Genomic DNA, 114,214 nt, shown 5'->3' on the forward strand with positions numbered 1-114,214 from the left:
ACCAATCTTGTCCCACAAGTTCTCAATTGGAGTCAAATCTGGGTTTGGGGTTGGCCAATCCAGGAGTCAAACACCATGCTTCTTCATCCACTGCTGGACGGACTTGGCTCGATGACAAGGAGCATTGTCATCCTGGAAGTAAAAGTCCTTCTCTACAAGTTGCTGAGCTGAAGGAAGCATGGTCTTTTCCAGGACTCCGCTTGGAATTCATGATTCCCTGCACGATTTGTATCCGACCAATACCAGAAGCAGCGATATAGCCCCAGATCATCACGTGCAATGGATGCTTCCCAGATAGATTCAGGCAGTACGGTCTAAATTCTTCAGCTGGAAATCCTCTGACATACTTATTGCACTGATTCCCAGTCAAGTAGAAATTGCTCATCACTGAAGATGACCTTCACTGAAGATGACCTTTGTTGGTCCATTTGGAATACTGTACAGTCTGCTGTGCAAGACTTTTTCACAGCTATAGCTCTATGTGCTTCGCTAGGAAACTATGTGGTCGGGCTTAGTTTTTGGGAGGAAAATAAGGGGAGGAATTCTGCCTCTGCCTACCAGCATCCATCGGTATTCATTTGGCGAGCGTCCTGTCAATGTGCGAGTGGAGGGCTGTTTGGAAACTGAAACAGTATTTGCTGTGTGAGCAAGGATAGCAAGGAGTCGGTGTGGCCTAGCTCAACTGTTCTGTACTAAAGCTGCTTGGTGCTGTGAAACTAAAACTGAAACTCCTCTGCTTGTGTTTTGCATTTGGAAGAGATTTCTTTGCAGGTGGGGAGGGGGAGTAGAACTCCTTAGCATCAGAGCGTAATAATAATAATAATAATAATAATAATAATAATAATAGTAGTAGTAGTAGTAGTAGTAGTAGTAGTATAGGAAATACTAATAGTTCTGATGGTCATTTCAAAAAATCCTTTCTTAGTGAGCCCCTAGAAGCCAAGAGGAATATACGTGCCAAATTTCAAGTTTGTAGGCTTTACGGTTCTGGAGATTTTGTGATGATGCCTGGGGGGGTCTTTCTGTTTTATATATATATAGATGTACAACCTGTGTACAATGAGATTGGCTGATCCTCCCTTGGTGCACCCTCCCGACACATATGGCTCAATAACTCAAAGAAAATCCCTAACCCGGTAAATCATAACAAGACACACAACCCTCCAGATGTGTATGTGTGTAATGTTACATTATATTGCACCAATGTGAACAGGTTGCATTTAGCACTGGCCCTGCGAGTCTATCACACTGCTTAGCTCTGATGTTATATTGTATTCAGGAGTCTGATAGCCCAGACAAAAGCTGGTCTTCTTTCACTGAAGGGGTTCTTCTCCTTAACAGAACAGAACCCCTTTCCTTAGCAGAACAAGCTAAGCTTGTTAGACTATGCACTGGCGGATGTGGTTGCTTGCAGCTGACATGTAGGATACAAGAGCCTCAGAAAGCACCCCTCCATGCCACCTGCTCATTTAATGCACCAATACCACCTCTCCTTGTAGCCTTTACTATCACCATGCTTGACTATTACCTTCTTCCTTTCCTCCTCAGACAATACTCTGATTTTCTTTCTTTTTTCCATATTCACTATGCTACAGACGATGAAAAAAAATGAGTACTTTTCTCCATTCCAACAGGCTGAGTGATTAATGAGGTTCAAGACAGTTGCAGTACTATTCTGCTTGGAAGATCACTAACATTCCTAATGTCAGTTAATTGCTGAAGTGGTACCGATATTTATGTCTGAGCCATTTTCATTTGTTCCCTTGTTTACAAGAACGTGTAAAAGTCATACATAAAAAGCAAAGTGTCTCCTCTACGGATTATGGTGGAAGTTCTCACATTTGAGACACCAGAGGAGCGCTTCTCAATGTGAAAAATCAGTGTGGAAACAGTGTATTTCATGTACTGTATATACTCGAGTATAAGCCTAGTTTTTCAGCCCATTTTTGTGCTGAAAAATCCCTCGGCTTATAGAGTCAGATTCCCTCTGAAAAAAAAATGGTGTGGAGTCGCGCCTCCGGCGGCAGCGACTCCCAACAGCCCCAGCCAGGAAGGGAAAGGCAAAAGCGCTTTGCCTTTCCCTTCCCGAGGCGGCGGGACTGGGGCCGCGCCGGCGGTAGTGACTCCTGACTCAGGGGGCCTCCGAGGGAGGGGAAGAGAGTGACTCCTGCCTCCCGCTGTCATCATCATCTTCTTCTTTTGGGTTAGTGAATCAATTAAACCTTTCATGATAGTGAGATCGCTTCCCAAATTAATTATTTTTATTTTTGAAATTTACCAGTAGCTGCTGCATTTCCCACCCTCGGCTTATACTCGAGTCAATAAGTTTTCCCAGTTTTTTGTGTAAAATTGGGTGCCTCGGCTTATATTCGGGTCAACTTATACTCGAGTATATACGGTAATATATTTTACTTGAGCAAAATGTTACAATTAAGGTTATAATACATTTCATACAACATGCACAGAAAACTGTCAAGTTAAAATCTCTGGATAATTTTTACAGAGCCACAGGGAAGAGTTTGAATACCACAGGGTTAGACTAGAATAGAATTTTTTATTGGCCAAGTGTGATTGGACACACAAGGAATTTGTCTTGGTGTGTATTAAAGATGGTAGATGCTATTTATGCTGGTTACTTCCAAACTACCCTGTTTCTCCAACAATACGGCCTCCCCCAATAGGAAGTCCCAGCATGTTTTATAGGCATGAAATGAAATTAAGCCCTCCCCCAAATTAAGGCCTATATTAAAACATGCAAAATGGTGGGGGCTTGCCATTAGGAAGTACTTTTGTTGCACATACAGATATGGTGCTGCCTGCGTTGACCCCGATACAAAGTGCCCCACCAATGCCGAGGTCAACATCCAAGCCGGCGCCATGTGCCCGCCCGAAGATGCAAGAGGGGAAATTAAGTCACCCCCAAAAAGACGGCCTAGCCATTTTTTGGGCTAAAAAAAATAAGACCCAGCCTTATTATATGAGAAACACGGTATTTTACAGTGAATTGGAATTCTCTTGGGGGGGGGGAGGAAAAATTTCCACCTATCAATTACAAAAGACCACACATCTACTACACTGATACATTATGACATACTAAGTTGTTGGGAAGAAGTCAATGTTTATGAAGGCCAACACTAAAGAACTGGCAGCTGTGATTTCACATTGTTGTGAACAGCCAATAATTTATGAAAGTTGCATGCTGACAGGTTCTCAGCAACCCTGGATGACTCCCAACAATCCAAGAACCTTGTAACAAAATTCAGTGGGTATATGTGTGTAGAAAAGGTAGTAAACCTAATAATTAAAGAGGGTCTTACTTCCCTCCCCAAAGGCCTGGGTAAAGACCCATATAGTACTTTATTACAACTGCCTCACTCTTTCAAACTAAAATTTAGAAAAAGAAACTCTTCGCTTTCAGGGAAGCCACTGCACCCCAACATTTAAAGGTATCTGAAGCCAGCACCATTCTCATCTTTGCTTTACTCACACAAACCAACAGGGTAACTTCCTTTTCAACAAGTCCAAGCAATATACCAAACAGTAGTTAATTACCAATTCCTCCGACAAAGGCTGTGAAAGGATGCCACATCAATGCCTTCACTAAGCTGGATTTACAAACCCCTACAGAAAAGAATATTTTGAGGCCTTACTACATTCAGGGCTTTAAGAGTCCAAGTTAAAAATGTGGCCCATCTTCTGACAGAAAGGAGGCTTCAAATGTTTTGCCAGCATAGCAACCCTTCCAGCATGTTGACACCAACTTTCGTAGCTGTAGGCAACGGAAATTTCATTTCATGCCGATTAGTGTACATTCAGTGACAATACAGTTATTCTATTCCATTCTCCATTCTAATTATGTTTCTATTCTATTCCATATTCTATTCCATTCAGATTATTTTTCTATTCTAATTATTTTCTATTCTATTGATTTTTCTATTCTAATTATTTTTCTATTCTATTCCAATCATTTTTCTATTCTATTCTAATTATTTCTCTATTTAACTATTTTTCTATTCTATTCTAATTATTTTTCTATTCCATATTTTATTCAATCCAATTATTTTTCTATTCTAATTATGTTTATATCCTATTCCATATTCTATTCCATTCTAATCATTTTTGCATTCTATTATTTCTCTATTTAACTATTTTTCTATTCTATTCCAATTATTTTTTCTATTCCATTCTAATTTTGCTCAAATTCTATTCTTTTTGTAAATCCTCTTCCATTCCACCTTCCCTTCTAGTGAAAGATACAGACGACGACCCATAGGAGAGTGTCAGGCGGGGCAATAGGGACCCCACGGGGGAGCCCTTCTTCCCTCTCTGAAGGCTGCGCCAAGAACTGAAGGGGAGCTGCCCCCTCCTCCTCCCCCACCCCCAAATTTGGCCTTGGTTGAGCCGCCGCTGGAGCTCCTGCTCGGCCCCTCCGAACGAAACCAGCGCCGGCCTGTCTCCCCTCCTCCCCCTCTTCCTCTTTCGGGGCAATTTGCCGCCTCGGCCGGCCTGGAAGTCAGAAAAAAAAAATCCCCTCAGCTGTCGGAGGAAGCGGCGGCGATACCCAAAGCGAGCGAGCAGCTAAAATGGCGGCCGGAAGGAAGCCGCGGACGCCACCGGAAGCACCGCGCGGGGGGGGAAGAAGTAAAAGCAGGCCGGGTCCTTTCCCAGGACGCGTCCGGCGGGGAAACTCCGCCCCCGCGGGAGGGTTCCGGGCTGCGCAAAAAAAAGGGGGAGGGGCTTTGTCTGGCTGCTCCGGAGGGGAGGGGAGGTCGGGGGGTCCTCGGCCCCGCTGCAGTCACTGAAATGCGTCTCCCCGAAACCGGCCCTCTCTTAGAAGGCATGCTCTGAGCCAAGCCAAGGGGGGTGGGGAGTTCCTTGTTCTGCTTGCAAGCAAAATCCAGAGGAGTAACCTATGCCAGGGATGGCCAATAATTGGGGGTGGATGGGTTATCATTTGTGACAGAGACCCTCAAAAGAAGCCAAAGATGCAAACCTCCAGCCAGACCCATTGGTTGCAGCAGATGGATTCTTGCCCTTTCCGCTCCCGCTTTCAAATGAAAACTCCCCATAAGCAGAACTGGGTGGGACCTTGGAGGTCATCTAGTCCAGGGGTTACCAACCTTTTGGACCTCAGGGACCACCAAACTCGTCATTTTAAATCCCGAAGACCAAAGACCCTGGGAAAATCCCCCAAAAAGTCTCCAGGAAAATCCCCCCCCCCATTTTCCTACCAATGATTTGGGATCAGAGGATACCGTCTCCAGCTCCGTTCTCAGGGAGAGAGAGAGAGACTTTTGGCTTCATGCAAAGAAAACAGTAGAAGCAGCAGAAGTCTTTCTTTCTCTCTCCCAAACTCCGCCAGAAATGAGTCTTTACCAGCACAGCCTCTTGGAGCAGGAGGCCTTGCAGGGTCCCAAAGACTCATTTCTGGCGGAGTTTGGGGGAGAGAAAGAAAGACTGGCTGCTTTCCTTGCATGCAGCCAAAAGCAGAAGAAGTGGAAAGAAGCAGCCCGGTGGCCAGGCGCGTGGGGCAAGTTCCCCCCCCTGCCCTTCCCCCCTCTCCCCTCACTACATGTGCAATCCTTCAGCCCTTCCAAACCCCCACAAAGCCTCAGAGTGTGAGGGTCTAAGGAATAATTAGAACAGTGGGGGATCTGCAGAAGGACAAGGGGGTTCAAAAAAATGTCAAGATGGCATCACAGTGACTATAAGATCAAAGCCCCTTTTTAGAGTACTGCACACCAGTACCACTAGACACAAGAACAGTTTTTTCCACCATTGCTCTGCTAAACAAATAATTCCTTCAACCCTGTAGAACAGGGATCCCCAACCTTTCGACGCCGCGGCCCGGTTCCGGCGTCAGCTGGCGCGCCGCGCCCGGTTCCGGCGTCAGCTGGCGCCGCCATCTTTTTGACGAAAATCACTTCCGGTGACATCACCGAAGTGATTTTTCGTCAAATAGCGGCGCCAGCGCTTCTGGTGAGCTTTTCGGGTAGAAATGGCTTTCTACCCAGAAAAGCTCACTGAGCGCTAAGCGCCGCCATCTTTTTGACGAAAAATTGCTTTTTTACCAAAAAGATGGCGGCGCCCAGCAACCAGCGGCCCGGTAAGGCTTGTTCCGCGGCCCGGTACCGGTCCGCGGACCGGCGGTTGGGGACCCCTGCTGTAGAACTATTTACTAAGTCTGCACGACTGTTACTATTAACCTTCTCATCATTCCTTATCACTCATCCCCTCCCACTTGTGACTGTATGATTGTAACTTTGTCACTTGTATCTTTACGATCTATATTGACTGTTTCCTAGTATGATTTGATTGCTTATTGTAGCCTTTGACTCAGTGGTGGGATACAAAAAATTTTACTACCGGTTTTGTGGGTGAGGCTTGGTGGGTGTGGCAGGGGAAGGTTACTGTAAAATCTCCAGTCAGAGGTGGTATTTGCCAGTTCTCCAAACTACTCAAAATTTCCGCTACCAGTTCTCCAGAACTGGTCAGAACTTGCTGAATACCACCTCTGCTTTGACTAAGTGTTGTGCCTGATGGTTCTTGACGCTTGACGAATGTATCTTTTATGTACACTGAGAGCATTTGCACCAAGACCAATTCCTTGTATGTCCAATCACACTTGGCCAATAAAGAATTCTATTCTATTCTATTTTTTAAATATCTGCATCAGGGAATCCTATCTGGCTTCCCTCCTACAATTTCTGGAGGGAATGCTGTTCCACTGATTAATTTTTCTCATTGTCAGGAAATTCCTCCTTAGTTCTCAGCTGGTTCTCTCCTTGAGTCATGTCAATCATTCAGACAAATTGTTTTTTTAAAAACAGCTAACTCAGGACAACTACACCAAAGGATATTAATCTGAAACTCTCCTTGATTAGTTTCCACCCGTTGCTTCTTGTCCTGCCTTATGGTGCTTTGGAGAATAGCTTTACTCCCTCTTCTTTGGTGCAGCCCCTGAGATATTGGAACACAGCTATCGTGTCACCCCTAGTCCTTTTCACTAGACTAGACAAACCCCATTCCTCCATCACAGTTGTTTTTCTTTCTTTTTATGCAGGTAATGGAATGGAATGGAATGGAATGGAATGGAATGGAATGGAATAGAATAGAATAGAATAGAATAGAATAGAATAGAATAGAATAGAATAGAATAGAATAGAATAGAATTCTTTATTGGCCAAGTATGATTGGACACCCAAGGAATTTGTCTTGGTGCAAACATTTTTAACATTCTGTTCCAATGGGGCACAAACGAATCACCCTCCTCGGAGATGCTGGCAGGTGGTATTTTCTCATGCTGCACCTGTGCTGCTTGGTACGCTCTTTAGCCCTTTGATGTGGATGAAACTCTCCCTGAAATCTGCCAAATATGCATTGTATTTGTACAAGGCTTTATGGACTGTGTGGAGAACAATGAGGAAAGGAAACCCAAATCAAGATGTCAAGAGAACTGAGTTAGAAAACTAAGCAGGCAGTAATATATGGGGAAGGAAGGAGGAAGGCAGAAAAGAGAGGAAAAAACATAAGAAACATTTTCCCATCAAGCAACATTAGCTACTAGTTGATTTTTAAGTTTTCTGTGGCATCGGTGTCTCTGTAGCAGGCAGCAGATAGAGCAGCTACGTACAGTTAATCCTCGACTTACAACCACGATTGAGCACAAAACTTCTGCTACCAAATGAGACATGCATTAAGTGAGTTTTGCCCCATTTCCGGACACTGTGGTTAAATGATTAAACGGCTGCAGTTCTTAAGTTAGTAATGTGTTGGTTAAATGAATCTGGTTCCCCCATTGAATCATAAGACTGCCAAATAAACAGATACTTTCTTTCCTGCAGTTATTTTATTTCCAGCATCTTTCTCCTGGCTTGGAACCAGACTGGATTTTTCTTCCAACAAGTCTTAACATGACCTCTATAATTCTGTGCCTCAACTAATTACAAGGAATGAAATGTGCCAGCAAAGGCTGGAATTTCAAGTAAGTAATCACAAAACAAGAGATGATTAACTGCTTCTTTGCAGCTCCCATTCTGACCACATATTAAAGGCTGCATCCTGAAATTTGCATTTCCTAGCAGTTAGTGGTGTTTGTCTTTCCAACAGTTACGCGGTGCTACCACCATATACTTTTAATGTGCACATTTATTTACAGATGCAATAAAAATTGGATACGAATGCATGGTTTTGGACCTGTGAAATTTAACAGACATTATCTTTCCAAAGGCTAGCTGCATAACTTTAAATAACTTCTTAGCATCACACAGAGTCGGTACTCAAGCAGATTCATTGTTTAGAAACAACAACCGGCAGGCCAAAACAAATGGCATGCAAGAGCATGTGTGCACAAACACAAATACATACACAAAGAGAGAAAATACTCTCTCCACCCCCTCTCATATCACACTGATCAATCAGAATAGAGCTGAAAGGGACCTTGAAGGTCTTCTAGTCCAACCCCCTAAAATGTCAGTTTCCAGGGTCATGAAAAAGACAATATTCCATCCCATCCAAACAGAAGCTCATCAGGAAGGGAGAAGGAACTGATGTAATTCTAGACCAAGAAGGAATGAATGCCGTATCCGATGCAAAATAATTTCTCTTCTCCAATCCCCACAGCAATTTTGTATCTCTTGTCATTCTTTAACCAGTCTAAATAAGCTGTGAGTAATTAGAGAACTGACAGCCAAAGTATTCTGCTACCATCTGATTACCAGTAGAACAGGCAATATGCTTGCCAATTTGGGATAGTCACTTGGAAGCCCCGTTGAAAGTCAAACAAAAGCTTAACAATGGCAATAACAACAACAAAAACATACCTGAATTCATTCCCCTGGCATCATAATATGTATGAAGAACCAACGAGTAAGATTCATTATGGAACTGCTTAAGAATAACAGAATAACAGAGTTGGAAGGGACCTTGAGGTCTTCTAGTCCAACCCCCTGCTCAGGCAGGAAACCCTATCCCATTCCAGACAAATGGTTGTCCAATCTCTTCTTCAAAACATCCAGTGTTATAGCATTCACAACTTTTGGAGGGAAACCAATCCACTGGTTAATTCTTCTCACTGTCAGGAAATTTCTCCATAATTCTAGGTTGTTCCTTTCCTTGATTTGTTTTCATCCATTGCTTGTCCCTGCCTTCAGGTCCTATGGAGAACAGCTTGACCCTCTCGTCTTTCTGGCAACGCCCCAAATATCCATTGAACAGCCATTGTCCAAAAGCTGTCCAATCCAGTGGTGGTGTACCCACAACCTCTAGAGGCAAGTCCTTCCACTGGTTAATTTTTCTCACTGTCAGGAAAGTTCTCCTTCATTCTAGTGTGGAAAGGGAATTTCACTAAGGCAGTAGTGTCACAAAAAAACAGGAAAAGCCCAAGGGGAACATCAGGTCAGCCAGAAATCAAACTTACATAGGAAAGGGAATCAAATAAAAAGTATTAAAGAATCCCTATAGACAAAAGCCTAAGTAATTAAGAAAACTAGACAAATAGGAAAAGGAAACAAAAGATAATTTAGAAAACCCTTACAAACACAGGACATACCAAATAAGCAAAACAAACAGACAAAAGACACAAAATATAAATTACAAAAGGGACAGACAGGAGATTGCCACAGAACAAATATGAAAAACTATCTTAAAGCTAAAAGAGATTACAGAAAACCAATAATACAATCTGGCCACCCCGCGGAGTTTGCCCTCCGGCGGAAATAAAGACAAACTCAAAACGGGATTTGAAACATTATGCACAAATACAAACACACAAAATCAACTTACAAAGGGAGAAAAGGGTATAAAAAACCAGGGACTTACCATAAGAAGCTAGCTAGCCCAGGAACGCAGACTTCTCGCTGTTCTCCGCCTTCCTGAAAAATAAAAAGATCCAGCTTTCAAGCAGTTGTCCGTATCCTTGTGCCGGAGCTCTCCCAGCGGGAAAATTGAATCCTCGAAAGAAAGGCATTTTGACACCTTTCAACACTAGATTGCTTGTCTCCTTGAGTTCCACCCATTGCTTCTGCTCCTGCCTTCAGGTGCTTTGGAGAATAGTTTGACCCCCTCTTCTTTGTGGCAACCCTTTAGATATTGGAACAGTATTATCATGTCACCCCTAGTTCTTCTCTTCATTAGTCTAGACATACCCAATTCCCTCAACCATTCATATGTTTTAGCCTAATCCTCCTGGTTGTTCTTCTCTGCACACTTTCTAGAGTCTCAACATCTTTTTTACATCATGGCGATCAAAACTGGATGCACTATTCCAAGTGTGGCCTTACCAAGGCATTATAAAGTGGTATTAACACTTCACATGATCTTGATTCTATATCTTCTGTTTATGCAGCCTAGAACTGTGTTGGCTTTTTTGGCTGCCGTCACACACAGCTGGCTCATATTTAAGTGGTTGTCCACTAGGATTCCAAGATCCCTTTCCCAGTTACTGCCATTGAGCTTATATACAACCAAGGAATTCTTATTGACAAAAGCCCAGAATTTGCTCAGCATCTGCAACAAATGGCTGGGCAAATGGTATTTACTCTCTTTTAATTACCCAGCAAGATTAGTATTGGTGGCCTGACTAAGTAAGTCACAAAGGCAGGCATGAAAATTAATTGTGTTATTGCCTCGCTGTGATTTATATCGTTTTGAAGGCATCATTTTGTATCTGTGTATTAAAGCTTCAGCTTTTCAAAACGGTTCATTTTTAAACGATCTATTAGCATCATCAAAGGCAGTATATATTTTTTTATTGTGAATAAAACATACAGTCAGTTAGTCACACCACTTTGCATTTATCATCTGCTGCATTGATGGAGATAGCTCTTTGCAGAATGAGGGTTTTCACCCCAAATGGCCCTTGCTTCACGGATCAACAGGGCTGCCTTCTGGGGAATAAAGGGAACGGCCTTTCTTCATTCATCACGTCATGCTATCCAAGCGTGATGGTGTTGCAAATAACCCAAAGCCAACAAAAGAAACTTGGATCATTGGAAAACAAAAAAGAATTTATTAAAAAGAAACAATAGACAGTTTGCAAAGTGCTGGCGACCTTTTAGAACCCCAACAAGCAGGTTCAAATAAAAAGCCACACCTTTGAGTTCCAAAACATACTTTATATACAGTTTCATCTTGTCACCCAAGTTCCCTCCTTCTTGAGACTCATTCCCTCTCAACTTCAGACGCATTGGATATGCCCTCAGGTGTTGAAACTAATCCTAGGATGTCTCCCTCTGTTATGTTCTCATCCGTACCCCTCCGTACCTCTTTGGCTGCCCATGTGGCATCTTTCCTTAGCATTAAGGAAAGTAGCATCCCCTCATCAGGGCCTCTTTCTAACTTCTGTAGTTACAATTTTTAAAAGCTCATCATATACTACCATTTTTCCAAAGAGATTATAACAAAAAAAAAAAACCCACCAAAACATAATAATTATAATATAAAAGGCATCATTATACATAAGATAAAAATATAAAAAGGCATAACAATGGAGCATGTCGAAAGTATAAAAACAAAGCATGTAGATACAGGGTGATATGTTTTTCTTATATACGATTTTATTTTTGAATTTCCTTATTTCTTACAATGGGAGTTGTAGTCTGGTAGATCGGGACGTCGGTGAATCAAAGTGGTTTAAGTATACACATCATTTTTTTCAGCTGCACATAAAATTGCAGGTTTCATTACTTACTTCCAAAACACTAAAAAAAGGGGGGAGGGGTAGCTTTGAAACACTTTTCTGTTTTGTTTTGTTTTCCAGATCTGAGATGAGACTAGTAGCCTGTGTTTCAGTCTTCCTACAGAGTTGGTGTCAACTCATAAAACATTCCTACACCTGTTTTTGAGTTGCCATAAACAAGGGAGGTAGAAAATCTGAAGGAGCATTACGGCAGTTTAAAACCAGAAGTACATTCCACATTATCTTACAAAGATTGTAGCTAGGCTACCGGATCTTCTGCCTGGGAAAACTCTTCATTGGAGAACGTGATTGATGACACTCAGCCCATGAACTGTGTTTCGTTGGAGAACCTGATTTATTATACACTCAGGGGAGAGGGGGGAAACAGGATCACAGGTGACTGTAAATTATGTATGCCGGAGTTGGCTTCATTTGGGTTAATGCTGGCATGTTGCTCCTAATGAATCTTTTGAGTTTTTTTGAAGCTTGGCTCGAGACTCTTGATTGAGTCACTTGCTACAGGGTTTCAATTTTACTCCCTCTGACAATTCAACAGTTTGTTTGAGCATTTTGAAATTAATGTGCCCTAGACGTCTATGTAGTAAATGTATACATTCATCATGTGGCTTAACATTGTTATAAACTGAGTTAGCCATCTTCAACTGGTCATCATGTATCACATATAAATCATTCTCTAAAGTAGCAGTAACACTTTTACCCCTTTTCTCTATTATACAGTTATCTCCCCTAAAGGTTACTACATAACCAAGATTAACTAAAGCCCTTACTGATAATAAATTAAATTTCAGTTTAGGTACATATAACATAGTTAAATGTTCATTTATACAAGAACAATATGCAGTACCTTCACCTGATGCTTTAATCTTCCATCCATTTGCCAATGATACATGTTGTTTATTCGTGGACATCTTTACAAACCTGTTTCTATCTTTAGTAATGAATTGCGATGCTCCACTATCAACAACCCACAAATCATGGTTTACAGTTGAATTGCTAGACATAGCTAAACTAACATTCTTCTCATCCTTCTGGTGTTTACTAGTATTCTGTTGTTTTCCCTTCTTACAGAATTTAGCTATATGTCCCCTAGCCCCACAAGAAAAACATTTCCTAACATTATAGGCAGTTGAAGACAAATTCTCTTCTTGTGGTTGTTCCTTCCTCAGTTGGTCCCTATCCAGCCGTCTTCTTGCTTCTTCTAGCAACCTTCCAGTTATGTCAGTCAATGTCAGTTTATCTCTGGGCAGGACTTCCACTGAAGATACATAATCATCATAACTTTCATCCAATGAGTAAAGAATGATATAAATTTGATGCAGCTCTGAAAATATCAGTTCTTTTTCATGTAGCTCCTGAAAAGTTATTTTAATGAAGTTTAGATGAGCTAACATATCTCCACCTTTCAGAAGACGTGCTCAAAACAGTTTACGTGTAAGATGTATGTGTGCACCTACACTGTCACGAACATAAATCATCTTCAAATTCTCCCAACACCTAGCAGCAGACTCTTCTCCACGAATATGGACTAGCTGCTGGTCACTCAGTGTTAGTCCAATTATACAAAGAGCTTGTTCATTGTTCTGTTTAAAGTCAGCAAGCTTCTTGGCATCATCCTCATTTTCTGGATCCCAAGCATTTACATCTGGTGGGTCTTGAACTACATTCCATAAACCTTCTTTACGCAGAAGTAGACTGCATTTCATAGACCAGGAAACATAGTTTGTTCCATCCAACTGGGTTATCAGTGATAGACTTGTTGAAGTGACTTGTGCCATCTTTATCAGGATAGTAAACCACAATTAAACAGTAAACAGCTGTCTGTATACAGCACTGTGTATTCACACTAACTCTCAGTTATCTGAGCCTGGTATGGCCTGGGCCCATAACCAGTATTGAGGTAATTCCCCGTTAGGAGAATGAGCGCATACAGGGAGATGTATAGAGAGTAGCGTTTGAATAATACACATACAGCACACAGATACACTGTACAGTAAATGTAGATTTTTACTTCCAGAAACGTTAAGCAAAGACCAAAATAGGCAGTCCAAAGTCATTCACAGTTAAATCAGTCAGTTTTTTCAATCCAGGGATAATCCAAATATCAAAGTCCAGTGTCAAAAAACAGTTCAGTAACAGACTTATATTAAATCCAGTAATATCAGTCAATTAGACGAAATGGAGGAACGGCAATACTTTCCAACAGAAGGAAACAGAGATACACTCACACTCTCTTCTGAGACTAAGGCTAAGACTAAAACAACCCAGGTTTCTGGCTCCATCTTATGGCCGTTTGAGAAACCACACCTAATTACAGTTTTGCATTTTCTTAAAGATACAGTTTTAAAATGTTTGTCCTGGTTTATATATTTCTAACCCAAATAGCTGTTAGGTGACTCATATTCCTAACAGTGACAATTCTATATTTTCTCAAAACCACTCCTGGGGCATTCAGATTGACAGATGATAAGCTGTCCAAAAGTTGATCAACTTTTTTATTTTGACATTGAGATCATTTTCAGCTGCTGCATAAAAAATATTGGCCCAACCTGAACATTCCTATAGAACTACATAATAAGGTTTGTATGTATACACAAGGGAGTTCTAGAGAAGGAAAAAACTTGTCAGGGTATATTCATGAACTGGAATAGAGCATGGTAACTAAGTCAGCCAATGAAGACTGTTTGGAAACTGAAACTAGAAGTAGCCTAGGCGTGGCTCTATATATTGAGCTCTGCAGTTTTGAAGCTATGTCAAGTCTCTGAGTCTGTCTATTGAAGATGAAACTGCTTCTCTCCTCTGCTGTGTGTCTTGCTTGCCTGCTGAACTAAAGTGAAACTGAGGTCTGCTGAAGTTGAGCTGCTGTTCTGCTCTGAACCTGTAACATGTCTGCTTCTGTTTGAGTTTGCTCCATGCTGGAGAAATCTATGACTGGTATTGTAAAATTTAATTTATGTGTTTATAAAGACGTAAAATGAAGCCTCAGTTACCTGTGTTTACTTTTCTGGCGCTGAATTTATGCTGCAATACTCTGAACAAAACCGGTTATGAATCATAGCTGAAGAGGATGAGATAGTAGCCATGTTATTATATATATAAAGGGGGGTTAAAACTTTGATCAAGTGGGTTTGACAGGTTGACACACAAAACACACACACACACACACACATACAACTCTGGCTCTTACACTCACAGAGAAGAGGGGGTCCACTTATTCTCCAAAGCACTCAAGGGCAGGACAAGATGTAACAGATGGTAGATCATTAAAAAGAGAGATTCAGGCTAGAATGAAGGGGGAGCAATCCTGTCCATTAATCAATTGGAACAATTCATTGGAACTATTTCCCTCCAGAAGTTGTGGATGCTCCATCACTGGAGGTTTTCAAAAAGAGACCGGACAGCCCCTTGTCTGAAATGGTACGTAGTTTCCTCTTTGAAAAGGGGGTTGGACTAGAAGACCTCCAAGGTCCCTTCCAACTCTGTTATTCTGTACTCTGCTATAGACCCCGTGTTAATTACCCTGAAAGTTCATCCTGAACGCTCTTTAATGCCCTCAACAGAGAGATGCATTTCACTCTGATTAAATTCTAGGAACGGGACCGCGATTTTCTATGCCAGGTTGCTACCCAGCCTGCTCTGGCACTCGTTTCCATGGTTGGGAAGCCAAGCTTGGCTAGCAACCACCAAAAGCACAGGAAGAGCGAAAGGAATCTGGCTGATTTTTTTCCCCCTCCCTCCAAACATCCACTTTTTGTTCTACTATTCCCCCACACCTCCCTTCTTTCTCTTGTGGTCCTGGAATTCCCGCCCTCCCTTTTTTTCCCCCTACCGCCCTCCAAAATCCATGGTTGTGCAAAATGTTTCTCTCCTGGATATTTCCTTCCAGAAATGCTAACAAAAGACAAAGCTACCTGCCGACACCTGCAAAAACTTCCCACCACCCTCTATAAAAGACAACTGTTCTTGCCCTTGATGCAACCTAGCCCTTTTCAAGTGGTTGTAAGGAAATACAGATAGATCACAGGTTTTGTATTTTCTCCCCCTGCCCCGCCCGACACCCTCCTGGCTTCCTTTTTGCTGTCTCCATTTATTTGGGATATGATATCCAATGCCATTTGGTCAGCTAGCATTCAACTTGGGTTAGCAATTCCTTTTTTCCCTCCCTCCGAGGCATTCCAGCTTCAACAGGCTGGTTCTGACCTTCCCGTGAAGATAGATATATAGAAGATAAATAGAATTCTTTATTGGCCAAGTGTGGTTGGACACACAAGGAATTTGTCTTGGTGCAAATGCTCTCAGTGTACATAAAAAGAAAAGATTCAAGAGTCAAGAATCATAAGGTACAACACTTAATGATAGTTATAGGGTACAATAAGCAGTCAAATCATACTAGGAAACAGTCAATATAAATCGTAAGGATACAAGCGACAAAGTTACGGTCATACAGTCAGAAGTGGGAGGGGATGGGCGATAAGGAGTGATGAGAAGATTAACAGTAATAGTAATGCAGACTTTGTAATAGTTGAACAAGTGTTGAGGGAATTATTTGTTTAGCAGAGTGATGGAGTTGGGGAAAAAACTGTGAAGCCAGGGGAGTTTTCAAGTTCAGACTCCAAGATTCCTATTGGACCTGGTGTTGTCTTCAAATACGATCACCGCAACTCACAATCATGGCAAAGCAACAGGAAGTAGTGGGTAGTTGTATGTGTCCTGGTCTTCTCTCCTGGTATAGCATAAATGGTACCTAGTAGATAGTCACTTCAATAGGAACCAGCCATGTACGGCAGCTGCCAAAAAAGCCAAGACAGTCCTAGGCTTGGGGTGGGATTCTACCACTTTGGACTAGTTTGGACGAACTCCTGGCTCTGACGATCAGCTGGCAGCAAATCGGCTTGTCCCAACTATTATGTGGGCCCACACTGGGCACAGGATCCCCCTGTTCCTCTGCCTCGCTGCTATCAGATTCTGGAGGCTCCGGAGTCAGCACATAAGTCCCAGATGGCCCTGGCCCCATCTGTGATGACCCAAAGGGGCATGGCACAAAAGCAACAAAGTCCCAAAAGTAGGTAAAGTCCCTTTAATACCTCCAATTTGGCCCCCAATATCCAGTTATCTTCAGCTGGAGAAAAGAAAACTCTCCCAAGAACAGTTTTTAAAGGGAAAAAATTCAGTCTGAACCCAAAGTACTTATAAATTATAAATAAAAACCAATACAAACCACCGCTGCAGCAATTAACGAGACAGGGCAGGATAAGGAATTGTCCAACTTCAAAAGATAACGAGGCACACACAGTTCGGAGGACACCAGAACCCAGGTAAGACTTAACAAACCAAGATAATTCATGCTTTGCTTCCAGCAAGGAGCTGTGCGCAAATGTCCTTTTTAAACACTGCGTTCCCAGCTGCAGCCCATGAAGGGAATCAGGGCCCTTTCCTCCCCCGTGGACCATGCCATTCACGTTTCTCCCTTCTCCATTCCTCCCTGTGTGCCCTAGGATGAAGAAGGGATGGGCCTGGGTCTTCCTCTGAATGCCCAGCCGGACTGTGCCCTTCCCCAGTTTCCTCCACAGCCACCGGAGCCTTCAACTCCCTATCATCTGCTCAACCTCCCCCTCAGAATCAGATTCCAACAGGGACATGACACCATCTCTGTGTTGGAGGCAGGGCCCTCGTCCAAGTCCTCCCCAGACTCCCGGACTGGCCCATGTTCCTCCCCACTGTCTGACTCCACTGTCAGTTCCACAGGCCACTGGTGGACCACAACAAGGATGAAACTCTCCGGACAAACATCTCACTTAGCAACCAGAGTTTTGGGCTCAATTGCTGCCATAAGCCAAGGACTGCCTTTCATTCCCTTCCCTCATCCAGCCAATGGATTGGGACCAAGTAGCCGGAACCTTAAGACAAAACATAATTAATCCTAGTTAATCAGCTGATGAGTTAATCCTGGATCAACTGAAGTTTCTGAAGTGTTTTGCCTAGGAGAGTCAAATGGATGGATGGCCGTGACCTTCACATTTTTTTGGAAGCCTGGTTTTTCAACAAAAAAAAAAAAATCCGGTCAAAAGGTATAACAGTCCCTTGCAAGTTGGCTCAAGGGGGTGGAAAAGAAATTACAGCGTGAAAAATGCATCACCTCAGAATTTTCGCTTAAGGTCAGATGTCGGTTTTGTGCTTCATTGCTTTCTTCTTTGGAAACCTAGCACCGCTCCAATTATTTGTTTTTCCTCCACTTGCCATTCTAAGAAAATTTCTCTTCAGTTCTGTGCAAACATTTGTTTTCATTGTGCAAGAATCAAACATCTGGAAGGGTCTGGAAAGCTGCCAGAAAGCTGGAAGGCAATCTTCTTGTCACATTGTGGGTGGAGTGGGTCTGTTTGTGATGGGGATCAACAAACCCTCTGGCCAGCTCACTCTCTAAACACATCCAACAACTGCTGTCATAAACAAATAAGACTTTTCCCCCCTTAAGTATGCAAAGCACAGATTTGTTTGCTGGAAAAAAAAAAACACCTGTGCCTGCTTATTGTCTGTTTTCCAAAGCACCCGAAGGCCAGACAAGGAAGAATGGATGGCAACTGATCAAGGAGAGATTCAACCTGGAAATAAAGAGATTTTTATCTGACAGTGAGAACCATCAACGGATGGAACAGAAGTTAACCTCGGAAGTTGTGGGAGCTTCATCACTGGAGGCTTCCAAGAAGAGACTGGACTGCCCATTGTCAGAAATGGGGTAGGGTCTCCTGCTTGGGCAGGGGGTTGGACTAGATCAATGGTCAGTGAACCAGTAGTCCAGGGACCACTGGTGGTCCATGAGAAAATGTTGGTGGTCCACAGAGAAATGTCACCCACAAAGCAATTAATCCAGGCAGCGCGGGAACACAAGGCTGCACCGCCCACATGGTCCACGGGAACACAAGGCTTGCATTGCGAACAACACGAGTTAGGGAGGGAAGTAGGGAAAGGGTGGAAGGGGGAGAACTTGCCCCACTCGCCCCACACGCCTGGCCTGGCCACCGGGCTGCTTCTTTCCACTTCTTTCTTCTTCTGCTTTTGGCTTCACGCAAGGAAAGCAGCAAAAGTCTTTCTTTCTCTCCCCCAAATTCTACCAGAAATGAGTCTTTGGGACCCTGCAAGGCCTCCTGCTCCAAGAGGTTGTGCCAGCAAAGACTCATTCCTGGTGGAGTTTGGGGGAAAGAAAGAAAGACTTCTGCAGCTTTTGCTGCTTTCCTTGCATGAAGCCAAAAGTCTCTCTTTCTCTCTCTGTTTCTCCCTCTGAGAACAGAGCTAGAGACGGTATCCTGTCTCTTCTTTGGCTTTGTAACGGAGATGAGCACTGCCCCCTAGAGCCAGAAATGACTAGACAGATGTGCAAGGAGGGTTACTTTTACCTTTTATGCTATATAAATTCATCCTCGATGATTCACGTATTTGTTGGATTGCTGCTTTTATCCAGTCTTAATTAAGCCTGGGCATTTACTAATGAGGGGTGTTGTTGTGTCCCTGATGGATTTGAGAAAGACAAGGAGCTAATGTGTGGTTGTCCTCATTGTTCTTTATCTCTTTTCATTGTCTGGTGTGAAAATGTGGGTGTCGAAAAACCTCTATCATAGCAGAAGTAGCAAGAAAAGCAGTTTTAGTTTCTAGATAACTTCATTTCATTCCACTCTGCAAAAACATTATGTTCTTGTTATGGCTCTTTTTCGGACAGGAAGTGAATGAAAATGGCATGCTGGAATATGCTTAGTGCCGAAATGTCGGGCAGTGTAAATACCAAGTCTAGATAAATGTTTGTCGTACACTACCAATAAATGTATAAAATGAAATTGTTTATTGGATTTCAGAGTTATCTGTCCTGCCCAGAATTGTTAAAATGTCCTGGTTTAGCATTTTGCTCTTCTCTTTATTATGAAAGGTCTATTCTACTTTTCTGATTATGTAAGGACTGAAGATACTTTATTGTAAGAATACAAAATACACTGTTTGTGCAGCGGGAGGCAATTGCTCTCCATAATATCCAATGGGTGAAATGTGTCATCTTGAAGCTTTGAGGTTTTTGCCATCAAAACCTTATTTTTGATCTTTAACAACAACAACAACAACAACAACAACAACAAATATATCTAGAAGGTCAACTTTTTTCTTTCTGCCTCTTATGGACAACCTAGCTTTGTGCCCATCTAGTACTGATGAAGTTACATAGTTGGGTCATGAAACATCTGCAAGAAATCTGCCAAACTCAGAGAGCACCAAGGACCCCATAGTCCTTCCTCCTCCTCCTCTCCTCCTCCTCCTCCTCCTCTCCTCTCCTACCTGTTGGGTCATGAAATGTCTCCTGGAACCCTCCTAGCACTCCTCCTCCTCCTCCTCCTCCTGCCACCAGACCTCCTCCTCCTCCTCTTCGGTCTCTCTGTATATAAAATCAAATGCAATGTCCTACCTCAATGAATACTTCCTCTAGCACAAGAGCCACAAAGATTACTCAAGTTGGGTCATGAAATGATTGCAAGAAAACCACCACTTCAGCAATCAGAGTGGCCAATGTCTGAAAAACCCTATAGTTCTCTTCCCAAACCCAAACTTTAACCTTAGACTGTCCTCCTCCTCCTCCTTTCCTAAGAGGTCTGTGGGGCGTGCATAAGCGCACCAACGTGCCTACCGTCCCTGTCCTATTGTTTCTCTTATTCTTCTTTTATTTTTCTTATATGTACCCATTTCATGTATTCACAACTATGTATACACTTATACTTATCTTGTAAACAATTGGCAAATCAAATAAATAAATAAATAAATAAATAAATAAATAAATAAATAAATAAATAAAACCACCAAGCTCAGAGAGCCCATAAAACCCTATAGTTCTCTTTCCACCTCCTCCTCCTCCTCCTCCTCTTCCACCTCCTCCTCCCTCTCCTCTCTGTCAACCCCACCTACTTCTAGCACTGGTGAATTTACCTAGTTTGGTCATGAAACACCTGCAAGAAAACGATCCAACTTGGAGAGCACTAAGGACCGCACAGTCCTCCTCTTCCTCTCTGTAAATCCCACTCTCCTCTAGCACTGATGAAATTACCTAGTTGGGTCGTGAAACGTCTGCAAGAAGACCACCAAGCAAAGACCCCATACTCCTTCCTCCTCCTCCTCCTCCTCCTCCACCTCCTCCCCCCAGAACTGCTAAAACCTGTGCTTGCTAATCAGTGCTTTGTTTAATCAGTTCTGCCAGGATTATCTCTTCCTCTTTAGCATTTTTCAATTGCACACAGTCAATTTAGAAATTTCATTTGTGGTGACAGCAGGCCACAATATGGCACCCTCTTTTGGTGGTTACAGAGAGACTTCTTTCGAAAGCACAAGGAGACAATGTATGTAAAACAACATCTTTGAAATCTTAATCGCATCATAATCCTGAGAAATAACGTGTGATCTACCACCATTTGTTTACATCTCACACAATTGGCAGCAAAAACATTACACTACTAACTAGAGCATACAAAACATTTGCTAGACCAATACTCGAATACAGCTCATCAGTCTGGAACCCACATTACGTATCTGATATTAACACAGTTGAGAAAGTCCAGAAATATTTCACAAGAAGAGTTCTCCACTCCTCTATTCGTTGCAGAATACCTTATGCCACCAAACTCAAAATTCTAGACCTAGAAAACCTAGAACTATGCCACCTTCGGTCTGATCTAAATATGGTATATAAAATCATACGTTGCAATGTCCTACTTGTCAATGAATACTTCAGCTTCAACCATAACAACACAAGAGCAAACAATAGATACAAACTCAAGGTTAATCACACCAAACTTGATTGCAGGAAATACAACTTCAGCAACAGAGGGATCAACGTCTGGAATACTCTACCTGACTCTGTGGTTTCTTTCCCAAACCTCAAAAACTTTAATCTTAGACTGTCTACTATTGACCTCACCCCTTTCCTAAGAGGTTTGTAGGGGGCGTGCATAAGCGCACCAATGTGCCTACCGTCTCTGTCCTATTGTTTCTTTTGGTTTTTTTTATTTTTCTTATATGTATCCATGTATTCATAACTATGTTTTTACTTATACCTATTATCTTGTAAGCAATTGACAAAAATAAATAAATAAATAAATAAAAATAAAAATAATTTAAAAAAGGATTCCCCCCACCCCCCAGCCTCCGCTGCAGAAGTGGTTTGCCTTAATTCTTGCAGGAATTTTACTCTTTTACAATCTTACAAAGAAGAGAAAGGGGTCAACTTATTTTCCAAAGCCCCTGAAGGCAGGACAAGAAGCAACAGACGGGAACCAATCAAGGAAAGAAGCAACCTGAAACTCAGGAGAAATTTCCTGAGAGTGAAAACAATTAATCAGTGGAACATTAGTTGCATTCAGAAGTTGTGAATGCTCCAAAGCTGGAAGTTTTTAAGAAGAGACTGAACAACCATTTGTCTGAAATGGTATAGGGTTTCCTGCCTGAGCATAGACGGTTGGACTAGAAGACCTCCAAAGTCCCTTCCAGATTCTATTCCATTCCATTGCATTCAGGGGTGGGATTCAAATTTTTTTAACAACCGGTTGTGTGGGCGTGGCTTAGTTGGTGGGTGTGGCTTGGTGGTCGTGTTATTGGCTGGGTGTGGCCAACTCAATATCACTCACATCGAGGAACGCATCTCCTCGCCTGGCCTCTCATGACTGTGGGGATGCTGCAACAGTCATAAGTGCGAAAAATGGTCATAAGTCACTATTTCAGTGCCATTGTAACTTTGAATGGTCACTCCACACAAGCAAAGTACCAGCAAAGGAGGGAAAAATAACTCCAGAGAAGTTCTAGAGACGGGAAGTCTAGTCCTGCCAAGAATGTAATAAGGGTTAACAGAGAGGCAATTTCTGTGAGCAACACCAGAATGTTTCCTTCCTTCCTTCCTTCCTTACAGGATTAGGCCAGTAATTTCTTCTAACAACCGGTTCTCCGAACTGCTTAGAATGTTAACAACCAGTTCTAGTGAATAGGTGCGAACTGGTAGAATCCCACCCCTGATTCCATTCCCATTCCTATTCCTATTCCTATTCCTATTCCTATTCCTATGCCTATTCTATTCTATTTTCTATTCCATTCCATTCTATTCTATTCTATTTTCTATTCCATTCCATTCTATTTTCTATTCTATTCCATTCCATTCTATTCTATTCTATTTTCTATTCCATTCCATTCTATTTTTTATTCTATTCCATTCCATTCCAGTCCAGTCCAGTCCATTCTGTTCCATTCTATTCCATTCCATTCCATTCTTATTCTTATTCTTATTCTAATTCCTAATTCTATTCTATTCTATTCTAAATTCCATTTCATTCCATTCTTATTCTATTCTATTCTATTCTATTCTATTCTATTCTATTCTATTCTATTCTATTCTATTCTAAATTCTATTCTATTCTAAATTCCATTTCCATTTCCATTCTATTCCTATTCCTATTCCTATTCCATTCCATTCCAATTCCTATTCTATTCCATTCCATTCTTATTCTTATTCCATGCCTGAATAAATGCCTCACTTAGCAACATCAAGTTTGGGCTCCACTGTGGTCGTAAGTCAAGGACTACCTGTATTATAACCAACGTTGCCCTGTTTCTCAGAGCTAGATTTTTATTCCATTAAAGGAGATGAAAGCGATTCTCAACACCCTGGGAGAGCCGAATCCAGGAAACCTCATCATCTGATTTAATCCCCCGTTCGAAACAATGCCTCATCGCCCGACGACTTTCTCTCCAGGGTTGACTGGATTAGTTCGAACAATCTAAAGCCTTTTAAGTTTTCTCGGTTCAGACATCGTCACACCCTGCGTTTTGAAAGAAGCTCTCACCACGGTGCGTATGTCTGTGTGTGTTCCATCAACATCGCAAGCCACATGAACCCAGAAGATGTTCCTTCTGCCTGAAGTTTTCAAGCTGTAAATAGAATTTAGGACTTTCCTTTAACCGAGGGAAGAAGAGAAAATAATGAACCCATCCTGCTAAACTTCATTAGTCTCCTGGGGTTTAAATTATCTTGCAATGCCAACCCATTAGAGTGAATATTGTTTTTAAAAAGTGGGAAGCTTTTTAAAAACAGTATTTTGTAGGGAGTTTTCTAAAACCAACAGGGGGGAAGAAAAATAAAAACCTTTTTTTTCCCTGGTTGCAGAATGGCTTTTGAGCTAGATCGACTGAACACCATTCCAAGACTTTCTCAGCTTTCTCACAGCCACAAAATGTATGTTTTTCACCATGTTTGTGTCTGGAAATGTTTGGGTCAGAGGTGGGATTCAGCCGGTTCTGACCGGTTCTGGAGAACCAATAGCAGAAATTTTGAGTAGTTCAGAAAACCGGCAAATCCCACCTCTGACTGGCCCTGCCCCCATCTATTCTCTGCCTCCCATTGAGTCCCAGCTGATCGGCTGGGTGTTTTTTTGTTGCCCTGCACAGGAGAATGGAGCTGGAAAGCAGGTTAGTGGGGTGGGGAGGGAATGGGGATTTGCAGTAACCTTCCCCTTTACTCCCGAGTCAACCCTTGTTCCTTAACTGTTCCCTTCTCCTGGCAGCTCTGCACATGCTCACATAAGGAACAGGCTCCAGCTGTTCTTCTGCCCCACTGATCTCCACCTCCAAAGGCAGCTGATAACAGTCTGATTGGCCCCGCCAACCCCATCTCTTCTCTGCCTCCCATCAAGTCCCAGCTGATCGGCTGGGTCTCCTTTGGTTGCCCTGCACAGGAGAACGGAGCTGGAAAGCAGGTTAGCGAGGTGGGGAGGGAATGGGGATTTTGCAGTAACCTTCCCCCAGGAGTGGGGAGGGAAAGAAGATTTTGCAGTATCCTTCCCCTGCCATGCCCACCAACCCATGCCCACCAACCCACGCCACGCCCACTAAACCACACCCACAAAACCAGTCGTAAAAAAAATTGAATCCCACCACTGGTTTTGGTAAAGAAACTATGGTTTGCCACAGACAACCACATATCTATTTTCTGCAGCTGCAGAAGTCTATGGCAAAGAGGCCCATAAACAGGGGTGGGATTGAAAAACGTTTTCGACCTCCCCGGGCTCCACACACACCCTGCACTTACCTGGGATCCAAAACAGGCTGTGTGGGGACTCCTTGGAGGGGCAGGGTAGGGTGGGGCAGGGCCAGCTGGTTGTCGGAACTACCGGTTTGCCGAGCCAGACGTAAAATTAACATCCGGTTCACCCGAACTGGTCCGAACTGGCTGAATCCCACTCCTGTCCATAAACCCTAAAGCAGCCATCTTTCCTTCGAAGGTTAGATTAGATTTAGGGTTATGAGGTTGCCCACTTTTCTATCTTGCCTGCTCTCCGTTTGGAAGGGGGAAGTTACTTCTGTTGCTTGCAGACGTAAACTTTGTTTATCTTCTCGGACATAAAATAAGAGAGTTGGAAGAGACCTTGGAGGTCATCTAGTCCAACCCTCCCAGCCAGGAGACCCTACACCATTTCAGACAAATGGTTGTCCTGTCTCTTCTTGAAAGCCTCCAGTGATGGAGCACCCACACCTTCTGAAGGCAAGTCCTTCCACTGGTTAGGAAATTTCTCCTTAGTTCTAGGTTGCTTCTCTCCTTGGTTGGTTTCCAACACATGGTTTCTTGTCTTGCCTTTTGGTTCTTTGAGAAAACCAAAAGTCCACATATAAACTGGGTGAAACCAGGCTTAATAGCAGTAACTGTGAGAGGGATCTTGGGGTCTTAGTGGACAACCCCTAACAATAATTGTTGGTTATTATTATTATTGAGAAAGTAATAATTAGATAGCACAATAGCTACCAGTCAGTAAAGTTGTTTATTTTTACTGTATTTATTTAGCAAATTGATATGCCACCCACCCAGTTTAGGTACAGAAAAGAAAAGAAAACAATGCATTCGAAAATTAAACAAAATAGGATAAGATGTCCCAAAGGTGCTTTTTTTTGTTTTTCAAGAGGCAACTGGACGTTCTTATTTTCCCTAGAAGATGCTTCACTTCTCATCCAAGAAGATTCTTCAGTTCTGACTGAATGGAGAAGGATGGAAGGATTTATACTCCTTGCAGTCATCTGGTCGTTAGTATTTTCTCTGAGAGCCACTTGGAGGTTTATCTGGTGCCCTCAGCGCCACCTGAATAGTGCAAATGGGTGAAGAACCTTCTTGGAACTGTTGAAAGGACTGTGTTGTAAATAGAAAGTAAGTTTTGCCCTATCCCTTCCCCTCCAGTTGCCTTTTGAAAAATGTTTTGGGGATATCTGTGATCTGGAGGACTGAGAATTTCCATTGACCTATAAGATAAGATGATTACAGTTAGTTTAAGTCCTCGTAAGATCACCCCAGTTTGCAGCATTTCACTTTTGTGTACAAAGCAAAAGGAAAACATTTTAAGAGAAGAACTCTCCTACAAAAATGTCCACCACACATTCAGCAAACCTAGCATTTTATCTTGCATTGCAATGGTTTTATTTTCACTGATCATCCTGCAAAAACCAAATGTGAAATGAGAGTTAAACGTCTTATGGCATTGCCTGCCAAAATTGTTCGGGCCGCTTTGGTAATCCACACAACAGACTTAATTACTCAGAGAAATTTCAAGCATGTTGAAATTCTGTAAAAACAGCTGCCAAGCTTAGTCAGATATTAATCAGAAGTGAAGTCTGGAAAGAATGTGAACTGTGAGCTGGCAAAGTCCCAGTAAGCTCATTTTAGTTCTGAACTCTGTAGCTGAGGGACCATTGTCCCAAGGATATGTCCCCTAGGTAACTGAGCTTTAGTCTCCTCTTCTGAAGAAGATCTTTTGCTAAAACATCACTGTTACTCTAACGCTAAAGGAATAAACAATTTGGTTTCAGAAAAAAACTATCCTGTAATCTGCAACTCTTACACTGCAAAAACATATGGACTACACAACTTGATCAGGGCAAAGCAATGGACGCAATCTACATAGACTTCTGTAAAGCCTTTGGTTCAGTGGTACATGACAAACTATTCCTAAAACTAAAATCTTACGGTATCTCTGGACACCTGCATAACTGGATAGAAGCATTCCTGTCAAACAGACAACAAATGAACAAAATTGGGAGCGTCCTATCAAATTCTGTACCTGTCAACAGTGATGTCCCCCATGGCAGTGTTCTAGGACCAACTCTTTTCATATTCTACATAAACGACCTCTGTGATCATATCAAGAGCAACTGCGTTCTCTTCGCTGATAATGTAAAGCTATTCAACACCACAGACAATACTGCTACCCTTCAAAAAGACCTTGACTATGTATCAGAATGGTCAAACAAATGGCAACTTCAAATCTCAACAAATAAATGCTCTGTCCTACATATTGGCAAAAAAAATCAGAAAATAAAATATAGGCTGAATAGTCAAGACCTTGTTTTTTTTTAATAAAGTTTTATTGTTTTTTAAGACAAACATAGACAAGCAAAACATAAAAACATCAAGCCATCTTCATATATATACATACAGTGTGTCGGTTGGTTTACAAATTGTTTTGTGCTTCCAAACTCTGTCAAGGATCTTGGAGTACTTATCTCAAATGATCCAAGTGCAAGAGCCCACTGTAACTACATAGCCAAAAAGGCGTTAAGAGTTGTTAAGCTAATCTTTCATAGCTTTTTCTCTGGTAATATTACACTACTAACTAGACCATACAAAACATTTGCTAGACCAATACTCAAATACAGCTCATCAGTCTGGAACCCACATTACGTATCTGATATTAACACAGTTGAGAAAGTCCAGAAATATTTCACAAGAAGAGTTCTCCACTGCTCTACTCGTTGTAGAATACCTTATGCCACCAGACTTTAAATTCTAGACCTAGAAAACCTACACCACCTTTGGTCCAATCTAAGTATAGTATATAAAATCATACATTGCAATGTCCTACCTGTCAATGAATACTTCAGCTTCAACCATAACAACACAAGAGCAAACAATAGATACAAACTCAAGGTTAATCACACCAAACTCGATTGCAGGAAATACGACTTCAGCAACAGAGTGGTCAATGTCTGGAATACTCTACCTGACTCTGTGGTTTCTTCCCCAAACCTCAAAAACTGTAACCTTAGACTGTCTACTATTGACTCACCCCTTTCCTAAGAGGTCTGTAGTGGGCGTACATAAGTGCACCAACATGCCTACCATCCCTGTCCTATTGTTTCTTTTATTTTTTATTTTTCTTATACAGGTGAAACTCGAAAAATTAGAATACCGTGCAAAAGTTCATTTATTTCAGTAATGCAACTTAAAAGGTGAAACTAATATATGAGATAGATTCATTACATGCAAAGCAAGATAGTTCAAGCTGTGATTTGTCATAATTGTGATGATTATGGCTTACAGCTCACGAAAACCCCAAATCCACAATCTCAGAAAATTATCATATTACATGCAATCAATAATACAAGGATTGTACATAGAACAATATTGGACCTCTGAAAAGTATAAGCATGCATATGTACTCAGTATTTGGTTTGGGCCCCTTTTGCAGCAATTACTGCCTCAATGCGGCAGCTCTGCACATGCACACACTGGAAACAGGCTCCAGCTTTTCTTCTTCCCCACTGATCTCTGATTCTGAAGGCAGCTAATAACAGTCTGACTGGCTCCGCCAACCCCATCTCTTCTCTGCCTCCCATTGTGTCCCAGCTGATTGGCTGGGTCGTCTTTGGTTGCCCTGCATAGGAAAACAGAGCTGGAAAGCAGATTAGTGGGTTGGGGAGGGAATGGGGATTTTGCAGTATACTTCCCCTGCCATGCCCACCAAGCCATGCCCACAAGCCACATCATGCCCTCCAAGCCACGCCCACAGAACTGGCATTAAAAAATTTTTGAATCCCACCACTGACTGGTATCATCTACAGTCTTAGTAATTTTGGTAGCCATTCATCCATGCATCCAGCAGGACAAATCATGTCTGGTTTTCTTGAGATCAGCCAAAGTTACTGAGCCAACCTCCAGAAAACCAGAAAGGATTTGAACAGCAAGAAATCACATTCAGGTATCTTCGTTTGCAAAAAAAAACATGTGTGATTGTGGTGATCATGAACATTGCCAGAGATTTTATCGTTGCCAAACTTGTTTAGCAAGTCTTTAACATTCTGATAACCAGACTGTTACTCACTGTACCGTAAGGGAGCTATGATCAAGAAAGATGCATATTAATGATTCATGCAGTTCAACCATCTTTCCTCCTCTCTCTTGCACACCCACAATAAAGACTGTGGTTTCCCAGATAAATCCCCCTGACGTACAAAACTATCTCTTGCACACAAAGGCATATGTATGAGCTACAACTTCTCAAGAAATCTAGCATTAATCAGTAGGATTTTGAAGTTAGTTGGGAGGACTCAACTATGCAATGGCTAGGACAGATTTTTCCAGACAACTTTCGGGGCAACCTAACCTAAGAAGCATTGTCCCCACCAGACGGATCAGCAAAATCAATCCTGCAAAAACAAAAAAAAACAAAACCCACAGTTGTGTCAAACAAAAGCAGAGAAATAACAACCCCGTGAATATATTTCTGACGTTGAGGGTTGTAACTTTATCGCTTGTATCCTTATGATTTATACTGACTGTTTCCTAGTATGATTTGATTGCTTATTTGTACCCTATGACTATCATTAAGTGTTGTACTTTGTGATTCTTGACTCTTGACCAAGGGGGTCTTCAAACTTGGCAAGTTTAAGACTTGTGGGCTTCAACTCCCAGAATTCCTTCTCCAGTCATGTTGGCTCAGGAATTCTGGGAGTTGAAGTCCACAAGTCTTAAACTTGCCAAGTTTGAAGACCCTTGCTCTTGACAGATGTGTCTTTTCTTTTATGTACACTGAGAGCATTTGTACCAAGGCAAATTCCTTGGGTGTCCAATCACACTTGGCCAATAAAAAAGAATTCTATTCTATTCTACTCCACTCTATTCTATTCTATTCTTTCTATTCTATTCTATTCTATTCTATTCTATTCTACTCCACTCCACTCTATTCTATTCTATTCTTTTTCCTTATTCTATTCTATTATATTCTATTCTTGTATTATTCTATTCTCTATTCTATTCTATTCCCTTATTCTATTCTATTCTACTCTATTCTATTCTATTCTCTCTTCTATTCTCTCTTCTATTCTTTTTCTCTATTCTATTCTATTCTTGTATTATTCCTATTCTATGCTCTATTCTTTTTCCTTATTCTATTCTATTCCCTTATTCTATTCTATTCCCTTATTCTATTCTATTCTATTCTATTCTATTCTATTCTATTCTATTCTACTCTATTCTATTCTCTATTCTATTCTTTTTCCTTATTCTATTCTATTCTATTCTATTCTATTCTATTCTATTCTATTCTATTCTATTCTATTCTTGTATTATTCCTATTCTATTCTCTATTCTTTTTCCTTATTCCATTATATTCTATTCTCTATTCTATTCTTTTTCCTTATTCTATTCTGTTCTGTTCTGTTCTATTCTATTCTTGTATTGTTCTGTTCTGTTCTATTCTATTCTCTATTCTATTCTTTTTCCTTATTCTATTCATTTCTATTCTATTCTTATTCTGTTCCTCGAAAGCCGTTCCTTTGGTTTGGCAAATTTGGGAGAAGGTAGTTCTGCTAGACTTGTTGAACTAATTCAGAGTTTCCCCACCTCTGACTATCCCTGCCAACCACTCCCCAGAAGTTAATATTTCCTAATGCTTCCATAAACAAGCAGAGCCAATTCAATCCAACCCCAGAGAGGTCTGGATTCCAAATTTGACAGCTTGCCATTGTTTCTATAAAGACATTGCAAACAACTACAAGACCGTGTCCCTGGAAAATAGATCTTTGCTGTAGAAGAAAAACCTCTGGTGAAGGTAAGAAGATATTTACTGTTAGAAACTAAGCTCAGCATTCTTTGGAACATTTTTTCACTCCCTCCTGGCTTGAAAATATCTTTTGAGCAGAACAGAAAAAGAATTTAAGCCATGTTAGAAGTTTGTGTTAACTGACTTTCGTCGTGAATTTCCCTACAAGCTTGCTTCTAAAACGGGCTGATTTGGGGGGAAAGTTTTTTTTTTTATTGCAATTTGTCAAACAGAAAGGAAAAGAGAAATAATATTAAAAAAAACAAAAAACGACAGGGACGTTAAGGCACGTTTTCAGTGCCCTTATGTATGACCCCCTCTACGGACCCTTCAAATAAGAAATGAGGTCAATTTGTGACGGAAACTGTAAAAATTTGTAGCTGAAACAATTGAATCCGGTAGAGCCTTCCAGACCTTGACAACTCGATTACAAAATTTGTATTTTTTACAGTCAGGTTTACAACGATTCACATGGAGTTTAAAGCGATTGTTCGCAGGCATATTATTGCGATTAAAACCAAAGAAAAGTTACCTACAGGTAAAACATAACTACGTAATTACTACGCCAAAAAGAGATCAAGAAAAGAGCAGATCCAATATTCTTCTATGGCCCATCTGGATTTAAGAGTTTGGGTTGGTTGTGATGATGAGAACTTTATTGTATAAAATTTAATTTTATGAAGCTTCTCCTCTGGTAATACTGTTTTGCTAACTAGGGCATTCAAAACCTTTGCTAAACCAATACCTGACTCCAGCTCTGCTGTCTGGAATCCGCACTATATATCTCACATAAATACAATTGAGCAAGTCCAGAAGTATTTTACCAGAATAGTACTACATTCGTCTGTTCACAACAGAATACCCTACAGCACCAGACTCAAGATTCTTGGTTTAGACAACCTTGAACTACACCGGCTAAGATTGGACTTAAGCATAGTACATAAAATCATATGTTACAACATCTTACCAGTTAATGAATATTTCAGCTTTAACAACAACAACACAAGAGTGCACAACAGATATGAACTTAATGTTAACCATTCCAAACTCGATTGCAGGCAGTACGATTTCAGCAACAGAGTGTTCTGTTGTCACCTGCTCAAACCCTCCACTCCTTTACCCTCAAACTAACCTCTGTTGACCTCACCCCATTCCTAAGAGCAGTAGTGGGATGCAAATAATTTAACAACCGGTTCTCTGCCCTAGTGATTTCTTCCAATAACCAGTTCACCAAACTGCTCAGAAAATTAACAACTGGTTCTCCCAAATTGGTGCGAACTGGCTGAATCCCACCACTGCCTAAGAGGTCTGTAAGGGGCGTGCATAAGCACACAATCGTGCCTACCATCCCTGTCCTATTGTCCCCAATTATTAATTCCTATTACTTGTATTTAAACTTATGTTTATTCTTGTTTCTGTTATATTGTAAGCTTTTGACAAATAAATAAATAAGAATAAATAAATAAGTAAATAAAAACCTGGTGAAGGTTCAGAAGGCTGATTCGCAAATGAAAACATTCCTATTTCCTAAAACCATCTAGAAATATATACAGGGAGTCCTCAAGTTACGACCACAGGGGAGCCCCAAATTGATGTTGCTTAAGTGAAACATTTGTCAGGTGAGTTTTGTCCCCGTTTTACAACTTTAGTTGCTAATGTTGTTAGGTGAATCACTGCAATTGTTAAGTTAGTCACCTGGTCGTTAAGTGAATCTGGGTTTCCCCATTGACTTTGCTTGTCAGAAGGTCACAAAAAGGAATCCCATGACCCTGGAACACTGCAATGGTCATAAATGTGAAGCAGCTGCCAAACGTCTGAATTTTGATCACACGATTATGGAGATGCTGCAGAAAAACGGTCGTAAGCCACATTTTTCCGCGCCGTTGTAACTTTAAACGACAAAAGGGATGTATACGTATAAGGGTTTTTTGGGAGTGGGGTTTGGAGAAATTTGATGAGTGAGAGGGAATCCTCCAATCAGTGTTGAAGGCTGCTGCAAAAATCTGTGTTTATATACTTTGGGATGGCTGTTAGGATGATAGAAGTTTAGAAGATTAAGAAAAAAGCATTTGCCTCCCAAGATCAAATTTCATTAATTTTCTAAATATAATTCCCTCCCCGATTGATGGTATAATAACAATGACCGCTTCAAACACTCAAGATTTCTCTTTTAAAATGACTCCTGGGCGCCCATTTTATTCAGTTGTTTTGCTAGCTCACCGCTTCTCTCTTAATCACTTTGTAGCTTGTGTGTTTTTTTAAAAAAAAATAGTACTTTGAAGGGGGGGAAGGGTGAAAAAAGGCTTTGCTTCCTCTTTTTTTCCCCAATAAGGCCAAAGAATTTGAAAGAATGCCATGAATTTTGTACATAAAAATGGGGACAGTACGCCAAGATTACTAGGCGCAAATAGAAATACACATTATTTCCACAGCAAAGAAGGAAACGCAGGGAAGGTTACATCGATTGGTTTATTCAAAGAGGAAATGTATGTTTTTATTTGGATATCACTTCTGGAATTTGTGCTTGTGAAGAAAACAAAAATGAGACTTTGACTTCAGTTGTGTTGATTCGAAAGATTTGGTGTTATAGGAATGACTAGTTATATAAAGGTAAAGGTTCCCCTCACATGTATGTGCTAGTCGTTTCCGGCTCTAGGGGGCGCTGCTCCTCTCCGTGACAAAGCCGAAGAGCTGGCGCTGTCCGAAGGCATCTCCATGGTCATGTGGCTGGCATGACTAACCACCGAAGGCGCATGGAACGCTGTTCCCTTCCCACCAAAGTGGCCCCTATTTTTTGCATTGCATTTTTTTTGCGTGCTTTTGAATTGCTAGGTTGGTAGAAGCTGGGACAAAGAACGGGAGCTCACTCTATTACACGACGCTAGGGATTCGAACCGAACTGCTGACCTTTCTGATTGACAAGTTCAGTATCTTAGCGACTGAGCCACCGCGTCCCCAGCTAATTATATATGAATGTGTAAAAGCAAAACAGTTGAGTTTGGAGTGTGTTTATCTTGTACTGTGCTAGGAAGAGTTTGAAGTCAATGCCCCCCCCGTTTTCTTTCTTTCTCTCTCTTACCCCTTGTACCTCACAGGGCCGTCTTCACAGCATTATGGGCCCGGGGCAAAGCAGTGCACTGGGGCCCCTACAACAACTACTCACAGGAATAAAAATGTAAATAGTCGATCAAATGAAACCTATATTTGCATAATATATGTATAATATAGTATATTTATATGATACAAGAAGCATGGAAGGGTTAACATACGCAGATTATTATTGGGCCCCTATGCTCGTGGAGCCCACGAGGAAGGGCCCATAAGACAGCCCTGGTGTCTCTCACCCACGGGTGGGATTCAAAAATCCCAGCAACTGGTTTGCCGCCCGGTTGCTGGGTGGGCATGGCCATGGTGAGCGTGGCCTACAGGAACTTCCAGGAGGGCCGTTTTTCACCTTCCTAAGGGTCCGGAGGCTTCTCCCGGGCCTCTGGGAGGGTGAAAATGGCCTCCCCTGAGCTCTGGAGGCCCTCCGGAAGCTGGAAACAGGTCCGTTTCTGGACTTCCGATACTTCTGGGATGGGCATTTTTCACCTTCCCAAGGGTCTGGAGGCCTCCCCTGGGCCTCTGGGAAAGCAAAAATGGCCTCCCCTGGGTTCTGGAGGCCCTCCAGAAGCCAAAAACAGGCCTGTTTCCAGACTTCCAGAAAGCCCATTTTCTCCCCTCCCAGAGCCTCCACGCGGGCCTCATCGAAAATGGGCCTTGTGGAGACTCCTGGGAGGGGAGGGATGGGTGGGTTGGTTGGTTGAAATACCGGTTCAACAAACTAGATGAAAACTTAACATCCGGTTCGGCTGAACTGGTTCGAACTGGTAGAATCCCACCCCTGCTCACCCCCCCATACCCCACTCCCTTTCCTCCCCTTAATTTTCCATCTTTTTTTCTTCTCTTCTTTGTATTTTATATCATCAAATCAAATCTTAATAACGTTAATCTTGCCATAGGTTGCTCCAGGCTCTGACTTGGCCCCACCATGATCGTTCTGTTGCTTCTTGTGCCCAGCTTGGTCCTTTGTGATGTCAACATCACCTGGGAAGATCTGCCGACTACCGCCAGCCCCCTGGTAGACATGCAGAAGAAAGTGAACGACCTGTGGCTGAGTTTGCTCTACCCGCAACTCTACGACGATATCATCACAGCCAACCGGTCGGTCTACGCTTGTTGTGTCGCCAAACCCAGTAGCAAGTTAGCGGAGGGCAAGCCCCAAGTGACGGGCCTGGTTCTGTTCAAGCAGTTCTACCCCTATGGGAAACTGGAGGTGGTTTTCTACCTGGCTGGCTTCCCCACGGAATCGGACACTTCACCAAGGGCCATTCACATCCATGAGCACGGCGACCTCAGCGATGGCTGTGATTCTACTGGAGGCCACTACAACCCTTGGAAGGTCAACCACCCTCAGCACCCTGGGGATTTTGGAAACTTTCACCCAAAGGGAGGCAACATTCAGAAATTCAAATCGAACCTGAGAGCTACTCTCTTTGGACCCCATACCGTTCTTGGTCGGTCAGTGGTGATCCACGAGCAGGAAGACGACCTGGGCAAGGGCAACAACAAAGGCAGCTTGCTGCACGGAAATGCTGGCCTGCGCCTGGCGTGTTGTGTCATTGGCAAATGTCAGAAGGAGCTGTGGGACAAGCATTTTCCCAAAATCATGGCCAAAAGAAGGAAAAGGGTGATAAAACCTGGGGGGCCATGAGGGGGGGGCTGGCATCCCGAATGCCGATCGACTGAGTTTGTTATCCACTAAGTGGGTTGCAACGGCTGTTTCTCTTCCAAAAATGTTAAAATAGGCACCTCTCCTTTAGTGAATTCTTCCCTCTATAAGCAGGTTGATAATAAAGAAAAGCAGGACAAGCCTTTCAAAGTTCATATTTGTGCTTTATCTATATCATCTATATCTATATCTATCTACCTATCTACCTACTTACTTATCTTTCTATCTTCTTATCTATCATCTCTCTCTCTCATCTATCTACCCATCCATCCATCTATCTATATCTATATCTACCTACCTTCCTACCTACTTCTATCTATTTATCTACCTACCTACCTATCTATCCTATATATCTATCTATCCATCCATCCATTTATCAACCTCTCTCTGTCTCTATCGACCTCTCTCTTTATATATCCTCTCTATCATCCATCTATCTCTGTCTGTCTATCTATCTATCTATCTATCTATCTATCTATCTATCTATCTATCTATCTATCTATCATCTATCTTATCCATCCATCTATCTATCTATTGATGTGGGGGGAGCTTTAACTCCATGAGTCAGTTTTTAGGTATTAAAAATTGGGTATAGAAACTTTACCCGATCCTGTTTCTAGGGTGCCATATCTCTTGAAAGCATCTCAAGAGTAACAACCATCACCATCACAAAATCTGGAAGAAGAAGAAGAAGAAGAAAGGAGGAGGAGGAGGAGGAGGAGGAGGAGGAGGAGGAGGAGGAGGAGGAGGAGGAGGAGGAGGAGGAGGAGAAGAAGAAGAAGAAGAAGAAGAAGAAGAAGAAGAAGAAGAAGAAGAAGAAGAAGAAGAAGAAGAAGAAGAAGAAGAAGAAGAAGAAGAAGAAGAAGAAGAAGAAGAAGAAGAAGAAAAGGGGGAGGGAACCCCACAAGTTTTTGCCTAAGGTGGGGGTCTCTGTTTCCCTGCCACCCTAAAATACATTGAATGGGTTTTTCTCTCCTAGTCTTTTCCCTTTTGAGGAAGATGGCTGGGTGAGAGCGATAACCGCTTTTGCCAAATTGTGTTGGAAAGGCGTGTGTACTCGATTTGTATTTTAAACCTTCAGTCCTATTCTTTTATCCTGCTTATACATGGGTCGGTTTGGCTTCTTTCTTCCTTTTTTAATCTTCTTAACTTGTTTGACTTAAGATCCACAATCCGCTATCTGTCTCGCACTAGGCGCAATTACAAGCATGATCTAGGATTTAAGTAGGGTGTCAAAAAAAAAAAAAAAAACCCACCCCAACCCAATAAGACTATTTGGAAATATTTGCAATACAGAACTCCTAAGGTTAAATTGGGCAATGCTAATTATACAACAGATATAAATACTTGTCTTCTTCCTACGCTGCTCCAAACGCATTCAAAGTACACAGTGTTACCGCTGGGAGCAAATGACATTTTTTTTCATTTCAAAGTTGCTTTCTTTTTCCCCCGTTCTCCGCTACACAAGTTTCGGAAAAGCTAAAGCTAGGTCAGCAGCTATTCATTTAAGTTGACGGGTTTTTGGGCCTATTAGAAAATGAATTTGGAGTTGTGCCAGTGACAATGCAAACCAACGGGAATAGTTGGGAAATGAAGTTTGGCAGGACTTATGTCTGTATTTGTTCAGTTAAAACAATGGCAACCAGTTGTTTGGAATAGATGAACTGCAATTAATTATTTTAATTAATTAACTAATTCACCCACCCACCGCCTGGACCATTGATGGCTAACCTTTTTGTCGTTGTGTGGTGAAAGTATGTGTGTGCGCGCGCGACATACACAGCATACACACATGCCTGCACCCATAATGCAATGTATTTGCGACCCCTTCCTGCTTGCCCCACCCCCTGTGCATGCATGTGCTCCCCCTGCTCCCCCCACACATGCGCACATGAGCCCCCCGCACTCCCCTCACCTTCCCAGCATATGCGCACGACCCCCTCACGCCCTATTTTGGGCCTAGTAGGCCTCCCTGCAGCCTCCTGGGAGCAAAAACAGGGCGTGAGGGCCCCCATGGCCTATTTTTGCTCCCAGGAGGCTCCTGGGAAGCCTACTAGGCCCAAAACAGGGAGCGCAGGGGGGCAGCACTGCACACACCCCTGCGCTCCCCCCACGCATGTGCACACAACCCCCATGCTCTCCCCACCCCTGCGCATGTGCACACATCTCCCACAGGCACCCTGTCCCCTGCGTATGAGCGGTAGAGACCCAAAAATAAGCTGGCTGGCAAGAGGCATGCACGGTGGAGCTGAGCTGGGGTGACGGCTCATGTGCCCACAGAGAGGGCTCTGCATGCCACCTGTGGCACGTGTGCCATAGGTTCACCATCATGGGCCCAGACTATCCTGGTGTGATAGCAATAGCAATAGCACTTAGACTTATATACCGCTTTACAGTGCAGTCCAGCCCTCCCTAAGCGGTTTACAGAGTCAACCTCTTGCTCGTCCAACAATCTGGGCCCTCATTTTACCCATCTCGGAAGGATGGAAAGCTGAGTCAACCTTGAGCCGGTCAAGATCGAACTACTGGTAGTTGGCAGAGTTAGCATGCATAACCACTAGGACACCAAGGTTCTCCTTCCTTCCTTCCTTCCTTCCTTCCTTCCTTCCTTCCTCCCAGCTTAGCAACAGCACTTAGACATATACTGCTTCACAGTGCTTTTCCAGCCCTCTCTAAGCAGTTTACAGAGTCAACCTCTTGCCCCCCAACACTCTGGGTCCTCATTTTACTCACTTCGGAAGGAAGGAAGGCTGAGTCAACCTGGAGCCTGGTGGGATTTGAACAGCCGATAGTCAGCAGAAGTGGCCTGCAATACAGCACTCTAACCACTGTGCCACAGAGGCTCTCACGTTTTGTATGAGGACTGCCAGAGCCGGGGGAGGAGATGAAAAGAGGGATCAGCTTAGAATCACTATGTAGTCACAAACAAATCCAATCCCTTTTGACTCCCCTTAATTCTCATTTAACTCCAACCAAGTGCTGACCATTAGAGAAGATTACTATGCATAAGGTTTTAGCAATAAATTAGTTAAATGTGTTGTGGGTCTGGTTTTTTTTTTTCATGCCTGACACCTATTCAAATATTGTTTCCAAATTTTGCACAATTTAGCCAGACCCAAACCCAAAACAAAAACTTACAAAGAACGGTTGCAGGAACTGATTTGTTTTGCCAATATGTAAGACAGAGCATTTATTTGTTGAGATTTGAAGTTGCCATTTGTTTGACCATTCTGATACATAGTCAAGGTCTTTTTGAAGGGTGGCAGTATTATTGTCTGTGGTATTGAACAGCTTTACATCATCAGAGAAGAGAATGCAGTTGCTCTTAATATGATCACAGAGGTCATTTATGTAGAGTATGAAAACAGTTGGTCCTAGAACACTGCCTTGGGGGACACCACTGTTGACAGGTACAGAATTTGATAGGACACTCCCAATTTTGACCATTTGTTGTCTGTTTGACAGGAATGCTTTTATTCAGTTATGCAGGTGTCCAGAGATACCATAAGATAAGATAATAAGATAAGAGATCTGACTGTGTGAAAAGTCCCCAAAACATAAAAATAAAAACCTTAAATGCACCACCCACAATGTGACTTAAAGCGCCCCCCTCCAAGAGATCAGCCAAGCAATTTAAAGAGAGTCTGTCTCTCAATTGGTTTTTTTTCCCTCTTTGTAACCACACATCAAAACCAGCCACCGACCACCATCATTTCCTCAGCAGAACGCTCGTAAACTCTCATTCATACAAATACCCCACAAGGCAACCTCAATGTTCAATCAAAATTTCTTTGTTTTGCAAACGCAGAGAAATCCTTTTTTTGTTTTTCCTGATGTTGTCAACTTGTGAGGCGCTCAGAGTTGTTTCGCCTCCTAAAGCGCAAGAAATACACACTACATTCGATGAAATCTCTGGAAACATCTGGACAGGACCAGGCAGTTTTCATCCCAACTGTTCTCTCCAAAGGAAACAGCAGCCGATTTCGACTTGGTGGGAACCAACCGAGGGATGCAGCCAAACAACACTTAATTTTGGTGTTTCATCTTTCTCCTTTCCAACCTTCTGCAGGGAAAGTTACGATGAGTCCTCTTTCCCAAAGTGTCTCAGGTTGCATCTTATTCTTTCCCTTCCCAAAAATACCACGGGGTTGATTTAGAACAGAGTTAGGTTTCTTGGTTATATCTGAGCCTTGGGGGATTGGTTTGATTTCTATAGCACCCAAATTGTTGTCCAAAAAGTGCTTTTTTCCAAGAGGCAACTGGACTTTCTCGTCTTTTCTTTGGAGACGTTTTGCTTCTCATCCAAGAAGCTTCTTCAGCTCTGACTGGATGGTGGGGAACAGAAGGATTGATACTCCTTGCAGGCAGCTGGTCATTTGCATCTTTTTTAGAGGGTCGTTGAGGCCACTTGGAGGTTTATCTCTGTGTCCCCAGGGTTACCTGAGTGGTGCAAATGGGTGTGGAGCCTTCTTGGAACGGTGTTGTGGGCTCCACATCCATTTGCACCACTCAGCCGACCCTGATCACATAGACAAACCTCCAAGTGGCCTCAACGACTCTCTAAAAAGGATGCAAATTACCAAGGAATATAAATCCTTCTATTCCCCACCATCTTGTCCGAGTTGGAAAAGCTTCTTGGATGAGAAGTGAAACATCTTCAAAGAAAAACCAGAACGTCCAGTTGCCTCCTGAAAAAGCACCTTTGGGATAACCATGACCTGGATGGCTGGGAATCTCCACAGACACCCACATGGTCAAGTTGGTTATGAATGATTTTTTCATGTTGCAGATCTGTGTGGATTCAAACTTGGTGTGCCTTTTGTGAGACCTTAGCAAGCTTCACACCAGAAGCCAATTAACTCTGGGAGCAGATGAGCTCTGATTCTGCTCCAGCATACAAAAATCCTCTGCAAAATTGGGAGACTTTTGGTAGGCTGTAATGATTAACTGGTTCTGAAGTTTTCTCCATGTTTTCTCCCAACCTCTTGCATTGAGCCTTCATCATTCTTCCTCAGGACAAGCCTCGTGGTGGAGCTCTTGCCTCACAATCAGGAGGCTGTGAGTTCGATCCTAGCTAGAGGCAGATATTTCTCTCTCTGGGCACACTGAGATTAGATCTGCTGAACAAAAACTCTGCATTGGTGACAGGAAGGGCATCCGGCCAATAAACATTCCGCTGCCCCGACTCCACCCCGCGAGGTCGTTAAAAGATGATTCTTCCTCAAGAAAAATAAGACAGCATTGGGAGGGATAAGAGAGGGGTTGTCTGCTTGACAGTCACAAGCCAGAATGAAATCATGTTTTGTGGTTCAGAGACTTCTGCCCGATGGAGGCTCTTTTCTGCGATCTTGTCAACTTTAGCTTTCATGGCATGCGACTGAAGTTGAAGGCTTCTGGATCTGTTAATCATAATCAGGCCTAATTATATTCAAGGTAATACAATGAAGCATAGAATATAATTGGGTATGTCTAGTTTAATGAAAAAAAGGCCTAGAGGTGATACGATCGCCCTGTTCCAACATTTGAGGGGCTCCTACAAAGAAGAGGGAGTCAACTTATTTTCCAAAGCATCAGAAAGCAAGGTGAGAAAGGATGGATGGAAACTAATCGAGGAGAGAAGCAACCTGGAACTAAGGAGAAACTTCCTAACAGGGAGGACAATTAATCGGGGAAACGACCTGCCTCCAGAAGTTTGCTCCCACATCGTTGTTCGTTTTTAAGAAGAGATTGAACAACCATTTGTCTGAAATGGTATAGGACAGTAGTGGCAAACCTTTTGGGGCTCCTGTGCCAAAAATTGTGCGCGTGCTTGCACACTCGTGTGCCAGCACCCAGAAGGCAATGCACGCTCCCTGCCTCTTACGCATGCATGCACAATCCACCCACCCATGCTGCCCCCCAACGTACACTGTGCCTCACAGCTGATTTTCACCTGGTTTGAGGCCTTTTTTGGCCTCCCAAAGGCTTGAGGAAGGCTTCTGCAGGCTTTGTAGGCTGAAAACTAACCCCGTTTTGTCACTTCCTGTTTTTCCGAAAATACCGGAAGTGATGAAACGGGGCTAGTTTTTGGCCTGCAGAAGCCTGCAGAAGCGTTCCTCAAGCCTTGGGGAGGCCGAAAAAGGCCTCAAACCAGCCGAAAATCAGCTGTGAGGTGCACACATGCACACTGAGGTAAGTTTGCCTGCTGGCACAAATGGCTCTGCGTGCCACCTGTGGCACGTGTGCCAAAGGTTCACCATCACAGGTATAGGATCACCTGCCTGAGCAAGGAGTTGGGCTAGAAGACCTCCAAGATCCCTTCCAACTCTGTTGTTGCTGTTGCTATTTATTTATTATTAACTTCACACTCTTCACAATTATTCTCCTTTCCACACCGCCCAAACGTGTGATTAAGAGCTAGGCGCGTGCCTAGCAGATATTCTGACAAAACCGGGGGAAATAAATAAATAAAAAAAAGTGCTTCTTACTGCTAAATTAATCCTCCCTTCCAAACTGGTCTTCAAGCCCACGAGTGAGAAATGAACATTTACAGACAATTTAGGTTCCCAAACCAGCAGGAAAATTGTCTCTAGGGCTCAGAGCCCAGGCAAGCTGCCAGAGATGCGTTTTCTTATTTTGGAAAGAAAAAAAAAATCAGATGCAACACGACAAGGCAGGGATCAGGCCTCCTTTCGGTGCTACATCCACGGGATTCCCCCATGATAAATATTGCACAGCTCCCCCCAGTCCTACTAGGGACCAAAAAGCCCCCCCCCTTGGGCACCATTGGAAATTGGTCGGTGGGAGGGTTCCCTCTTCAGGATAGAAAACCCTCCAGTTCTACTCTCCTACTGGAAGTTAATTGGTTGTCCCCATGGAAAGCATTTCAAATGAGAAATGGCCACAAAGAGCAGCATTTCAGGCACGGACCACAAGTTAATGAGTCAGAAAGGAAACGAAACACAACCTTACCCCAACCTGCCCCCCTTTCCACCACCAAATTTAATACGGAGAAAAGCAAAATTTTACACCTGGGCAAGAAAAAAACAAAGGTTCAAAAACAGTCACTGCAAGAGGGACTGCGAGAGATCCCCTGCTCAAGCAGGGGGCTGGTCTAGAAGACCTCTTAAGACCCCTTCCGGCTTTATTCAGATTCTGATTCTGACCTTGGAGCCCTGGTGGACGATCGCTAAAATAGGAGCCAGCAGCCCAAAAAGGCCAATACAATCCTCGGTTGGATAAATAGAGGCATAGAATTAAAACCACGTGAGGTATTAGTACCACTTTATAAAGCCTTAGTAAGGCCACACCTGGAATACTGCATCCAGTTTTGGTCACCACATTACAAATAAGATGTTGAGACTTTGGGGGAAAAAAGTGCAGAGAAGAGCCGCTAAGATGATTAAAGGCCTGGAGACTGAAACATGGTTGCAGGAATTGAGTTTGGCTAGTCTAGAGAAAAGAAAGACTTGGGGGGACATGATAGCAGTCTTCTAATATTTGAGGGGATACCACAAAGAGGAGGGGGTCAATTTATTCTCCAAAGCACCAGAAGGCAGGACAAGAAACAATGGATGGAAACTCAACAAGGAGAGAAGCAACCTGGAACTAAGGAGAAACTTCCTAGCAGTGAGGACAATTTACCAGTGGAACAGAAGTTGCCTCCAGAAGTTGTGGGTGCTTCATCCCTGGAGGTGTTTAAGAAGAGACTGGATAGCCACCTGTCTGAAAATGATATTGGTTCTCCTGCTTGAGGAGGGGGCTGGTCTAGAAGACCTCCAAGGTCCCTTCCAGCTTTATTCTGATTTATTGGTTGTGCTTTACTCAGCTTGTTTAATTTGACTTTGGCCAAAGATAAAGCTAGCATGAGACTAAAACTTAAGCTTCAAGCAAATTACTTCTCTGGATTTGGAAGAAATCTTATTTTCTGGTGGGAATTAATCCACGCTCTGAGGTCCCTCCCAGCTCTATTCTGATTGACTGAAACTTTTCAACAATTTGCTCTTCAATATTACCTCGGTCTGCACTGAGGAAATAGAAACGGAAAATTAGCTCACAGATGCCTCTGTATTTTATTGTTTCGGATTCTGCCGGTTCAACTGAGTCCAATGTTCACACACACCCCTCTTCCTGACATTTAAATCTCTTAATCTTTCAGGCAGGCACCATGCCAAAAATATATATTCTGCAAAGAGAGAGAGAGAGGGAGGGAGGGAGGGAGGGAGAGGGAGAGGGAGAGGAGAGAGGAGAGAGAGAGAGAGAGAGAGAGAGGTTCTGCAAAGAGAGAGAGAGAGAGAGAGAGAGGAGGGAGGGAGAGAGAGGGAGAGGAGAGGAGAGAGAGAGAGAGAGAGAGAGAGAGAGAGAGAGAGAGAGAGAGAGAAAATATAGGTTCTGCAGAGAGACGGGGTGGGGTGGGGAAGAGAAGCAATTACATAAACAAATGGAGGAACACCAAGTCCTATGATTTATTTATGTCATTCTATGTGGTAGCGTTAATCACAAACGAGAATATTTGTTGCTCAGGGTTTCTGCTGTTCTCTGAGCTTGGTTGTTTTCTTGCAGATGCGCACTGCTAGTGCACTGATGATGTTGCCTGGTTTGGTAATGAAACATCTGCAAAAAAAAAACAAAAAAAAACCATCAAGCTCAGAGAGCACCAAGGATCCCTCATTTCAACCCTGGGCTACAAATATTCTCCTTTCTGATGAACCCCACTGGAACAGCAAATGGAAGAGGCCAGAATCTAGGATCTTAACCAATCTCACGGCATCCCTTTATTGTAAATATTTACAGGAGGACTGTATTTATGCCTTTATTTATTTTGTTATGCGTTGTAGGGTTGGCAGGAAGAACAATATCCGCATCCGGGGGGAAAAAAAGGCTGAGTGGAGAAATGTTAAAATGGAGAATAAGATCAAAATGTTCACCAAGAGGCTGGAAGAGGAGGAGGAAGAAGAAAGAGGAGAAGAAGAGGAGAGGAGGAGGAGGAGGAGGGGAGGAAGGGGAGGAGGAGGAAGAGGAGGAAGAGAAGGAGGAGGAGGAGGGGAGGAAGAGGAGGAGGAGGAGGAGAAGAATGGATAGGGAGATTAGAGAAGAAGGGAAAAAGGAGAGAGAGAAGGGACAAAGGAGGAGGAAGAGGAAGGCTAGATAAAGAAGTTGGAGAAGAAGGGAAAAAGAAGGAATGAGGAGGAGGAGGAAGAGGAAGAGAAGAAGGAAGAGACATATCTTCCACCTTCATAGCTTCAGGTCTTTTATTTGGAATGTAACTCAAGGCTGAAGAGGAAAGAATGAACTTTGGGAGCATCTATAACATCCAGCATGGTCATGTATTTCCTTTGGTCGTTTTCAGCTACACAAGGCTACCCCGTTTTCCTGGGCGCCTGTCAGTTCTTCCACAGTCTGCTTTTCACCCAGATGTTTCTTCTCAAGCTCGGATGCTTCTTTGGAACTCCAGGCAGGAGGGCTGGACAAGGGAGAGTCCCCTTCAATGAAACTGTCCACTTCTGCTGCAGGGCTTCCATCAGGTCTGTCCATCGGATCTTCCGTTACTCCATCCCCCAGTTCCACAGTGGACAGCTCTTCGGCCAGCTCCACGTTGTCCTTCTCTGGGCCGCTCGTGTTGTCTTCTTCGGACAGTTGCTGGGGCAACGAGGAATGGAAATTGTTGGCTGGAGAACTGTTCTTTGGGTTTCTGCACGAGTCATCTGAAAGGGGAGCAGATTCCTCTGGAAGAGTCCGTTCTCGTTTAGCAGGACATGTGATTGGCCTCGGTTGATCTTCTTCTACAGGAGAAAAATGGGAATATTGAAGGTTTCTGTCTGGACAGTGAGCAGGAACAATGGATAAAAATAAAGGAATTTTCATAGGCATAAATTTGGACCACGGTGTCCAACAGGGTTGGGATTCAACCGGTGTAACAACCGGTTTGGCGAGCACATGCTTTGCGCTCATGTGCAGCGTTTGCAACTCACCTTCTGCTGCACGCCCTGTGTGTAAAACAGCTGACGCACAGCAATCCGCTGTACCGTGTGAAGCAGCTGAGCTGCAAAATCCAGAAATAAAGCACAGAGTACAGCCGGGGTGGGCCCAACAGCTGATCATTGGAGTGAACCAGTTTGCTCTCAGCTGATTTTCAGAGCTACCGGTTCGCCCAAACCATGCCAAACTGGTAGAATCCCACCCTTGGTGTCCAACCTTGGCAGCTTGAAGTCCTAGGGACTTCAGCTCCCAGAATTCCCCACGCTGGTTGAGCAATTCTGGGAGTTGAAATCCACAGGTCTTAAAATTGCCAAGATTGGGGACCCCTCATTTACCCTTTGGGGGAAGAACAATGCACAGTCCTAATTCTTATCCTTCTAGCTGTTTGAAAGAAGGGGAAAAAGTCCTCTTCCCTCACAGTAAAGAAATAAAGGCCCTGGGTCATTTGTCACCTCGCAGACAGTACAGACGGTCCTCATTTAGTGACCGTAATTGGGATGGGCAACTTGGGTTGTTAAGTGAAGTGGTTGCTAAGTGAAAGTGGGACTGTGCTTATGAGGTTATCACAGCTTTCCTTTGCTTTACAGACCCACGAAGGTCATAAATGCTAGGACTGGTCATAAAGTTACTTTTTCATTACAAACAGACACTAAACGAGAACTACTGGTATGCAATCCCACCTATGAATTTTCAAGTCCCTCTAAAAACAAATCAAGTTACAGATTTTTCTTCCTCTCGGTCAGTTGACTGAAATGTAATAATTTCCCCTGTCCTTTTTTTCCTCCAAGAACAAACTTTATATTTACTTTCCTGGCTGAATTGTAGCGGAAAATGGTCACAATCGACCAGAGCAAGGTACAATATTGCGTGCAAAAAGAATGAGGAGGAGGAAGAAAAAGAGGGGGAGGGGAGAAAGGGGAGAAGAGGGAGGAAGAAAGGGGAGGAAGTGGGAAGGAGGGAGAGGAGGAGGAGGGAGAGGGAGAGGAAGGGAGGGGAGGAAGAAGAGGAGAAGGGAAGGAGGAAGAGGAAAAAGAAGAGGAGAGAAGAAAAGGAAGAGAAAGAGGAGGGGAGGAAGAGGGAAGAAAGGAGGAGGAGGGGAGAGGAGGAAGAGGGAAGGAAGAAGAAGAGGAGAAGGGAGAGGCAGAGGGAAGGAGGAAGAGGAGGGGAAAGAAGAAAGAGAAAGAGAAAGAGAAAGAGAAGGAGAGGAAGAGGGAAGAAAGGAGGAGGAGGGGGAGGAGGAAGAGGGAAGGAGGAAGGAGGAAGGGGAGAAGAAAGTGGAGGAGGAGGGAAGAGGAGGGGGAGAGGAAAGAGGAACAGGGGCAGGGGAAGGAAGAGGAGGAAAAGGAAGAAGAAGAAAGAGACGTGGAGGAGGAAGAGGGAGGAAAACATAGCAAGTTCATATTTCATGACTAAGAAATATTCTAATTTTTGAAATAACCTCCTTATGACCCTTAGCCCAATGCCGTGTATCCCAAGTGGAATCTCCCCATCCAATTTTAACTCTCCTTTGGGCTCAATCTGTGCATTCAGGACAACGGAGACAGGACCTGGTTGAAATATTTCTGGAGCCAACGAGGCCCTAAATTATTTTCCCAGCCTTGCTTGAGCCCAGCTGAGCGATTAGGAGACCTGTAATGCCTTAATGATTCCCGGATCATTATTTTATTCAAACCCCGAAGGAAAAAAAAAAAAGATAAGAAACGGGGTCTGGGAACAGCTCTCTGAAATCTCCAGGGTATTAATTAGTGTGGCTCCTTTTAACGATTATTATTACAGTTTAGAATATGAAAGAATTTGTGACAGAGGAAAAACAGGCAGGGGAAAACAAGAAAGCATTGGAAGCCGAGAAATCCACAGCTATTTCCTGCTAATTGCTCTGCAGAATATTTAAAATGTTGAGAGAGATTGGGTGGGGGAACTTATGACCACAGCTGAACCCCAAATTTCTGTGGCTGAGCCAGACAGTGGTTCAGTGCGTTTGAACCCCTGGCCTGACTGGCCCTGCCCTTCCCCATTTTCCTCCCACAGCCAATGAAGCTGCCCCCTCAGTCTCTGTCGGCTCAGGTTCCATCTCCTCTTCCCCACCCCCCACAGATTCAGACTCTGACAGGAGCATGACGTTTCTAGAGGAATGATGTTCCAGATGGAGGGAGCCAATCATGGAGAAGGTCCTTCTTCTGGATCCCACCAGATGGACCTCCTTGGGGGATGCTCTAGTCCAGGGGTGTCCAACCTTGGCAACTTTAAGACTTGTGGACTTCAACTCCCAGAATTCCTCAGCCAGCAAAGCTGGCTGAGGAATTCTGGGAGTTGAAGTCCACAAGTCTTAAAGTTGCCAAGGTTGGACACCCCTGATCTAGTCTAATGGGTCAGGTGAAGTGGTGGTATTCTACCGGTTCGACCCGGTTCACATGAACCGGTAGTAAAAAAAAAATGCTACCGGTTCATCCAAACCAGTATTTCCGTGTGATTTAGATAAGCTAGAAAGCAGGAAATCATCAGATTTCTTCCTTTCTCGCTGATCTAAATCGCACGGCACAGCTAATCCCCACTACCTCGCCAGGCGACTTCCCCGAGGCCCAGTAGGCCAAAAACAGGGCACAGAGGGTGCTGCGAAAGGGAGGGGAAACACTACATAGCCACACCCTGTCACATGACCACCTTGCCATGATCACCTAGCCACGCCCACAGAACCGATAATAAAAAAAAATTGAATCCCTCCACTGGTCAGGTGGATGGGACCAGTGAGAGACAGTCCCTCAGATAACCCGGTTCCAGTGATGGTATTCAACCGGTTTGGCCCAGTTCTGCCGAGCCGGTAGGAGTGATGAGCAGCGGAGGCGGAACCGATTCTCTCCACTGCTCTGCTGTTGGGCCCGCCCGCCCGCCCGAGCTCCCCTACTCACCTTTTATCTGCTGAATTTGAAGCGCAGCTGCTTTGCGTGGCACAGAATAATGCTGTGCGGCAGCTGCTGAAAGCGACCAGGATCGTGCAGGCTTGCAGGAGGCGAGTTAGATTGCCTCCTGCCTCTGCGCAAAGTGCGTATTTGGTGCGCGTGTGCATGCAAAGTGTGTGCACATGCGCAAAGCACGCCCACCAAACTGGTGGCAACAATATTTGAATCCCACCACTGCCTGGTTCCCATCTGTATGTCATCGTTGAAGCTTTTCCAATGTTTGGCGTTACCGCTATTATGACCGCCAGATGCTTACCTTCTCGATTCTGTTGTGGCTTCTCAATGAACGCTCGCAATGGCGATTGTGACCTCTGGATGGCAGGAAGAGCTGGTTCACTAAAGGTAATAGTATCTTTTCCACCTGTAATCATAGGACAGGAACAGATTAGCTTCCCTTATCCTGCCCAAAAACCAAAGGAGATGAAAACAAAACAAAACCAAGAATCAAAGTTAAGTGTTTAAAGCCAGGATGTCCTATTTAATACCAGAAATCTTTCTTTCTAACCCTCTCTGCTTAATTGCTTAGAACTTAAACAACTCTTAGGCCCACATCCAATAATCCAAGTATCTTTTTGCATCAAGATGGAATTTCAGGGTTAAAAATGGTAGATTAAATAACCCCAGCCTGATGAAACCAGGGTGTCCTACTTGATACTTCTCGCTTCTTCTGTTCTTCCCTCTCTGTTTAATTGCGCAGAGCTTAATCAACTCTTAAGTCACATCTAATAACCCAAGTATTAAAGCTCAAAAAGATGGAATTTCAGGGTCACAAAATGCTGGATTAGACAATCCCAGCCTGATGAAACCAGGATATCGATAGCAGAAGGAACGTGCTAATTTTCATCTCCCTTCCTCTGTTCTTCGCTCAATTGTCGGAGCAAGCACTTTATCCAACCCAGAATTGGCACTTTCTCCTCTGAGAATCAAGTCTCCTTTCTGGTGGCACAAATAAATACATAAATAGCATGAATCACCCTGGAAAAATATAGCTTTGAGCTTTCTGGTAGAAAAATAATGGTACATTCATGGAGTGCGCAACTCCAGCAGTCCAGGCTGCAGAGGGTGATTAATTTTTGGCACAATCAGGTGACCTTACTCTACTAACTCCTCCCTTTAGTAGACTCTAGTCAGCTGTCATGTCAGAAGAAATTTTGAAGACTGAGAAGTTGGAGCGTTGCCTCCAATGGCGTCCATGGACTGAGGGAAAAAATCCTTTGTTTGAAAGAAGGTTCATTAAAAAAACCCAAACTAGGGAGGTTCTCAGCCATCCAGATCCTGGTGGTCCCAAAGGTGATTTTTTTTTTTTTTAAAAAAAGAAGCAACTGGACTTTCTTGTTTTTTCCTTGAAGGTGTTTCGCTTCTCATCCAAGGAGCTTCTTCAGCTCTGGCTGGATGATGGGGAATGGAAGGATTTATACTCCTTGAGGACAACTGGTCATTTGCACTCTTTTTAGAGAGCCGTTGAGGCTGCTTGGAGCTTTGTCTGTGTCCTCGGGATGCTTTTTTCAAGAAGCAACTGGAGTTTCTGGTTTTTCTTCGAAGACCTTTCCCTTCTCATCCAAGAAGCTTCTTCAACCCTGGATGGAGGGGAATGGAAGTATTTCTACTCCTTGCAGACAGCTGGTCATTTGCATCCTTTTAGACAGCCATTGAGACCGCTTAAAGGTTTATCTCTGTTTTCTCAGGGTCACCTGAGTGGTACAAATGGGTATGGAGCCTTCTTGGAACTGCTGAAAGGACTGTGTTGTAGACTGGAGATATCTATCAATCTATCTATCTATCCATCTATCTATCATCGTCCTTCCTTCCTTCCTCCCTCCCTGGCCTTCTTTCCTTCCTTCCTTCCTTCCTTCCTTCCTTCCTTCTTTCCTCCCTCCCTCCCTCCTTCCCTCCCTCAACTCTTCCATTTGCACCTCTTACATTCAGAAATATTTCTTCCCTTACTACACTTCCTCCCAATTAGAAATAACTATGCAAGGAATCCTCTATCTCTCTTGTGACTGCCTTGAGTCGAATATCTTAAACCGGGCAACAGAGCATTAAAAAACATTCTGCTAACATTTTCCATTTCCTGACATGCGCCAGCAACAACATACTTTGTGTGCACACTTAAGGTTTGTTACTAAAAGCGTAAATACATCGAGGAGAAACCTACTCCCGAATCCCACTGAGATATTGTAGCTCAGGCCTTCAGGCAGCAAGGGGGAAAAAAGAAGAAGAAGAAGGAAAGAAAACCGTTATTATATCAAATGTTAGTTTGACATCTAAAACAAGAACAGAGCGAGACATTCAGAGTTTGTGGCCTCTCTTTCACCTTAGGTTTGCTTTGAAAGATCCAAACTTCTCTTCGGTGAATTTAGAAATTCCTCTGGAGAAACATTCAGATGAAGGGAGTCTCCAGTTAAAGATGACGCAAACAAAAATGCAAAGCCCACATTAGAAAAGGTATTGTAAGTCTCCTTTACATTCACCACAAGTAACTACAGGTATCCCTCAACCTACGACCACAGTCATGCTCCAAATTCAGGTTGTTAAGTCAGAAATTGCTTAAATGAGTTTTGTTCCGATTTCACTACTTTTCTCACCAAATTTGTTAAGTGGATCACTGCCGTTCTTAAATTAGCCACATAAAGTGTTAAGTGAATCAGCACAGTTATTCAATGAGTAACACGATTGTTAAGTGTAGCTGGCTTTACCATGGACTCCGCTGGTCTGGAGGTCACTAAAAGGGATCACACGACACACACACACCCGGGTGCTGTGATTGTCATAACTGTGAGTCGGTTGTCGACAGTCTGAATTTAAGTGACCATGGGGCTGCCACAGCGGTTGTCAGTGTGAAAAACGGTCCTAAAAATTTATCTTGTTCTCAGGGCTGTTGTAACTTTGGTCGGTCACTCGGTGAGCTGTTGTAAGTTGAGGATTCCCTGTATCAATGTAGTGTATTGGTGTGGATTCAAGCAGGGCGGCCTTTTTGCGGTTCACGGGTGAACATTTTACTAAATACTACTCACCTGGGAGACTCCATAACCCAGAAACTTCCAAAGTTCTCAGTTTTTTCTCCAGCTCCGCCACCCGATTGCCTAAGATTCTGAAACAAGGGTTCAACAATTCAATATACAAGGGAGGGAAAAAAGGAGATTTACATGGAGATACACGTGCTGTTTAGGAATCTGTCTACAACTCTCTCTCTCTCTCTCTCTCTCTCTCTCTCTCTCTCACACACACACACACACACACACACACACACACACGCATGCACACACATATAAAGGTAAAGATTCCCCTCGCACATGCAAGCTAGTTATTTCTGGCTCTAACCCATAAAAACGGGGACAGTTCACAAAGATTACTAGGCGCAAATAGAAATACACATTATTTCCACAGCAAGGAAGGAAACGCTGGAATGGCTAAATCGATTGTTTTATTCAAAGAGGAAATGTATGTTTTTATTGGGCTACCACTTCTGGAATTTGTGCTTGTGAAGAAAACAAAAATGAGACTTTGACTTCGGTTGTGTTGATTAGGAAGATTTGGTGTTGTAGGAATGGTTAGTTATATAAAGGTAAAGGGTCCCCTCGACCGTACGTGTTAGTCGTTTCCGGCTCTAGGGGGCAGAGCTCATCTCCGTTACAAAGCCAAAGAAGAGCCAGCACTGTCCAAAGATGTCTCCGTGGTTTATGTGACTGGCAGGACTAAACGCTGAAGGGCGCACGGAACGCTGTTACCTTTCCACCAAAGGGGTCCCTATTTTCTACTTGCATTTTTTTTTTAACATGCTTTTGAACTGCTAGGTTGGCAGAAGCTGGGACAAGGAACGGGAGCTCACTCCCTTACGCGGCGCTAGGGATTCGAACCGCTGAACTGCCGACCTTTCTGATCCACAAGCTCAGCATCTTAGCCCGAGCCACCGCATCCCGATACATACACACAGTTACGTATATATAATGATAACGTCTCGTACCTTTCGTAACACATTTAATATAGACTTAACCCACAATTCTCCTCTTAATAAATCGATCAAAACTGATTTGCCGAGACATTTTCTTTTAAAGTAGCAAAAGGGAAGGCATGCAGGAAGCCCTCAACTTACGAAGGTTCATTTAGCGAACATTCAAAGTTACAACGGCACTGAAAAATGTGACTTAGGACCCCTTTTCACAGTTACGACTGTTGCAGCATCTCTCGGGGTCACCTGATCCCCTTTTGTGACCTTCTGATGAGCGAAGTCAATGTGGGAGGGGGGCAGCCCGATTTGCTTAACCACCGAGTTGCTAATTTAACAGCTGCAGTGATTCACTAAATAACGGTGGCTAGGAAGGTTGTAAAATGGGGTAAAACTGACTTAACAACTATGTCAATTCAGGAACAGAAATTTTGGCTTTAATGTGGTTGTAAGTAGAAGACATTCTCTCTATCTGTCTGTCTGTATGTATGTGTATGTACATGTACATGTACATATATGTGTATGTACACACACACATATACATATTATATTTGGCTTCAATTGTGGTTGTAAGTAGAGGACTATCAGTGTGTGTGTGTGTGTGTGTGTGTTTCCCTGAAAATAAGACTGGGTCTTATATTAATTTTTGCTCCAATAGACGCATGAGGACTTATTTTCCAGTTAGGTCTTATTTTCAGGGAAATACGGTTCCACATGCATCCGTCTGGCTGACAATCTTAACTGGGACTTATTTTGGGGGTAGGGCTTATATTATGAGCATCCTGAAAAATCATGCTGGGGCTTATTTTCCAGTTGGGTCTTATTTTCATGGAAACAGGGTACACACATGTTGTGACTCTGAGACTTGAACCTGATCGGTCAGCAGATGTGGGCTCGAGTGAGGAAGAAGATATGGCATTGAGATTCGAGCCTGCATTGCTGAGCGACCTTGAGAGGAGTCTGGGGGACGAGGAGGAGTTGAATCTGAGAGATGAACCTGATTTATTAGAAGTTTCAGAGGCCTCTTCCTCTTCTGGAACTCCCTCCCTGATTGCACCTCAGGTGTTAACTGTTAATCAGGAAAGTGTATCAGAGGATTCCAGCTGTGATGAAACTGCCGGATGCTGGCTGGATGCCAGAACTAGGAGAAGATTGAGACGTCAATCTCAATTAGAAAAGAGACGTCCAGCAAAGGATTAATTAATGAGACTAACACGCCCTTTCTTAGAGGATATAAGGGTGCGCATGACTTTGAAATATTTGCTGGAAACAAAGTGAATCTTGCCTTGGAAAGACTTGCGTCTGATTTACTGCGTTGTAAGTTACGAACTTTACAGAATTGCCGGACAGATTCTAGGAGGATTGCCAAAGGACTGTGATAACAGAGCAATTCAATCTTCTGACTCCGGTTTTGTTTACGTAAAGTATTTGAACTATATAACTTGAAGTTTCATCTGTGGATACAGGTGGAACAGAACACACACACATACACACACACGGTTGTTAGTCAAGGGCTACCTGTTTATCTCCTTCATCTTTTCCCCCCGTGTTTTTGGGAAAAAAACATTTCCCCCAAGCATCGCACACCTTGGTGAGGGCAAGAAAATGACCATATCGGCAAAGCTTTTGGAGAAGGCCACCACTCATATTATTGTAGAAAAAGTCACTTACTTGTTGGTTTGCCTTTGGTGCTGGATGACCATATTCTTCTCATGAATGGTCTCCAATAAAGCTGTAGCCAAGGATTTAAGGTCAGAAATGGACTGAGGGGTCGCTGGTAAACTACAGCCGTGATCTTCGGATAACAGCTCTTGCACTAGGAAACAGTTGAAGTGTCAACTCATAAAATATTTCTATGGTCTTTTTAGAGTTGCCAACAGAAAGGGAAGGGGGGGCAGTGCGGCAACTTGGAAATAGAAAGTGCATTCAATAAATAGTTTTCAAAGATAGTAACTAGGTGACCGAAGTTTCTGCCGTGCAAAATTCTAACTGGAGAGCACGATTGATGGCTCTGGGCTATGGATGTGTCCCATTGGAGAATAAAAATTATGATACACCCAGGGGGTGGGGGAGAAAACCAGGGTCAAGGGCAACAATGAATTATGTATCTCAGAGTAGGCTGCACCCAGGCAGTGCCGGCATGTTTACTCCTAATAAATCTTCTTTAAGTTTTGAAAATTAGGCTTGAGACTCATGATTTAAATGGGGGTAATTACCGGCGCCCTGACATGAAGAAAGTCAAAACAAATTTAGGAATGTTTTAACTGAACAGGTGGTCCTCACCTTACTACCACAATGGAGTCCAACAGTTTTCTGTTGTTACGCGAGATGTTTGTTAAGGGAGTTCCTGCCCCGTTTTTAAGGCTTTCTGTGCCACAGTTGTTAAGCGAACCCAGCTTTCCCCACAGACTTCGCTCATCAGAAGGTCGCAAAAGGGGATCACACAACCCCCCTTCCCCCCCGGACCACTACGACCGTCAAAAATACGAGTCAGTCGCCAAGCACCTGAATTTTGATCTTGGGATCATGGGGTCGCAAATGGTCATAAGGGTGTGAAAAAGGGCCAGGAGTAGCTTTTTCAGGGCTGTTATAACAACATCTATGCTCGATCCCCATGCTTCACTATGAAACTATGTGGTGGGACTTAGCTTTTGGGGAGGAAAATAAGGTGGGGGGGGGGAATTCTGCCTCTGCCTGCCAGCATCCATCAGTATTCATCTGGCTAGCATCCTGTCAGTGTGTGAGAGAGTTGAGGGCTGTTTGGAAACTGAAACAGTATTTACTGTGTGAGCAAGAAGGAGACAGCAAGGAGCCTGGGCGTGGCTTAGCTCAACTGTTCTATACTAAAGCTGTTTGGTGCTGTGAAACTGAAACTGAAACTCCTCTCCTCTGCTTGTGTTTTGCATTTGGAAGAGATTTCTTTTTTTCAGGTAGGGAGGGGGAGTAGAACTCCTTAGCATCAGAGCGTGCTAATAATAATAATAATATAGGAAATACTCTAAATGCTCTGATGGTCATTTGGAAAGATCCTTTCTTAGTGAGCCCCTAGAAGCCAAGAGGAACATACAGGCCCAATTTCAAGTTTGTAGGCTTTGCGGTTCTGGAGATTTTGTGATGATGCCTGAGTGGTATTTCGCTTTTATAGAGAAAGATTACGAATGCCCTTGTCTATGTTTTAAAATCACACCTTAAAAAACTTGGATAAGGCAGGAAGTTGAATGTAAAAGATGAATATATAACTATTGTCATATTTGCATGTAAATGTAGTAACCCAGAATCATGTTGTCCACTGAAAAGAGCTGTTTTTTGTTTTATAATGTGAAAAACTGTAGTAAAACTTTTTTTTTTAAAAAAAAATCACACCTTGTGTATAGATATGTGTTGATTCATTTAAAAAAAATCAAAAAAAAAATCTGAGGGGTTGTTTTGAGGGGAAGTTTCCTGGCTGCCCAGCCATCATTCCGCTGTTTATTTAGAAGCCCCTGTGATCTGTGAAGATGCAGATCCATGTTGAATTCCAAGGAAAATGCAAGCTATGCTGCAGTTTTAAATAAACCCCACTAGAACCAGAAACAAACCAAGTCTGTTCCCCAATACGGAGACAAACACATGTGAGGTCCTTCAAATGTCCTATTGGGCCCACTGTGGTCAATTTCAGAAGAAAAATGGTGAGGATAAAAACTCTGTGCCATACCTTGCTTTGCAGAAAGGATTCCAGTCAGCGCGCTGCTGTTTGATTTGCTGTGACCTTTTGAATTTTTCCTTCTTTCTAGAGCGTTCTGAAGAAAGAAGGGGAAGCCCAAGAAAAGATATGCATTAAAATGGCGAAAGAAAATCTGATTCTTATTTTACTAACAAAGCAGAATATTTGTAGCTCAGGGATAGGGACATGAGAGTCCTTGGGGCTCTCTGAGCTTGCTTGTTTTCTTGAAGACGTTTAATTACCGAACTAGGTAACATCATCAGTGCTAAAAGGAAGGAGGGGTTTGCAGAGAGAGGAGGAGGAGGAGGAGGAGGAGGAGGAGGAGGAGGAGGAGGAGGAGGAGGAGGAGGAGGAGGAGGAGGGGAGGAGGAGGAGGAGGAGAGGAGGAGGAGGAGGAGAACAAGGTCCTTGGTGCTGTCTGAGTTTGCTTGTTTTCTTGCAGACGTTTCATTACCAAACTAGGTAACATCATCAGTGCTAAAAGGAAGGAGGGGTTTGCAGAGAGGAGGAGGAGGAGGAAGAGGAGGAGGAAGAGGAGGAGGAGGTGGAGGAGGAGGAGGAGGAGGACGACAACTGTGGGGTCCTTGGTGCTCTCTAAGCTTGCATGTTTTCTTGCAGACATTTCATTACCAAACTAGGTAACATCATCAGTGCTAAAAGAAAGGAGGGGTTTGCAGAGAGGAGGAACAGGAGGAGGAGTGTGGGATCCTTGGTGCCTTTTGAGTTTGCTTGTTTTCTTGCAGATGTTTCATGACCTAAACTAGGTAAAACTAGAACTAGATTCTTATCTTTAAAAAAAAAGAATATTAAGAATGTTTTTTTCAACTGAATATAAGCCACTATTTACAAGCATCAATCAATCAATCAACCAAGATCTATCTATCTATTTCATGGTGCTCTGTAGATAATATATGTAATATGTGTCATGTATGTAATACATGTAGCATACGTAAACTTGGGAGAATGTGGGAATAACTTTTTTATCACAGAAAAATGGGGACGAATCTGGAAATCCAGAAAACTATAGCAGAAGCAACTGAACTATATAACAAAGGAAGGTGAAGGGTACCAATTGACTATACATTAAACCAGGGGTCCCCAAACTTGGCAACCTTAAGACTGATGGACTTCAACTCCCAGAATTCTCCAGCCAGCATAGTTGAAGTCCACCAGTCTTAAAAGTTGCCAAATTTGGGGACCTCTGCATTAAACCAAGGGCATAATGGACACCTGTTCATTTATTAATTTAAATGAGGCTTGTACAAAACAATGAACTGTGATTTGAGTGCTAATATTATTTTTTTAATGTATCATGCTCTATCACACTGAAAGTATCATTATTTTCATTGAGTGAATCAAAAGTTATTGTTGAGAGTCAAAGCATCAACGCATGATGCCTCCGGTGAGATTTTGATAAAAGTTAAATTCGTTAGTTTTGCACTGGGCGGTGAGATGCTCTGTCAGAGACACAATGAAGGGTCTAGGGGTAGACGTGAGGACCTCTAGGTGCCCTTCCCCGACTGTAATTCTATGATTCTGAAAGTTTAGGAGCTAAACATAAATTACATGCAGCCATTTCTCCTGCAAGAAATGCAATTTCACAGGGAATAAAGAGAACCGAAACGCCTCTTTTGATATGCAGATCACACAAAATGAACTATGCAAGAGAATAATTCTATCAATATAAACAGAAAATATTATGTTTAAAAGCGGCCTGAAGCTTCAGTTTTGTTTTCATTTTATTTATTTTTTTAAAAGCTAAATTACCTAATTGCACTTAAAAACTATGAAGAAATATTAACAGAGTGCTATTTTATTTATTTTTTAGTGAAAGAAATAAATCTTTCAAAGGCTGATGAAATTTAAAAAAGCCCACATTAATTAATAAGTTTGAAATATATTTCATTGCAAAAAGATTACTACATAATTCCCCTTATAGCTCACAGTATAATTTACCTTGTATTTCACAATGTTCGATTTCAGAATATTAACTTCTTCTTGAACTTGTTTTAATCGCTCGTGAAGGTATCTGAATTTTAGGGGATGAAAATAATGATATATTACTCAGGTGCCATTTATTAAGTATTTCAAAACGAGCTACTCGAAACATTGTACATGTTAAGAAGATACTTGGTTAATACCTACAGTAGGATGCTGGCAGCAGCCCGTATCAACCATCAGCGCCAATGATATTTGTGATACATTTTTAAATGTTCAGTTGACTGAGTTTCATGTTTAATGAATAAAAGTGATAATAATAGTAATAAAAAAACAAGGGAATTTGAAGTCTAGGGGCAAAACTTTGTTCAGCCCATATTAATCCCTTTAAACCATGCTATAAGAGGGTGGCTACTCAATGGTTAAAGACCCTGAGCTGGTCAGCTGGAAAGCTGATAGGCTGGATTCGAGACCCGAGCACCACATGACAGCGTGAGCTCCTGTCCTCACTAGGTTGGGTCCTACCAACCTAGCAGTGGGAAAGCATGCAAATGCAAGTAGATAAATAGGTACCACTTCGGCGGGAAGGTAACAGCGTTTCATGGACATTTGGTATGTAGTCTAAAATGGACCCTAAAATGGAACACCTAACATCAAAAACGTCATCAAAAAAGCACCACAAAGCCAACTCAAGAAGCTCAAACTGCCCAAAAGGAGCTGCTGATCCAATTCTACAGAGGAATGATTGAGTCTGCCATCTGCACCTCTATAACTGTCTGGTTTGGCTCTGCAACCCAACAGGACAGACACAGACTTCAGAGAGTGATTAGGACTGCAGAAAAAACAATTGCTACCAACTTGCCTTCCATGGAGGACCTGGATACTGCACCCTGAGTCAAAAAGAGGGCTGTGAAAATATCTACAGACCCCTCACATCTTGGACATAAACTGGTTCAACTCCCACCTTCAAAATGACACTATAGAGAGCCCTGCACACCAGAACAACTAGACACAAGGGGAGTTTCCCCCCAAACGCCATCACTCTGCTAAACAAATAATTCCCTCATCACTGTCCAGCTATTTACAAAGTCTGCACTACTATCACTATTAATCTTCTCATCACTCCTTATCGCCCTTCCCACTTGTGACTGTATGACTGTTAACTTTGTTGCTTGTATCCTTACGATTTATATTGACTAGTATGATTTGATTGCTTATTGTACCCTATGACTATCATTAAGTGTTGTACTTCATGATTCTTGACTCTTGACGAATGTATCTTTTCTTTTATGTGCACTGGGAGCATTTGCACCAAGACACATTCCTCGTGTGCCCAATCACACTTGGCCAATAAAGAATTCTATTCTATTCTATTCTATTCTATTCTATTCTATTCTATTCTATTCTATTCTATTCTATTCTATTCTACTCTACTCTACTCTACTCTACTCTACTCTACTCTACTCTACTCTACTCTACTCCACTCCACTCCACTCCACTCCACTCCCTCCACTCCACTCCACTCCATTCCATATTCTATATTCTATTCTTGCCAACTACATGACCACGGAAGAGTCGTCGGACAACAATGACTCTCGCAACCAAGAAATGGAGATGAGCACCAACCCCTTGAGCTGGACATGACTAAACAGGGTAAATTTGTCCTTTACTATGTTAACAGGCTCATGCATTTTTTTCCTCCTCTCTTTTAGCGATTCGGCTATTTTTATCTTTGATTTTGCAATCCCTTTAATATTTTTTTCCACGTTGTTTTTGCTGCATTACTGCCGCCTACAACCGTGGTGGCTAACCTTTTTGGGCTCCCGTGCTGATAACTGCATGCATGCTTGCTTGCTCGTGCTCGCATGCCATCACCCAGAAGGCAATGCACGTGGGGGCCCCCATGCCTCCTGTGCATGCGCACGCAACCTGCATGACCTGCGCCATGTACTTCTGCGCATGCACGAGTGTCTCCTGCACGCCGCCATGCCTCTGCACATGCTTGCCTGATACTTGACAATCAGCTTGTGGGTGGGTGGCAGTAGACCTTTTCTGGGCGAGTGCTCGCATGCCAGCAGTAATGGCTCTGCGTCCCACTTTTGGCACGTGTGCCATAGGTTCGCCACCACAGACCTACAATATTCGCAACAAAGACGAACCCTTCTGGCGTAAACTCAGTTCTGCAGTGACGTCCTGGTCCTGTCCTAAAATAAACCACAATTCATTCCTAAGCAAGCTCAAGCAAGCTCACCTGTTTTCCATGCAGAGAGCATCTATATCGATGATGCGGTCGACGTGTCCTCCGAGAACGTGGTTCAGTTCTTGGTTTAACTTTTCAGACTTCTTTTGGTAAAAGGAACGCTCTTCCCTCATGTCCTGGAGCTCGTCCAATGACGCTTGAAGATCAAGCTGTAGAGTCTCCATCTGGCAAGAGAGAGCCAAGCATCAAAAGCCTTAATGAAGATCAGGAGAACTTCCATTTTGGCCAAGAATTCTTCTATCTCCCATGCTCTATTTTCAGGGGTGGGCTGCTGGGGGTTTGCACGGGTTCAGGAGAGCCCCCTGCGCAGTTCAGAAAACCCCCAAATCCCGCTCCTGGCTGGCCCCGCCCACCCCTCCCTGCCCCTCCCAGGAGTCCTCACACACCCCGTTTTGGATGCAGGTAAGTGTAGGGCGCGCACAGAGGCTCAGGGAGGGCAAAAAACGGGCCTGGAAATGGGCCTGTTTCTGGCTTCCAGAGAGGCTCCAGAGCCCAGGAAAGCCATTTTCACCCTCTCGGAAGCTCAAGGGAAGCCTTTGGACTCCCGGGAGGGCAAAAATGCTCCTAGCCGCTGTGGTGCAGGAGGCCGGCTAGGCCACGCCCATCATGGCCACATTCACCCAGCAACTGGGCAGAGAACCCATTGCTGAAATTTTTGAAGCCCACCCCTGTCTATTTTCAGTAACAAAAATGACCAAGTTAGAAGGGAATAGCTTAGGAACAAGGATCGACTTTGGGAGTAAAGGCTCAGGTGGACGGTGAATGGCCCCTCCCAGAGGGAATAAAGAGGAGCGAAAGGGGAGTGGGGTTTGCAGGAGGCAATTAGTTCAATTCATGAGGGTGAAGATCTGTTCCTGACTTCTTGCCAAATAATTGCTGCTACAGCGTGGCGTTTGGAAGATATCTCCAAGCCTGATCAAGGTCTGTAGTTGTGAAATCTCATGAAAGACTGTTGGCCGGGACTTTGCTGGAGAGGAATATCCCTTTAACCTCAATAAAAGGGGTTTTATCGGGACGAGGAGTCAGCTTCATGGTCTTGGGAAGCCTGGATCAGAACAGCTACCTACTCAAGCAATAAAGAGTGTGCAACCCAGGTGAAAGAACACAAGAAACCAACAACCAACAAATCTGGCTATGACATTTTGAAGTCAAATAGCCATCCAAAACCACCGAGCTCTCCCAAATAACATGAAATCTAGTTTTTAACACCCACTCGTTGCATTTTTCGGCTACGGAATCAAACTTGGGCTTGATAGATATTCTGTCGGATCAAATCGAATTTCTTTTAAGGGCCTTTCCTTACAAAGAAGTGAAATTTAGGATGAAGGGAGTGAGAATCTACATTCACAAAGCAGGAACATTTTCGTTCCATTACTTGTTCTCGTGCTTTCTCCAGCTGCTGCACGAGATCTTCTCGCTCGTGGGGAGCAAAATGGCGGGCTCCAACTTCTTCGTCTCCAAGTCTTTGCTTGGCAATTGTCATCCGAAGAAGCTGCAAGAAAGAAAGAAAAAATCCAGAAAAATCGATAGCAGCGTTCAAATATCTCGGGGGCTGCCCCCAAAATGAGGAAGTCAAGCTATTCTCCAAAGCAGGGGTCGCCAACCTTTTGGACCTCAGGGACCATCAAACTTATAATGTTAGATCCCAGGGACCACTAACTCATTCTGTGGGTGTGGCCTAATTTGTGGGTGTGGCTTGGTGGTCATGTGATTGGCTGGGTATGGCTTGTATGTAAATATTATAAATATTTATATAAATATTGAATTTTTTATAAAAAAGAGCAACTTTTACACAAAATCAGGCAAAGCAGGCAGGCAGATTGAGTTCCTCACAGAATCAGATTCATTCAGAAATCTATATATGTATCATTGGCTAGCTCAGTCTGTCACATAAAATTTGCTTGCAATTAGCTCACCAAAACACCATGCATGTAAATATTGAATTTTTTATTAAAAAAAGAGCAACAGATTGAATTGCTCACAGAATCATTGAGTGATCTATCTATCTGCCATCGGTTAGCTCAGTCTCTCAAATTTGTTTGCCATGAGTCTGCACTGAATTTGCTTGCAAGCAAACCTTCAGTCCTAAGGGAGGTTCGGCTGTACTTAAAAGCAGAGCCGAAGATCTAAAGATTAGCTAGAAAGCAAGAAATCCAACCATTTCCTGCTTTCTAGCTAATCTAAATCTCCCAGTACAGAGAACAGTTGATGGTCAGAAAAAGGAAAAATAGAAATTTAGCAGGCAACAGAGTGGTCAATGTCTGGAATACTCTACCTGACTCTGTGGTTTCTTCCCCAAACCCCAAAAACTTTAACCTTAGACTGTCTACTATTGACCTCACCCCTTTCCTAAGAGGTCTGTAGGGGGCGTGCATAAGCGCACCAACGTGCCTACCGTTCCTGTCCTATTGTTTCTTTTTTATTTTTATTTCTTTTATTTTTCTTATATGTACCCATTTCATGTATTCATAACTATGTATATACTTATACCTATTATTTTGTAAGCAATTGACAAATCAAAATAAATAAATAAAATAAATAAATAAATAAAATAAAGTTTACTGGGTAAGGAGTGAGTGGGCGGGGAGGGTTCCCGGAGGCCATGTGGGCGGCACAGCCTTGTGTTTCTGCGCAACCTGGATTAATTGCTTTGGGGGGCTGCTCTTGGGGTGAGATTTCTCTGCGGCCCACCAAAATTTCCTCACGGCCCACCAGTGGCCCACTGGTTGATGACCGCTGCTCCAAAGCACCCGAAGGCAGGACAAGGATGGAAACTCATCAAGGACAGAAGCAACCTGGAACTAACGGTTATAAGTCATAATTCTATTTAATTTATCCCCTACCTTGTTGTCTCCCTGCACTTCTCCCAGTCTTTGATGCAATTCTTTGATTTCTTCCCCTAAATGTTTATTTCGATCCCGGGAATCGCTCAGAAGCTGGGTGAGATTTGCCTAGAAAAAGAGCAACAAAACGGTCACGAGGGAAATCCAAAGATGCAACTGAGAAAAAAAAATCAGTTTTGCATTGGATTCTTTTCTAGAATTAAAATCCATACAAGTGAAAAAGAAAAAGAAGCAAGCCATATGTGCATATATATATTTTTTTGTAAATTTTATTTGAGTTTTCACAAAAAGAAAGAAATACAAATAAAACATCTTTTTGAAAGCAGCATAATCCCGGGTTAAATTTCTTCGTACAGACACAAATTCAGGTTCATGCTCATTTTTATTTTCTATTCCATATCTTATTACTATTTTACATTTTCTACATGGCTTCTCCCCTCTTTTAATTTTCTCAATTTTATTTTATTTATTTCATCTCAATTCAAATCATTATATTTATATTTTTGTCTGTCCTGTTTCAATTGTCTATTATCTTTTCTCATTAAACAAAATTTCTCCTGTAGTTACTGATTGGAGGATGACGCCTTTATATCTTTCCCCTAAAGCTATAACACTTAATGTAATACATAACTTCTATTCGGATTCTGCTTGGTACATTCTTAAACTACACACAGTATTCTTGAAAAGAAAAAGAAAAAAGAAAAATATATAAATGTATATAATTAGGACAACATTCCATTCCAATTCAATTCTATCATTAATATTAATATTCATTAAAGTCTTAACATTTTTCACGTTACTTTTCAATTAAATATCATACTTCTATGGGAACAATTATAAACTTTCCATAGTTAATTCCCCCCCCTTCACTTATCTTTTATAAAACATTGACTAATTAAAATGTTTCCGTTCCTTCCTAATTCAATTTTCTCATTTATTTTATTTCATTTACTTTATTCACAAACATTTCACTAAATTACACCAACTATTTTATCCCTCATTCTGCCATATGTGCATATTTAGTTTGCAGGTAATAGATCAATAGCAACAGATGGCAACACAAATACGCAGGAATACTCTGGGTGGTGAATCCTACCAAGTTTTTATCTGGTCTTTCTAATTGTTCTTATCATTTTTTTTTATTTAATTTTAATATTTTCTTTTCTTATTACTTATTTTATTTTTTAATTATTTTATTATGCGCATCTGGAACAGGCCCCAGCTGTTCCTCTTCCTCCACACACATCTCTGGAGAAAAAAAAAACCCTTGGGAATTAACTGCCTTGACCAACAGAAAGTCCAGGCAAGACTCTTGCAAGCAGTTAAATGAAACAATAGTCCTTATCAGCTTGTTTTGATAAATGCAATGCCTGAGCTCACAGCAAGGAGGCTGCAAATTAAGTCAAAGAAATAGACAAACCTCAGTTCTGGCAAGGCAGTCTGTCACACAAAACACACAAGGAGTGAACTTTTCATAAGTGTGAACGCTTGTCTGCGACAACCAAATCACTCCCCTTTCCTCCTATTTATTCCCCAGTCAGGGAGGAGCCAGTCAGCATCCATGTTTGTTTTGCTTCCCCGAGCCGGCTTGTTGTCCTCCATTGTTCACCTCTCCTATCTGCTCTGTGCATACGTGCATCTGGAACAGGCCCCAGCTATTCCTCCTCCTCGTTCATCTCTGACTCCAAAGGCAGCTGCCTCTACAGTGGTTGGGAATTATCAGATGGCCCTGGTTCTATCTCTACGTGTCCGACACTGAGCATCCATCAGAGCCTTCCCCAAGTTCTTCCCCAACCTTCTCATTGTCCGAGTCTGCCGTCAGCTCCATTAAGCAGCCGGCGAGCCACAACACCGAGATCTCCCTTCTTGAAAGAATTTGTGACTGGGAAATGTCAGTTATATCAGTCAGAAGTAAAGCCTACCTGTTTTCTTTTCTCTGGAGGAATAGAAGGATCGCCATCCTAAAAAAAGAAAAAAGGACAGGACAGGACAGGAAAATAAGTTAGAAGAAATAAATTCTAATTTGCACCAAACCTTTAGTAAAGTATTGTATCACTGAACCATAGGCATTAATATGTTTCCGCTCTAAGCCTTTGCATAATGCTATTAATATGAATAATAATGTGAATGGTTTGGACAAAATCAGAATTTAAAAGGTGACAGTGGAATATTTAACCTCGCTCACTGCATTACCAGAAGGAAGGAGTGGTGCGGTGGAAGGAGTGGTGAAGCTCTCGCTTGGCAATTACGAGGCTGTGAGTTCAATCCTAGGTAGAGGCAGATATTTCTCTCTCTGGGCACAATGAGAATATATCTGCTGAACAAAACTCCACACTTGTATCAGGAAGGGCATCCGGCCAGTAAACACTCAGCTCTATTCAATTGTCCAAACTCCACCCCTCAAGGGATTATGAGATCATTAAATGAAGATGATCGCATTATCAGAAGGACCCTATCCAAATTTTCAACCTGGCTACATACAATTAGTTCTTGGTATTTCTTCTTTAGCGATTGGTGCTTTTCCCGTAGTTGGTTAGCCATAAGCTTGAACTGGTCTCTTTCCTGTTGACAGGAATCAAGTTCCTTCGAGAGAATGAGGAGGGCTTCTTTCTTGCTCTCCAGTTTCCGTTTACACACCAGGTACTGCAAGGAAACCAAGGCAAAACTTTAGCACTTGCTCCTTACAATGTGAAATGAAGATTCAGAAACATTTCTATGTAAAGAAGGAAAATCAAGTGTTTCCCAAATTAAGATTTGTGTCAATGTCTATGGGGATTCTCAATCATCCAGGTCCTGGGGCATCCCAAATGTTTAACAGATATTAACAGAGTTGGAAGAGACTTTGTAGGTCATCTAGTCCAACCCCCTACCCAAGCAGGAGATGCTACACAATGTCTGACAAATGGCAGTCCAATCCTTTTTATTATTATTATTAATTTTTTTATTTTATATTTACAGTAATTCCATCTTTCATTTCAACAGTGGGTCCACTGGGTACATATGTCTTGTGCTAGCAGTTGTGATTAATACTTTTCTTACCAATATAACAAGAATCATATTTTCTTTATAATTATTATTTCTTATATCTATTATTTTTTACCAATCTTAACTTATTTCTCTCTATATATATTCATCTACTCCATTTTAACTTATTTTGTTTTCCAACCATTGGTAAAATAAATCCCATATCATGTAATATTCAGTTTCTTCTTTTTCTTTAATTGCCTGTGTTAATCTATTCATCTCTGCACATTCAAATATTTTCTCAATCACTTTGCCCTCTGCCTGTATCTTATCGCTTTTCCAGTTCTAAGCAAATACAATTCTAGCTGCTGTTAATACATGAATAATTAAATGTGGATTTTCTTTACTGTAACCCTCAGGTACCATCCCTAATAAAAAATATTTCAGGTTTCAATTCTATGTGTTGCTTTATCATTTTTTTTCCAACCATGTGTGTATTTTTGTTCAATATCTTTTAGCTTCTGCACAAGGCCACCACATATGGTAATATGTTCTCCATGTCTGGTGGCACTTCCAGCACTTGGCTGATTTATCTTTAAACATCTTTGCCAGTTTTGCTGGTGCAAAGTGCCATCTATGAAACATCTTATATGATTTTTTTTTATATGCTGTCGATATTGTTAATTTATAATTTCTTTCTCATAACGTCTTGGCAGTCCAATCCTTGAGAGTGTTTTTTTTTTCTTCCAAAAAGCAACTGGACTTTCCATAAACCCTTTTTTCTCCCTAGCCCTTGGGAACCCCAACTGAAACTCAGGCTATATTGTTAACCCCAAATGTCTGTAGCCTGGATTAATTTCATTTACATCGACATTTGAAAACCTGCCATAAACATTCTTAACTTGATATCTTGGCACTTCCCTCAATATAGCTGGAGCCACCGTTTGAGAATGGTTTTCCCCCCCTCTCATTTAAAAAAGCAAAACAACACTGGAAACCCAACCTTATAACGAACTTGTGAAAGGACGTTTGAAGCTTAAATAATAATGATGCGCATAAATAATTTACACACACGCACACACACACAAATGTGATTTCAGATCCAGGGCTGCATTGACGAAGCTCATATTTCACATAGCTGGATACTTCCAAGGACAATCTTGCTAATATAAAGCAAGAAGATGGGAAGTTTATAAGGAGACTGGACAGCCACTTGTCTGCAATGGTATAGGGTCTCCTGCTTGAGGACTAGAAGATCTCCAAGGGGCTGGACTAGAAGACCTCCAAGGTCCCTTCCAACTCTTATTGTGTTATGTTGCAGATCCATTATTGCAGAGTAGTGTTTGTTAACCATTTTAAAGATTCAACTCTGGGATATGTTATAGGAAGGAGTGATAGGTAAATAAATATTGAAATAACAAGTTTGATAAGATAAACTTTGTCTTTTTTTTTTTTTTACTCTGAGCACACTGGCACACGTGAAAAATGAAATTCTGTTGCCTGCTCTCAAAAGAAAGTATATATCTACACATACACATACATACTACAGGTGACTCTGGGATACTACAAGCGTCATAAATGTGAATCAGTTGCCAAGCATCCAAATTTTTAATGTGATTTTATTTTATTTTATTTTATATTTTATTTATTTATTTATTTTATGTTTTATTTTACTTTATTTGATGTTTTATGTTATTTTATTTTTTATTTTATTTTACTTTATTTATATATTATTTATTTATTTTTTATTTTATTATTTATATTATATTATCTTGCATTTTATTTTATTTTATATTTTATTTGTTTACTTGATATTTTTTGTTATTTTTTATTTTTTGTTATTTTTATTTTTTGTTATTATTTATTTTATTTTATTATTTATATTATATTATCTTGTATTGTATTTTATTTTTTATTTCATTATTTTATTTTATTTATTGTATTTTATGTCATTGTATTTTAATTTAATTTTTCCACGAGGGGAACCAAGGATCAAAATGCAAGTCATTCTCAACTTCCAAAAAGTTCATTTAGTGTCCGTTCCAAATTACGACAGCACTGAAAAAAGTGACTTATGATGACCATGACGAGACAGCGGTCTAGTTTTCCTTTTGTATCAGATGGTAATTTTTTCCTCTGAACTATTTTTATCCATAAATCTGATTTTGACCTCGTTAATTCTGAAACGCCAAATGGTTTTACAACCAGATAAAGCCAGTTCACAAAGGAATAATCTCCCAGTACCTGCCCCATTAAAATACGCAGGCACGTCAATTTAAACATCAGAAATGAAGACTGGAAAAAGCTTAAATGAAGGCCATTTTTCAGTTGTGCAAACACACACAATTTCCCCTGACTTCCCTAAGTCGTCCTATCTCTTTTTAAAAAAAAATTTTTAATTGAACATAAACATTAAAAATATTGAATGTGGTAGTCTTCTTTGACATACATTTCAGTCAATATATTTTACATTAGAAAAGCTCAAAAGATATAAACATTTATATATATATACATATATCTATACATATATCTACGTACACACATGCACGCATATATAAATATATATATATATACATACATACATACACACACACACACACACACACATTTAACCTTTGTACCATTTAGTTCTTATTCTTATACCTCAGGTATAAGTTCTCTCACCTCATTTCTATTTCAACTTGAATTCTTATTTCAGCTTTGTGAACTCCCCTTCCTGTCCCTCCAATAATAAAATGTGTTCCATATTTTATAATATTCTGATTTATCTTGTTCTTTCAATTCTAGTGTCAACCTATCCATTTTGGCGCACTGAAAAATCTTATCAATCATAGCATCTCTGGATGCCTGAAACCTGGTTACAGTTAAAAGCCATCAAAGGAATACAATGCTTTCAAAACTCTTCATATTGGAACCACATTGGATACCGTAAACACGATTGCTTTGTGTTGACCATATGTGATGACCCAAAGGGGCATGGCACAAAGGCAACACAGCCACATAAGTAAGAAAAGTCCCTTTAATATCTCCAACTTTGCCCCCAATGTCCAGGCTGGAGAAAAACTCTCCCAGGAACAGCCTTTAAGTGGAGGAAATTCAGTCCGAAAACACACAAACTGTAACTTAAAATCCACACAAACCATCCTGCAGCAATTAACTGGACAGGGCAGGAGAAGGAATTTCAGACTTGAAAGCCCAGCAAAACATACATGGTTGGGAAGACACCAGGAACCCAAATAAGCCTCGATGATACCAGATAAATTCATGATTTGCTCCCAACAACTTTGCTGTGCGCAACTTCCCTTTAACACTGTGTTCCCAGCTGCAGCTAATGAAGGGAATCAGGGCCCTTTCCTCCCCCATAAGCCATGCAACTCCCGTTGCTCCCTTCTCCATTCCTCCCTACGTGCCCTACGATGAAGAAGGGGTGAGCTTTGGTCTTACTCTGAATTCCCTCTCCTTTGTTCTACCTCTCCCCTGCTCTGCCCAGCCAAACTGTGCCCTTCCCCAGTTTCTTCCACAGCCAACGGAGCCACACTCCCACTCCCTGTCAGATGCTCGGCCTCCCCCTCTGAATCAGATTCCAACAGGGGCATGATACCATACATTCAGAAAGCTGCTGAATATCCAGGCTCTAAATAAATGTCAGGGCTCTAAAAATGAAGTGCAGAGAAGACCAACGAAGATGATTAAGGGCCTAAGAGGCTAAAACATACAACAAATGGTTACAGCAACTGGGTATGAAAAGTAGGTTTAATTAAAATAAGGGCTAAGGGTGACATTGGAGGAGTATTCCAATATTTGAGGGGCTGCCCCAAAGAAGAAGGGGGTCAACCTCTTCTCCAAAGCACCTGAAGGCAGGACAAGAAGCAATGGGGTGGAAACTAACCAAGGAGAGAAGCAACCTAAAACTAAGGAGGAATTTCCTGACAGGGATGACAATTAACCAGTGGAACTACTTTCCACCAAAAGTTGTGAATGCTCCAACACTGGAGGTTTTTAAGAACAGATTGGCTAACCAGGCCCACCAAGCCACACCCACAGAACTGGTAGTAAAAAAAATTTGAATCCCACCACTGGTGCAATATATTCTATTAGCAACATCAATTCTGGGCTCCGTTGCGCTTGTAAGTCGAGGACTTCCTATCTTGCCTGGGTGCCTCCATATGGTTTCTCTGGCAATAATGTAAAGTTTGCTTTGCATCCTATTTTTCCAGGATGTTTTCAGCTTCCCGGCCTCCTCAACATCCGGAGAATTTTCTACCCAAGTCTCGAACTTCCTGGAGATTTGAAATCCAAATCCCTAACCAGGTGTGACTCGGCTCTTCAGATAGCAAGCGAAGGTTGGTTAAATATTACATCCCAGCGAGACCAAACAGAGACGTGGACACACGCAGTGCAAACACAAAGTCTTTGTTGCTTTTGTTCCAATGGCTCCTCGGAACATTTATTTGCTCTGGCCTGAGAGTCACTCCATCCCTATCAAAACTTGTGTGACGTTTTCCTAAGAGCCAACAGCGGCCTGAGGCTTGAAAGCAGAATCAGGCAAAGAAATCTCAAATATTTCTAGATCACTGACAAGGGAGGGAGGGAGGGAGGAAAGAAAGAGGGAGGGAGGGAGGGAGGGAGGGAGGAAAGGGAAAGAAAGGAGAAAGAAAGAAAGAAAGGAAGGAAGAAAGAAAGAAAGAAGAAAGAAGGAAGGAAGGAAGGAAGGGAAGGAAGGAAGGAAGGAAGGAAGAAAGAAAGAAAGAAAGAAAGAAAGAAAGAAAGAAAGAAAGAAAGAAAGAAAGAAAGAAAGAAGATGGCAGGAAGGAAAAGATAGAAGGAAGGAAGGAAGGAAGGAAGGAAGGGATGGTAGGAAGGAAAAGATGGAAGGGAGGGAGGGAGGGATGAAAGGAAGGAAAACATAAAGCAAGAAAGTAAAAGATGGATGGATGGATGGAAGGAAGGAAGGAAAATGATACAGCCCATCCTTCACAGACCCTTCTTTGGCTGTTCACACCACTTCCTTGACCAATCATAGGTAGTCCTCGCCTTACAACTGTTCATTTAGTGACTGTTCAAAGTCACAACAACACTGAAAACCGTGGCTTAGGCTCCTTTGTCATCATTTGTGATCCAAATCCGGACGCTTGGCAACTGACTCCTATTTACGACAGTCTCAGGGTCCCCAGGGGGGAGGGGGGCAACGGCATCCCCTTTGGCAACCTTCTGACAAGCCAAGTCCACGGGAAGCATGATTCACTTAGCGACCGGGCAACTCCCTTAACAACTGCAGGGATCCACTTAATGAATGTGGCCAGAAAAGCGGCAAAGTGGCCCGCTATTCCCTTCATGGCCGCCTCACTTAGCAAGACAGGCAATTTTCAACCCCAACGGTGGTCATAAGTCCGGGACTTCCTCTAGGGCAAGAGTTAGGAGCTCTGTCCACCAAAATTTTGCTACATCTGGATTCCCTGTTGCCCCTTTTAAATAAATAAATAAATAAATAAATATATATATATATATATATATATATTTGGGCTTTGCTTGTTTGGAACCAGTTGGGTTAGTTTTTAAGTCCAGGGGAGGCACAGCAAACAAAGGTGACATTCAGTCATTGTTCCTCTGTGTGTGTGTGTGTGTGTGTGTGTGTGTGTGTGTGTGTGTGCGTGTGTGTTCGCATGTGGCCATTCAGTAGAAAGTACACACTGTGAGTTACCAAACAATCACAACACACAGGTCGATTTCCCAAGGAGGAAGCGTATAGAATGCAGAAGGGCAGAACTGGAAGGGGACCTTGGAGGTCCTCTAGTCCAGTCCCCTGCTCAAGAAGGAGACCCTACACCAAGGGTCTTTAGACTTGGCCAGTTTAAGACTTGTGGACTTCAACTCCCAGAATTCCTGAGCTAACATGACTAAGGGAGGAATTCTGGGAGTTGAAGCCCACAAGTCTTAAAGCTGTCAAGTTTGAAGACCTCTGCCCTAAACAATATCAATCAATCAGAAGAGAGCTGGAAGGGACCTCGGAGGTCATCTAGCCCAACCCCCTGTTCAAGCAGGAGACCCTCAACCACTTCAGACACATGGCCGTCCAGCCTCTTCTTAAAAACCCCCAGTGTTGGAGCACCCACAACTTCTAGTGGCGAGCGGTTCCGCTGGATAACGGTTCTCTCTGACTTTGTTTCCTTTCCAACGAAGAAACTCTGTGAGGCGATTGCCTCTGGGTGCCCCTGGGAAATAAACCCGGCTGAATGGCTTGGGCACAAGGACCCCAGAGGCCTCCCTTTCTCAGGACAGGGAAGGCAACCCTCTGCCTGCAGATCGGGGAGCAAGGGATGGAAGGGCTTGGGCCAGGCCGCTCCTTCTCCTCCCTTTCTCCTTCTCCCTCTCCTTTTCCTTCTGTCTTTCTCCTTCTTTCTCCCTTTCTCTTACTCCTTCTCCCTTTCTCCATCTCCTGCATCTTTTCGCCTCTTTTTCTCCTTCTCCTCTCTTTCTCCTCCTCCTCCTGCTCCTTTTTCTCCTTTTCCTCTTTCTTTCTCCTCCTCTTTCCTGCTCCTCTTCCCTCCCCTCCTTCTCCTCCTCTCCCCTCCTCTTCCCTCTTTCTCCTTCTCCCTCCTTCTCCTTCTCCCTTTCTCCATCTCCTGTGTCTTCTTTCCCTTCCTTTTTCTCCTCCTCCTCTCTCTTTCTCCTCCTCCACCTCCCTCTCTTCTTCCCTCTTTCTCCTTCTCTCTCTTCCTCCTCCTCTCCTCCCCCTCCTCCTCCCTCTTTCTACTTCTCTCTTCCTCCTCCTCCTGTCTCCCTCTCTTCCTTCCTCTTTCTCCCCTCTTCCTCCTTCTCTCTCCTCCTCTTCCCTCTTTCTCCTTCTCTCTCTTCCTCCTCCTCCTTTTTCTCCTTCTCTCTCTTTCTCCTCTCCTCCTCCTCCTCCTTCCTTCTCCTCCTCCTCCTCCTCCTCCGTCCAACCGAGGCATCTCCCCCGACCACGCAGCCCGCCCGCCTGGATTCCCGGGGCTGGCCGGAGCCGAGCGCGCAGCAGGCCAAGCGGGGCCCGCGCCGCCGCCGCCCGCCCGCCGCCCTGGCTGCCCTCCGGCCCGGCCCGCCCGGGGTCCCCGCAGCTCCTCGGTCCTCCCTCCCTCCCCGCCGGCGCCCTCACCTCGCCCACCAGCCCCTGCCAGTCGCTCTCGCTGCGGCTGCCGTTCATGGCTCCTGCCCCGCCTCGGCCGCCTGCCTTCCCGCGACGCGGCCGGCCAAGAGGCGGTTCCTGCGGAAAGCCGCCGCTGCCGCCGCCTCGCTCAGCGGCTTTCCGGCTCGGGCGCAAGATCAGGGCACGGAGGTCGTCTAGTCCGACCCGCGCTGCCGGTAATCCTCGGCTTGTGACCACCGTTCAGCCCCAGATTTCTGCCGTTAAGCGAAGCCACTGCCGGTAGTCCTCGGCCTACGACTACCGTTCAGCCCCAGAGTTCTGCTGCTAAGCGAGAGGCAAGCTATGCCCCCGTTTTACGACTTTTCTCACCACGGTTGCTAAAGCGAATCCCGTGCAGCTGTTAATTCAGCAACCCAGCTCTTAAGCGAATCTGGCTTTCCCCCATGGACTTGGCTAGTCGTAAGTGTGAGTCAGACACCAAGCCTCTGAATTTTTGCTCCTGTAACACCCCCCAGGAATGCTGCGACGGTCGTAAGTGTGAAAAACGGTCCTGGGTCCCCCCCTTTTTTTCAGTGCCCTCATAATTTTGAACGGTCACTAAATGAACCGTTGTAAGTCAAGGACTACCTGTTTCTTACCACCCCACGTTTTGAATGGTCGTAAGTGGAGGCCTTCTGGAGGACATGCCTCCAGAAGTTGTGGATGCTCCAACACTGGAAGTGTTTAAGAAGAGATTGGATAACCATTTGTCTGAAGTGGTGTAGGGTTTCCTGCCTAGGCAGGGGGTTGGACTAGATGACCTACAAGATCCCTTCCAACTCTCTTATTCTATTCTATCCGGAGAACAGACGGAGACAAGAAGATTGTTTTATGACAATTTTATCAGAATATTCAGACAAAAGGGAGTCCTCTCATTCAAATAGTTCACACACACACACACACACACACACAAATGCAAGAGGAAAGTTGGCTGGACTGGATAAAAGCCCCCTCCCTTTGGCACAGGAAATCAGTTATGCAGACAAACATGCTACATATTTGCATATAATTAATATCACACATGTTCATTAAAATGAAATCTGATGTCAGAATAGTAAGGAAAAAGGCTGTTTTGAGTTTGCAAAAGAGATAAACCGGACCCCAATATCTAAGAAACTTTTTTCTTTTTTTTAATTTTTTAAAAATTTTATAACCAAAACAACAAATAAAACCATCTTTCAGTTATACGGTGTGTCAACTGGGTACTTATATCTTGTGCACATAATATTTGTATACATTTCTTACTGAGTTTACATTCATATTATAGCCTATTCAATATTATATATCATGGTATATCATTATTACAATGTCTTTAAATTTCTTGCTTCATTTTCTAATCATCCATAAAAATAAATTCCAAATCTTACTGAATTGACACTCATATTATAGCCTATTCAGCATTATCTATCATAGTATATCATTATTACAGTGCCATTCAATTTCTTGCTTTATTTTCCAACCATCCATAAACTAACAAACTTTTTTCTTATCTGGAGATAGTCTTCAGTCTGTTTATCTTTTCAGTTTAGGAATGTTAAAGGCTATCCAATCTGTAATGAGCTTGGACATCATTTTTTTAAAAGAGGGAAAATAAGTCAAATTAAAATACAAAGTAACTATGTTTGAAATGCAAAGTAAAATACAAAGTAACTATATTTAATATACAAGGTAAAATATAAAGTCAGTCTTCTTAAAATGCAAAGTAAATATATTTTACTTTGCATTTTAAACAGTTACTTTATATTTTGCCTTGTATTTTAAACATAGTTACTTTATATTATAGTAACTGTGTTTAAAATGCAAAGTAAAATACAAAGTAACTATGTTTAATGTACAAGGTAAAATATAGTCACTCTGCTTAAAATACAAAATAAATACATTTTACTTTGCATTTTAAACATAGTTACTTTATATTTTACCTTGTATATTAAACAGTTACTTTATATTATAGTAACTATGTTTAAAATGCAAAGTAAAATATAAAACAACTATGTTTAAAATGCAAAGTAAAATATAAAACAGCTATGTTTAAAATGCAAAGTAAAATATAAAGTATGTTTAAAATGCAAAGTAAAATATAAAGTAACTATGTTAACTAACCAATTACAAAATCATGACGTGTGCCCCTCAGAAGCTGACTTATGACTGGTTGCTTAGTGGCCATTCAAAGTTAGGACAGACTCTCAAAAGCTACTTATGATCCAGTTACTGATCATAGTTACAACATTTAATTCTGGTTTGGCTGCCAGCTTCTCCTGATTATGCTAATGTTTTCAAGGTGCTTACAGATGAGTTTCTTTGTGATACCTTCTAGAATTTGCCAGTTATCAATGCGCAAATGATCAATTTGCTGGACTTTCTTTTTTTCCTCCTTTCTAAAGATGATGGAGCCACAGTTGCTCTCCTTGGCAGCTCACCTGCTCCCCAAAATTTCTCCAGGGTAACCCATAAGGATTTATATCTGATGCCAATATTTGAGGGGCTGCCACAGAGAGGAGGAAGGGGTCAAGCTACTCTCCAAGGCACCCAAAGGCCAGACAAATAATAATAATGAATGGAAACTAACCAAGGAGAGAAGCAACTTGTAAATAAGGAGAAACTTCCTGACAGTAAGGACAATTGACCAGTGGAACAGAAGTTGCCTTTAGAAGTGGTGGGAACTTCATTCCTGGAAGCTTTCAAGGAGAGACTGGACTGCCCTCTGTCAGAAATGGCGTAGGTTGGACTACATGACCTCCAAGGTTCTTTCCAACTCTAGTATCCTATGTTCAATGGAACAGGAGTTGCCTTCAGAAGTTGTGGGATCTTCATCCCTGGAGGCTTTCAAGAAGAGACTGGGCTGCCTAGGTCAGAAATGGTGTGGGGTCTCCTGCTTGGATGGGAGGGTTGGACTAGATGACCTCTAAGTCCCTTGCAACTCTGGTATTCTGTATTCAATGGAACAGCTTTTGCCTTCGGAAGTTTTGGGAGCTTCACCCCTGGAGGCTTTCAAGAAGAGATTGGACTGCCCTCAGTCAGAAATGGTGTGGGGTCTCCTGCTTGGGCAGGGGGGATTGGACTAGATGACCTCTAAGGTCCCTTCCAACTCTGGTATCCTATATTCAATGGAACAGCTTTTGCCTTTGGAAGTTGTCGGAGCTCCATCCCTGGAGGCTTTCAAGAAGAGACTGGATTGCCATCTGTCAGAAATGGTGTGGTGTCACCTGTTTGGACAGGGGGGGTTGGACTAGATGACCTACCAGGTCCCTTCTAACTCAGTTAATCTGTAATAATTTGGCCAGGCCATCAGCTAGGACCACAATTCATCCAGTTTCAATCCTGCTGCTCCAGCTCAGATTTTTCTTTATGGCAGGTGGATGTTCATTTAGCCTTCTCATTTAGCAGCTGACACATTGATTCTTCTCCTTTGAACACTTCAGCACAACCGTTGTGTTATTTTTAGCCTCTTTCACTAATCTCAGATAATTCTGAGCTTTCTTGACGTGTTACTGTAAAGTTCTGGGCCTTTCTATGCTTTTTAGTATCTTCCTTAGGAATGAAGACTTCCTTTGCTCATTAGCTTTTCCAAACCCTGGAATTTGTCCCATCGTTGCTCTCTTTCATTAAAATCCACATTGTTTTTTTTTTTTAAAGAAAGCCTGACCTGTATGTGTGACCTGTTCTCAAGTTTGATTCATTAATCAATCTCTGCCACCAGGTTTTTTTTTTTTTTTTTTACATTCAGTGGATGAGAGATACTTCGGATTGTCAACCTTGATGTCAGGATTCCGGAGATCACCCTAATTAAACCAGAAGCCTGGAACCAAGCTTTTAAAAACTTCAAAAGATTTATTAGGAGCAACATGCCAGCATGACCTGTATGAAGCTGACTCTGAGACATGTAATTTACAATCACCACAGTCGCTACAACTGTCCAAAGGTAAGTAGTAGGGCAGCTCCACCCACCCATCCCCACCCTAGCTTAATTTTTACCCGTCTACTCTGGAGTGGATGGGATCTTAATTAGGGTTTTTTGGGGGGTAGGGCTTATATTGGGCACATGTGTAAAAATCAAGCTAGGACTTACTTTCAGGGTAGGTTGTACTTTTGGGGAAACAGGGTATTTAATCAGTTGCACAGATGGTACTAAATATCAAGCAGAAATGGTTAATAACCTGTGAAGTTAGGCAATTTCCCCTGCCTCTTGAAAAAGTTAGCATGAGGGAGAACCTGAGATTCCAGTATGACAGATTTGCATAGATTTGGATCAATTACCCTGCATAACACTCACAAAGTATTTGGTTCAAGCAACGCGTCTGCTTCTCTTTTCTCTACATAATAGGCGAATCATGCAACTATCCATATTTTTTTATTCCTTTTTTTCATTCCTAACTATCTGCACCATCCATCGTTATCTCCTCCTGACACCATCTGTTTCTTATGTTGAAACCAATTCTCTTTCGGATGTTAGCCTCTAAACTTTTCTAACCTTGCAAATTCGGTTTACAGAAGTATTTTAATATTGCACTGAGCTTAGTCGTGGAGTGAGAACAATGGTGAGCTGCTGCCAGTTCGGACCGGTTACAGCGAATCGGTACGAACGACGATCAGCTGGCCCCACCCACCTGGCCCCACCCTATCCTGTCTTACATTTCCTTCTTTTGCAGCTCAGCTAATTCACACGCAAAGTGGATTACCGTGCCTCAGCCGTTCTCCTTACCAGGGAAGGAGAGTAGGTGAGGTGGAGAGGTTCAAATTGGTCTTTATTGATCACAGAACCGATTGTTAAACTGGTTGCAGCCCACTACTGAGTGAGAAAGGAAACCATCCCAACTAACCCAGAGTGTAAATTGCAAAAAAAAAAAAAAAATGCTTTCAAATTGTACACAGCAAAACGCCTCCTGCTACGTTTCACAAACTACTGACATTTTGCGTAGAGAACTATACTTTAAGGCAGTGGTCGCCAACCAGTGGGCCGGGGACCACTGGTGATCTGCGAGAAAAAATTGGGGGGGTCCACAGAGAAATGTAACCCCCAAAGCACCCACCAAGCAATTAATGTGGAGTGTGAAGGATGTGTGTTTGTGCTTATTTTCATGGTCATGATGTGCACTGAAGATGGTGTTTGATTTCATTGTACGAGGTGCAATGACAATCAAGTAAACTAACTAACTAATCCAGGCTGTGTGGGAACACAAGGTTGTGCCTCCCACGTGGCCTGCAGGAACACAAGGCTTGCGTCGCTTGCATTGCAAACAACACGAGGTAGGGAGGGGAGTGGGGAAAGAGCGAAGGGGGGAAACTCACTCCATGCGCCTTGCCTGCACTGGGCTGCTTCTTTCCGCTTCTTTCTTCTTCTGCTTTTGGCCGCACGCAAGGAAAGCAGCAAAAGTCTTTCTTTCTCTCTCCCAAAGAGGCTGCGCTGGCAAAGACTCATTTCTGGCAGAGTTTGAGGGAGAGAGAAAGAAAGACTTCTGCTGCTTCTGCTGCTTTCCTTGCATGAAGCCAAAAGTCTCTCTTTCTCTCTCTCTCTCTGAGAACGGAGCTGGAGACGGTATCCTGCGATCCCAAATAAAGAATGATCGACCGGTAGGAAAACGGGGTGGGGGATTTTTCCTGCAGACTTTTTTGTGGGATTTTCCCAGGGTCTCTGGTCCGCGGGATTTAAAATTTCGAGTTTGCGGGTCCCTGAGGTCCAAAAGGTTGGTGACCCCTGCTCTAAGGGAGACTCTAAGTAGAAATTGCTTCCCTCCCCTTACCTATGATCATGCCAAAACTTGTTTTGAAATAATTCATTCAATTCTGCCTCCTCCCACCCCATTTTTGAGGCTGGTGTATTCCACTCCATTGGGAGCAGAAATGCATAAGAGTTTATGTTAACACTATAAAAAAAAAACCCAAACCTATTCAAACCTGAGCAGATTCTCCTGGAAAAAGAGATGGGATTTGCTTACTTATTTGACTTTTTCTGAAGTGACTAAGCAGTCACTTCATTCACAGCGGATGAAGATCAGCCTGATTATCAGATGGATTGCAAGATGAAAACATGGATATCGCTCTCTTGACTCTTTCATTTTCAGAATCCTGGCTAAATCAAGGATGGTAACTTGGAAACTTCCAAAATTAGGGTGTAAATTCTATTTCTTTTATAACAATTTCCTTATTTAACTATAATGAAATTGGTATTAAATCCACCAGATGGCGCCCTTATGATCTATTAAATAAAGGACACTACGCATTAAATCCAGCTACTGTAATGTGACTGGATTTTTTTTTAAAAAAATTGCATTTAATTAACAAAATATTCTTTTCAACTCATTTCTACCATGATAACCTTTCAGCTTCTTTTCTTGTTACTAATTTGCAGCACCCTAATCCAATCCGAAATGTTTTCAGTGAAAAGGCTTAGAAGAGGCTTTTCCTTAAAAGTAAGAAAGGTTAGCATTACCAAATGGAGATGTAATATATGTTTCCCCATCAATGCAGTTATTGTAGAAGCAAAGCAAGACACACACACACACACACACACAAAACCACAGAAGACAAATATACACATTAAGAGCAATCACCGATAATGTGAATTATTTGAATCATGGAAATACGTGCTTCTTTTCAAAGGATATTAAGCATTTGCATGTTCCTGTGACTAAGGAACTGAGGGGAGGACTTCGGCTTAATGAACATCCTGCATAGTCTGTAATTAGGGAAGCAAAATAACTTCTACAGCTGCATTGGGGGATCAGCTGTGTGAGGGTACAAAATGGCTCCCTGAGAGGACTCTGTTCCATGCAGGACTTCCTGTCTTGATCTCTCCTCCTCCAGTTCTTTTCTTTGGATATCTGTGGCTCGGGTCCCTTCTGCAGGGCCCTATCAGTCGCTTGAAGGGATATGTTTCCTGCCCAAGCAGTGGGTTGGACTGGATGACCTCAGAAGTGGGCTGCAAATAATGTAACAACCAGTTCATCTAGTGCAGAACCGAACATGGGACCACACATACACACTTCGTACAGTAATAAGACGCAGGCAAGCAAACCTTGACCAATAAAGAATTCTGTTCTATTCTATTCTATTCTATTCTATTCTATTCTATTCTATTCTATTCTATTCTACTTTTCCATTTCTATTAATTCTGTTCTGTTCTACTCTACTCTACTCTATTCTACTCTAATTTTTCCATTTCTATTAATTCTATTCTATTCTACTTTTCCATTTCTATTAATTATGTTCTGTTCTGTTCTACTCTACTCTATTCTACTCTATTTTTTTCCACTTCTATTAATTCTATTTTATTCTACTCTACTTTTTCCATTTCTATTAATTCTTTTCTGTTCTGTTCTGTTCTGTTCTGTTCTACTCTACTCTACTCTACTCTATTCTACTCTACTTTTCCATTTCTATTAATTCTATTCTATTCTATTCTACTCTACTCTACTTTTCCATTTCTATTAATTCTGTTCTGTTCTATTCTATTCGACTCTAATTGTTCCATTACTATTAGTTCTATTCTATTCTATTCTATTCTATTCTATTCTATTCTATTCTATTCTATTCTATTCTATTCTATTCTATTCTAACTTTTTTTCCATTTCTATTAATTCTGTTCTACTTTATATTTTCTATTCCATTCCTTTATTCTTAGAGGAAATTCATGCAGGCTATAAGATGGACGGGTCCCGCTGCCTGTCACAGAGAAGTTGAAATATCTGTAGCCAGCAAATGCTAACTTTGGATTTGTGGTGAGATTGCCCAGGCTTAATTTGAAGACTCGAGATTATAAAAAATGGGCTATTATTGCAATTAGCATATGGAGGACTTTATAACCCCGTCATATCCGCTAACTCATTTTTCCCATGGACATTTAAAATCAGGAGCGTATTGATAATAGCAGATGGCGAGGTTTTTTTTTAATTAATCACTGATCTCACATTTTCCACAAGGAAGTCTAGAAATTGCAATACAGCACCTGCTTCTGAAAACGAGTCAGTCAGCAGAGCCACATCCACAAAAATTCAAACAGCCACGCGGGTGAAATAAAGGCTCATTTTTCACACAATCCGGTCATAATGTCCAAACAGAAAATAGAAATGTGTTGACGGATGCAAATCAACAAATAATGCCAGGCTAACACCAAAGCCTTTCCCGAGTGACCTTCAGAGATTTCTGCTGACAGTAAAAGAAGGGGGGGGAGAGAATTTGCAGAAAAGTACAAACTGAACTGGAAAGATGTGGAAAGAAAGAAAGAAAGAAAGAAAGAAAGAAAGAAAGAAAGAAAGAAAGAAAAGAAAGAAAGAAAGAAAGAAAGAAAGAAAGAAAGAAAGAAAGAAAGAAAGAAAGAAAGAAAGAAAGAAAGAAAGAAAGACGGTTGGGATCATATTTTCTGGAGGGCCTGCTTGGGATCCAATGGCACCTAATGAGGAGATTAAAAACTAGAAAAGGATTTGTGATCAAGTTAGACTTGGCTCCTGGAAATTTCATGGATATTTCCATATAGCTTTCTCAGCAAGAGTACAGAAATGGTTTATTGTACCCTTTTTCCCCTTGATACGTACATGTATGTACGTGTGTGTTTACCTCTGCAGTTTCACTGACAGCTCTAGGACTCTCTGTTGATCCCCATCCAACTCCTAACAAGGTCCAGATTTGCTCCAGTTTTTGAAGCCATCCAAGATCAACAAGATCCTACTATTTAATTGGGCTGCCATGCCCCAGCATATAACTTTTATATACTGTTGTTGCTCTCTAGCCCCATCTAGTGGCCGGAGGGACAAATATGCCCCAACATAGAATCTTTATATACTGTTGTTGCTCTCTAGACTATTTAAAGACTGTTGGCTGGGACTTTGCTGGAGAGGAATTCCCTTTAACCTAAATAAAAGAGGTTTTATCGGGACCAGGAGCCGGCTTCGTGCTTTTGGGAAGCCTAGGCCAGAACATATAAGAAGTAAATTGTATGGGGTTATCGTCACCTACTCTAGTCTAAAGCTAGAGTCAGCTAGTCTAAAGAAAAGAAGAATTAGGGATGACATGATAGCAGAATCCCAGTACTTGAGAGGCTGCCTCAAAGAAAAGGGGGTCAAATTATTCTCCAAAGCACCTGAGGGCAGGACAAGAAACCATGGATGGGAACTAATGGAGGAGAGATGCAACCTGGAAGTAAGGAGAAACTTCCAGTCAGGACAATTAACCAGTGGAACAGAAGTTGTGGGTGCTCCATAAAAAGAGTCTATAGTTACTTCTCTGAAATACTGTAGTATGGATTCTCTTCAGGGGTGGGATTCAAATTTTGTAACAAACGGTTCTGTGGGTGTGGCTTGGTTGGTGGGCGTGGCTTGGTGGTCATGTGACTGGGTGGACGTGGTTTAGTGGTCATGTTATTGGCTGGGCGTGGCCAACTTAATATCACTCACATTGAGGCACGCATCTCCTCGCCTGGCGGTTCATGACTGTGGGGATGCTGCAACAGTCGTAAGTGTGAAAAATGGTCATAAGTCACTTTTTTCAGGGCCATTGTAACTTTGAATGGTCACTCCACACAAGCAAAGTACCAGCAAAGGAGGGGGAAAAAAACTCCAGAGAAGTTCTAGAGACAGGAAGTCTAGTCCTGCCAAGAATGTAATAAGGATTAACAGAGAGGCAGTTTCTGCAAGCAACACCAGAATGTTTCCTTCCTGCCTTCCTTACAGGATTAGGCCAGTAATTTCTTCTAACAACTGGTTCTCTGAACTGCTTAGAATGTTAACAACCGGTTCTAGCAAATAGGTGCGAACTGATAGAATCCCACCCGATTCTCCTGCTTGAGCAAGGGGCTGGACTAGAAGACCTCCAAGGTCCCTTCCAGCTTGTTCTATTCTATATTAATAAGAACCGACCACTACAGAAAGGAAGGAAGATTAAAAATCCAGTTGTCTGAAACCTGAAGTCCACAGTTTGAAAGCCGTAGATCTCTGCTGACCTTTTTTCCATTGTTTTTGTGAGTTTTCTCCTCTCTCCTTGACTCTAAATTATTACAAGCAGGTACATGGAGACCTGCCAAAGCATGGAGAGATCATTGCCAAAGGCCCCTGGAAGTTCTCTCCTCTCTCCCCCACCCACTCCTGAAAAAGGATTGTAGTGTGCTTTTTAGACTTCTCCAGAACCTTCGGCCGCCTGTGGCCAGAATTCAGGTTTTCAAGTGTTCCCAAATAAATTAGCCAGCTCTTGTTTGGGATAGAACATGGTGGAAAGCAACCCAAAAAGGGTTTGACATCTAAACAAAAAACGTAATGTTATATAAGGCCAATAAATCAAATGATCTTCAGCTCCAATGAGGGCAGGGTGGGGAAGAGGAAAGAATGCCACCTTAGAGGAAATGTTCTACTTGTTTATAAAATGGCTCTCCCTCTTTCCCTAACCATGCTCAGTTGCACGCACAGCATTTGGACCATGAATGTCATGGTATATGAGTAGACCACGATTGCATCTTTGGCTGTTTATCTACGCCTTTTTTTCTGTCCCAAGGAATTCAACTTCATTGTTGTTGGACACAACCGAGAACCAAGTAGAAATGCCCTGACAGTGAGAACAATTAAATCACTGGAAGGACTTGCCTTCAGATGTTGTGGCTGCTCCATCCCTGCAGGTTCTCAAGAAGAAATTGGACCACCATTTATTTGGAATGGCCTAGGGCCGTGATGGCAAACTTATGGCACGCATGCCAGAGGTGGCATGCAGAGCCCTCTCTGTGGGCGCACACACCATCACCAGCTGATCTGGTTTCTGGCGCATGCTGGCCAGCTGGTCTTCGTGAGTGCTGGAGCGTCAGAAAACGCTCCGAAGTTTCAGGACGTTTTCAGGCTACAAACACCCTGAAAAATGGCCTGAAAATGCCCCAGAAAGTGGGCTGAAAACACCCCGAAAAATGGCCCAAACTAGGCTGTTTTCCAGGCTGTTTGGGGGGCATTTTCTAGGGTGTTTTCAGGCTGTTTTGGGGGGCTACAAACACCCCAAAAACAGCCTGAAAATGCCCCAGAAAACGGGCTGAAAACACACTGAAAAATGGCCCAAACTAGGCTGTTTTCCATGCTATTTTCCATGCTGTTTTGGGGACCATTTTTGGGCTGTTTTGGGGCCGTTTCTGGCCTGAAAAATGCCCCCCCAAAACAGCCTGACGATGTCCCCAAAATGCCAAAAAACAAGCATGTGTGCACTGTCCAGCTAGCCTTCGGTTTTCTGGTGCTCCAGCATGCGCACATGCATGCCCACTCTGGTTTGGGCACTCAGTGCCAAAAAGGTTCTCCATCACTGGTCTAGTTCTCCTGGTTGGGCAGGGGGTTGGACTAGAAGACCTCCAAGGTCCCTCCCAACTCTATTATGATTGATTGGTTGGTTGATTGAAATGGTCTAGGGCTCTCCAAGGTCCCTTCTAACTCTGTTATTCTGTAGTATATTCTGTATCGCTTAGGGGGGAGAAGGATAGTGTTTGATTTCATTGTACGAGGTGAAATGACAATAAAGTTAACTAAACTAAACTAAGGGATGGTGAAGGATGGAGAGCTCACTTCTGGATGGGGTGTAGTTTATGTTTCACTAACTCACTACAGATAACATTGTGGTGAACTGGATATAGGGCCCATTAACTAGGCTTGTCCCAGGACAAAGACACTGGTCCCAATGAAATCAACAGAACATTATAGTTAATTAATGTGACATCTGCCTGATGAAACAAATTGCTCAAAACTTGCCCTTTAAACCTAGAGTTTGGAGGAGAGGGATTTAGAAAACAATTTCCTTGAAAGAAGAAAGTGAAGATCAGATCAGATCAGATCCAGGGCCACTCTCTTTATTTTTGATTATTATTATTTTGCTGCTGTATGCATCTCTTTGTGTGTGTGTGTCTCTCTCTCTCCCCTCTCTATCATCTATCTATCTATCTATCTATCTATCTATCTATCTATCTATCTATCTATCTATCTATCTATCTATCTATCTATCTATTTATTTATCTATCTACCTACCTACCTACCTACCTGTCATCTATCATCTGCCTTTGAGTCAAAATTGACTCCTGATGATTGCCTGGATAAGTTCCTGAAGTTTCCTCAGTAATGTTTTTTTTTCCAGAAGTGTTTTGCCATTATCTCTTTCCTAGGGTTGAGAGAAAACTACTGGCCCGAAGCTCATCCTTCTGCTTCATGCCTAAGATGGGACTAGAATTCATAGTCTCCCAGTTTCTAGCCTGACACCTTATCCACTGAAGGGATTTAGTTGCGTGCTATGTTTATGCCATGTGGCTGTAACAGTGATTTCTGAGATGTTTTTGATATATGACAGCATTATCTTTTTCACAGAATGTGTTGGTTGTGCTATGTTGGGTTGAAGGGTCAGGCACTTGTGTGGATAACCATTTTGTTGGAAGATGTTGCATACTAGAGACCAAACCAGTTTATTTTGCTAAGTTTTGTATTCTGTATCTGTCTGTTTTGGATGGGAGAAGGGAAGCTTCTGCAGATATATATTTCAGGCTTCAGGGTCCGTTGAGTTACCTCCATATATTACTCTTTTTAATTAAAAGTACCAATTACATATGTTCCGGTTAAATCAGGATAGAATCCACCAAAATTTTGCATCAACCCTCCATCGATTCCGTCTAGCAAAGCCCAATTTGACCAGCATTTATGAGAAGCCTAGGACCTGCTGGTTAGTAACATAAGGTAAATGCACATATGTGCTAGTCGTTTCCGGCTCTAGGGAGCGGTGCTCATCTCCGTTACAAAACCAAAGAAGAGCCAGTGCTGTCCGAAGTCGTCTCCGTGGTCATGTGGTCGGCAGGATTAAACGCCTTCGAAGGCGCACGGAGCACCGTTCCCTTCCCACCAAAGGGGCCCCTATTTTTCTACTTGCATTTTTTACCTGCTTTCAAATTGCTAGCTTGGCAGAAGCTGGGACAAGGAACAAAAGCTCACTCCATTACGCGGTGCTAGGAATTCGACCTCTGAACCGGCAACCTTTCTGTTTGACAAGCTCAGCATCTTAGCCCCTGAGCCACTGCGTCCCTAACATAGCTAAACCTTATTCCAAGGTGGATCCCGCCCAGTCCAGCAAGGAGATACATACATGCATACACACACGCAGAGAGAGGGAGGGAGGGAGGGAGGGAGGGAGGGAGAGAGAGAGAGAGAGAGAGAGAGAAACTTTTAACTACATTCCCTGCAGCAAGATCAGGACAATTGATTTTTATTTTCTGGATGTTTGTATGCCTGCCTGAAGCCAATTTTGACTGAAATAGATGGATTCCGTTTCACAAATGAAGGATGATCAAAAGGTTGGAACAATGTACAATTCCTGGCTTTAAAAGCCAAGCCATTCATGGTGCTAAACTCATGCCCCTTTCCACACCTTTAATTTCCCCAAATTTGAATACAGGTAGTCCCTCGGCTTACTTATGGCCGCCATTGAGCTCAACATTTCTGTTGCTAAGTGAAACATTTCTTAAGTGAGTTTTGTCCCGTATTATGACCTTCCTTGCCACCATTGTTAAGTGAATCATTGCAGTTGTTAAGTTAGTGAGAGTTGGTTCAGTGAATCTGGCTTCCCCGTTGACTTGGCTTGTCAGGTTATCACATGAGCTCTCCAAGGGAGTGGTGGTATGCTACTGGTTCAGACCGGTTCGACCAAACTGGAGCCAAAGCTGCTCCAAAACTACCAGAAACCAAGGCAGGCAGGCAGGCAGAACGGAGCACTGGATTGAACCTGGATTGATTGGCGGCGGGGTGGGGGTGAATGGGCGCTCGGGGAGCTGCACCGACAGGAAAAGCCACCCTGCCGGCTTCTTTGAAGCAGTTTCTTCCTGGGCTGGTGGAGGAGCGAGAGAGCGACTGAAAGAGGAACGAGGGGGAGGAAACTGAAGCCACTGAGCCAGAGAGTAGGACAGGCTTTGGTTGCTTCCTCCCTCCCCTTCTTTCATTTGTGTCCTTGATCCCTGATCCCAGCAGCATTCACCGAAGGCGAAGAAAGCCGCCATTTTTATTTTATTTTTATTTTCTTTGCAGCCCGGTGCAAAGTGATCCACGGGCCGGTACCGGTCCGCAGCCCGGTGGTTGGGGACCCCTGCCCTACGGTATGGCTGAACCAGTTCCTCCGACGATCAGCTGAGAGGATAAAAGAAGCGACAAGCACATAGGCGGGTAGGAAGGTCACTCCTAGCTTTTTGTTTCTTCCCCCTCTCCACTGATTGGCGTTAGGGGCGCACATGTGTGCATGTTAGGGGATGTGTGTTAGGGCTGCACATGCAATCACCCACCGAACTGGTAGCGAGCAAGGTAGGAACCCACTACTGCCCCAAGGACACTGCAACCGTCATAAATATGAGACAGTAGCTAAGCATCTGAATTTTGATCCCGTGACCATGGGGATGCTACAACAGTCATAATTGTGAGATAACAGAAGACGTGGACCATGGTGAGAGATGCTTACTTTACACTTGGTTATTCTATTCTTGGGAATTGAGCAGTGAGGTGGCCTAGAGGTGGAGCTCTCGCCTTACAATCAGGAGGCTGTGAGTTCAATCCTAGGTAGAGGCAGCTATTTTTCTCTCTCACAATGAGAATATATCTGCTGAACAAAACTCCACATTGGCAACAGGAAAGGCATCTGGCCAATAAACACCTTGCTAGCTTTGTTCAGTTGCCTTGACTCTATACTGCAAGGCAGGGATCCCCAACCTTTTCGACGCCGGCCCGGTTCCAGCGTCAGCTGGGCGCCGCATGACCCGGTTCCCAGCGTCAGCTGGCGCCGCCATTTTTTTTACGAAAAATCACTTCCGGTGATGTCACCAGAAGCGATTTTTTCGTCAAAAAAAATGGCGGCGCCAACGCTCGGTGAGCTTTTTCGGGTAGAAATGGCTTTCTACCGGAAAAGCTCACGGCGCAACGCTACCATCTTTTGGCGAAAAATTGCTTTTTTACCAAAAAGATGGCGCCCAGCAACCAGCGGCCCGGTAAGGCTTGTTCCAGCGGCCTGGTACCGGTCCAGCGGACCGGCGGTTGAGGACCCCTGCTGCAAGGGATTATGGGGTCATTCAAAGAAGATGATTGGGAATAAAGAAGCAAAGGACCTCTGAAAAGGCTTCATGCTAAGGAGAAAATATGTTTTGGGGTTCAGAAGCATAAGATTATTATTGCTGGGGCAGGAGTGTAGCGTTGCTTGAATCACCACTGTTAGCAAGGAGGAAACAGAATCCCTGCTAAGATTTGCTCAGTTTGGGGAAATAGACAATTTTGTGTTGCCAAGACCACAACATTGAATTCTGTTTGGGTAAGAATCACTAGTTTCCAGGCCTTAAAAAGAGAGACTTTTTAAAAAAGAATGTATGCAGGTGTTTGTAACCAAGAATTGTCTTAACCCTGGACAGAACAAAGCACATAGATATTATATTTATTTTGGTAATGCATTTTAGACTATATATTTATTATTGTAAAGCCTTTTAAGAGATCAGTCTGGACAAGTTAATATGCTGCCATTATCACTGATAATGATCATAATAAGGTTCATTTTCTGTTTGGAAATACATTAGTTGGAAAAAAAAATCATCATCAGGACATTTCAAAAATTATAATAGACTTCTGGGACCCAACTCTCCTCTCCTACTCAATCCTCAAATGCCACAAAGCTCTGAATTTTATTGTTCTCATGCAATAAAAGAAACTCAAAGCTTTTTTTTTTTTTGCAACAGAGTATTGGAATTTTTAATCATTGGAAGCTGGACGGATAGCTACCTACCAAATTGACATGTTTTTCCCAATTATCCAATCACGTCTGCCAGATTTGTGTGAGTTAAGTTTTTCAAGGTTGCAGTGAATAAAATAGGTAAGCAATCTCGGGGGGGAAAACACCAATTAATGGATTACATAAAAAGTGTCCCAACTATATAATTTATGCATAAATACATTTAAAACATTAAAGAGATTTGGGAAAAATTAATTTAGTTCAATTGCTTAGCGGAGTCAAACTGGATTTCTGCATCCAATTCAGAAAAAAAGCTATTCCCGTCTATAGTACTGAAAAATGGTTGAAATCGATGAGAACGCAACCAATTCACTCCAATAATTCCCATCAACTTTTGGATCAATCCAATATTTGATCTGGAAATTCAACTCGATCAACTCCCCTCCAAATTCATTCTCTGTCTCAGACATTTCTTTATCCTTTCAATGCAGAGTTTTGGAAAGAGGAGGAGGAGTTTCAGCCAAAGGACTATTAATTCCCAGATCTTTCAAAGGAATGCGTACATCTTTATCACTGGGATCAAAAGTTTTTAAAATAAGAATTTAAGCTTGACTTGTGCCTAAGGCTCAGATTAAGAGACATAATGTACAACATAATGGTGGGGAGAGGAAAAGGCTGAATGCAGAGCTGTCATGTCAAACGCCTGTTTTTGCAGTCAGTATTAAAAAGATTTCACCTTCAGCAGCTGTAAACTTCTGATAAAATCTAATTTAGCAATCAATCTCCCCGTATTCATTCTGATGGACTATTGAATGCAAGTCTACCTACTAGCCAAGTAGGGAGGAATATTAACCGAGTTCTCCTTCGCCTCATCCTCTCTGCAAACCCCACCCCCTTCTAATACTGACGATATTACCTAGTTGGGTTATGAAATTTTTGCAAGAAAACCACCAAGCTCAGAGAGCACCAAGAACCCCACTGTATTCCTCCTCCTCTTCCTCCTTTCTTCTCCTCCTCTCCCTCCCCCTTCCCCTCCCTTCTCCTCCTCCTCTTTGCAAACCCCACCCCCTTCTAATACTGATATTACCTAGTTGGGTTATGAAACGTTTGCAAGAAAACACCAAGCTCAGAGTGCACCAAGGACCCCACAATCCTCTCCTTCCTTCCTTCCTTCCTTCCTTCCTTCCTTCCTTCCTTCCTTCCTTCCTTCCTTCCTTCCTTCCTTCCTTCCTTCTCCTACTCTTCCTCACCCTTCCCCTCTCTTCTTCTCCTCTTTGCAAACACTACCCCCTTGTAATACTGATGATATTACCTAGTTGGGTTATGAAACATTTGCAAGAAAACAACCCAGCTCAGAGAGCACCAAGGACCCCACAGTCCTCCTCCTCCTCCTCCTCCTCCTCTTCTTTTTACCAATCATCTTTTGTCAGCTTCCCCCACTTAATTTCCCAGGCTCCAGAAACAGAACTACTCCGTCCTCAAGGGACCGCCTCCTGTGAGCAGGCTTTCTCATCCGCATACTAACAGTTGCAAACCCCAAATCCATAGGAGGGATTGCTTTCCGCCTCAAAGTCCCCGAAGAAGAGGAAAAGCCATCATTTCTCCTAGCAGAGTCCTTGCTTGCCGCTCTTCCTTCCTGTTTGTTTCTGCCGGTTGTTCATCCCACCTTCCCCGCTCTTCCTCCTTTTAGTTTTGCATCATTTTTTTAAAGAATCGATGCCTTGTGCACTGTCTTTTGAGCAATAATAGGCTTTAAAAACACCTCTCATCAAGGGTGAAATTGGCCTGGCATGCACTTAACCAAGTTAATGCATTCCCTGATTAAATAGGCAAACTTCTAAAAAGTTCCAAAAAAAAACTCGAAAACAAAACCAAAACCCCTTGCTGAGTAATGCCAAGGGTTCTCTCTCTAGCTATCAAAAGTGAACAATCTGTTCTTTTTCTTTTTCCACTTTGTTTCCTTGCACGAGTTCCCATGCTCAGGGCTTGCTTCATAAACTCAAGTCCACCACGACGTGTTCGAATATCTGCGTGTGGCCCTTGAAGCTGGAAGCGAAGAAGAAATCCCGCCGATCCGTGGAGACCGCCGTGAAGGACCGCGGCGCTTGGACGTAGATCTCCTTGAAGACTTGGAAGAGGCTTTTCTCCTCGTCCCACTGGAAGATTTGGGAGAAGGTGTAGTCACTTCCCAGGGCAAGGTAATGGTGGCCCTTGAAGGAGAAAGGCTGCAGGGTCATGGCACCCCTGGAAGGAACAGCCTGGATCTCCACAAACTGCTTGCTGTCCCATTTCATGACTCTGGAGTCACCGATGAACCGGGTGAGGGAGATGTAGAGGCTGCCTTGTATCCGGAAGCTCTTCACTGCCAGCACGTCCTCCATGTTGGGTATCTCGCTGTGAGGGAGGAACTTTCTGGAACTCTTGTTCCACTGGAGGATGATGGGAATCTGCGAGCGGCTGGACAGGATCAAGTGAGCCTTCCCATCGATGTCCACGAATTCAGCGTCTGTGTCCCGGAACCACTCGTGGAGGGACTGGTAGGAGTAGAACCCCTTGTTGTTCCACTTGTAAACGGTGGTCAGGCCGGCCTTTGAGCTGTCCGCAATGATGAAGAAGGTCTCACTCTCGATCTGGAAGAGCTCGATGTCGTTCGGCTTGGAGATGCGGGAGACTTCGATGTCCTGGAACTTGACAAACTTGGTCCAGCTCTCCTCGTACTTGTAAATGTGGGACCCACCGAAGAGCTGAGCTACCACCACGAAGACTTGGTCATCAATCAAGATGGCCTTGCAACCCACTATGGACTGGCCTGTGGGCTCAAAACGAAAGGGGTAAGGTGAGCACAGGACAAAACTGTACGTACCTGCGGTTTAAGCCAGGCCTTCCTTTAAAGTGGGGGTCCCCCAATCTTTCTGGGGTGAGGGGGCCTGGAGCAGGGGGAGGGGGGGAAAGAGGGGGTGATTTTGTGGGAGGGGCAAGGGCATGTGCATTAGCAAGCATTATGAAGTGGTATATAAGTGCTATTGGTATTTTCCTTCCTTCCTTCCTTCCTTTTAATATTCCTCCCTCCCTTCCTTCTCTTTATCCTTCCTTCCTTCCTTCCTTCCTTCCTTCACAATGGTTAGAATGCAGTATTGCCGGCTAACTCTGCTGACTGCCAGCAGTTCGATCCTGACTGGTTTACGGTTGACTCAGTCTTCCCTCCTTCCAAGGTGGGTAAAATGAGGACCTAGATTATTGGGGGGCAAGAGGCTGACTCTGTAAATCACTTAGAGAGGGCTGGAAAGCACTGTGAAGTGGGATATAAGTCTATTGCTAGCCTTCCCTCCCTCCCTCCCTCCTTCCTTCCTGTTAATATCTACCTCCCTCCTTCTCTTTATCCTTCCTCCCTCCCTCCTTCCTCCCTTTCCTTCCCTCTCCCTTCATTCTTTCTTCCTTTCTTCCTTCCTTTCTTTCTTCCTTCCTTCTTCCTTCCTTCCTTCCTTCCTTCCTTCCTTCCTTCCTTCCTTCTTCCTTCTTCCTTCTTCCTTCCTTCCATTCCTTCCTTCCTTCCTTCCTTCCTTCCTTCCTTCCTTCCTTCCTTCCTTCCTTCTGGTTAGAATTCAGTATTGCAGGCTAACTCTGCCCACTGCCAGCAGTTCGATCCTGACCAGCTCAAGGTTGACTCAGCCTTCCACCCTTCCGAGGTGGGTAAAATGAGGACCCAGATTGCTTGGGGCAAGAGGCTAACTCTGTAAACCACTTAGAGAGGGATGGAAAGCCCTGTGAAGCAGGATATAAGTCTATTGCTAGTCTTTCCTCCCCCCTCCCTCCTTCTTTCCTTCCCTTTAATATACCTCCCTTCCTTCCTTCTCTTTATCCTTCCTTTCCTTTCCTTTCCTTTCCTTTCCTTTCCTTTCCTTCTTTCCTTCCCTTCCCTTCCCTTCCCTTCCCTTCCCTTCCCTTCCCTTCCCTTCCCTTCCTTCCTTCCTTCCTTCCTTCCTTCCTTCCTTCCTTGTGGCTAGAATGCAGTATTGCACGCTGACTCTGCTCACTGCCAGAAGTTCAAGGGTGACTCAGCCTTCCGTCCTTCCGAGGTGGATAAAATGAGGACCCAGATTGCTGGGGGGCAAGAGGCTGACTCTCTAAACAGCTTAGAAAGGGCTGGAAAGGACTGTGAAGCGGTATATAAATCTAAGGGCTTATTATTGCTTATTAGGTTTTTTTACCGGTGATGTTGTCGTAACTCCGGAAGTTTTTCTCAATGTGATCCCATTCCAGCACCATGCAGTTTTCCATGCTGGTTTGTGCAATGGCGACATAGACGTCGTTTTTGGAGTTGAAGGTGTCAATCGAGACTGACTGATAGGGCAAAATCTGATGGACAACAAAATCTGTAATCATATTTAATTGAAAACAAGCGTGTTACAATGGAACTCGGCAGGAGGCAGGAAGCTTGTTCATCGCTGATTCGGAACTACTCAGCTTGGGGAAGCTAAAACCCTGCACTAAAACTAAAAAATATAAACAGTCCCCGACTTACAGCAGCTTTGATGGTTTCAAAGTTACGACGGCACTGGAAAAAGTGACTTGTGATCATTCTTCACACTTATGACCATTAAGTGTTATGTGAATCCAGCTTCCCCATTGACATCTGCTTTGTCGGAAGGCGGCCAAGGGGGAAATCACGTGACACAGCGACCGTCGTAAATATAAGTCAGCTGCCAAGCAATCCGAATTTTGATCACGTGAACACGGGGATACAGCAAAGGTCATTAAGCATGAAAAAAAAAATGGTCATAAGTCCATCTGTCAGTGCTGCTGTTGTTAACGTTGAACGCCCACTAAAGAAACTGTTGTAAATCAAGGACGAGCTGTAGAATTGGTAAAATGGGCTTTTAAATTATAGAACATACAAACCGAGGCCTGCAAGGGATCTTGGAGGTCTTCTAGTCCAACCCAAGGCAGGACCCCTTATACCAGTGATGACTAACCTTTTTGGGCTCCTGTGCCAAAAATTGTGCACGCGCTGGCACACGCGCCCTAACTTGCCAGCACTCAGAAAGCAATATGTGGACCCCCACACCCCCTGCGTATGCGTGTGCAATCCCACCCCCCCCCCCCATTGCCGCCCCCCCCCCTTATCTGCACTGTGCCTCACAGCTGATTTTTGGCCACTCAGAGGCTTGAAAAAAAGCCTCTGCAGAGCGAATAGGCCCATTTTGTCACTTCCGGTATTACAGGAAGTGACGAAACGGGCCTATTCGGCCTGCAGAGGCTTTTTTCAAGCCTCTGAGAGGCCAAAAAAGGCCTCAAACCAGCCAAAAATCAGCTGTGAGGCGTGCACATGCACAGTGAGGTAAATTTGCCTGCGGCTCGTGTGCCAGCACAAATGGCTATGTGTGCCACCTGTGGGACACGTGCCATAGGTTCCCCATCATGGCCTTGTACTATCCCAGACAAATGGTTGCCCAATTGTTTTCTTGAAAACCTCCAGCGATGGATCACCCACAACTTCCAGTGGCAAGTTGTTCCTCTGGCTAATCGTCCTCATTGCCGGGAAATTTTCCCTTGAGTTCAAGATTGAATCTCCCTTTAACAAGCTTCCACCCATTGCTTTTCCCCCTCAAGTTGCTTTGGTGAATTCCCTGTTAATATCAACCTTTGGATTAATCGGCGATCAGTACTCCCGCAAAGAATAATATGGCAATTCAAAACAATACAGTATTTGCTCCTGGGCCACCAAAAAAAATACAAAAAGCCAAGTTCATCCTGACCCAGGGGTGGGATTAAAACTCCCAGTAACCAGTTTGCTGCCCAGTTGCAGGGTGGGTGTGGACTCATGGAACTTCCAGGAGGGGCATCGCCCTCCCCAGAGTCTGGAGGCTTCCCTCGGGCCTCTGGGAAGGGTAAAATGGCTTCTCCCAGGGTCCAGAGGCCCTACAGAAGTGGAAAATGGGCCCATTTCTGGACTTCCGGAAGGCCCGTTTTCCCCCCTCCCATAGCCTGCACTTACCTGCATCAAAAATGGGCCAAGACTCCTGGGAGGGGAGGGGTGAGGTGGGCAGGGCCAGCCAGTCGGTTCAAATACTGGTTCGGTGAACCAGATGCAAATTTAACAACCGGTTTGCCTGAACCGGTCCGAACTAGTAGAATCCCACCCCTGATCCTGACTTAACTTGCCAAGAAAGTCCGCTTTCCCCAAAATACCTGTTGTGGTGCATTCGTCGTCAAAACTCGAGGCTTCATTCAATTTCTTGTCTTGAAATTCTTCCGGCCCGATGCAGACGACTTCCGAGACGGAGGAGTTGGTCATCTTTAGCCACAGAAACAACCATTTCGCTTTGCAATCGCACTCAAACTTGTTTCCCCTCAAGTCTCTAGGGATGCAGGAAAAAAGAAAAGCTGGTTTGCACACACAGAGGTTGGGATCCAAAGCCAACAGGTCCCTTGTGAGGATTTCCTTTAGGAAATACAGAAATGGTGCAGATTGGCAAGAAATAAGAAGTAACAGAATGGGTTATTTTTTTTAAAGACAAAGCGATGTTTGTCAATCAAGCTTAATTAATAAAAATTGCTTTCTGTTGTGGATGCAATTTGTCACAAGAATAACAACAATAATAATAGCAACAATATATTATATTATATTATTATAATATATATGCTTACATCCTCCGATGCTACCAGAACAGTTCCTAGGTTCTTGGTTAGGACTCGAGCTGTTGAGCTATCAACCAGCCCCAAAGGCTGTGAATCTCACTAAAGATTTTAATAATAATAATAATAATAATAATAATAATAATAAATAATAATAATAATAAGTAATAAATAATAATAATAATAATAATAATAATAATAATAATAATAATAATAATAATAATAATAATAATAACCTGACATAACAATAGTTGAAAAGAAAAAGGTTTGGTTCATTGACATTGCAATAGCTGGGGATGCATGAATTGAAGACACGCAGCAAGAAAAAAATCACAAAGTATCGGGACTTACAAATTGAAGTTGAGCAACTTTGGAAAAAGAAATCGTGTGTTATCCCCATTGTAATTGGAGCCCTTGGAGCAACACCTAAAGGGCTGCCTCGCTATTTGGAAATTCTGAATTTAGCAGACTTGAATTCCCTGATTCTACAAAAAACCACCCTACTTGGAACAGCTTATAATATCCTCCGATGCTACCTGAGCAGTTCCTAGGTCCTTGGTTAGGACTCGAGCTGTTGAGCTACCAACCAGCTCCAAAGGCTGTGAATCTCACTAAAGATTTGATGATGATGATGATGATGATGATGATGATCATAATAATAATCCCGTATCAACCATTAGTATCGGTCAATATTTGTGATACATTTTTAAATGTTCAGATGACTGAGTTTCATGTTTAATGAATAAAAGTTTATAATAATAATAAATGATATAAGTCACTGGTATTTGTGATACATTTTTAAATGTTCAGTTAACTGAGCTTCATATTTAATGAATAAAAGTTTATAATAACAACAACAACCCATTCCTGTTGATTAGACACACAACGGACAGTGGGGAATTAGAACATAGAATAATAGGGTGGGAAGGGACCTTGGCCCATGGCATCCTATACCATTCCAGACTTCCTTTGGCGTTGATGGGATGGATACATGTGATCATAGAAAGAACAACATAATAACAGAGTTGGAAGGGAGTTTCTTCAGTCCAACCCCCAAACCAAGCAGAAGATCTTATACCATTTCAGACAAGTGCCTGTCCAATCGTTTCTGAAAAGCCTCCAGTGATGGAGCACTCACAACTTGGTGGCAAGCTGTTCCACTGGTTAATCGTCCTTCAGAGCCAATATTGTTAGAGATTATTTTCCCCCGTTTGGCATTGCCTTCAGTGACATCTGCTTCCTTTATTCATAATGCAAAGTTACTCTCAGCACATATGTACGGTATGGTACACTCTAGCACCCTTGAAATATTTCAAATAAATACATCAGTAAAAAGGAAAACCATTCAAATCAAGCACAAGACTTAACAAAACGAATGAGAACCAATGTGTGTCTTCCTAGCCCCAATTTCACATCCAAACGGCCAAAAGAAAAATTTTGAATGCTAAGATTTAAAACCCACAAAGCAACAATAACATGATGAAGCTCTACTCACAGTTCGATCAGAGAGTCCAAATCACTAAAGATGTCTCTTGGCAAAGCTTTAATCTGGTTATTGGCGAGGGAGCTGAGAAAGTAAAGTTAGATGTCACAATAATTTTGAAAACCATTTAAATCCTATAGATAAAAACTGAATTCAGTAATACTGTGATATGATGAGGATTGAGAACTATTGGAAGGCTCTCAGTTCCCAGCCTATAGAAGGTATTTATTTTTTAGTATTTATTTGTCAATTGCTTACAAGATACAGGTATAAGAATAAATATAGTTTTGAATACATGAGATAGATACTTATAAGAAAAATAAAAAACAATAGGACAGGGATGGCAGACACAATTGGTGCGCTTATGCACGCCCCCTACAGGCCTCTTAGGAAGGGGGTGAGGTCAATAGTAGATAGGCTAAGGTTAAAGTTTTTGGGGTTTGGGGAAGAAAGCACAGAGTCAGGTAGAGTCAGGTAGTGTTACGGCACGCCAGTGGCGAGGGGAGCTGGCGGCAGATTCAGACAGTGAGGAGGTTGGGGAAGAACATGGGCCAGTCCTGGAGTCTGGGGAAGGCTCTTGACAAGGGCTCTGTATCGGAGGCAGAGATGGGTTCAGGGCCATCTGACAGTTATCAGCTGCCGTCGGAGATCAGTGGGGAAGAACAACTGGAGCCTGTTCCCAGTGTGCGCATGCACAGAGCTGCCAGGAGAAGAGAACAGTTAAGGAACAAGGGTCAACTCGGGAGTAAAGGCTCAGCATGGTGGTGAATGGCCCCTCCCATAGGGAATAAAGAGGAGCGAAAGGAGAGTGGGGTTTGCAGGATACAATTAGTTCAATTCATGAGGGTGAAGATCTGTGCCTGACTTCTTGCCAAGTAATTGCTGCTACAGCGTGGCGTTTGAAAGATATTGGCCTGGCAGCTCTCCAAGCCTCCAAGGTCTGTAGTTGTGAAATCTCATGAAAGACTGTTTGCCGGGACTTTGCTGGAGAGGAATTCCCTTTAACCTAAATAAAAGGGGTTTTTGTCGGTATGAGGAGTTGGCTTCATGATCTTGGGAAGCCTTAGGTCAGAACAGAAAGTAAGAGGATTCACGGAGACAAAATTAATAACAACTTTTAAAGCGGAGAGCAATCCCAAACATTTAAAAAGGCACTCACACTGGGAATTCACTGGGATTTTTTTTTTAAAAAAATGCACACAGCATTTCATACTGTCGTATATAGCATATCTTGAATCATAACATTTTGATGTACTTTCATGAGCCCTTTAGAGCTATCCAGCCTTTTGACACGTAACCAACTTCTTAAGTTATCAGTGGTTGAAGGTCTATGGAGCTTTCACAGTCATCCAGGTAGCGGTTATCCCAAAAGTGATTTATACTCCTTGCAGACAGCTGGTCATTTGCATTCTTTCAGAGGTCTCTTGGAGGTTTATTTGTATTATCAAAGAGGCCATCTATGTCAAAATCGGTGCAAAATTGGTGGTTTGTCTGTGTCTTTGGGATGACTTGAATAGTGCAAATGTGTGTGTAGGGCCTTCTTGGAATGGCTGAAAGGAGTGTGTTGCAGAGTTGTGCTTTCTGCAGGACAACACATGCCTAACAGGCTGCCCCACTCTGTTCAACAGCGAAGGGACATAGGACAAAAAAAAAAAAACTTCCTGCAGGAAACACAGGATGCGTTTCAGGGTATGTCATTTTGAACGGTCATTAAACAAAGTGTCATAAACCAAGGACTATATCTACGCTGCCAGGTGTTAACAGCATGCTGAGGTTTTAAGCAAGATACAAATTAGCGTGAAAAAACCCCCCAACTCAACAACTTACAGATGAGTCAAATCTCGAAGACCCCGAAATGCATGTCTTGAAATGGTTTCAATTTTATTTCCTTCAATAAATCTACACACAAAAAGAGGAAGACAGAAATGGCCGTTAAGTGTGAAAAACAGTCACAAGTCCCTTTTTTCCCAGTGATGTTGTAACTTCAAAAAACGGGCCACTAAATGAGCTGTTGTAAGTCAAGGACTATCTATATTTCAGGGAGCTATGGAAATGGGAAGAAAATCACACTTCAGCTTCGGACTTACAGGGTGTCATGCCCCTGTTGGAGTCTGAATCCAAGGAGGAAGACAAACAGCTGACAGGGAGCGGGAGTGTGGCTCTGTTGGCTGTGGAGGAAAATGGGGAAGGGCAAAGTCCGGCTGGGCAGAGCAGGGGAGAGGTAGAACGAGAGGGGGGTTCAGAGGAAGACCCAGGCCCAGCCCCTCTTCATCCTAGGGCATTCAGGGAGGAATGGAGAAAGGAGCAACATGAGTTGCATGGCTTACCAGGGAGGAAAGGGCCCTGATTCCCTTCATTCACCACAGCCGGGAATGAGAGTTTAAAAGAGATGCAAGTTGAGAGCGGCGGCTGCTGGGAACAAATGTGAGTTTATCTTGTATTGTCTTTGCTTATCTGTGTTCCTGGCATCCTCCCAACTGGGTTGAATTACTGCTATTCCTTCACATCTGGAATTCCTTCTCCTGCCCTGATGGACTAATGACCTCATTTTGCTTTGATTGGACTTATAGTTACAGTTTTTGTTGACCACGTTTTGGACTTGATTCCCTGTGGTCAAAGGCTGTTCCTGGGAGAGTTTTTCTCCAGCCAGAAGGTAACCAGGACATTGGAGTCAAAGTTGGAGCTAATAAAGGGACTCCGACTGATTATCAGTGTTGAGGTATTCCCCATTAGGAGAATGAGTGCACTCAGAGAAACGTAGTGAGATTGATGTTGAATAACACACAACCAGCATACAAATACACTGAATAGTGAAATGTAGGTTTTACTTCCTGTAAACGGGTAAACAAAGTTCAACAAACAGTCCAAATCATACACGGTTAAAGTAGTTAGTATCAGTCTAGGGATAATCCAAAAATGAAGTCAAGCATCATAAACAGAGTTCAGTAAACAGAGTTTGCTAACAGTTGCAAGAACTCATAGCAATCAAAATCGAACAACGATCAGGCAAATACAGCAAAACAGGAAATGCAAGACAAGAGAAACCAGATTTCTGGCTCCATCTTATGGCCGTTGGAGGAACCTCAGCCAATCACACAGCATTCTCTTAAAGATACAGTATTAAATTACTACCTTGGTTTACATATTGCCAACTCAACTGTTAGGTGACTATCATTCCTAACAACCTGACTGTGTGGCCTTTGTGCCACACCCATTTGGGTCATCACACAGGGATTACAGCAGAATCACCCCAACCGTTCCCGCTTTGTGGACCGGTGGGGGGGGGGGGCAGGGGAATAGTTCAGAGTGAGCGACGGATATGTGTGCCTGCTTCTCACACAAATGTAGTGCGTGTGCACGCCCTTGCCTGCTGTTCGCACGAGTGGAGATGCATACAAGTGAGTGTTCACCTGCCACTTCGGTGGCCCGGTTCCGAACGACTCAAGGCCCGGAAGTTGGGGAGCTCTGGATTAGAGGCTCCTATGCTTGCTTGCTCACACACACTCACTCACTGACACACACACACACACACACACACCCCTAGAACATCTGCAGATGTGAAGCTTTGGGGTTGCAAAGGTGCGGCAGCCTCTACCTTGCCAGCAACAATGTTCAGTAGAAGGTGGAATTTGTGGCGTGGGGTGAATCGAGCCAAAATGTTTTCGGTCGGAGGACGAAATACGCTGCTTATAAAAATGATCGGAAATAAAAACTGCCCTTCCTTTTACGTCTTCGCAGGAGGTAATAAAAATCAGGTGACTTACAGGTACTCCAGATGAAAAAGCCCACCAAAGGCATCGTCCCGTATGATGGTAAACGAGTTAGAATTCAGCAGCCTTAAAAATAAAAATGGAAATGCGGTATCAAGTTAAAAAAAAACAACATTTAAAATACATTACCATGGTTAGTCCTTGACTTAACCACAACGGAGCCCAGAATTTCTGTTGCTAAGTGAGACAGCCGTTAAGTTAGATATTACTAACTTAACAACTGCAGTGATTTGTTTTAACAACTGGGGCAAAGCAGCACATAGAATGGTTTGGGCCCATTTTATGAGCTTTTTTGTCCCAGACTTTAAATGAATTACTGCAGTTGTTGGTAACATAGTTCGTAAGTGAATCTGGCTTCCCCCTTGACTTTGGTTAGGGAATAGTGGGAAATGGAAGGATTTATACTCCTTGCAGACAGCTGGTCATTTGCATCCTTTTTAGAGAGCTGTTGAGGCCACTTGGAGGTTTGTCTGTGTCTTCAGGGTCACCTGAGTGGTGCAAATGGGCGTGGAGCCTTCTTGCAACTGCTGAAAGGATCAGTGTACCGATCTATACCATTCCGGTGACCCTGAGGACACAGATAAACCTCCAAGTGGCCTCAACTGCTCTCTAAAAGGATGCAAATGACCAGCTGTCTGCAAGGAATAGAAATCCTTCCATTCCCCACCATTCAGTCAGAGCCGAAGAAGCTTCTTGGAAGAGAAGCAAAAAGTCTTCGAAGAAAAACCAGAAAGTCCAGTTGCCTTTTGGAAAAAAAATCACCTTTGGGACAACCATGACCTGGATGGCTATAGACATTTAGCAACCTGGTTAAGTAAATCTGTCTTCCCCATTGTCAGAGCTTGGGACACTGCAATGGTCACAAGTATGAACCAGTTACCAACTGTCTGAATTTTGACCCCATGATCAGGGGAATGGGTGGTGCAGTGGTGTAGAGGTAGAGCTCTCGCCTCGCAATCAGAAGGCTGTCAGTTCAATCCTAGGTAGAGAGGCAGATGTTTCTCTCTCTGGGCACGATGAAAGTATATTTGCTTAATATAACTCTGCACTGGCAACAGGAAGGGCATCCAGCCAGTAAAACCTCAGTTCCATTCAGTTGCCCAGATTCCACCCCACAAGGGATTATGGTGGTCATTTAAAGAGGATAATCAGGGGAATGCTGCCAAGGTCATAACTGTAAAAAAAGATAATGGTCATAATGTCATGCCCTTGGAAGAGTCAGACTCTGAGAGGAGGAACAGCCAACAGGGAGTGGAGGTGTGGTTCTGGATATTGTGAAGGAGGCTGGGAGGGGCAGAGGCTGGCTGGGCAGTCAGAGGAAGAACCAGGCCCATCCCCTCTGCATTCTAGGACACGCAGGGAGGAACAGAGAAGGCAACAACTTGGCTTACGAGAGAGGAAGCGGCCATGATCCCCTCATTGGTTGTAGCTGGGGAGAATAGGATATAAGGGACGATTACAACACAGCGTTGCCAGAAGCAAAGCATGTTTTATTTTGGGCTGAAGTTATCTTGGTTGGTGTCCTTCCAACAGACTATGCCTTGTTATCTCCTTGAATTTGGTAATTAGTTATCCTGGTCCGTTGTGGAAATTTCGTCACTATAGTTTGTTTGGTTTTTTATTTCACCTCTATCTGCTCATTAAGTTCGGACTGTATTGCTTTCTTTTGAAGACTATTTTTGAATACATTTTATCTCCAACTGAAAATTATTAAAACAGTGGGGCCAAGTTGGAGGCATTAAAGGACATTTATTTATGTTTTGGATTTTGTTACGTTTGTGTTATACTCCGGGTCATCACACATAAGCTCCCTTTTTGAACTTTGAACGATCACTAAACTGTTGTAAGTGGAGGACAACCTCTACGATTAGCGTTGCCTGTTCATGATCAATTCTGCTCCATTTCTTCCCCACACACACACAAGACGTATTTTGGATGTATCGTGTTCTTTGATTAGAGAAGCTTCCTCAACTTGCAGACACGGAGGCCGGCTGCCAGAATCTCTTTCTCCTTGGCCCGTGGCTGGACTTCCCAAGAATTGGGTGACTTCCTAGTTCCAAACTATCTGAAGGTGGCACCGGTTGGCAAAGGCCGCGGCGTGGCATGTGGTCAAAGGATTGGCAAGATACGGAAAGCCCTTGAGATACAAAGGGTGCCGAGACTCGTCCTTTGCTATCTGAATATTTCATCGCCTCCTTTGTTTTGACATCTCAGAAGTACCAAGGGTGGCATAAACTCCTCGTAGTCTTTGATTTACGACCGTTCCTTTACTGACCATCTGAAGAAGGGAGTTGTGACCATTTTTCACACTTATGACCGTGGTAGCATCCCCGTGGTCACATGATTTCAATTCATACGTATGCCAGAACATCATCAGTGATAGAAGGGAGTGAGTTTCAGAAAGGAGAGGGGTGGGTTGGAGGGAGGAGGGAAGAGGAGGACGATGACTATGGGGTCCTTGGTGCTCTCTGAGCTTGATGGTTTTCATCACCCAACTAGGTAATATCATCAGAATTAGAAGGGGGTGGGGTTTGCAAAGAGGAGGAGAAGAGAAGGGAAGGGTGAGGAAGAGTAGGAGAAGGAAGGAAGGAAGGAAGGAAGGAAGGAAGGAAGGAAGGAAGGAAGGAAGGAAGGAAGGAAGGAAGGAAGGAAGAAAGGAGAGGATTGTGGGGTCCTTGTTGCACTTTGAGCTTGGTGGTTTCTTGCAAATGTTTCATAATCCAACTAGGTAATATCAATATTAGAAGGGGGTGGGGTTTGCAAAGAGGAGGAGGAGAAGGGAGGGGAAGGGTGAGGGAGGAGGAGGAGGAGGAGGAGGAGGAGGAGGAGGAGGAGGAGGAGGAGGAAAAAAAGGACTGTGGGGTCCTTGGTGCTCTCTGAGCTTGGTGCTTTTCCTGCAGACATTTCATGACCCAACTTTTTGTTTCGTTTTGTTTTTCCCAAATTTTGTTCTATTGTACCTTACTAATTTATTTGATTCTTTTTGTTAGTTTTTATTTTTATTTTTTTGTTTTAAATATGATTTTACATTGTATAAGCCGCCTCGAGTTGCCACGGGCGAATAGGTGGCAATATAAATAAAACAAATAAACGAACTAGGGAACACCATCAGTGCTAGTGTGTTAGTTAGTTAGGATAATGAAACACCTGCAAGGAAACCAGTAAGCTCAAGAGACCAGACAAGGACCCCTCGCTATATAAATTGCCTAAAATAAAATGAAATAAACCAAAAAGGGACCTCCGGCGACTAACTGTGGGAGGAAAAGAAATATTAGATGTCTCCATATCCTTAAGAGAGGCATTTTCTTCCAAACCTCTCCCACCTTACGGTGAAGAGAAGCACCCAAACGTATCCACCCTCCTAATACTTACAGCAACTGCAAGGAAGGCAGGTGGGAAAACATTCTCTCTTTTATTTCTGGGAAGGTTCCATTGACCAGGCTCCTAAAAAGAGGCAGCAGGGCAGAAAAATCAGCAGGAGCCCATCTCAATACTTGCTACCACAACTTCCCCAACCTGGTGCCCTCAGATTAACAGAAGGGACCTCAGGAGGTCTTCTAGTCCAGCCCTCTGCTCAGGCAGGAAAACCTATAGCATTTCAGACAAAAATGGTTGTCCAATCTCTTTTTAAAACCTTCCAGTGTTGGAGCATCCCCAAACTTCTGGATGCAAGTAGTTCCATTGATGAATTGTCCTAACAGCCAAGAACAGAGGTCCCCAAACTTGGCAACTTTAAGACTTGTGGATTTGTGGACTTGTGGACTTGAACTTGTGGAGTTGAAGTGCAAAAGTCTTGAAGTTGCCAAATTTGGAGACCTCCAGTGAAGAAACTTCTCCTGAATTCCAGGTTGCTTCTCTCCTTGATGTGTTTCCATCCGGTTGCTTCTTGTCTCTGTCCTGTTTGGGGGGGAAGGGGGGGTTGGACTAGATGACCTACAAGATCCCTTCCAACTGTTATTCCACTCTATTCATTCCCTTCTTTCCCAATGGTTGTTTTTCATTTTGTTTTTCCTCTGGGGAAGCAGAATACAAACAAGCTGTACGTGTCCTATAACGCAACAACGAATCTACAAAGGTGTAATAATGTGTAGGGGTGAGGCACATGCAACCTGATTCATGTGACTCCCTTTTTTACCTGCTGGCACTTCCTCTATGCCATGTGTCCCTTTCTTTTCATACAGTCAATCAGAATAGAGTTGGAAGGGACCCTGGAGGTCTTCTAGTCCAGCCCCCTGCACAAGCAGGAGAACCTACTCTATTCCAGACAAATGGAATATTCTTAAATATTAGTTTCTCCTTCATTCCAGGTTGCCTCTCACCTTGGTGAGTTTCCATCGGTTGCTTCTTGTCCTGCCTTCAGGGGCTTTGGAAAATAAGTTGACCTCCCCCTCTTCAAGGTTAAATCAATTGCACTTAGAGGGATTATATAGAGGTGGAGCTCTTGCCTCAGAATCAGGAGGCTATGAGTTCAATCCTTGGCAGAGGCTAATATTTGGAATGATAGACTCTCCTGCTTGAGCAGGGGGGTTGGACTAGATGACCTCCAGGGTCCCCAACTGTTATTCTTTGATTCTCTAATTTGACCCCCCTCTTCTTCGTGGCAGCCCCTCAAATACTGGAATCCTGCTATCATGTCCCCCCCTTAGTCCTTCTTTTCTCTAGACTGACCCAAACCCAATTCCTGACACCGTTCTTCATATATTTTAGCCTCCAGGTTTTTAATCCTCTTTCTCTGCAATTTCCTCCAAAGTCTCAGCCTCTTTTTTTGGGTTAACACCATGACCAAAACTGGATGCAGCATTCCAGGTGTGGCCTTACTAAGGTTTTGATTAATATTACTTCACCTGATTTTGATTCTGTGCCTCGGTTTATCCAACCAAGGATGGTATTAGCCTTCCCCCCTCCCCTTTTTTTTTTAGCTTAGAACTTTTGAAGCCAAAGTGGGTTGTTTTTAAAGCTTAAAGGCAGAGTTTCTAACTTTTAAAGCACAGGCACTATTTAATGCCTTTCCCTGGACCACTAACCGCCCATCCCTGGAGGAAGATGAAGATGGAACGCAGAAGAACCGAGCCTGCCCCACCCACAATCCTGAGTAGGGGGGTTGGACTAGATGACCTCCAAGGTCCCTTTCCACCTCTGTTCATCTGGATTCTGTATCCTCTCCTCCCAGCCGACTGGAGGTTTTTTTTTTTTTTTTTTTGCAAAATTGCTGGCCCTCTTTTGCAGCCCCTGCCTGCCTGCCTGCCTCCCTTCTCCTCCACTCCTCCTTGCCCGGCACTTACAAAGAGCTGAGGTCTCCAGGCAGGCTCCGCGGCACGCCGGCCGACCCCACGCAGATGATGGACTCTTTGGTGCAGCTGCAACTGGCCGGGCACCGGAGCAGCTTCCTCAGCTGGGCGCGCTGCACCAGGCACGCCGCCGCCAGCAGCAGCAGCAACCACCACAACCGCAGCTGCAGCCACCGGGACCCAAAAGAGCCTTGCCCGGCCATGCTGCGCTCCTTGCAGCCTCCTCTGCCTTCGCGGCTCCGGGCCCTGCGCGGCCGAGGCTGCTGCAGCTGCTGCTCTTTCGGCTTCTGCTGGGGTCGTAGATGCGGCGGGTGGCTGGCGAGCCAGGCAGCATGCTGCAAAGGGGGCTCGGCCGAGCCGCTCCCAGCTCGCGCTTCTCAGTCGCCGCTGCTGATGTTGCGGCGCACAGGCCGGCAGCTGGGAGCAGCCTCTCTCTCTCTCTGTGTGTGTGTGTGTGTGCAAAGGGTTGCAGCTGCTGCAGCTGCGGCGGGCTCTGCCCCCCCACGGCTCTGCTCTCTCTCTCTCTCTCTGGCTCTGCCTCTCTCTCTCTCTGGCTCTGATTCTGACTCTCTCTCCTCTCTGGCTCTTCTGACTCTCTCTCTCTGGCTTTGACTCTCTCTGCCTCTCTCTCTCTGACGCTCTCTCTCAAGCTTTGACTCTCTCTCTTTTTCTCTCTCTTTCTCTGACTCTCTGGCTCTGCCTCTCTCTTCTCTCTCTCTCTCTCTCTTTCTGGTTCTGCCTCTCTCTCTGCCTCTGATTCTGACTCTCTCTCTCTCTATCTGGCTCTGCCTCTCTTCTCTCTCTCTCTCTCTTTCCTGCTTGGGCAGGGGGTTTGGACTAGATGACCTACAAGGTCCCTTCCAACTCTGCTAATCTGCTAAAATCTGTTAGAGCAAAAGGGTCAGAGGGCATTTGGGTTTGGGCTGAGATCATTGTCCAGAAAAGTGTGCTCTCAATGTCCTCTTGCTATTCGTATCTTTCTTTCTTTTTTAAAATTTTCTTTTGTTAGGGCAAGGGCCTTCAAACTTGGCAAGTTTAAGACTTGTGGACTTCAACTCCCAGAATTCCTGAGCCAACCTGACTGGAGGAGGAGGAATTCTGGGAGTTGAAGTCCACGAGTCTTAAAGCTGTCAAGTTGGAAGGCCCCTGGGTTAGGGCATATAGGTCAAGGGAGCCTTCTCCGCCAATAGGGTTGCATCACCTCACTCTCTGAAGTGGCATTCGGCTTAGAAAATGGGGCGCCTCCCCTTTCAGCCGTTCGGACCAGGTTTCCACAACGACGTGTTTTGAGTGGCATGTTACCTTCTGAATGGGATGCCATCAGATTATAAGCCTCAGCTGACAGCCACCCTTGGCCTCCAGATTGGTGGTTATAAATTGAGGATTATAAACTGCATGCATCCCATTCTAACCAAGGTTGCATCGCTGCTTCTCCTGTTGTTTGCAGGTGACTTAAATGCTGTCATAAGAGACCTCAAGAAAACGAATAAATATATAGAATATATAAGAATATACAAATAATCATGATGGGTAAAGTTATGTATCAATGTTGGATAAATGTAAATATAATGTGTTGAGTCATATAAGAACCTGTATAGATGTCAAAAAATGCTGTTGAAATCATGATGTTTTGAGCTGTAATAATGGAAACTTAATAAAAAATATATTTAAAATAAATTAATTAAACGCTGTCTCTTCAACCTGTTCTGTGTTCACCATTGGACTCTCTCCCTGCCTAAAACGCAGTTTCCTCTTTCTCTTGGCGCTTCCCTCTCGCCTTGAAAGAAGACGACTTCTGTATAGGGGGGGAGAAAAACGCTTTTAGACAAATTGGAACCAAGAGCAGCAAACTCCAAGAAAAAAAGTTTTGGAAACGGAAAAGTGAATACACGAATTGGCAATTCTGAAACAGATGAATTAAAGCCTTGTCTTCATGTAGATATTGAATTTCCTTTTCCTTACAACAAATACTCCTTCCTTCCTCTCTCCTTCCTTCCTTCCTTCCCTCCCTCCCTCTGCCTCATTCTTCTTTTTCTCCCTCCCCCCACTCATCCATCCATCACTCCGTCTTCCCTCCCTCCCTCCTTCCCTCCCTCATCCATCCTTCCTTCCTACCCTCCTCCTTCTCTTCCTCCTTCCTCACTCATCCATCCTCCCTCCCTCCTTCTCTCCTTCCTTCCTTCCGCCTCATTCCTTCTCTCCCTCCCCTCCTCATCCATCCTTCCCTCCCTCCTTCCCTCACTCATTCTTCCTTCCTCCTTCCTTCCCTCCTTCCCTCATTCTTCCTTCCTCTCCCCCTCCCTCATCCATCCTTCCTTCCTTCTTCCCTCCCTCCTTCCTTCCTCCCTTCCTCCCTCATTCTTCCTTCTCTCCCTCCTTTCCCCTCATTCATCCATCCTTCCTCCCTCCCTCCTTCCCTCGCTCTTCCTTCCTTCCTTCTCTCCCTCCCCCTTCCTTCCTTCTCTGCCTCCTCCCTCCCTTAACCGAATTTTGCATGCCTCCAAATTTCCACCACCTGCCTTCCATTTCCCATGGTTAGGCATTAAGCTGCTTAGTTAAAGACGCCTCCCACCTAGTGCTGTGTAAAAGGCATTACTTTACGTTGCTGTAGCTATTATGAATAATGAATAACTAATGATGCAACGTAAATTAAGGAAGAGGAAGAAGAGCAGGAGGATGACCAGGCGGTATTCAGAATTAGTGGCTTGTTTGACTTCACTTTCTTTGAAAGGTCAATTTTACCTTTTTTCCAAGCCAGCGAGTTACTTTCGCCACCTCTGCAAATGCCCTCATTTTGACCAACCCTTCCTCTACTCTGGGTCTTTAAAAAAAACCCTCCATTTTTGCACCCAGAAGAATCTTGCAGCACTCATCATCCTGCATAAAAATAATCTTCCATGATGATGTTTTCTGGTTGTCCATTAAACCCAACAACAACAACAACAACAAAAGTTCGGGTTTCAGTTGAATCTATAAAGGATCAAGATGGCGGCTCCAACAGCACGGCTGGAAATCCACCCCATTGCAAAGTGGGACTTTGGTCCTGTTCTCATCGCTGCCCTCCTGACTTTTCTGCCCCTCGCCTCCCAGGGATGGTCCCCAAAAAGGCACGTTCAGGGGTGACCATTCCAGGCAAAAGAGCTGCTTTCTTGCCCGTGGGGTTTTGAATGACTCCCTACTTATTGCCAGCCAAAAGGAGTCCTTGAATTGCAGCTCATTTGCGCTGGAGGCAGTTCAGAATATCCTGTATCCTCTAAAACAGGAGTCCGGGGCAAGGAAATTGGATTCAGCCAATAGTTCATTTCCCACAGTGAGCGTGGTCTCTCTCCCTCCCTCTCCTTCCCACCCTCCCTTTCTCTCCCCATCCCTCCCTCTTTCTCTCTCCTTTCTCTCTCTCCTCCCTCTCTCCCTCCCCTCTCCCTCTTCCATCCATCCCTGCCTCTCGCTCCCCATTCCTCCCTCTTTTCTCCCTCTCTCTCCCTTCTCTCTCCCCTCTCTCCTGCCTCTCCCCTCTCTCCCTGCCCTCCCTTTCCCTCTCCCTCTTTCATCCCTCCCTGCCTCTCTCAATCTCCTTCCTCCCCCTCTCCCCCTCTCTTCCTCCTCCCTCCCTCCCTCTCCCCTCTCCTTCCATCCCTCCCTCTCCTCTCCCTCTCCTTTCATCTCCCCCCTCCCTTCCTCCTCCTTCCTCCTCTCTCCCTTCTCTCTCCTCCCTCCTGCCTCTCCCTCTCTCCCCTCTCCTCCCTCTCTCCCTGCCCTTCCTTTCCCTCTCCCTCTTTCATCCCTCCCTGCCTCTCTCAATCTCGTTCTCTCCCCTCCCCTCTCTCCTCTCCTCCCTCCCTCCCTCCCCTTCTCCTTCCATCCCTCCCTCCCTCTCCCTCTCTCCTTTCTCTCTCCTCTCTCTCTCTCCCCTCTCCCAAGATTTGGTTTCTGGGTAAATTCTCAGCAGGAGCAGCTCAATTTGCATTCCACTCTCCCATGGTGATCCGGAGCAAAATTAAAGCGAAGGGAATGGCGGCCTAGATGAAATACGGCCTGCAGGAGGGCTGCTATTTATAGAAAGATAAATATCAGCATTTTCCAGACATTTACACAAAGCAATTTCAGAGAGAGAGAGAGAGAGAGAGGAAGAAAAAGTCATGCTGGTGCACTTTTTATTTGCTTTCCTTGCAGCCACGCGATTCAGCCAGAGAGAACCCAGATGGGAGGAAACGGCAGATTGAAGATGGATGACCGATTGCTCTTCTTGGTACTAATCTTAATGCAAGAAAAGAAAAGCCTCACTTTTGAAGGCATTAAACAAAAACCAAGAGGTGAACTTGCCAAAACGTACGAAGAACGGTTGTGCAGGAATTGGGTATGTCTAGTCTAACAAAGAGAAGGACTCACTTCCTCACGCTGAGGATGTCTCAAGTCTTCACTTGATACTTTCAAGAAGAGACTGGGCTGCCATCCATCAGAAATGGTGTAGGGTCTCCTGCTTGGGCGGGGGGGGTTGGACTAGATGACCTATGAGGTCCCTTCCCACTCTGATTATCTGTTATCTGTAATTAACAGAATAAGCTGTGGGTGCTTCATCACTGGAAGTTTTTAAGAAGAGACTGGACCATCATTTGTCTGAGATTGTATAGTATCGCCTCCTTGAGCCGGGGGTCGGACTAGAAGACCTCAAGGTCTCCCTCCCAGCTCTGTTCTGATGGAGATGATAGCAGTTCCAATATTTGAGGGGCTGAAACAAAAAAGAAGGGGAACAACTTATTCTCCAAAGCACCTGAAGGCCAGACAAGAAGCCATAAGGATGGAAACTCAAGGAGAGAGAAGCAATGGAGAACGAAGTAGAAATTTCCTGACAGTGAGAACAATTAATCCGTGGAATGGATGGATTCTTCAGAAGTTGTGGGTCCTTCATCACTGAAGTTTTTTAAGAAGAGACTGGATGGCCACTTGTCTGAAATGGTCTAGGATTTCCTGCTTGATCAGGGGGCTGGACTAGAAGACCTCCAAGGTTTTTTCCAGCTCTGTTAATTCTGTTGTTCTGTACATTAGGATGTACAATAGGTTCACCTTGGATAGTGACATTTGGCCTACTATAGGAGGAAAGATTTGCACCTCCTCAGGGTTTCTACAGCTCGATTTAGAATAGAATTCTTTAGTGGCCAAGTGTGACTGGACACACAAGGAATTTGTCTTGGTGCAAATGCTCTCAGTGTACATAAAAGAAAAGAGACATTGTCAAGAGTCCAGAATCATCAGGTACAACACTTAAAAGAGTCAAGAGTCCAGAATCATCAGGTACAACACTTAATAAGAGATAGAAAGAATTAGGAATTAGAATTATTAGTCTTTATTGGGTGTGATTACACAAATTTGTCTTGTGAAAATAGTCATAAAGAAAAGGTACAATAGAGTCAAGAATCAAATCAAGATTTAATAATAGTCATAGGGTACAATAAGAATAGATAGATAGATAGAATAGAATAGAATTAGAATTAGAATTAGAATTAGAATTCTTTATTGGCCAAGTGTGATTGGACACACAAGAAATTTGTCTTGGTGCAAATGCTCTCAATATACATAAAAGAAAATTCATCAAGAGTCAAGAATCATCAGGTACAACACTTAATGATAGTCATAGGGTTATATAGTCATAGGGTATATAGTAAATAGAATATACATAGAATACAATAAGCAATCAAATCAGAGAGATGTTAGAAAGAAAGAAGAAAGAAAGAAAGAAAGAAAGAAAGAAAGAAAGAAAGAAAGAAAGAAGAAAGAAAGAAAGAAAGAAAGAAAGAAAGAAAGAAAGAAAGAAAGAAAGAAAGAAAGAAAGAAAAAGAAAAAGAAAGAAAGAAAGAAAGAAAGAAAGAAAGAAAGAAAGAAAGAAAGAAAGAAAGAAAGAAAGAAAGAAAGAAAGAAAGAATGAATGAATGAATTAGAATTCTTTATTGGCCAAGTGTGATTGGACACACAAGGAATTTGTCTTGGTGCAAATGCTCTCAGTGTACATAAAAGACAAGATACCTTCGTCAAGAATCATAAGGTGCAACACTTAATAATAGTCACAGGGTGCAATAAGCAATCAATTTATCTCACGTGGTCACCACGTTCTTCCCTGAATCCACCTCACCACTTCACCCCAGCTTTGAAAGCTGGAGAGGGCATCTCCATCCAACTCAGAAAAAGCTCCATTGAACTGGCCACTTCCCAAGCAGGCCATTTACTAAGAAGTAGAAAAAAATAGAAGTCTCTTTATTTAGTATGTATCTATTCACTGCAAGCATTAATCATAGGATTGGATGGGGGTTCAGCTGAGGGAAATGCCAAGGAAACCATAAAATCCCAAGAAAACCGAGACGAAGGGACATGAAATGTGCAGGCAAAGATGGACACCAATCAAAGAGAGCCCAAAGCCAGAAGAAATAGGAAGGTGTTTGCACGTTTTTCCCTCCCCAGGTGAAAGGCAATAAGGAAGGTGAGAGGATGGAGCCACCACAGAGAGAAAATCCTACTGCTTTCTCCAAGTCCCGTGAAACTTATAAGGGAAAGAACTTACAGAAGTGCTTCCTGAGTTTTTCCAGCCTTTTATGTATTGCACTTATATTCTAAGTCCCTGTTGTGGTTAGCCGGCAGCAGGTGTGGACGGCTGAGGAGAGCAAGGATTCAGATGATAAAAGTCAGACCTCAATGACGAAACCTTTGCAGGAAGCAATGTAGTTCGATCGGTTCCGACTCCTCCTTGAAGCTCTGTGTACACTGGTTGGTTTTTTCTGGTACTTCGGTTGGTGTCTTTTATAATTAATCAGATGTTTTTGGCAGCATTCCACAGCACTGAAAGGCATGTGCTTATCTTGGGGAATTGTTTAAGATTAGTTTTGGCGGGGAACGAAAGCAATTCCCAGCATTGCAATAAAATAGGTTTTGCTTTTAAAACAAGTTTGCGATTACTTACATTTGACGAAGCCTGGGTCAGAACTCCAGGAGCTTGTTCTACCATCCATGATGGTATGGTTGCTTATTCCTACATGTTATTATCCAGCAGTGGGATCCTTCCTGTTCCACTACCGGTTGGGTGATCGCGCGCGTGCATGCACCTAACTTAGCTTTCCAAATACCAGCTGTGGCCTGCAGTGCCAATCAACTGAGGATAAAGAAAAGCGCAGGGGCCAGGTGGGAGGGACAATCCTGCGCTTTTCTCTCCTTTCTCCTCTCAGCTGAACTTCGGAGCTCTTTTTTTGTTTTAACTACCAGTTCAGTCAAACCGGTCCAAACCCGGTAGCATTTCACCACTGTTTATAACACTCCCTCCTTTATTCCCCCCCCCCCTCACAGCGGCATCCTTTTGAAGTAAGCTGGGTGGACTTTCATGCCTCAGGATGGACTTCATCTTGAATCTGGACCCAGGGTCCTGTCAAAGGCCGGAGAAACCAGGAGATTCAGGCAGCTCAAAGGAGTACAAAGATTTAAGGCAAGCTTCAAGCTCTCTACAAGAATCAGGCATGATATTCCCCTCTGAAAAAAAAATCGGGGCCAGCCAAAAGAGACCCCCCCACCGCGCGCCAAGAAATTGCTGCCCAGCTCCCTTTTCCTGCCGCTCAGCAGGCTCCGCTCGACGCCGCCGCCCGCCCACCCGCCCGCCCCGGCTCCGCTCAGGTATCCGGCTGGGGCTGTCAGGAGTTGCTACGCTGGCGCAGCTCCAGTCCCGCATTGCCTCGGGAAGGAAAGGCAAAACCAGGAGCCGCTGCTGCCGTTGCAAAGCGCGCCACGGCTCTTCCTTTTTGCCTTTCCCTTCCTGAGGCAACGCGGGACTGGAGCCACGCAGAGCCGCGCCAGCGGTAGCAACTCCTGACTCGGGGCCTCCGAGGGGAGGGGAAGGAGGAGAAGAAGGGGGCGGAAAGGGGGGGGCGATTCCCCAAAAAATCGGAATTCCGATTTTAATCGGAAGAATATCATGTCTGAAGAATCTGGCCAACTAACAGCCAAGGGAAATGAGCGAGAGATAAGAAAGGCACTCAAGTTGGGCTGGACTTGCAAGCCCCTGGGGACTCGTGACTTGACCTGCTTTGACCAGTGGTGAAATGCTTAACGGTTCGCCCTGGTTCAACCGAATCAGTAGTTAAAAAAAAGCCCCGATGATCAGCTGAGGGGAGAAAGAAAAGTGCCCTCTCACCCGTCCCCCTGTGCTTTTCTGTTCTTTATCCTCTCAGCTGATTGGTGCAGCAGGGTCTCAGCTGGTGTTTGGAAAGCTGCGCGCATGCGCACTTTAGGTGCATGCGCGCACACACAGGTGCAAAATGCAC

The 114,214-nt window shown here is 43.4% G+C and overlaps 3 protein-coding genes and 2 long non-coding RNA genes across 7 annotated transcripts; 2 read left to right on the forward strand and 3 right to left on the reverse strand.

The window, feature by feature from the left end:
* The first annotated feature begins 30,393 nt into the window (after window positions 1-30,393).
* SOD3 (superoxide dismutase 3) lies at window positions 30,394-35,485 on the forward strand. Of its 2 annotated transcripts, XM_087963423.1 has the most exons (3): window positions 30,446-30,570; window positions 32,103-32,180; window positions 34,563-35,485. In XM_087963423.1, exon 3 carries the CDS (start codon window positions 34,592-34,594, stop codon window positions 35,312-35,314), a length of 723 nt encoding a protein of 240 aa, XP_087819549.1. In that variant the 5' UTR covers window positions 30,446-30,570; window positions 32,103-32,180; window positions 34,563-34,591; the 3' UTR covers window positions 35,315-35,485. The 2 variants fall into 2 exon arrangements, with proteins under 2 accessions (XP_026541410.2, XP_087819549.1); XM_026685625.2 differs by lacking the exon at window positions 32,103-32,180 and having other exon boundaries at window positions 30,394-30,570.
* An 8,570-nt stretch (window positions 35,486-44,055) lies between these two features.
* CCDC149 (coiled-coil domain containing 149) lies at window positions 44,056-73,192 on the reverse strand. 2 transcript variants are annotated; one of them, XM_087963426.1, is made up of 12 exons: window positions 73,033-73,192; window positions 65,418-65,579; window positions 64,859-64,897; window positions 62,937-63,044; window positions 61,469-61,585; window positions 60,085-60,257; window positions 57,852-57,924; window positions 55,887-55,971; window positions 53,864-54,008; window positions 51,261-51,337; window positions 48,503-48,607; window positions 44,056-45,090 (listed from the first exon to the last, which is right to left on the reverse strand). In XM_087963426.1, exons 1-12 carry the CDS (start codon window positions 73,078-73,080, stop codon window positions 44,657-44,659), a joined length of 1,566 nt encoding a protein of 521 aa, XP_087819552.1. In that variant the 5' UTR covers window positions 73,081-73,192; the 3' UTR covers window positions 44,056-44,656. The 2 variants fall into 2 exon arrangements, with proteins under 2 accessions (XP_087819552.1, XP_087819550.1); XM_087963424.1 differs by having other exon boundaries at window positions 44,056-45,093.
* Window positions 73,149-81,923, forward strand: LOC148130735 (uncharacterized). The gene is made up of 4 exons (XR_015749268.1): window positions 73,149-73,488; window positions 76,787-76,981; window positions 79,409-79,478; window positions 80,681-81,923. It is a non-coding gene; the product is annotated as an uncharacterized LOC148130735 (long non-coding RNA).
* A 4,309-nt stretch (window positions 81,924-86,232) lies between these two features.
* On the reverse strand, window positions 86,233-87,712 carry LOC148130736 (uncharacterized). The gene is made up of 2 exons (XR_015749615.1): window positions 87,441-87,712; window positions 86,233-86,507 (listed from the first exon to the last, which is right to left on the reverse strand). It is a non-coding gene; the product is annotated as an uncharacterized LOC148130736 (long non-coding RNA).
* A 2,194-nt stretch (window positions 87,713-89,906) lies between these two features.
* On the reverse strand, window positions 89,907-106,345 carry LGI2 (leucine rich repeat LGI family member 2). Its single transcript, XM_087963414.1, has 8 exons — window positions 105,915-106,345; window positions 104,005-104,076; window positions 100,627-100,698; window positions 98,690-98,761; window positions 96,875-96,946; window positions 94,933-95,102; window positions 92,952-93,116; window positions 89,907-91,552 (listed from the first exon to the last, which is right to left on the reverse strand). Exons 1-8 carry the CDS (start codon window positions 106,121-106,123, stop codon window positions 90,735-90,737), a joined length of 1,650 nt encoding a protein of 549 aa, XP_087819540.1. The 5' UTR covers window positions 106,124-106,345; the 3' UTR covers window positions 89,907-90,734.
* Window positions 106,346-114,214: the final 7,869 nt, after the last annotated feature.

Source organism: Notechis scutatus, chromosome 4 (genome assembly GCF_049901735.1).
Source record: "Notechis scutatus isolate UNSWTSFEM ecotype Mainland chromosome 4, rNotScu1.2, whole genome shotgun sequence".
Lineage (NCBI taxonomy): Eukaryota > Metazoa > Chordata > Lepidosauria > Squamata > Elapidae > Notechis > Notechis scutatus.

Coding starts and splice junctions, on each gene's coding strand:
- SOD3 (XM_026685625.2), top strand. CDS start 34,592: ATGATCGTTCTGTTGCTTCTTGTGCCCAGCTTGGTCCTTTGTGATGTC.
- CCDC149 (XM_087963424.1), bottom strand. CDS start 73,080: ATGAACGGCAGCCGCAGCGAGAGCGACTGGCAGGGGCTGGTGGGCGAG. Junction 60,258..61,468: donor TGGAGAAAGCACGAGAACAA/GTAATGGAACGA, acceptor CTCTCTTGCCAG/ATGGAGACTCTACAGCTTGA. Junction 48,608..51,260: donor TGGGTTATGGAGTCTCCCAG/GTGAGTAGTATT, acceptor CTATGATTACAG/GTGGAAAAGATACTATTACC.
- LGI2 (XM_087963414.1), bottom strand. CDS start 106,123: ATGGCCGGGCAAGGCTCTTTTGGGTCCCGGTGGCTGCAGCTGCGGTTG. Junction 104,077..105,914: donor CCTGGAGACCTCAGCTCTTT/GTAAGTGCCGGG, acceptor GCCTCTTTTTAG/GAGCCTGGTCAATGGAACCT. Junction 95,103..96,874: donor TTGGACTCTCTGATCGAACT/GTGAGTAGAGCT, acceptor CTGCATCCCTAG/AGACTTGAGGGGAAACAAGT.